This window comes from Hemibagrus wyckioides, linkage group LG25, assembly GCF_019097595.1.
Source record: "Hemibagrus wyckioides isolate EC202008001 linkage group LG25, SWU_Hwy_1.0, whole genome shotgun sequence".
NCBI classification, from domain to species: Eukaryota; Metazoa; Chordata; class Actinopteri; order Siluriformes; family Bagridae; genus Hemibagrus; species Hemibagrus wyckioides.
Genome location: NC_080734.1, coordinates 75,001 through 197,500, shown reverse-complemented (window position 1 = coordinate 197,500; position 122,500 = coordinate 75,001). Strand labels below are relative to the sequence as shown.

The 122,500-nt window shown below is 41.7% G+C and overlaps 3 protein-coding genes across 5 annotated transcripts in view; all 3 read left to right on the top strand.

Moving 5' to 3' along the window:
• The first annotated feature begins 35,409 nt into the window (after positions 1 to 35,409).
• ylpm1 (YLP motif containing 1) lies at positions 35,410 to 67,472 on the top strand. 2 transcript variants are annotated; one of them, XM_058379760.1, is made up of 21 exons: positions 35,410 to 36,231; positions 37,188 to 37,385; positions 39,937 to 40,131; positions 41,352 to 41,854; positions 42,240 to 44,372; positions 44,466 to 44,592; positions 44,676 to 44,835; positions 44,914 to 45,003; positions 45,085 to 45,250; positions 45,387 to 45,556; positions 45,630 to 45,760; positions 45,850 to 45,912; positions 46,051 to 46,170; positions 48,369 to 48,545; positions 48,632 to 48,715; positions 49,250 to 49,333; positions 49,437 to 49,511; positions 61,102 to 61,153; positions 61,496 to 61,614; positions 61,775 to 61,958; positions 67,136 to 67,472. In XM_058379760.1, exons 1-20 carry the CDS (start codon positions 35,680 to 35,682, stop codon positions 61,919 to 61,921), a joined length of 5,346 nt encoding a protein of 1,781 aa, XP_058235743.1. In that variant the 5' UTR covers positions 35,410 to 35,679; the 3' UTR covers positions 61,922 to 61,958; positions 67,136 to 67,472. The 2 variants fall into 2 exon arrangements, with proteins under 2 accessions (XP_058235743.1, XP_058235744.1); XM_058379761.1 differs by lacking the exon at positions 35,410 to 36,231 and adding an exon at positions 36,565 to 36,588.
• A 13,510-nt stretch (positions 67,473 to 80,982) lies between these two features.
• Positions 80,983 to 112,060, top strand: cep170bb (centrosomal protein 170Bb). 2 transcript variants are annotated; one of them, XM_058379762.1, is made up of 19 exons: positions 80,984 to 85,230; positions 89,195 to 89,329; positions 89,773 to 89,862; positions 90,708 to 90,788; positions 90,982 to 91,038; positions 92,028 to 92,142; positions 92,255 to 92,371; positions 92,690 to 93,175; positions 93,725 to 94,806; positions 94,889 to 95,044; positions 101,126 to 101,252; positions 101,349 to 102,965; positions 103,146 to 103,356; positions 103,472 to 103,631; positions 104,045 to 104,161; positions 104,252 to 104,340; positions 105,622 to 105,715; positions 108,237 to 108,288; positions 108,385 to 112,060. In XM_058379762.1, exons 2-19 carry the CDS (start codon positions 89,225 to 89,227, stop codon positions 108,477 to 108,479), a joined length of 4,851 nt encoding a protein of 1,616 aa, XP_058235745.1. In that variant the 5' UTR covers positions 80,984 to 85,230; positions 89,195 to 89,224; the 3' UTR covers positions 108,480 to 112,060. The 2 variants fall into 2 exon arrangements, with proteins under 2 accessions (XP_058235747.1, XP_058235745.1); XM_058379764.1 differs by lacking the exon at positions 89,773 to 89,862 and having other exon boundaries at positions 80,983 to 85,230.
• A 1,761-nt stretch (positions 112,061 to 113,821) lies between these two features.
• spint1b (serine peptidase inhibitor, Kunitz type 1 b) overlaps positions 113,822 to 122,500 on the top strand; it is a 35,147-nt gene continuing 26,468 nt past the window's right edge. The window contains exons 1-4 of the mRNA XM_058379478.1: positions 113,822 to 114,680; positions 117,074 to 117,231; positions 118,241 to 118,382; positions 119,627 to 119,797. Coding sequence (XP_058235461.1) covers positions 114,290 to 114,680; positions 117,074 to 117,231; positions 118,241 to 118,382; positions 119,627 to 119,797 — 862 coding nt within the window. The 5' untranslated portion in view covers positions 113,822 to 114,289. The remainder of the gene's footprint in view (positions 114,681 to 117,073; positions 117,232 to 118,240; positions 118,383 to 119,626; positions 119,798 to 122,500) is intronic.

Here is a 122,500-nt window from a genome sequence, read left to right as displayed (position 1 = left end):
TTAATGTAGTATTTGTGTTAATGTAGTCTCTGTGTTAATGTAGTATTTGTGTTAATGTAGTATCTGTGTTAATGTAGTATTTGTGTTAATGTAGTCTCTGTGTTAATGTAGTCTCTGTGTTAATGTAGTCTCTGTGTTAATGTAGTCTCTGTGTTAATGTAGTATTTGTGTTAATGTAGTCTCTGTGTTAATGTAGTATTTGTGTTAATGTAGTCTCTGTGTTAATGTAGTCTCTGTGTTAATGTAGTATTTGTGTTAATGTAGTCTCTGTGTTAATGTAGTCTCTGTGTTAATGTAGTATTTGTGTTAATGTAGTCTCTGTGTTAATGTAGTATTTGTGTTAATGTAGTATTTGTGTTAATGTAGTGTTTGTGTTAATGTAGTATTTGTGTTAATGTAGTTTCTGTGTTAATGTAGTATCTGTGTTAATGTAGTATTTGTGTTAATGTAGTATTTGTGTTAATGTAGTCTCTGTGTTAATGTAGTATTTGTGTTAATGTAGTCTCTTTGTTAATGTAGTATTTGTGTTAATGTAGTCTCTGTGTTAATGTAGTATTTGTGTTAATGTAGTCTCTGTGTTAATGTAGTATTTGTGTTAATGTAGTATTTGTGTTAATGTAGTCTCTGTGTTAATGTAGTATTTGTGTTAATGTAGTCTCTTTGTTAATGTAGTATTTGTGTTAATGTAGTCTCTGTGTTAATGTAGTATTTGTGTTAATGTAGTCTCTGTGTTAATGTAGTATTTGTGTTAATGTAGTCTCTGTGTTAATGTAGTATTTGTGTTAATGTAGTCTCTGTGTTAATGTAGTATTTGTGTTAATGTAGTATTTGTGTTAATGTAGTCTCTGTGTTAATGTAGTATTTGTGTTAATGTAGTCTCTGTGTTAATATAGTCTCTGTGTTAATGTAGTATTTGTGTTAATGTAGTCTCTGTGTTAATGTAGTATTTGTGTTAATGTAGTCTCTGTGTTAATGTAGTATTTGTGTTAATGTAGTATTTGTGTTAATGTAGTCTCTGTGTTAATGTAGTATTTGTGTTAATGTAGTATTTGTGTTAATGTAGTTTCTGTGTTAATGTAGTCTCTGTGTTAATGTAGTATTTGTGTTAATGTAGTATTTGTGTTAATGTAGTCTCTGTGTTAATGTAGTATTTGTGTTAATGTAGTCTCTGTGTTAATGTAGTATTTGTGTTAATGTAGTCTCTGTGTTAATGTAGTATTTGTGTTAATGTAGTCTCTGTGTTAATGTAGTATTTGTGTTAATGTAGTCTCTGTGTTAATGTAGTATTTGTGTTAATGTAGTCTCTGTGTTAATGTAGTCTCTGTGTTAATGTAGTATTTGTGTTAATGTAGTATTTGTGTTAATGTAGTCTCTGTGTTAATGTAGTATTTGTGTTAATGTAGTATTTGTGTTAATGTAGTCTCTGTGTTAATGTAGTATTTGTGTTAATGTAGTCTCTGTGTTAATGTCGTATTTGTGTTAATGTAGTCTCTGTGTTAATGTAGTATTTGTGTTAATGTAGTCTCTGTGTTAATGTAGTGTTTGTGTTAATGTAGTATTTGTGTTAATGTAGTTTCTGTGTTAATGTAGTCTCTGTGTTAATGTAGTATTTGTGTTAATGTAGTATTTGTGTTAATGTAGTCTCTGTGTTAATGTAGTATTTGTGTTAATGTAGTCTCTGTGTTAATGTAGTATTTGTGTTAATGTAGTCTCTGTGTTAATGTAGTATTTGTGTTAATGTAGTCTCTGTGTTAATGTAGTATTTGTGTTAATGTAGTCTCTGTGTTAATGTAGTATTTGTGTTAATGTAGTCTCTGTGTTAATGTAGTATTTGTGTTAATGTAGTCTCTGTGTTAATGTAGTATTTGTGTTAATGTAGTATTTGTGTTAATGTAGTCTCTGTGTTAATGTAGTATTTGTGTTAATGTAGTCTCTGTGTTAATGTAGTCTCTGTGTTAATGTAGTATTTGTGTTAATGTAGTATTTGTGTTAATGTAGTCTCTGTGTTAATGTAGTATTTGTGTTAATGTAGTATTTGTGTTAATGTAGTCTCTGTGTTAATGTAGTCTCTGTGTTAATGTAGTATTTGTGTTAATGTAGTCTCTGTGTTAATGTAGTATTTGTGTTAATGTAGTATTTGTGTTAATGTAGTCTCTGTGTTAATGTAGTATTTGTGTTAATGTAGTATTTGTGTTAATGGAGTCTCTGTGTTAATGTAGTATTTGTGTTAATGTAGTCTCTGTGTTAATGTAGTCTCTGTGTTAATGTAGTATTTGTGTTAATGTAGTATTTGTGTTAATGTAGTCTCTGTGTTAATGTAGTGTTTGTGTTAATGTAGTATTTGTGTTAATGTAGTCTCTGTGTTAATGTAGTATTTGTGTTAATGTAGTCTCTGTGTTAATGTAGTCTCTGTGTTAATGTAGTCTCTGTGTTAATGTAGTATTTGTGTTAATGTAGTCTCTGTGTTAATGTAGTATTTGTGTTAATGTAGTCTCTGTGTTAATGTAGTATTTGTGTTAATGTAGTCTCTGTGTTAATGTAGTATTTGTGTTAATGTAGTATTTGTGTTAATGTAGTCTCTGTGTTAATGTAGTGTTTGTGTTAATGTAGTATTTGTGTTAATGTAGTCTCTGTGTTAATGTAGTATTTGTGTTAATGTAGTCTCTGTGTTAATGTAGTATTTGTGTTAATGTAGTCTCTGTGTTAATGTAGTGTTTGTGTTAATGTAGTATTTGTGTTAATGTAGTCTCTGTGTTAATGTAGTATTTGTGTTAATGTAGTCTCTGTGTTAATGTAGTATTTGTGTTAATGTAGTCTCTGTGTTAATGTAGTATTTGTGTTAATGTAGTCTCTGTGTTAATGTAGTATTTGTGTTAATGTAGTCTCTGTGTTAATGTAGTGTTTGTGTTAATGTAGTATTTGTGTTAATGTAGTCTCTGTGTTAATGTAGTATTTGTGTTAATGTAGTATTTGTGTTAATGTAGTATTTGTGTTAATGTAGTCTCTGTGTTAATGTAGTCTCTGTGTTAATGTAGTATTTGTGTTAATGTAGTCTCTGTGTTAATGTAGTGTTTGTGTTAATGTAGTATTTGTGTTAATGTAGTCTCTGTGTTAATGTAGTATTTGTGTTAATGTAGTCTCTGTGTTAATGTAGTATTTGTGTTAATGTAGTCTCTGTGTTAATGTAGTATTTGTGTTAATGTAGTATTTGTGTTAATGTAGTCTCTGTGTTAATGTAGTATTTGTGTTAATGTAGTCTCTGTGTTAATGTAGTATTTGTGTTAATGTAGTCTCTGTGTTAATGTAGTCTCTGTGTTAATGTAGTATTTGTGTTAATGTAGTCTCTGTGTTAATGTAGTATTTGTGTTAATGTAGTATTTGTGTTAATGTAGTCTCTGTGTTAATTTAGTATTTGTGTTAATGTAGTATTTGTGTTAATGTAGTCTCTGTGTTAATGTAGTCTCTGTGTTAATGTAGTATTTGTGTTAATGTAGTCTCTGTGTTAATGTAGTCTCTGTGTTAATGTAGTCTCTGTGTTAATGTAGTATTTGTGTTAATGTAGTATTTGTGTTAATGTAGTCTCTGTGTTAATGTAGTATTTGTGTTAATGTAGTCTCTGTGTTAATGTAGTATTTGTGTTAATGTAGTATTTGTGTTAATGTAGTCTCTGTGTTAATGTAGTATTTGTGTTAATGTAGTATTTGTGTTAATGTAGTCTCTGTGTTAATGTAGTATTTGTGTTAATGTAGTCTCTGTGTTAATGTAGTATTTGTGTTAATGTAGTCTCTGTGTTAATGTAGTATTTGTGTTAATGTAGTCTCTGTGTTAATGTAGTATTTGTGTTAATGTAGTCTCTGTGTTAATGTAGTCTCTGTGTTAATGTAGTCTCTGTGTTAATGTAGTATTTGTGTTAATGTAGTATTTGTGTTAATGTAGTCTCTGTGTTAATGTAGTCTCTGTGTTAATGTAGTATTTGTGTTAATGTAGTATTTGTGTTAATGTAGTCTCTGTGTTAATGTAGTATTTGTGTTAATGTAGTATTTGTGTTAATGTAGTCTCTGTGTTAATGTAGTATTTGTGTTAATGTAGTCTCTGTGTTAATGTCGTATTTGCGTTAATGTAGTCTCTGTGTTAATGTAGTATTTGTGTTAATGTAGTATTTGTGTTAATGTAGTCTCTGTGTTAATGTAGTATTTGTGTTAATGTAGTCTCTGTGTTAATGTAGTATTTGTGTTAATGTAGTCTCTGTGTTAATGTAGTATTTGTGTTAATGTAGTATTTGTGTTAATGTAGTCTCTGTGTTAATGTAGTATTTGTGTTAATGTAGTCTCTGTGTTAATGTAGTATTTGTGTTAATGTAGTCTCTGTGTTAATGTAGTCTCTGTGTTAATGTAGTATTTGTGTTAATGTAGTCTCTGTGTTAATGTAGTATTTGTGTTAATGTAGTCTCTGTGTTAATGTAGTCTCTGTGTTAATGTAGTATTTGTGTTAATGTAGTCTCTGTGTTAATGTAGTCTCTGTGTTAATGTAGTATTTGTGTTAATGTAGTCTCTGTGTTAATGTAGTATTTGTGTTAATGTAGTATCTGTGTTAATGTAGTATTTGTGTTAATGTAGTCTCTGTGTTAATGTAGTCTCTGTGTTAATGTAGTCTCTGTGTTAATGTAGTATTTGTGTTAATGTAGTCTCTGTGTTAATGTAGTATTTGTGTTAATGTAGTCTCTGTGTTAATGTAGTATTTGTGTTAATGTAGTCTCTGGGTTAATGTAGTATTTGTGTTAATGTAGTCTCTGTGTTAATGTAGTCTCTGTGTTAATGTAGTATTTGTGTTAATGTAGTCTCTGTGTTAATGTAGTCTCTGTGTTAATGTAGTATTTGTGTTAATGTAGTCTCTGTGTTAATGTAGTATTTGTGTTAATGTAGTATTTGTGTTAATGTAGTCTCTGTGTTAATGTAGTGTTTGTGTTAATGTAGTATTTGTGTTAATGTAGTTTCTGTGTTAATGTAGTCTCTGTGTTAATGTAGTATTTGTGTTAATGTAGTATTTGTGTTAATGTAGTCTCTGTGTTAATGTAGTATTTGTGTTAATGTAGTCTCTGTGTTAATGTAGTATTTGTGTTAATGTAGTATTTGTGTTAATGTAGTCTCTGTGTTAATGTAGTATTTGTGTTAATGTAGTCTCTTTGTTAATGTAGTATTTGTGTTAATGTAGTCTCTGTGTTAATGTAGTATTTGTGTTAATGTAGTCTCTGTGTTAATGTAGTATTTGTGTTAATGTAGTCTCTGTGTTAATGTAGTATTTGTGTTAATGTAGTATTTGTGTTAATGTAGTCTCTGTGTTAATGTAGTATTTGTGTTAATGTAGTCTCTGTGTTAATGTAGTCTCTGTGTTAATGTAGTATTTGTGTTAATGTAGTCTCTGTGTTAATGTAGTATTTGTGTTAATGTAGTCTCTGTGTTAATGTAGTATTTGTGTTAATGTAGTCTCTGTGTTAATGTAGTATTTGTGTTAATGTAGTATTTGTGTTAATGTAGTCTCTGTGTTAATGTAGTATTTGTGTTAATGTAGTCTCTGTGTTAATGTAGTATTTGTGTTAATGTAGTCTCTGTGTTAATGTAGTATTTGTGTTAATGTAGTCTCTGTGTTAATGTAGTATTTGTGTTAATGTAGTATTTGTGTTAATGTAGTCTCTGTGTTAATGTAGTATTTGTGTTAATGTAGTATTTGTGTTAATGGAGTCTCTGTGTTAATGTAGTATTTGTGTTAATGTAGTCTCTGTGTTAATGTAGTCTCTGTGTTAATGTAGTATTTGTGTTAATGTAGTATTTGTGTTAATGTAGTCTCTGTGTTAATGTAGTGTTTGTGTTAATGTAGTATTTGTGTTAATGTAGTCTCTGTGTTAATGTAGTGTTTGTGTTAATGTAGTATTTGTGTTAATGTAGTCTCTGTGTTAATGTAGTGTTTGTGTTAATGTAGTATTTGTGTTAATGGAGTCTCTGTGTTAATGTAGTCTCTGTGTTAATGTAGTATTTGTGTTAATGTAGTCTCTGTGTTAATGTAGTATTTGTGTTAATGTAGTATTTGTGTTAATGTAGTATTTGTGTTAATGTAGTTTCTGTGTTAATGTAGTCTCTGTGTTAATGTAGTATTTGTGTTAATGTAGTATTTGTGTTAATGTAGTCTCTGTGTTAATGTAGTATTTGTGTTAATGTAGTCTCTGTGTTAATGTAGTATTTGTGTTAATGTAGTCTCTGTGTTAATGTAGTATTTGTGTTAATGTAGTATTTGTGTTAATGTAGTCTCTGTGTTAATGTAGTATTTGTGTTAATGTAGTCTCTTTGTTAATGTAGTATTTGTGTTAATGTAGTCTCTGTGTTAATGTAGTATTTGTGTTAATGTAGTCTCTGTGTTAATGTAGTATTTGTGTTAATGTAGTCTCTGTGTTAATGTAGTATTTGTGTTAATGTAGTCTCTGTGTTAATGTAGTATTTGTGTTAATGTAGTATTTGTGTTAATGTAGTCTCTGTGTTAATGTAGTATTTGTGTTAATGTAGTATTTGTGTTAATGGAGTCTCTGTGTTAATGTAGTATTTGTGTTAATGTAGTCTCTGTGTTAATGTAGTCTCTGTGTTAATGTAGTATTTGTGTTAATGTAGTATTTGTGTTAATGTAGTCTCTGTGTTAATGTAGTGTTTGTGTTAATGTAGTATTTGTGTTAATGTAGTCTCTGTGTTAATGTAGTGTTTGTGTTAATGTAGTATTTGTGTTAATGTAGTCTCTGTGTTAATGTAGTGTTTGTGTTAATGTAGTATTTGTGTTAATGGAGTCTCTGTGTTAATGTAGTATTTGTGTTAATGTAGTCTCTGTGTTAATGTAGTCTCTGTGTTAATGTAGTATTTGTGTTAATGTAGTATTTGTGTTAATGTAGTCTCTGTGTTAATGTAGTGTTTGTGTTAATGTAGTATTTGTGTTAATGTAGTCTCTGTGTTAATGTAGTATTTGTGTTAATGTAGTCTCTGTGTTAATGTAGTATTTGTGTTAATGTAGTCTCTGTGTTAATGTAGTATTTGTGTTAATGTAGTATTTGTGTTAATGTAGTCTCTGTGTTAATGTAGTGTTTGTGTTAATGTAGTATTTGTGTTAATGGAGTCTCTGTGTTAATGTAGTATTTGTGTTAATGTAGTCTCTGTGTTAATGTAGTCTCTGTGTTAATGTAGTATTTGTGTTAATGTAGTATTTGTGTTAATGTAGTCTCTGTGTTAATGTAGTGTTTGTGTTAATGTAGTATTTGTGTTAATGTAGTCTCTGTGTTAATGTAGTATTTGTGTTAATGTAGTCTCTGTGTTAATGTAGTATTTGTGTTAATGTAGTCTCTGTGTTAATGTAGTATTTGTGTTAATGTAGTCTCTGTGTTAATGTAGTGTTTGTGTTAATGTAGTCTCTGTGTTAATGTAGTATTTGTGTTAATGTAGTATTTGTGTTAATGTAGTCTCTGTGTTAATGTAGTATTTGTGTTAATGTAGTCTCTGTGTTAATGTAGTATTTGTGTTAATGTAGTTTCTGTGTTAATGTAGTCTCTGTGTTAATGTAGTATTTGTGTTAATGTAGTATTTGTGTTAATGTAGTCTCTGTGTTAATGTAGTGTTGGTGTTAATGTAGTATTTGTGTTAATGTAGTCTCTGTGTTAATGTAGTATTTGTGTTAATGTAGTCTCTGTGTTAATGTAGTATTTGTGTTAATGTAGTCTCTGTGTTAATGTAGTATTTGTGTTAATGTAGTATTTGTGTTAATGTAGTCTCTGTGTTAATGTAGTGTTTGTGTTAATGTAGTATTTGTGTTAATGTAGTCTCTGTGTTAATGTAGTATTTGTGTTAATGTAGTATTTGTGTTAATGTAGTCTCTGTGTTAATGTAGTATTTGTGTTAATGTAGTCTCTGTGTTAATGTAGTATTTGTGTTAATGTAGTCTCTGTGTTAATGTAGTCTCTGTGTTAATGTAGTCTCTGTGTTAATGTAGTATTTGTGTTAATGTAGTCTCTGTGTTAATGTAGTCTCTGTGTTAATGTAGTCTCTGTGTTAATGTAGTATTTGTGTTAATGTAGTCTCTGTGTTAATGTAGTGTTTGTGTTAATGTAGTATTTGTGTTAATGTAGTCTCTGTGTTAATGTAGTGTTTGTGTTAATGTAGTATTTGTGTTAATGTAGTCTCTGTGTTAATGTAGTGTTTGTGTTAATGTAGTATTTGTGTTAATGGAGTCTCTGTGTTAATGTAGTATTTGTGTTAATGTAGTCTCTGTGTTAATGTAGTCTCTGTGTTAATGTAGTATTTGTGTTAATGTAGTATTTGTGTTAATGTAGTCTCTGTGTTAATGTAGTGTTTGTGTTAATGTAGTATTTGTGTTAATGTAGTCTCTGTGTTAATGTAGTATTTGTGTTAATGTAGTCTCTGTGTTAATGTAGTATTTGTGTTAATGTAGTCTCTGTGTTAATGTATTTGTGTTAATGTAGTATTTGTGTTAATGTAGTCTCTGTGTTAATGTAGTGTTTGTGTTAATGTAGTATTTGTGTTAATGGAGTCTCTGTGTTAATGTAGTATTTGTGTTAATGTAGTCTCTGTGTTAATGTAGTCTCTGTGTTAATGTAGTATTTGTGTTAATGTAGTCTCTGTGTTAATGTAGTGTTTGTGTTAATGTAGTATTTGTGTTAATGTAGTCTCTGTGTTAATGTAGTATTTGTGTTAATGTAGTCTCTGTGTTAATGTAGTATTTGTGTTAATGTAGTCTCTGTGTTAATGTAGTATTTGTGTTAATGTAGTATTTGTGTTAATGTAGTATTTGTGTTAATGTAGTCTCTGTGTTAATGTAGTGTTTGTGTTAATGTAGTATTTGTGTTAATGTAGTTTCTGTGTTAATGTAGTCTCTGTGTTAATGTAGTATTTGTGTTAATGTAGTATTTGTGTTAATGTAGTCTCTGTGTTAATGTAGTATTTGTGTTAATGTAGTCTCTGTGTTAATGTAGTATTTGTGTTAATGTAGTCTCTGTGTTAATGTAGTCTCTGTGTTAATGTAGTCTCTGTGTTAATGTAGTATTTGTGTTAATGTAGTCTCTGTGTTAATGTAGTCTCTGTGTTAATGTAGTCTCTGTGTTAATGTAGTATTTGTGTTAATGTAGTATTTATGTTAATGTAGTCTCTGTGTTAATGTAGTATTTGTGTTAATGTAGTATTTGTGTTAATGTAGTCTCTGTGTTAATGTAGTGTTTGTGTTAATGTAGTATTTGTGTTAATGGAGTCTCTGTGTTAATGTAGTATTTGTGTTAATGTAGTGTTTGTGTTAATGTAGTCTCTGTGTTAATGTAGTATTTGTGTTAATGTAGTATTTGTGTTAATGTAGTGTTTGTGTTAATGTAGTATTTGTGTTAATGTAGTCTCTGTGTTAATGTAGTGTTTGTGTTAATGTAGTCTCTGTGTTAATGTAGTATTTGTGTTAATGTAGTCTTTGTGTTAATGTAGTATTTGTGTTAATGTAGTATTTGTGTTAATGTAGTATTTGTGTTAATGTAGTCTCTGTGTTAATGTAGTATTTGTGTTAATGTAGTCTCTGTGTTAATGTAGTATTTGTGTTAATGTAGTATTTGTGTTAATGTAGTCTCTGTGTTAATGTAGTATTTGTGTTAATGTAGTCTCTGTGTTAATGTAGTCTCTGTGTTAATGTAGTATTTGTGTTAATGTAGTATTTGTGTTAATGGAGTCTCTGTGTTAATGTAGTATTTGTGTTAATGTAGTATTTGTGTTAATGGAGTCTCTGTGTTAATGTAGTATTTGTGTTAATGTAGTCTCTGTGTTAATGTAGTATTTGTGTTAATGTAGTCTCTGTGTTAATGTAGTCTCTGTGTTAATGTAGTCTCTGTGTTAATGTAGTCTCTTTGTTAATGTAGTATTTGTGTTAATGTAGTCTCTGTGTTAATGTAGTATTTGTGTTAATGTAGTCTCTGTGTTAATGTAGTCTCTGTGTTAATGTAGTATTTGTGTTAATGTAGTCTCTGTGTTAATGTAGTATTTGTGTTAATGTAGTCTCTGTGTTAATGTAGTATTTGTGTTAATGTAGTATTTGTGTTAATGTAGTCTCTGTGTTAATGTAGTATTTGTGTTAATGTAGTATTTGTGTTAATGGAGTCTCTGTGTTAATGTAGTATTTGTGTTAATGTAGTATTTGTGTTAATGGAGTCTCTGTGTTAATGTAGTATTTGTGTTAATGTAGTCTCTGTGTTAATGTAGTCTCTGTGTTAATGTTGTCTCTGTGTTAATGTAGTATTTGTGTTAATGTAGTCTCTGTGTTAATGTAGTATTTGTGTTAATGTAGTCTCTGTGTTAATGTAGTCTCTGTGTTATTGTAGTATTTGTGTTAATGTAGTCTCTGTGTTAATGTAGTATTTGTGTTAATGTAGTCTCTGTGTTAATGTAGTATTTGTGTTAATGTAGTCTCTGTGTTAATGTAGTCTCTGTGTTAATGTAGTATTTGTGTTAGTGTAGTCTCTGTGTTAATGTAGTCTCTGTGTTAATGTAGTATTTGTGTTAATGTAGTCTCTGTGTTAATGTAGTATTTGTGTTAATGTAGTCTCTGTGTTAATGTAGTATTTGTGTTAATGTAGTCTCTGTGTTAATGTAGTATTTGTGTTAATGTAGCCTCTGTGTTAATGTAGTATTTGTGTTAATGTAGTATTTGTGTTAATGTAGTCTCTGTGTTAATGTAGTATTTGTGTTAATGTAGTCTCTGTGTTAATGTAGTATTTGTGTTAATGTAGTCTCTGTGTTAATGTAGTATTTGTGTTAATGTAGTATTTGTGTTAATGTAGTATTTGTGTTAATGTAGTCTCTGTGTTAATGTAGTATTTGTGTTAATGTAGTATTTGTGTTAATGTAGTCTCTGTGTTAATGTAGTCTCTGTGTTAATGTAGTATTTGTGTTAATGTAGTCTCTGTGTTAATGTAGTCTCTGTGTTAATGTAGTATTTGTGTTAATGTAGTCTCTGTGTTAATGTAGTATTTGTGTTAATGTAGTATTTGTGTTAATGTAGTCTCTGTGTTAATGTAGTCTCTGTGTTAATGTAGTATTTGTGTTAATGTAGTCTCTGTGTTAATGTAGTCTCTGTGTTAATGTAGTATTTGTGTTAATGTAGTCTCTGTGTTAATGTAGTATTTGTGTTAATGTAGTCTCTGTGTTAATGTAGTCTCTGTGTTAATGTAGTATTTGTGTTAATGTAGTCTCTGTGTTAATGTAGTATTTGTGTTAATGTAGTATTTGTGTTAATGTAGTCTCTGTGTTAATGTAGTCTCTGTGTTAATGTAGTCTCTTTGTTAATGTAGTATTTGTGTTAATGTAGTCTCTGTGTTAATGTAGTATTTGTGTTAATGTAGTCTCTGTGTTAATGTAGTATTTGTGTTAATGTAGTCTCTGTGTTAATGTAGTATTTGTGTTAATGTAGTCTCTGTGTTAATGTAGTCTCTTTGTTAATGTAGTATTTGTGTTAATGTAGTCTCTGTGTTAATGTAGTATTTGTGTTAATGTAGTCTCTGTGTTAATGTAGTATTTGTGTTAATGTAGTCTCTGTGTTAATGTAGTATTTGTGTTAATGTAGTCTCTGTGTTAATGTAGTATTTGTGTTAATGTAGTATTTGTGTTAATGTAGTATTTGTGTTAATGTAGTCTCTGTGTTAATGTAGTATTTGTGTTAATGTAGTCTCTGTGTTAATGTAGTATTTGTGTTAATGTAGTCTCTGTGTTAATGTAGTATTTGTGTTAATGTAGTCTCTGTGTTAATGTAGTATTTGTGTTAATGTAGTATTTGTGTTAATGTAGTATTTGTGTTAATGTAGTCTCTGTGTTAATGTAGTATTTGTGTTAATGTAGTCTCTGTGTTAATGTAGTATTTGTGTTAATGTAGTCTCTGTGTTAATGTAGTATTTGTGTTAATGTAGTCTCTGTGTTAATGTAGTATTTGTGTTAATGTAGTCTCTGTGTTAATGTAGTCTCTGTGTTAATGTAGTCTCTGTGTTAATGTAGTATTTGTGTTAATGTAGTATTTGTGTTAATGTAGTCTCTGTGTTAATGTAGTCTCTGTGTTAATGTAGTATTTGTGTTAATGTAGTCTCTGTGTTAATGTAGTATTTGTGTTAATGTAGTATTTGTGTTAATGTAGTCTCTGTGTTAATGTAGTATTTGTGTTAATGTAGTCTCTGTGTTAATGTCGTATTTGTGTTAATGTAGTCTCTGTGTTAATGTAGTATTTGTGTTAATGTAGTATTTGTGTTAATGTAGTCTCTGTGTTAATGTAGTATTTGTGTTAATGTAGTCTCTGTGTTAATGTAGTATTTGTGTTAATGTAGTCTCTGTGTTAATGTAGTATTTGTGTTAATGTAGTATTTGTGTTAATGTAGTCTCTGTGTTGATGTAGTATTTGTGTTAATGTAGTCTCTGTTTTAATGTAGTATTTGTGTTAATGTAGTCTCTGTGTTAATGTAGTCTCTGTGTTAATGTAGTATTTGTGTTAATGTAGTCTCTGTGTTAATGTAGTATTTGTGTTAATGTAGTCTCTGTGTTAATGTAGTCTCTGTGTTAATGTAGTATTTGTGTTAATGTAGTCTCTGTGTTAATGTAGTATTTGTGTTAATGTAGTCTCTGTGTTAATGTAGTCTCTGTGTTAATGTAGTATTTGTGTTAATGTAGTCTCTGTGTTAATGTAGTATTTGTGTTAATGTAGTATTTGTGTTAATGTAGTCTCTGTGTTAATGTAGTATTTGTGTTAATGTAGTCTCTGTGTTAATGTAGTATTTGTGTTAATGTAGTATTTGTGTTAATGTAGTATTTGTGTTAATGTAGTCTCTGTGTTAATGTAGTATTTGTGTTAATGTAGTCTCTGTGTTAATGTAGTATTTGTGTTAATGTAGTCTCTGTGTTAATGTAGTATTTGTGTTAATGTAGTCTCTGTGTTAATGTAGTATTTGTGTTAATGTAGTCTCTGTGTTAATGTAGTCTCTGTGTTAATGTAGTCTCTGTGTTAATGTAGTATTTGTGTTAATGTAGTATTTGTGTTAATGTAGTCTCTGTGTTAATGTAGTCTCTGTGTTAATGTAGTATTTGTGTTAATGTAGTATTTGTGTTAATGTAGTCTCTGTGTTAATGTAGTATTTGTGTTAATGTAGTATTTGTGTTAATGTAGTCTCTGTGTTAATGTAGTATTTGTGTTAATGTAGTCTCTGTGTTAATGTCGTATTTGTGTTAATGTAGTCTCTGTGTTAATGTAGTATTTGTGTTAATGTAGTATTTGTGTTAATGTAGTCTCTGTGTTAATGTAGTATTTGTGTTAATGTAGTCTCTGTGTTAATGTAGTATTTGTGTTAATGTAGTCTCTGTGTTAATGTAGTATTTGTGTTAATGTAGTATTTGTGTTAATGTAGTCTCTGTGTTAATGTAGTATTTGTGTTAATGTAGTCTCTGTGTTAATGTAGTATTTGTGTTAATGTAGTCTCTGTGTTAATGTAGTCTCTGTGTTAATGTAGTATTTGTGTTAATGTAGTCTCTGTGTTAATGTAGTATTTGTGTTAATGTAGTCTCTGTGTTAATGTAGTCTCTGTGTTAATGTAGTATTTGTGTTAATGTAGTCTCTGTGTTAATGTAGTATTTGTGTTAATGTAGTCTCTGTGTTAATGTAGTCTCTGTGTTAATGTAGTATTTGTGTTAATGTAGTCTCTGTGTTAATGTAGTATTTGTGTTAATGTAGTATTTGTGTTAATGTAGTCTCTGTGTTAATGTAGTGTTTGTGTTAATGTAGTGTTTGTGTTAATGTAGTTTCTGTGTTAATGTAGTCTCTGTGTTAATGTAGTATTTGTGTTAATGTAGTCTCTGTGTTAATGTAGTATTTGTGTTAATGTAGTCTCTGTGTTAATGTAGTATTTGTGTTAATGTAGTATTTGTGTTAATGTAGTCTCTGTGTTAATGTAGTATTTGTGTTAATGTAGTCTCTTTGTTAATGTAGTATTTGTGTTAATGTAGTCTCTGTGTTAATGTAGTATTTGTGTTAATGTAGTCTCTGTGTTAATGTAGTATTTGTGTTAATGTAGTCTCTGTGTTAATGTAGTATTTGTGTTAATGTAGTCTCTGTGTTAATGTAGTATTTGTGTTAATGTAGTCTCTGTGTTAATGTAGTCTCTGTGTTAATGTAGTCTCTGTGTTAATGTAGTATTTGTGTTAATGTAGTATTTGTGTTAATGTAGTCTCTGTGTTAATGTAGTATTTGTGTTAATGTAGTCTCTGTGTTAATGTAGTATTTCTGTTAATGTAGTCTCTGTGTTAATGTAGTATTTGTGCTAATGTAGTCTCTGTGTTAATGTAGTATTTGTGTTAATGTAGTCTCTGTGTTAATGTAGTCTCTGTGTTAATGTAGTATTTGTGTTAATGTAGTCTCTGTGTTAATGTAGTATTTGTGTTAATGTAGTATTTGTGTTAATGTAGTCTCTGTGTTAATGTAGTATTTGTGTTAATGTAGTCTCTGTGTTAATGTAGTATTTGTGTTAATGTAGTATTTGTGTTAATGTAGTCTCTGTGGTAATGTAGTCTCTGTGTTAATGTAGTATTTGTGTTAATGTAGTCTCTGTGTTAATGTAGTCTCTGTGTTAATGTAGTATTTGTGTTAATGTAGTCTCTGTGTTAATGTAGTCTCTGTGTTAATGTAGTATTTGTGTTAATGTAGTCTCTGTGTTAATGTAGTATTTGTGTTAATGTAGTCTCTGTGTTAATGTAGTCTCTGTGTTAATGTAGTATTTGTGTTAATGTAGTCTCTGTGTTAATGTAGTCTCTGTGTTAATGTAGTCTCTTTGTTAATGTAGTATTTGTGTTAATGTAGTCTCTGTGTTAATGTAGTATTTGTGTTAATGTAGTCTCTGTGTTAATGTAGTCTCTGTGTTAATGTAGTATTTGTGTTAATGTAGTCTCTGTGTTAATGTAGTATTTGTGTTAATGTAGTCTCTGTGTTAATGTAGTATTTGTGTTAATGTAGTATTTGTGTTAATGTAGTCTCTGTGTTAATGTAGTATTTGTGTTAATGTAGTATTTGTGTTAATGGAGTCTCTGTGTTAATGTAGTATTTGTGTTAATGTAGTATTTGTGTTAATGGAGTCTCTGTGTTAATGTAGTATTTGTGTTAATGTAGTCTCTGTGTTAATGTAGTCTCTGTGTTAATGTAGTCTCTGTGTTAATGTAGTATTTGTGTTAATGTAGTCTCTGTGTTAATGTAGTATTTGTGTTAATGTAGTCTCTGTGTTAATGTAGTATTTGTGTTAATGTAGTCTCTGTGTTAATGTAGTATTTGTGTTAATGTAGTATTTGTGTTAATGTAGTATTTGTGTTAATGTAGTCTCTGTGTTAATGTAGTATTTGTGTTAATGTAGTCTCTGTGTTAATGTAGTATTTGTGTTAATGTAGTCTCTGTGTTAATGTAGTATTTGTGTTAATGTAGTCTCTGTGTTAATGTAGTATTTGTGTTAATGTAGTATTTGTGTTAATGTAGTATTTGTGTTAATGTAGTCTCTGTGTTAATGTAGTATTTGTGTTAATGTAGTCTCTGTGTTAATGTAGTATTTGTGTTAATGTAGTCTCTGTGTTAATGTAGTATTTGTGTTAATGTAGTCTCTGTGTTAATGTAGTATTTGTGTTAATGTAGTCTCTGTGTTAATGTAGTCTCTGTGTTAATGTAGTCTCTGTGTTAATGTAGTATTTGTGTTAATGTAGTATTTGTGTTAATGTAGTCTCTGTGTTAATGTAGTCTCTGTGTTAATGTAGTATTTGTGTTAATGTAGTCTCTGTGTTAATGTAGTATTTGTGTTAATGTAGTATTTGTGTTAATGTAGTCTCTGTGTTAATGTAGTATTTGTGTTAATGTAGTCTCTGTGTTAATGTCGTATTTGTGTTAATGTAGTCTCTGTGTTAATGTAGTATTTGTGTTAATGTAGTATTTGTGTTAATGTAGTCTCTGTGTTAATGTAGTATTTGTGTTAATGTAGTCTCTGTGTTAATGTAGTATTTGTGTTAATGTAGTCTCTGTGTTAATGTAGTATTTGTGTTAATGTAGTATTTGTGTTAATGTAGTCTCTGTGTTAATGTAGTATTTGTGTTAATGTAGTCTCTGTGTTAATGTAGTATTTGTGTTAATGTAGTCTCTGTGTTAATGTAGTCTCTGTGTTAATGTAGTATTTGTGTTAATGTAGTCTCTGTGTTAATGTAGTATTTGTGTTAATGTAGTCTCTGTGTTAATGTAGTCTCTGTGTTAATGTAGTATTTGTGTTAATGTAGTCTCTGTGTTAATGTAGTATTTGTGTTAATGTAGTCTCTGTGTTAATGTAGTATTTGTGTTAATGTAGTATTTGTGTTAATGTAGTCTCTGTGTTAATGTAGTATTTGTGTTAATGTAGTCTCTGTGTTAATGTAGTATTTGTGTTAATGTAGTATTTGTGTTAATGTAGTATTTGTGTTAATGTAGTCTCTGTGTTAATGTAGTATTTGTGTTAATGTAGTCTCTGTGTTAATGTAGTATTTGTGTTAATGTAGTCTCTGTGTTAATGTAGTATTTGTGTTAATGTAGTCTCTGTGTTAATGTAGTATTTGTGTTAATGTAGTCTCTGTGTTAATGTAGTCTCTGTGTTAATGTAGTCTCTGTGTTAATGTAGTATTTGTGTTAATGTAGTATTTGTGTTAATGTAGTCTCTGTGTTAATGTAGTCTCTGTGTTAATGTAGTATTAGTGTTAATGTAGTATTTGTGTTAATGTAGTCTCTGTGTTAATGTAGTATTTGTGTTAATGTAGTATTTGTGTTAATGTAGTCTCTGTGTTAATGTAGTATTTGTGTTAATGTAGTCTCTGTGTTAATGTCGTATTTGTGTTAATGTAGTCTCTGTGTTAATGTAGTATTTGTGTTAATGTAGTATTTGTGTTAATGTAGTCTCTGTGTTAATGTAGTATTTGTGTTAATGTAGTCTCTGTGTTAATGTAGTATTTGTGTTAATGTAGTCTCTGTGTTAATGTAGTATTTGTGTTAATGTAGTATTTGTGTTAATGTAGTCTCTGTGTTAATGTAGTATTTGTGTTAATGTAGTCTCTGTGTTAATGTAGTATTTGTGTTAATGTAGTCTCTGTGTTAATGTAGTCTCTGTGTTAATGTAGTATTTGTGTTAATGTAGTCTCTGTGTTAATGTAGTATTTGTGTTAATGTAGTCTCTGTGTTAATGTAGTCTCTGTGTTAATGTAGTATTTGTGTTAATGTAGTCTCTGTGTTAATGTAGTATTTGTGTTAATGTAGTCTCTGTGTTAATGTAGTCTCTGTGTTAATGTAGTATTTGTGTTAATGTAGTCTCTGTGTTAATGTAGTATTTGTGTTAATGTAGTATTTGTGTTAATGTAGTCTCTGTGTTAATGTAGTGTTTGTGTTAATGTAGTGTTTGTGTTAATGTAGTTTCTGTGTTAATGTAGTCTCTGTGTTAATGTAGTATTTGTGTTAATGTAGTCTCTGTGTTAATGTAGTATTTGTGTTAATGTAGTCTCTGTGTTAATGTAGTATTTGTGTTAATGTAGTATTTGTGTTAATGTAGTCTCTGTGTTAATGTAGTATTTGTGTTAATGTAGTCTCTTTGTTAATGTAGTATTTGTGTTAATGTAGTCTCTGTGTTAATGTAGTATTTGTGTTAATGTAGTCTCTGTGTTAATGTAGTATTTGTGTTAATGTAGTCTCTGTGTTAATGTAGTATTTGTGTTAATGTAGTCTCTGTGTTAATGTAGTATTTGTGTTAATGTAGTCTCTGTGTTAATGTAGTCTCTGTGTTAATGTAGTCTCTGTGTTAATGTAGTATTTGTGTTAATGTAGTATTTGTGTTAATGTAGTCTCTGTGTTAATGTAGTATTTGTGTTAATGTAGTCTCTGTGTTAATGTAGTATTTCTGTTAATGTAGTCTCTGTGTTAATGTAGTATTTGTGCTAATGTAGTCTCTGTGTTAATGTAGTATTTGTGTTAATGTAGTCTCTGTGTTAATGTAGTCTCTGTGTTAATGTAGTATTTGTGTTAATGTAGTCTCTGTGTTAATGTAGTATTTGTGTTAATGTAGTATTTGTGTTAATGTAGTCTCTGTGTTAATGTAGTATTTGTGTTAATGTAGTCTCTGTGTTAATGTAGTATTTGTGTTAATGTAGTATTTGTGTTAATGTAGTCTCTGTGGTAATGTAGTCTCTGTGTTAATGTAGTATTTGTGTTAATGTAGTCTCTGTGTTAATGTAGTCTCTGTGTTAATGTAGTATTTGTGTTAATGTAGTCTCTGTGTTAATGTAGTCTCTGTGTTAATGTAGTATTTGTGTTAATGTAGTCTCTGTGTTAATGTAGTATTTGTGTTAATGTAGTCTCTGTGTTAATGTAGTCTCTGTGTTAATGTAGTATTTGTGTTAATGTAGTCTCTGTGTTAATGTAGTCTCTGTGTTAATGTAGTATTTGTGTTAATGTAGTATCTGTGTTAATGTAGTATTTGTGTTAATGTAGTCTCTGTGTTAATGTAGTCTCTGTGTTAATGTAGTCTCTGTGTTAATGTAGTATTTGTGTTAATGTAGTCTCTGTGTTAATGTAGTATTTGTGTTAATGTAGTCTCTGTGTTAATGTAGTATTTGTGTTAATGTAGTCTCTGTGTTAATGTAGTATTTGTGTTAATGTAGTCTCTGTGTTAATGTAGTCTCTGTGTTAATGTAGTATTTGTGTTAATGTAGTATTTGTGTTAATGTAGTCTCTGTGTTAATGTAGTATTTGTGTTAATGTAGTCTCTGTGTTAATGTAGTATTTGTGTTAATGTAGTATTTGTGTTAATGTAGTCTCTGTGTTAATGTAGTATTTGTGTTAATGTAGTCTCTTTGTTAATGTAGTATTTGTGTTAATGTAGTCTCTGTGTTAATGTAGTATTTGTGTTAATGTAGTCTCTGTGTTAATGTAGTATTTGTGTTAATGTAGTATTTGTGTTAATGTAGTCTCTGTGTTAATGTAGTATTTGTGTTAATGTAGTATTTGTGTTAATGTAGTCTCTGTGTTAATGTAGTATTTGTGTTAATGTAGTCTCTGTGTTAATGTAGTCTCTGTGTTAATGTAGTATTTGTGTTAATGTAGTCTCTGTGTTAATGTAGTATTTGTGTTAATGTAGTCTCTGTGTTAATGTAGTATTTGTGTTAATGTAGTCTCTGTGTTAATGTAGTATTTGTGTTAATGTAGTATTTGTGTTAATGTAGTATTTGTGTTAATGTAGTTTCTGTGTTAATGTAGTCTCTGTGTTAATGTAGTATTTGTGTTAATGTAGTATTTGTGTTAATGTAGTCTCTGTGTTAATGTAGTATTTGTGTTAATGTAGTCTCTGTGTTAATGTAGTATTTGTGTTAATGTAGTCTCTGTGTTAATGTAGTATTTGTGTTAATGTAGTATTTGTGTTAATGTAGTCTCTGTGTTAATGTAGTATTTGTGTTAATGTAGTCTCTTTGTTAATGTAGTATTTGTGTTAATGTAGTCTCTGTGTTAATGTAGTATTTGTGTTAATGTAGTCTCTGTGTTAATGTAGTATTTGTGTTAATGTAGTCTCTGTGTTAATGTAGTATTTGTGTTAATGTAGTCTCTGTGTTAATGTAGTATTTGTGTTAATGTAGTATTTGTGTTAATGTAGTCTCTGTGTTAATGTAGTATTTGTGTTAATGTAGTATTTGTGTTAATGGAGTCTCTGTGTTAATGTAGTATTTGTGTTAATGTAGTCTCTGTGTTAATGTAGTCTCTGTGTTAATGTAGTATTTGTGTTAATGTAGTATTTGTGTTAATGTAGTCTTTGTGTTAATGTAGTGTTTGTGTTAATGTAGTATTTGTGTTAATGTAGTCTCTGTGTTAATGTAGTGTTTGTGTTAATGTAGTATTTGTGTTAATGTAGTCTCTGTGTTAATGTAGTGTTTGTGTTAATGTAGTATTTGTGTTAATGGAGTCTCTGTGTTAATGTAGTATTTGTGTTAATGTAGTCTCTGTGTTAATGTAGTCTCTGTGTTAATGTAGTATTTGTGTTAATGTAGTATTTGTGTTAATGTAGTCTCTGTGTTAATGTAGTGTTTGTGTTAATGTAGTATTTGTGTTAATGTAGTCTCTGTGTTAATGTAGTATTTGTGTTAATGTAGTCTCTATGTTAATGTAGTATTTGTGTTAATGTAGTCTCTGTGTTAATGTAGTATTTGTGTTAATGTAGTATTTGTGTTAATGTAGTCTCTGTGTTAATGTAGTGTTTGTGTTAATGTAGTATTTGTGTTAATGGAGTCTCTGTGTTAATGTAGTATTTGTGTTAATGTAGTCTCTGTGTTAATGTAGTCTCTGTGTTAATGTAGTATTTGTGTTAATGTAGTATTTGTGTTAATGTAGTCTCTGTGTTAATGTAGTGTTTGTGTTAATGTAGTATTTGTGTTAATGTAGTCTCTGTGTTAATGTAGTATTTGTGTTAATGTAGTCTCTGTGTTAATGTAGTATTTGTGTTAATGTAGTCTCTGTGTTAATGTAGTATTTGTGTTAATGTAGTCTCTGTGTTAATGTAGTGTTTGTGTTAATGTAGTATTTGTGTTAATGTAGTTTCTGTGTTAATGTAGTCTCTGTGTTAATGTAGTATTTGTGTTAATGTAGTATTTGTGTTAATGTAGTCTCTGTGTTAATGTAGTGTTTGTGTTAATGTAGTATTTGTGTTAATGTAGTCTCTGTGTTAATGTAGTATTTGTGTTAATGTAGTCTCTGTGTTAATGTAGTATTTGTGTTAATGTAGTCTCTGTGTTAATGTAGTATTTGTGTTAATGTAGTATTTGTGTTAATGTAGTCTCTGTGTTAATGTAGTGTTTGTGTTAATGTAGTATTTGTGTTAATGTAGTTTCTGTGTTAATGTAGTCTCTGTGTTAATGTAGTATTTGTGTTAATGTAGTATTTGTGTTAATGTAGTCTCTGTGTTAATGTAGTATTTGTGTTAATGTAGTCTCTGTGTTAATGTAGTATTTGTGTTAATGTAGTCTCTGTGTTAATGTAGTCTCTGTGTTAATGTAGTATTTGTGTTAATGTAGTCTCTGTGTTAATGTAGTCTCTGTGTTAATGTAGTCTCTGTGTTAATGTAGTATTTGTGTTAATGTAGTCTCTGTGTTAATGTAGTCTCTGTGTTAATGTAGTCTCTGTGTTAATGTAGTATTTGTGTTAATGTAGTCTCTGTGTTAATGTAGTGTTTGTGTTAATGTAGTATTTGTGTTAATGTAGTCTCTGTGTTAATGTAGTGTTTGTGTTAATGTAGTATTTGTGTTAATGTAGTCTCTGTGTTAATGTAGTGTTTGTGTTAATGTAGTATTTGTGTTAATGGAGTCTCTGTGTTAATGTAGTATTTGTGTTAATGTAGTCTCTGTGTTAATGTAGTCTCTGTGTTAATGTAGTATTTGTGTTAATGTAGTATTTGTGTTAATGTAGTCTCTGTGTTAATGTAGTGTTTGTGTTAATGTAGTATTTGTGTTAATGTAGTCTCTGTGTTAATGTAGTATTTGTGTTAATGTAGTCTCTGTGTTAATGTAGTATTTGTGTTAATGTAGTCTCTGTGTTAATGTAGTATTTGTGTTAATGTAGTATTTGTGTTAATGTAGTCTCTGTGTTAATGTAGTGTTTGTGTTAATGTAGTATTTGTGTTAATGGAGTCTCTGTGTTAATGTAGTATTTGTGTTAATGTAGTCTCTGTGTTAATGTAGTCTCTGTGTTAATGTAGTATTTGTGTTAATGTAGTCTCTGTGTTAATGTAGTGTTTGTGTTAATGTAGTATTTGTGTTAATGTAGTTTCTGTGTTAATGTAGTCTCTGTGTTAATGTAGTATTTGTGTTAATGTAGTATTTGTGTTAATGTAGTCTCTGTGTTAATGTAGTATTTGTGTTAATGTAGTCTCTGTGTTAATGTAGTATTTGTGTTAATGTAGTCTCTGTGTTAATGTAGTCTCTGTGTTAATGTAGTATTTGTGTTAATGTAGTATTTGTGTTAATGTAGTCTCTGTGTTAATGTAGTCTCTGTGTTAATGTAGTCTCTGTGTTAATGTAGTATTTGTGTTAATGTAGTCTCTGTGTTAATGTAGTATTTGTGTTAATGTAGTCTCTGTGTTAATGTAGTATTTGTGTTAATGTAGTATTTGTGTTAATGTAGTCTCTGTGTTAATGTAGTGTTTGTGTTAATGTAGTATTTGTGTTAATGGAGTCTCTGTGTTAATGTAGTATTTGTGTTAATGTAGTCTCTGTGTTAATGTAGTCTCTGTGTTAATGTAGTATTTGTGTTAATGTAGTATTTGTGTTAATGTAGTGTTTGTGTTAATGTAGTATTTGTGTTAATGTAGTCTCTGTGTTAATGTAGTGTTTGTGTTAATGTAGTCTCTGTGTTAATGTAGTATTTGTGTTAATGTAGTCTTTGTGTTAATGTAGTATTTGTGTTAATGTAGTATTTGTGTTAATGTAGTCTCTGTGTTAATGTAGTGTTTGTGTTAATGTAGTATTTGTGTTAATGTAGTTTCTGTGTTAATGTAGTCTCTGTGTTAATGTAGTATTTGTGTTAATGTAGCATTTGTGTTAATGTAGTCTCTGTGTTAATGTAGTATTTGTGTTAATGTAGTCTCTGTGTTAATGTAGTATTTGTGTTAATGTAGTCTCTGTGTTAATGTAGTATTTGTGTTAATGTAGTATTTGTGTTAATGTAGTCTCTGTGTTAATGTAGTATTTGTGTTAATGTAGTCTCTGTGTTAATGTAGTCTCTGTGTTAATGTAGTATTTGTGTTAATGTAGTATTTGTGTTAATGGAGTCTCTGTGTTAATGTAGTATTTGTGTTAATGTAGTATTTGTGTTAATGGAGTCTCTGTGTTAATGTAGTATTTGTGTTAATGTAGTCTCTGTGTTAATGTAGTATTTGTGTTAATGTAGTCTCTGTGTTAATGTAGTCTCTGTGTTAATGTAGTCTCTGTGTTAATGTAGTCTCTTTGTTAATGTAGTATTTGTGTTAATGTAGTCTCTGTGTTAATGTAGTATTTGTGTTAATGTAGTCTCTGTGTTAATGTAGTCTCTGTGTTAATGTAGTATTTGTGTTAATGTAGTCTCTGTGTTAATGTAGTATTTGTGTTAATGTAGTCTCTGTGTTAATGTAGTATTTGTGTTAATGTAGTATTTGTGTTAATGTAGTCTCTGTGTTAATGTAGTCTCTGTGTTAATGTAGTATTTGTGTTAATGTAGTCTCTGTGTTAATGTAGTATTTGTGTTAATGTAGTCTCTGTGTTAATGTAGTATTTGTGTTAATGTAGTATTTGTGTTAATGTAGTATTTGTGTTAATGTAGTATTTGTGTTAATGTAGTCTCTGTGTTAATGTAGTATTTCTGTTAATGTAGTCTCTGTGTTAATGTAGTATTTGTGTTAATGTAGTCTCTGTGTTAATGTAGTATTTGTGTTAATGTAGTCTCTGTGTTAATGTAGTCTCTGTGTTAATGTAGTATTTGTGTTAATGTAGTCTCTGTGTTAATGTAGTCTCTGTGTTAATGTAGTATTTGTGTTAATGTAGTATTTGTGTTAATGTAGTCTCTGTGTTAATGTAGTATTTGTGTTAATGTAGTCTCTGTGTTAATGTAGTATTTGTGTTAATGTAGTATTTGTGTTAATGTAGTCTCTGTGGTAATGTAGTCTCTGTGTTAATGTAGTATTTGTGTTAATGTAGTCTCTGTGTTAATGTAGTCTCTGTGTTAATGTAGTATTTGTGTTAATGTAGTCTCTGTGTTAATGTAGTCTCTGTGTTAATGTAGTATTTGTGTTAATGTAGTCTCTGTGTTAATGTAGTATTTGTGTTAATGTAGTCTCTGTGTTAATGTAGTCTCTGTGTTAATGTAGTATTTGTGTTAATGTAGTCTCTGTGTTAATGTAGTCTCTGTGTTAATGTAGTATTTGTGTTAATGTAGTCTCTGTGTTAATGTAGTATTTGTGTTAATGTAGTATCTGTGTTAATGTAGTATTTGTGTTAATGTAGTATTTGTGTTAATGTAGTCTCTGTGTTAATGTAGTCTCTGTGTTAATGTAGTATTTGTGTTAATGTAGTCTCTGTGTTAATGTAGTATTTGTGTTAATGTAGTCTCTGTGTTAATGTAGTATTTGTGTTAATGTAGTCTCTGTGTTAATGTAGTATTTGTGTTAATGTAGTCTCTGTGTTAATGTAGTATTTGTGTTAATGTAGTATTTGTGTTAATGTAGTATTTGTGTTAATGTAGTCTCTGTGTTAATGTAGTATTTGTGTTAATGTAGTCTCTGTGTTAATGTAGTATTTGTGTTAATGTAGTATTTGTGTTAATGTAGTCTCTGTGTTAATGTAGTATTTGTGTTAATGTAGTCTCTTTGTTAATGTAGTATTTGTGTTAATGTAGTCTCTGTGTTAATGTAGTATTTGTGTTAATGTAGTCTCTGTGTTAATGTAGTATTTGTGTTAATGTAGTATTTGTGTTAATGTAGTCTCTGTGTTAATGTAGTATTTGTGTTAATGTAGTATTTGTGTTAATGTAGTCTCTGTGTTAATGTAGTATTTGTGTTAATGTAGTCTCTGTGTTAATGTAGTCTCTGTGTTAATGTAGTATTTGTGTTAATGTAGTCTCTGTGTTAATGTAGTATTTGTGTTAATGTAGTCTCTGTGTTAATGTAGTATTTGTGTTAATGTAGTCTCTGTGTTAATGTAGTATTTGTGTTAATGTAGTATTTGTGTTAATGTAGTATTTGTGTTAATGTAGTTTCTGTGTTAATGTAGTCTCTGTGTTAATGTAGTATTTGTGTTAATGTAGTATTTGTGTTAATGTAGTCTCTGTGTTAATGTAGTATTTGTGTTAATGTAGTCTCTGTGTTAATGTAGTATTTGTGTTAATGTAGTCTCTGTGTTAATGTAGTATTTGTGTTAATGTAGTATTTGTGTTAATGTAGTCTCTGTGTTAATGTAGTATTTGTGTTAATGTAGTCTCTTTGTTAATGTAGTATTTGTGTTAATGTAGTCTCTGTGTTAATGTAGTATTTGTGTTAATGTAGTCTCTGTGTTAATGTAGTATTTGTGTTAATGTAGTCTCTGTGTTAATGTAGTATTTGTGTTAATGTAGTCTCTGTGTTAATGTAGTATTTGTGTTAATGTAGTATTTGTGTTAATGTAGTCTCTGTGTTAATGTAGTATTTGTGTTAATGTAGTATTTGTGTTAATGGAGTCTCTGTGTTAATGTAGTATTTGTGTTAATGTAGTCTCTGTGTTAATGTAGTCTCTGTGTTAATGTAGTATTTGTGTTAATGTAGTATTTGTGTTAATGTAGTCTCTGTGTTAATGTAGTGTTTGTGTTAATGTAGTATTTGTGTTAATGTAGTCTCTGTGTTAATGTAGTGTTTGTGTTAATGTAGTATTTGTGTTAATGTAGTCTCTGTGTTAATGTAGTGTTTGTGTTAATGTAGTATTTGTGTTAATGGAGTCTCTGTGTTAATGTAGTATTTGTGTTAATGTAGTCTCTGTGTTAATGTAGTCTCTGTGTTAATGTAGTATTTGTGTTAATGTAGTATTTGTGTTAATGTAGTCTCTGTGTTAATGTAGTGTTTGTGTTAATGTAGTATTTGTGTTAATGTAGTCTCTGTGTTAATGTAGTATTTGTGTTAATGTAGTCTCTGTGTTAATGTAGTATTTGTGTTAATGTAGTCTCTGTGTTAATGTAGTATTTGTGTTAATGTAGTCTCTGTGTTAATGTAGTATTTGTGTTAATGTAGTCTCTGTGTTAATGTAGTATTTGTGTTAATGTAGTCTCTGTGTTAATGTAGTATTTGTGCTAATGTAGTCTCTGTGTTAATGTAGTATTTGTGTTAATGTAGTATTTGTGTTAATGTAGTATTTGTGTTAATGTAGTCTCTGTGTTAATGTAGTATTTGTGTTAATGTAGTCTCTGTGTTAATGTAGTCTCTGTGTTAATGTAGTATTTGTGTTAATGTAGTATTTGTGTTAATGTAGTCTCTGTGTTAATGTAGTATTTGTGTTAATGTAGTCTCTGTGTTAATGTAGTATTTGTGTTAATGTAGTCTCTGTGTTAATGTAGTGTTTGTGTTAATGTAGTATTTGTGTTAATGGAGTCTCTGTGTTAATGTAGTATTTGTGTTAATGTAGTATTTGTGTTAATGGAGTCTCTGTGTTAATGTAGTATTTGTGTTAATGTAGTATTTGTGTTAATGTAGTCTCTGTGTTAATGTAGTGTTTGTGTTAATGTAGTATTTGTGTTAATGTAGTCTCTGTGTTAATGTAGTATTTGTGTTAATGTAGTCTCTGTGTTAATGTAGTATTTGTGTTAATGTAGTCTCTGTGTTAATGTAGTATTTGTGTTAATGTAGTATTTGTGTTAATGTAGTCTCTGTGTTAATGTAGTGTTTGTGTTAATGTAGTATTTGTGTTAATGTAGTTTCTGTGTTAATGTAGTCTCTGTGTTAATGTAGTATTTGTGTTAATGTAGTATTTGTGTTAATGTAGTCTCTGTGTTAATGTAGTCTCTGTGTTAATGTAGTATTTGTGTTAATGTAGTCTCTGTGTTAATGTAGTATTTGTGTTAATGTAGTATTTGTGTTAATGTAGTCTCTGTGTTAATGTAGTATTTGTGTTAATGTAGTCTCTTTGTTAATGTAGTATTTGTGTTAATGTAGTCTCTGTGTTAATGTAGTATTTGTGTTAATGTAGTCTCTGTGTTAATGTAGTCTCTGTGTTAATGTAGTATTTGTGTTAATGTAGTCTCTGTGTTAATGTAGTATTTGTGTTAATGTAGTCTCTGTGTTAATGTAGTATTTGTGTTAATGTAGTATTTGTGTTAATGTAGTCTCTGTGTTAATGTAGTATTTGTGTTAATGTAGTATTTGTGTTAATGGAGTCTCTGTGTTAATGTAGTATTTGTGTTAATGTAGTCTCTGTGTTAATGTAGTCTCTGTGTTAATGTAGTATTTGTGTTAATGTAGTATTTGTGTTAATGTAGTATTTGTGTTAATGTAGTCTCTGTGTTAATGTAGTCTCTGTGTTAATGTAGTATTTGTGTTAATGTAGTCTCTGTGTTAATGTAGTCTCTGTGTTAATGTAGTATTTGTGTTAATGTAGTCTCTGTGTTAATGTAGTATTTGTGTTAATGTAGTCTCTGTGTTAATGTAGTCTCTGTGTTAATGTAGTCTCTGTGTTAATGTAGTATTTGTGTTAATGTAGTCTCTGTGTTAATGTAGTATTTGTGTTAATGTAGTCTCTGTGTTAATGTAGTATTTGTGTTAATTTAGTCTCTGTGTTAATGTAGTCTCTGTGTTAATGTAGTATTTGTGTTAATGTAGTATTTGTGTTAATGTAGTCTCTGTGTTAATGTAGTCTCTGTGTTAATGTAGTATTTGTGTTAATGTAGTCTCTGTGTTAATGTAGTATTTGTGTTTATGTAGTATTTGTGTTAATGTAGTCTCTGTGTTAATGTAGTCTCTGTGTTAATGTAGTATTTGTGTTAATGTAGTATTTGTGTTAATGTAGTCTCTGTGTTAATGTAGTCTCTGTGTTAATGTAGTATTTGTGTTAATGTAGTATTTGTGTTAATGTAGTCTCTGTGTTAATGTAGTATTTGTGTTAATGTAGTCTCTGTGTTAATGTAGTATTTGTGTTAATGTAGTCTCTGTGTTAATGTAGTGTTTGTGTTAATGTAGTATTTGTGTTAATGGAGTCTCTGTGTTAATGTAGTATTTGTGTTAATGTAGTCTCTGTGTTAATGTAGTCTCTGTGTTAATGTAGTATTTGTGTTAATGTAGTATTTGTGTTAATGTAGTCTCTGTGTTAATGTAGTGTTTGTGTTAATGTAGTATTTGTGTTAATGTAGTCTCTGTGTTAATGTAGTATTTGTGTTAATGTAGTCTCTGTGTTAATGTAGTATTTGTGTTAATGTAGTCTCTGTGTTAATGTAGTATTTGTGTTAATGTAGTATTTGTGTTAATGTAGTCTCTGTGTTAATGTAGTGTTTGTGTTAATGTAGTATTTGTGTTAATGTAGTTTCTGTGTTAATGTAGTCTCTGTGTTAATGTAGTATTTGTGTTAATGTAGTATTTGTGTTAATGTAGTCTCTGTGTTAATGTAGTATTTGTGTTAATGTAGTCTCTGTGTTAATGTAGTATTTGTGTTAATGTAGTCTCTTTGTTAATGTAGTATTTGTGTTAATGTAGTCTCTGTGTTAATGTAGTATTTGTGTTAATGTAGTCTCTGTGTTAATGTAGTCTCTGTGTTAATGTAGTATTTGTGTTAATGTAGTCTCTGTGTTAATGTAGTATTTGTGTTAATGTAGTCTCTGTGTTAATGTAGTATTTGTGTTAATGTAGTATTTGTGTTAATGTAGTCTCTGTGTTAATGTAGTATTTGTGTTAATGTAGTATTTGTGTTAATGGAGTCTCTGTGTTAATGTAGTATTTGTGTTAATGTAGTATTTGTGTTAATGGAGTCTCTGTGTTAATGTAGTATTTGTGTTAATGTAGTCTCTGTGTTAATGTAGTCTCTGTGTTAATGTAGTCTCTGTGTTAATGTAGTATTTGTGTTAATGTAGTCTCTGTGTTAATGTAGTCTCTGTGTTAATGTAGTATTTGTGTTAATGTAGTCTCTGTGTTAATGTAGTCTCTGTGTTAATGTAGTATTTGTGTTAATGTAGTCTCTGTGTTAATGTAGTATTTGTGTTAATGTAGTCTCTGTGTTAATGTAGTCTCTGTGTTAATGTAGTCTCTGTGTTAATGTAGTATTTGTGTTAATGTAGTCTCTGTGTTAATGTAGTCTCTGTGTTAATGTAGTATTTGTGTTAATGTAGTCTCTGTGTTAATGTAGTATTTGTGTTAATGTAGTCTCTGTGTTAATGTAGTATTTGTGTTAATGTAGTCTCTGTGTTAATGTAGTCTCTGTGTTAATGTAGTATTTGTGTTAATGTAGTATTTGTGTTAATGTAGTCTCTGTGTTAATGTAGTCTCTGTGTTAATGTAGTATTTGTGTTAATGTAGTCTCTGTGTTAATGTAGTCTCTGTGTTAATGTAGTCTCTGTGTTATTGTAGTATTTGTGTTAGTGTAGTCTCTGTGTTAATGTAGTCTCTGTGTTAATGTAGTATTTGTGTTAATGTAGTCTCTGTGTTAATGTAGTATTTGTGTTAATGTAGTCTCTGTGTTAATGTAGTCTCTGTGTTAATGTAGTATTTGTGTTAATGTAGTATTTGTGTTAATGTAGTCTCTGTGTTAATGTAGTATTTGTGTTAATGTAGTCTCTGTGTTAATGTAGTATTTGTGTTAATGTAGTATTTGTGTTAATGTAGTCTCTGTGTTAATGTAGTATTTGTGTTAATGTAGTCTCTGTGTTAATGTAGTATTTGTGTTAATGTAGTCTCTGTGTTAATGTAGTATTTGTGTTAATGTAGTATTTGTGTTAATGTAGTCTCTGTGTTAATGTAGTATTTGTGTTAATGTAGTATTTGTGTTAATGTAGTCTCTGTGTTAATGTAGTCTCTGTGTTAATGTAGTATTTGTGTTAATGTAGTCTCTGTGTTAATGTAGTCTCTGTGTTAATGTAGTATTTGTGTTAATGTAGTATTTGTGTTAATGTAGTCTCTGTGTTAATGTAGTATTTGTGTTAATGTAGTCTCTGTGTTAATGTAGTATTTGTGTTAATGTAGTATTTGTGTTAATGTAGTCTCTGTGTTAATGTAGTCTCTGTGTTAATGTAGTATTTGTGTTAATGTAGTCTCTGTGTTAATGTAGTCTCTGTGTTAATGTAGTATTTGTGTTAATGTAGTATTTGTGTTTATGTAGTATTTGTGTTAATGTAGTCTCTGTGTTAATGTAGTCTCTGTGTTAATGTAGTCTCTGTGTTAATGTAGTATTTGTGTTAATGTAGTCTCTGTGTTAATGTAGTCTCTGTGTTAATGTAGTATTTGTGTTAATGTAGTCTCTGTGTTAATGTAGTCTCTGTGTTAATGTAGTATTTGTGTTAATGTAGTCTCTGTGTTAATGTAGTCTCTGTGTTAATGTAGTATTTGTGTTAATGTAGTATTTGTGTTAATGTAGTCTCTGTGTTAATGTAGTATTTGTGTTAATGTAGTCTCTGTGTTAATGTAGTATTTGTGTTTATGTAGTATTTGTGTTAATGTAGTCTCTGTGTTAATGTAGTCTCTGTGTTAATGTAGTATTTGTGTTAATGTAGTATTTGTGTTAATGTAGTCTCTGTGTTAATGTAGTCTCTGTGTTAATGTAGTATTTGTGTTAATGTAGTCTCTGTGTTAATGTAGTCTCTGTGTTAATGTAGTATTTGTGTTAATGTAGTCTCTGTGTTAATGTAGTATTTGTGTTAATGTAGTCTCTGTGTTAATGTAGTCTCTGTGTTAATGTAGTATTTGTGTTAATGTAGTCTCTGTGTTAATGTAGTATTTGTGTTAATGTAGTATTTGTGTTAATGTAGTCTCTGTGTTAATGTAGTATTTGTGTTAATGTAGTATTTGTGTTAATGTAGTATTTGTGTTAATGCGGTCTCTGTTAGTAGAGCAGCTCGAGCCCTGAGTCCAGTTCCTCCTGTCCTGCTCTCATGATTTCCCTCAATAAGCGTGTAAATGGGTCCATATGTGAGAATATCTCACAGTGTACGCGCGCCCTCTAGCGGTCAAACTATCAACATGCACTGACCTCAAACACCAGCTACAGGTCACTGTGATCCATCCATATCTGCTCTACACACACACACACACACACACAGAAACATCCAAATCTGCTCTAACAGACACACACACACAGTGTTGGGGAGTAACTAGTTACATGTAACGGCGTTACGTAATTTAATTACAAAATAAATGTAACAGTAACTCGTTACAGTCACTTAGAAAAATATGTAATTAAAATTACAGTTACTTCTGAAAATGTTAAAGATTACAAATAGAATCTGAATATTTTCTTTAAAAAAACTAGTATATGTTGAATAAATATTAATTTGTTGTTCGAGTTTGTTAAAGCGGTGCTATTCTGATGATTCTGATTGGTTCTCTGGTTTGAATTTGCGGAGCGTCTGCCAATTACATTAATCCACATTGCCGCGGAAAGCTTTAGGCCAATACACTGTCTGAGAGTGACCACCATGGCGAGTGATAAAAATGCATTTCAGTCCTGGAAATTTAAAAATAATTTCATCCTGAAATCCAATAAGGGGCAAATATAACAGTTCAGGGGGAAATTAGTTTCCCGGCTGTTAAAATGCTTTCAGCATCAAAGGCTTCAATGTTGAACCTGAGGAAGCATCTGCAGGTATGGAACCTAGCCTTTATTTATTTTATAAAAGCATATGGTTTTTGTCATTATTGTGAGTGTACAGAAATAAAAACAGACCCTTTAGTTTGGAATGATATATTATTCGTTTCTGTATAATAAAAAGTGACGGAGTGGTCAGTTGATTTACTGAAGCTGCTCTGTGGAAAAAAATCCACTAAAACGCGCCTGTGCATTCATCGAGCCCACAGAGTACTCAAGACCTGTATTCATAACATTCACAACAAATTAGCTAGTCTGCTAGCCATGTGTGTGTGAGTGTGAATGAGTGTGTGTGTGTGTGTGAGTGTGTGTGTGTGTGTGTGTGAGTGTGAATGAGTGTGTGTGTGTGTGAGTGTGTGTGTGTGAGTGTGAATGAGTGTGTGTGTGTGTGAGTGTGTGTGTGTGTGTGAGTGTGAATGAGTGTGTGTGTGTGTGTGTGTGTGTGTGAGTGTGTGTGTGTGTGAGTGTGTGTGTGTGTGTGTGTATGTGTGTGTGATCAGGAAGACTCGTATTTGTCTTGTTCAGTACAATGTTATACACATCTATGTAATACAGTGGAATGCTGCATTAAGTTTATCATCCTACCCTGTTAGTCAAACCTTTATTTTATTTTATTTATTTATTTATTTATTTATTTATTTATTATTTTTACTATTATACCCTCATTGGGGGCGGAGCCCCCCTTAAATGAAAATCCTAAAATCGTCCCTGCTCCCTTTACCAGACACACTTCTATTTCTGAACCTTTGACAGTAAATATATATCTCACACTTTTCCTCCTTGTAAATGTGTTGGTATCAGATCTAATATAACTCAGTTATTTTAGCGCTGTAGTGTACATTATGATGACTCTTTACAGATTATGTTTTTTTCCAAGGCATTGTTACTGCCAGTGTGTCCTGTCATAGCTACGCAAAGATCTGATTCCTAAAACAGTATTAAACAGTTTTTGTTCTGAAGTCTGGTTTTGTGGCTGGGCTTAAAATGAAATGAATATAATCTTAATTCAAGTGATGAAAGATTTAAAATTCTAACAGTAAACAGAGTTGAGTTCTACTGTAAGGTTAACCCTGCCTGGGATAAATGTTTGGAAATGATTTAGTTGAAAATATCCATTAGAAACTTAAAAGTAATCAAAAAGTAATCAAATGTAATCAGTTACTTTACTTTTATAAAGTCATTGAAAAGTTACACGACTTATTACATTTTAAACAGAGGAACCTGTAATCTGGAACCGATTACATTTCCAAAGTAACCTTCCCAACACTGCACACATACACACAGATGATTCCAGGACACAGAGAGGAGTGTGTTCGGTTAATTCTCCGCAGGTATAAAAATAAAACACACCAGAAACTGATTTTATTTCTTTAAAAGAGTTACCTCATGTCTATAAACACATTACTGCTGTAAATATGATTATTACGTGTCTATGTAAATATGATGAACTGAGCTGACATGAAATATTCTAGAAAGATTAGAAAATACTTCATTCTTTTACAATGACTTTTCAGTTATTAATTCTTAATATCAAGACTTCAGCAGGAGCTTTTTTAAACATCTTAAATATAATATGGAATATACTCTAACTTTATTAAATAACTTTATTTAAAATACTGTATTTAACCTTTCATCCATGAACTAATTATGGAGTCATTATTATTATTATTGTTGTTGTTGTTGTTGTTGTTGTTGTTGTTGTTACAGTAATACCTCACAGATCCGCGTCTCTGATCTGCGAAATTTTCATAGGAACCGAACTAATTTGCATCTGACCGCAAAATCCTGCAAAAAAGTGTTTACGGCTAATTTCGTGGCCATTTATACATTTTCATGCTTTTTAATGCAAAATTATTAAGAAAAATTTAGATTATTAATTTAGTAATATAAATATAAAAGTAAAATCAACAAAATATCAAAATAAATAAAATATAAATGTCATTTTAATTATATTGAACTTCGCCGATATTACGTACGTACAGTACAGCCATTACGACACGCCATTGGCTGGAAGGGTTGGAAGTAGCCAATCACAGAGCATTAACAGTTTTACCTAGCTGCTGATTGGCTGATAGCTACGAAGCTTTGTATGCGTGATGTCGTGGCTCATCTCCCCGCCCCCTGTACTCGGTTCGCGCGGATATTCTGTAAGTGATAGATAGATAGATAGATAGATAGATAGATAGATAGATAGATACTTTATTCATCCAGTGATTATTTCCTGGGTTTTTATACAGGCGATACTCTACTATATTTTTACCTCAAACATGTATTTCTTTTTTAAGGGTAATGTATTAAACTTTTAAATGAAATGAAAGTGTTTTGGGAGCATGATTGGGGTCAAATTTAGGGTTTAAACTCTAAAATAAGCATTTACCCTACAGTATTTACATTTCTAGTGACTCCACCGAACATCCGCGAAACCTCGAATGTAACATTGTGGATGTGTGAGGTATTACTGTATTATTATTATTATTATTATTATTATTATTATTATTATTAAGGTTGTTGTGGTTGTTGTTCTCAGAGTCAGCAGTAGTATGATTATCAGGAATTATAATTATAGTCGGTTTTTGTGTTCTGAATGTTTGTGTATTTTGAGTAAACATTAATGAATAAATTATAACATCACAGGGAGTTCTTCACTTCTGTCGAAGGGGTGTGGTCTTATGTGCATAATGACGTACAGTGTTGCCAGATTGGGCAGGTTCCTTCCCACTTCGGCTGCTTTTGATTCAAGATTCAAGAAGCTTTTATTGTCATTTCAACCACATATAGCTGGCGCAGTACATAGTGAAATGAAACAACGTTTCTCCAGGACCTGGTGCTACAGAAACATACAACAACAAGTTCAATACTAAACAACAACAACAACAGGTTGGGCGGGTTGATACAATTTGGGCTGGTCTTTGATGCAACTGGCGGGTTTTTATTGTTGACTATAAACATGATATTTTATTAATTTTCCATTCAAAAGAACTTTACAATAAAGTATAATATGTAATGTTGAGGTTTTAATAATATGGTTCAGTTTAGCCAATAAGGTTCAGGAGAGTCCTGTCCAGTCAGACTTCAGTCCTGATTAGCGGCTTGTTGTAATCGTTGTACTCGTTAAGCCTGTTTTTATCATCATGCTAAAGTGGGGGAAATATAGACAGTCCTACAGTAAAGAATGGGAGAGTGACCTGTTCTGTAATCTCTCAGGAAATGTTCTCATCAGTTCTGTGAAGATTCTCTGCATTAAGTCCCTATAAAAATGTAAGCGTGTTTATACACTATTTTTATTTTTTTTATTTTTACAATTTTAGAAAAGAGCTAGAATAAGTTAAATAAATACTGTATAAAGTGACTTGCGTGAGAAGAAGTGCAATAGAATGTAAAAGTGAGCGTGACTGTAACATAAATACAGGTGAGAGGTGTGTACACAATCTGGAATGAGAGAAGTATTGTGTACAAAAGTGTGAGTTTGAATGAACAGTAGTGCCATTTAGAATGTGGAAGTGACTGTCTGTACGTTTTTTAGGGGTTGGGGAGGTCATCTGGGGGTAAGTGGGGCACTGTTCAGCAGGCTGACTGCAGTGGGGAAGAAACTGGAAACTGTTCTTGTGGTGTGAGGTCCTGGTTCTGATGGACCAGAGCCTCATGTCATGTCTCATGTCACTCCCAAAGAGAACCTCAACATCTTCAGCTCTGCTACCTCCAGCTCTGACTCCTTTCTCCTTTCTCTAACCCTCAGTGACACTGTCTCTAAACCATACAGCATGGCCGGTCTCACCACTGTCTTGTATCACCTTCTCCCTGATTCTCACCGTTATTTTTCTATCACACAATTGTATTAGTTATTTTATTAGTATTATTTCTGTTACTGTATTAGTTATCACGGAATGAATTTTGGGCTGGTATTTGTTCAAGTGGGTGGGGTTTAATCTGTAATTGGGCTGGTATTTGTTGAAGTGGGAGGGGTTTAATCTGTAGTTGCGCTGGAAGTCTTCAGTCCAATCTGGCAACACTGCTGGCGTGACGTGTTGTGAGCGTGATGACGTTAATGTATCGCGTCCATGTTAGCTGATTTATTCTGTCCGGAGGAACAGGAGGGTTTTCGGCGGTAAATGTGTGAATAATGGCCGAGTGTGTTCGCTCTCAGGCCGGGATTCACCGCGTGTGAGTCTCAGTCCGAGTTAGAAACTGGATCTGTTCTGTACACCGTGAGTCCTCCAACCGGCTTTATGCCGTTCTGTTTTTAGGCTAGGCTAAGCTAGGCTAGGTTAGGCTAGCCTTTTTCTCCAGCATGTACCCTGCGTGGGGCGGTTATGGTGGCGGAGGCCCGCAGCCTCAGCACTTCTGCCCGCGCACTCAGACGTTCCGCGGTCCGCCTCCGCCGGCGGGAGGTTTCGGGGGATACGGAGCTCCGTCTCCGGCTGCAGCGTCCAACTTCTCGAGTCTACACGAGCAGCACCTCCAGCAGATGCAGCAGCTGCAGCAGCTCCACCAGAGGCAGCTCCAGTCTGTGCTGCACTACAACAACAATGCTAACAATGCTAACAGTGCTGCCTCAAGCTTCAGCGCTGCTCCGGGTCCAGCGGCACCGCCACAGTGGACCGGATCTGCGGCAGGATTTCCAGGGCCTCCGGCTCACTTCACTCCGGATCCTGCTCCAAACAGAGGCGCTGCACAGCCTGAATCCCCGAGTGCACCTCCCCCTGCGGCCAAAACCAGCCCCTCAACACCAACACACACCTCTAACACCACCACCAACACACACACCACCACCTCCACCGCGGACAGTCCAGCAGCAGAGCCGAAAGAGAAGACCACAGACCTGTCCACCATGTCACTACAGGCAAGAACCTCCTTTACTACACCATCAGATCACTCTGAATCTACACTAGATCACTCTGAATCTACACTAGATCACTCTGAATCTACACTAGATCACTCTGAATCTACACTAGATCACTCTGAATCTACACTAGATCACTCTGAATCTACACTAGATCACTCTGAATTAATTCTAAATTACTCTGAATCTAAACTAAATCACTGAATCTAGTTTAGGATCGACACTAGAATCAGCACTAGATCACGCTGAATCTAAACTAAATCAATCTGAATCAAGTTTAGGATCGACAGAAAACTCACATGTACACGGTTTAAATGTACAGCACCAACCACAGACCTGTCCACCATGTCACTACAGGCAAGAACCTCCTTTCATACACTGTCAGATCACTCTGAATCTACACTGAATTATTTAATTTATTCTAGTTTATTCTTAAATTGTGTACACATTTCGTATCTGTGTATATTTTTGCACCTGACAAATTCCTGGTACTGTAAAGTGGTCTTTGCTAACCCTTTTCTGTACCTGGCAATGGAACTTTTTCTGATTCTGAACTAGATCACTCTGAATCAACACTAGATCACTCTCAATCTAGTCTAACTTTAGGATTAACAGAAAACTCACATGTACACGGTTTAAATGTACAGCACCAACCACTGTACAGCACATTCCTCCATCCTTGAGTCTTCAGCACTCTGAATCCATTCTACATCACTGTACAGGTAGACTGATGGGTTAGAGCGAGACAGATACATAGGCTGGTTGGATGAGTAGACAGACAGGTGCATGGTCTGATGAGATGGATATATTTGCAGACAGACAGAGAGGCAGTGTAATTGGAAGTGAACGATGATGAAGTTGGTGTATTGCATGGTATTGTGTGGTTGTATCTGAGCACACAGTGAATATTGTGATGTAATGTGTGTGTGTGTGTGTGTGTGTGTCTCTATCTTCAGGAGCAGCAGGATTACTGGTACAAGCAGCACCTCCAAAACCTCCAGAAGCTGAAAAATGAGAAGGCGACGCAGGGTAGCACAGACGCTTCCTCTAAAGGAAGCTTAGACACACCCCCAGCCCCACCCCCACCCAATGAAGCCCCACCCCCTCCACCACCTAAAGAGGAGCCTCCTCCCCCTCCCCCACCAGATGACAAGGTAATCATTAGTGTGACGGCGTAAGCAATCACGCTCTTGTTATCGTCACTATTTATTATTATTATTATTCCGGTTCCTGGACTCGCCACTAGTCCTAAACGGTAATAGCTAAAAACATGGTTCCAACGCTAAAATGTTCATCATGTTCTGCTTATGTGTACTATTACTTTTCATGCTGATAAGTATTGTATTTTATTTTATATTAATTTTTAAATCCATTTTTATTGACTTCACTTCCTGGTTTCCATACGGACATTTAAAAAGAGTGCACACAGTTCGGCTTTTGTCGGAGGTTATCGGTAGCTTCCGTAAACAGGAGGTTTTTTTTTTTTTAAGGTCATATCGTCTTTAAACTGGTCTACAGCTTGAATTGTAACTGTACAGCTACATGCTACCTTAAACTGCAGCTCAGCTTCACTCCCTGGGCTTCCCGGACATTTCAGCATAGCGCGGACGCTGGTTCGTTTAGACTTCATATTTTAACTGTAACTGTAGTTTGTGTTTATTATTTGAGAATGTTTTGCAATCGTTTAAGCCTGTATAACTTTTATATATGTAACGGAGGCTAGCGGGGGTGCAGGCAAAGCGGTGTTGTTAATACTACTTACACAGACTACATTAAACTTTAGCTCTGCTTTACTTCCTGGGTTTCATACGGACTTGTGCTTAAATGCAAAGCGCACTCGCTAATTCATTTAGACTTCATATTTTAACTGGGACGTTAGATTGTATTTATTATTTGAAGATTTCTTGCAATAGTTTAAGTATGTATAGCTTTTATATTTGTAACGTTCATCGCTTGTGGCTCTTTGTTAACTCGCCCGCCTCCCATGCTGGAGACCTGTGTAAAATATTGTAAATATTAGTACCACTGATGTCAATAACATTACCAGGTGCAGTTTAGCTTATTTGGTAGAGCGCCCACCTCCCATGCTGGAGACCTGGTCCAAGTTGTATTTATATATTGTTCCAGAATTTCTTGCAATAGTTTAAGCAACATATCACTTAAACGGTAATAGCTAGAAACATGGTTCCAACGCTAAAATGCGGCTTAGGTGTGCTATTACTTTTCATGCTGATAAGTGTTATAGTTTATTTTATATGGATTTTTAAATGTATGTTTCACGGACTTCAGACCGCTAGTGTGTGTGTGAGAGTGAGTGTGTGTGTGTGAGAGTGAGTGTGTGTGTGTGAGAGTGAGTGTGTGTGTGTGAGAGTGAGTGTGTGTGTGTGAGAGTGAGTGTGTGTGTGTGAGAGTGAGTGAGTGTGTGTGTGTGAGAGTGAGTGAGTGTGTGTGTGTGAGAGTGAGTGTGTGTGTGTGTGTGTGAGAGTGAGTGTGTGTGTGTGAGAGTGAGTGTGTGTGTGTGTGTGTGAGAGTGAGTGTGTGTGTGTGTGTGTGTGTGTGAGAGTGAGTGTGTGTGTGTGAGAGTGAGTGTGTGTGTGTGAGAGTGAGTGTGTGTGTGTGAGAGTGAGTGTGTGTGTGTGAGAGTGAGTGTGTGTGTGTGAGAGTGAGTGTGTGTGTGTGAGAGTGAGTGTGTGTGTGTGAGTGTGTGTGAGTGTGTGTGAGTGTGAGTGAGTGTGTGTGTGTGAGAGTGAGTGTGTGTGTGTGTGTGTGTGAGTGTGTGTGTGTGTGTGAGAGTGAGTGAGTGTGTGTGTGTGAGAGTGAGTGAGTGTGTGTGTGTGAGAGTGAGTGAGTGTGTGTGTGTGAGAGTGAGTGAGTGTGTGTGTGTGAGAGTGAGTGAGTGTGTGTGTGTGAGAGTGAGTGAGTGTGTGTGTGTGAGAGTGAGTGAGTGTGTGTGTGTGAGAGTGAGTGAGTGTGTGTGTGTGAGAGTGAGTGAGTGTGTGTGTGTGAGAGTGAGTGAGTGTGTGTGTGTGAGAGTGAGTGAGTGTGTGTGTGTGAGAGTGAGTGAGTGTGTGTGTGTGAGAGACAGTGTGAGTGTGTGTGTGTGAGAGACAGTGTGAGTGTGTGTGTGTGAGAGACAGTGTGAGTGTGTGTGTGTGAGAGACTGTGTGTGACTGTGTGTGACTGTGTGTGTGTGACTGTGTGTGTGTGACTGTGTGTGAGAGACTGTGTGAGAGTGAGTGTGTGAGAGTGAGTGTGTGAGAGTGAGAGTGTGTGTGTGTGTGTGTGTGAGTGAGAGTGTGTGTGTGAGAGTGTGTGTGTGAGAGTGTGTGTGTGAGAGTGTGTGTGTGAGAGTGAGTGTGTGAGAGTGAGTGTGTGTGTGTGAGAGTGAGTGTGTGTGTGTGTGTGACGTCAGCTAGAGTGAGGGAAGAGGTTTTTTTTATCTTTAAACTGTTCCTACAGCTTGAATTCTTACTCTACAGCCACATAAACTTTAGACTTTAGGTTTTAAATATTATTTGAGCACGTCTTGCAATAGTTTAAGCAACATATTCGCAATCACACTCACATTTTCTTCTGGAAATGCAGCATTCTAGTTATCATCATTCAGCTTCACTGCATCACATCACTTCTTCTGTACTGTACTGACATAAAATGCTGTTATATGCATGATCATGATTTTACAAGCTGTCTGTCTGTCATTCTTAGCCCAGCATGGTGGAGTGTGCAGATCCGGCAGAGGCAGCTAGATTGCAGCAGTTGCAGGCAGCAGCAGCACAGTGGCAGCAGGTTCAGTACCACAGAGCGGGCTACCAGTACCAAGCCCTGATGCAGGAACACACACAACTCCAGCAGATCCTGCACCGGTACCAACAGGTCATCCAGCAACCTGCGCACATACAGGTACACACACACACACACATATAGCTATATGCAGGTATTATTTATTATTAGGGATGCACGATATTTATCGGACAGATAAATTATCATCCGATATTGGTGAAAATGACGTCATTTTTATTGGTCCGATAAATCCAATAACTAGATCAGATAAAGTACACTTGTTGGTAAATCAATCAATCAATCAGTCAGTCTGATGTGTCCGAGATTAATCCGCTTTCCGAGTGCACGTGACTACAGCTTTAAACTGTTCCGCGCTCATTAGGTCATCATCTGTGAACATGCCTTGACCTGGTCTGGAAGTTTTTCTCGGTGGCAGCGGAAGACAATGCCATTGCTTGCATTTGCAGTGCATTGCAATGCAATGCGTGTTCAGCAAGGGTTCCGAGAGGAGGTAAAAAGGCGTCAAGTTTTAACACAACAAATCTTATATCTCACTTGAAGGTCGTCATCACAGCGACACTGTATTAAAAGAATATGAAGCAGCCGCGGCAGCAGCAGCTACTAGCACTAGGCCTAAAACACAGAGCATGTGACTTGAGGTCTATATACCTTCCTCATCCTCATGCACTAAAAAGGTTGAACAGATGCAGTTCTTTTTTATGCATGAAATACTTGAATATAAACTTGTTGTTAATGAGTTGTTGATTGCAGATAAACCATAGTTCTGTCATAGTTCTGTTTCTGTTCTGTTCTTATTGTAGTGCCTTACACAAAAAATAAAGACACTTGAAGAGTTAGGACTGATGTTTGCTATTACAGTTAGGACAGAGCCACTAAAATATCAGTTTCATCAGTGCATCTTAGATTTTCTATTCTCCTGGGTTCATAAACTGCAGATTATTTTAAAATTCTAATATAAAATATGAACTTATTGGGATTCGGAATTGGCCATGAGAAGGACTTAATTATCGGTATCGGTTTAAATTTTTCATATCGTGCATCCCTTTTTATTACATTAGCAGAGTTTGAAACAGCTAGTACCTTTGTGTTTCTTCCCTTAAAACAAGTACATTGGATGGCTGGTGTAGTTAATGGGTACAGTACCTTTTCTTCAGGGGAAATGATGTATTAAATCCAAATACAATGACATGTTCATAATGCCAAGTGTGAACAGTTAGGTGTCTCAGCTCTCCACTGGTGATTCAGATGGATGTTGGTGCCAGATGTGAAGAGTGCATTAGAGTAATTTATTTCTGTTTTTCTCTCCTTTTGATCTTCAGTCCATATCTGTAGACATGCAGTTGCAGAACTATGAGATGCAGCAACAGCAGTTTGCTCCGGTGTTGCAGGACTGGGACAGACATTTTAAGCTCTGGCTGGACCAGTTCCAGGCATATCCCCACAAAGACCAGTTACAGGAGTATGAAGGTCAGTGGAGACAGTGGCAGGAGCAGATGAACTCCACTTCAGCACATCTGAATGAACGCGTGACCACACTGAGGGGCATGAAACAGCCGTATGGTACTGGTGACTCTTATGGAGGTGTGATGGGACCGTATGGACAGCCTTGCCCTCCTGCACCAGACTTGGGTCCCTCTGTGGCACCAAATAGTAGGGATATTTCCTCAGGCCCTTCTCAGGGCACAAATCCAACCAATCTTCCAGGACCAAATACCGTAGAATCGGGTCCACTTCCAGGATCAGAGGGTCCAATTGGTCCTTCTGGAGCAGGGGTTAGACAGCCTGTTCCTCATGGAAGGTTTGAAGGACCAAGAGGTCCAAGGTAAGTCATACATTTCCTAGAAGTTCTGCTTGATTATGGAGTTCTGTTAAAATGTGCCAGCTCATTGATTAAGACTGCTGACTACTGTTAGGAAGTTTGTGAGACTTAATCCTACCATTGGCTCTTTGGACCCTGGAGCAATATCTTAGTGATAAATATTAAGAATAAATAGTAACTTAACTTTTAACTTTCTAATTTTGTTTTTTTGTACTTCTGTAAAGCTGCTTTGAAACAATGTCCATTGTTAAAAGCACTATACAAAAAACTGAACTGAAAATGGAAATTAAACTTTAAACTGTTTAGCTTTGTTCTGTTTAAGTTGTAAATCATTGTTTACTAAAAACACTCCAGTCTTAAACATTTTGCTTTCTTAACTTTTTTTAAGGTTTGATGGTCCTAGAGGTTCGAGATTTGAACCACCACCACAAAGATTTAGCGGGCTGCCTAGATTTGATGGTGGTCACCGCTTTGGCATGCCTCCGCGAGGTAATCAGATTCAGTCGGGTCCTCCGGCTAGATTTGAGAATCCTCTTAGGCAGAGTCCACCTTCTCGCTTTGAGAGACCGCCTGGACCACACCTGGGTCCACCCACAGGTCCGTCTCCACCATCTGTTCCTGCCTCACAAGCTAAGCCTGGTCCTGTAAATCAAACCAACTCGCAGCTGGGTAAACCTGATTCTTCTCAGGGTTCTCTATCTCAGAGTCTGACCACAGCCAAGAATGAAAACAGAAACCCCCAAACTGAAACAGAGCAGAAGTCCATGTCAGACGATGTAATGGATTCAGGCGATGGTTTCTTTGTTCAAAGTGATCCTATTCCTCAGTCTCAAGCTGACAAAGGCAAAAAGGCTGAGACAGTCAGACAGGCTGCTAACGAGGAGGAGTCAAATAAGAATACAACCAAAATGACTGCATCGCAATCCTCATCTGAACCTGTCCAATCAATTCAAACCCCTAGTACTGGCAATAAAACCCCAGAAGCACCCAAAAATATCAGTGCACCACAGCAACGACCACCGGCTCCTCAACAAGGCCCATTCCAACCTGACATGCCCAAGGAACTTTCTGGTACACCATGTGAGATGAATCAGAGTGGTCCTCCTCATGCTCTCCGTGGCCGGGGGAGGGGACAGGGTCCTTTACTGATGCGAGGAAGAGGACGTGGGCGTGGTCGAGGACAGATTGCCAGACCTATGGGTCCCCCATCTATGTCGGATCCTAATTATCATAGGGAAGATGCTCCATATGACCACCAGCCACCAATGGATGAGGATTATAGTTGGGGGGACCATTCCCAAGAGCCACATGGAATGATGGGTGAGCAGGAAGCTCATGAGATGTGGCAGGCAGAAGAGCATCACTTCCAGAAAGAATACTATGAAGAGACTGAAGATCGAGCACCACCCAGAGGCAGGATGGATCCTGCAGAGGGACCGCAGGGGCACTGGGAAGAGGAACAGTCAGATTACTGGGAGGAGGGTGAGCCATACTGGGCAGACAGGAGACCTCCAATGGTGCACCACAGACCCTCTTTTCCTCCTGAAGGACATAGGCGCCCTCCTTTCCATCCACGCTTTATGCATCACGGTCCACGACGTCCTCCACCACTATCAGATATGGAACGTGACCCACACGGTCCTCCACCTCCTCCTCACATGGGCCCTCGTTTCCGACGTGGTGGTCCAGGTCCCTGGGGGCCACTACCTCGCCATGACATGATGAGACGACCCCCTCCACCACCTCATGAATTGTTGGAGAGGAAACCGATGGGTCCACCTGGGTACCATGAAGAAATGGACAGAGATCCCAGTTGGCCTCATCCGCATGGTCGGGAACCCAGGCATCCTCCTTTACCCCCTCATGAAGTAATAGATAGGGATATGAGAAGGCCACCAAGGCCATCACATCCAATGGCAAGAGATAGGTGGAGAAGACCTCCACGTGAAGATCCTCAGGGAGAGTATGAGCAAGAATATGGCACTGAGTTTGGCCCTGAGGATGAAGGGTATGGAGGACCACCTGATTACCGTCACCGGGATTATAGGGAAGATGAAGAATTTTACCACTCCAGAGAGGAGTGGAGACGTGAACGTCCAGATGAATTTCCTCCACATCCACCACGCGGGCCACCATCAGACCACCTCAGAGATGATCCCTGGAGGGAGGAAAGGGACAGACCATTCTCGTATGAGAACGAGGATCGCATTAGAGCAGAGCGAAGAGGACCTGGTTATGGTGATGGATCTCTCTATAGGGACAGAGAACCTCCCTTCCATTCTCGTCCTGATTGGGAAAGACCCCCACCACCTCCACTGCCAGAGAGAGTGTACCCAGATCCCTCTGAAGAACCTCAACCTCTTTATGAGAGAAACCCAGAACTCTCCATGGCACCACAGAGCAGTGCTGCAGAAGCTCCACTTGATCAGATATCACCAGGTGGAACCAAAACTGTTCTTGCACTTTCTCAAAGGCAGCATGAGATCATCCTCAAAGCTGCTCAGGAGCTAAAGATGATAAGGTGCATGGATACACATGCTGGGTGCACATTGCCATGTTGTTTCTGTTTGGTGGGATTGATAATTTTACTTCTCTTTTTTTCTGAAAAAAACAGAGAGCTGCAAGAGAGTAAAAAGGTTCTGGGAGATCCATCTAATTCAGAGTCTACTGGAATGCCTGCTGAAATTCCTGCTGGTCTCCTTGGACTTGAAATTCCACCTGAGGTTAAAACTGCCCTTCAGGTAGAGCCTTGTTTTAATTGATGTTGAGAATCGTACGCTTTACCTCAGAACATCTTCTGAATCAACAATTTTACATGTAAAAGGTTACGAGGTTGTCTGAAACTGGACAGGATGTTCCCGGTAGACTCTTGGAATCTGGAATACACCAACCAAGCCAAGTTACAGATTTCCTCCATACGGCATCAGCACCGCCTCCTAAACCCACCTTCATTGCTAAAACAGTGGATTATGGTCATGGTCATGGTAAGCCTTAGCTATTTTAGCACCATGCTCATTTTAAGTATTATTTTGGGGAAACCTATGTATTTTTTTTGTAAACAGATGTGGGTGCTAAGGTGGAAAGGATCTCGTACGGAGAGAGGATAGTACTAAGGCCTGATCCACTGCCGTCCGATCGACCGTACGAGAAAGGTTGGTTTGTTCTGTTGTCGGATTTCCTTTATAACTGGTGTGTTATTTGCTAGTTGGTAATTAATACTTTCGGCATATTAGAGCTACTTGGGCGTCGAGGAGATCCGTACTATGACAGAAGAGGTGATTCCTACATGGACCAGCGGGAGTATGGAAGAGATAGGGAAAGAGAAACATTCCGAGACAGGCCACCCCTGGATTATGACAGGGATCGACTGGAAAGAGAGCGCTATCTCAGAGATGATCGGTGAGAATCACTTTGCGTTTTTATATTATACTCCTTTTTTGAGGTCTCCAGTGTCCGGTGTCTTCCATTGTCAGTTTTCTCGGTTTTTGTTTGTGGAGCTCATTTGCTCTTCATTGGCCCTTTCTCCTTTCTTTAGGCCACCCCCAGGCCCACCTCGTCCTGCTTACCGGGATCGAGAGAGGGACGTAAGAGAACACTCGAGCCGCTCCAGCCGAGACCGGGAGCCATATAACCGCCCAGGCTATGAACGATCTTCATATGAGAGAAGCCTTGAGCGTTATGATCATGGGGCTTCAGCTTACGGAAGTGAGTACGGGAGGATTTGTTTATAAGCTGTAAAAGCAGGAACTGATCTCCTGATATGGATGTTGTTTCTCAGATGACAGGAGGAGTTACCCTGACGAACCTCCTCCACCTCCTTCTGTTCCTCAACGTGTGGAAAAGAAACCTGAGACTAAGAATGTTGATGATATTCTGAAACCCCCTGGAAGAGCGAATCGTCCTGATAGGGTACAGAACCTCACTGTTACAAATCCTCAATTTATACAAATTTACCTTCATATTTTATATATTGCTCTAAATTTAATTTTTTTTCACAGATTGTGGTAATAATGCGAGGCTTACCAGGAAGTGGGAAGAGCCATCTGGCAAAGCTCATTCGGGTAAGGACACACACACACACACACACACACACATACACGTACACACACACAGCTGTGTTAGAGCTCCACTACCTGGTGATGTTTTATTAAACTCTGCTGCATCGCATGTTCCTAATGAGTGATTGTCCTCTCTTCCAGGATAAGGAGGTGGAGTTTGGAGGAGCTCCACCCAGAGTGCTTGGCCTCGATGATTATTTCATGACTGAAGTGGAGAAAGAAGAGAAAGACCCCGATACTGGGAAGCGTATTAAAACTAAGGTCAGTTTTCATGTTGAAAAATGTTGAGGGAATCCTGAGGAATAAGAAGGAGACTGATGAATCCATCTGAGTTATTGCACTCTTCATATATTCCTTTATCTCCTGATCAAGTTTCTGCTAATGCTAGTCAAACGTTAATGAGTTATCAAGGAATAGGAGTTGGTCTCCTCTATGTTAGGGCTCTCCTGTTACTAATAAACATCCGCAGTATTTGCACCCCGGAGTATTTACTAGGGATGCCACAATACTCAATATAATATTGAAGCGTTCGGTACGACCTCAACAGTTCAATACGCGTATGTGAACTGCGGTTTTTCGGTTTTTCCTTAAAACTATAATAAGCAGGCGTTTTTTTATTTATTTATTTATTTTTTTAACCATGCTGTGTTACTCTCTGCACCGCCTGTGTGTGTTTGCCTGTACGGTATGTCTAGGCGCTGAGACAGACACACCTCCCTGCGAGTAAATATCCAATCAGTGAGCCCTAAAGTTAGGGGCGGTAACCATGCTTGTGATGCTGGTGTCAGATTTCACTCTAACCCTGGAGAGAGGTGAAGTGAGACAGGAACATGAGGAAGCTCCGCCTCTCAGATCTCTGGTGTGGGAACATCTCAGATTTGTTGTGGACTATGATGGAGATGAAACAAAAACACTAAACAAAAAACATGGCTGTGTTTAAGCGCCGTTCCACACGAGTTACTGACATGGAAATACTTCAACATGACCACACATCTGCAGCTCCATCACCCAGAGATATCACTGTGTGGAAGCAGGAGGGCAGAGCAGGGAACACAGGAACCCAAAACACCACAGTCCCCTATCTGATCCCTTCCAGCATTCAGACACAACTGGTTCAGAGAGACACAAAAAATAATTATAATATAATAATTGCTAAAGATCTGCAGCCGTTTTCTGTGACCGGTGATGTGGGCTTTCAGAAACTTATAAAAGTGAACCGCGTTACACACTACTGACACGGATTTTTTTCCCCAAACGCTATGAAAAAAACGCGCAAAAAATCGAAACCGAATCGGCTAAAGCACGAAGTCTTGCTCTAATAACAGATAGCTGGAGCTCGGGGGTAACAGAGTTATCTCACCGTGACTGGTCATTACAGAGAGTTATCTCACCCTGACTGGTCATTACAGAGAGTTATCTCACCCTGACTGGTCATTACAGAGAGTTATCTCACCCTGACTGGTCATTACAGAGAGTTATCTCACCGTGACTGGTCATTACAGAGAGTTATCTCACCCTGACTGGTCATTTACAGAGGGTTATCTCACCCTGACTGGTCATTACAGAGAGTTATCTCACCCTGACTGGTCATTACAGAGGGTTATCTCACCCTGACTGGTCATTACAGAGGGTTATCTCACCCTGACTGGTCATTACAGAGGGTTATCTCACCCTGACTGGTCATTACAGAGGGTTATCTCACCCTGACTGGTCATTACAGAGGGTTATCTCACCCTGACTGGTCATTACAGAGGGTTATCTCACCCTGACTGGTCATTACAGAGGGTTATCTCACCCTGACTGGTCATTACAGAGGGTTATCTCACCCTGACTGGTCATTACAGAGGGTTATCTCACCCTGACTGGTCATTACAGAGGGTTATCTCACCCTGACTGGTCATTACAGAGGGTTATCTCACCCTGACTGGTCATTACAGAGCGGATTGGGAATAAAGAGCGCCGTCCAAACCCTAGTAAAGTCATACAAGCGCAAATTTTTATATCTCACTATTTTCAGTACACTTTCATTTTGTTAGTTGATTTTTGCATTTAAGTAAAATAAAGAGAATTGCAACTAAAACCATTTTTTTTCTTCACATCTTACTGTTCCTATCACCTAAACAAAGAATAATGGAAAAAACCTTTAATTTGCCAAGCCATCCGAACCGAACACCGTGGGTAAAAACCGCGGAACGTATTGAACCGTGGGTTAACTGTATTGTTGCATCCCTAGTATTTACACACTGTTTCTTATGAGCAGTACAGAGAGATGATGTTGGGAAACTTATTATGGAACTTCCAGTGCAGTGTGTACTACATTTTGGTGATGATTAGCTGATTGGGGGAGGGTGATGCGCGCGCGCACACACACACACACACACACACACACACACACACCTGTGGTCACCTGCGTAACTCGAAATGCACAGTGCTAGCTGATCACCTGAATGATGTCGTAGGTCCTCGAGTACGAGTATGAGCCAGAGATGGAGGACACCTACAGGAACAGCATGCTGAAGACCTTCAGGAAGACACTGGACGATGGCTTTTTCCCCTTCATCATCCTCGACGCCATTAATGAGAAAGTGAAGTACTTTGACCAGTTCTGGAGTGCAGCCAAGACCAAAGGGTTCGAGGTGAGATGTCCGTCTCCGATCAGGTCAGTATACAACTGTCTGTTTCAGGAACTGTCTCAATGCAATACCTGTCACCTGTCCCACAGGTGTATGTGGCTGAAGTCTCCGCCGACCATCAGACCTGTGCCAAGAGGAACATCCATGGACGCAAGCTGAAGGACATCGTGAAGGTCTTTACTCTTTATACAGCTTGTGTTAAGAATGTAGAGAGATATGAAGGGGATACTGGGGGAAGCAGAGGATAATGATGTTGGTCATCAGAGTTTGGTCATTAGGTGAGCTTTTCTGGTACTGGAGCTGTTGGACGTGTTCATAAGAGCAAAAAACTTTCTTCTAAAGTCTTCTAAATCATTTTTTTCTTTGATTTAAAGTTTACTTATAAATGTGTGACTGTTTTCTACAACAAATTATTCCACTGTCATAGCTGCTCAATGTTCTGCTTCAATAACACCTGCATAGGTGTCTAGGGGTAATACGGGGTACATTAGGGGAATAAGGAGGGAGTTTTGGGTAATACGGGGTAAATTAGGGGAATAAGGAGGGAGTTTTGGGTAATACGGGGTAAATTAGGGGAATAAGGAGGGAGTTTTGGGTAAATTAGGGGAATAAGGAAGGGAGTCTGGGGTAATATGGGGTGAATCATGTGCATGTGAACAGTTGCTTAAATGGTAACTGAGCTGTGAGTTACACTGTGTGTTGTACAGCTGGCGAACAGCTGGGAATCGGTGCCAGTGCACATGGCACGTCTGGACATCCGCTCACTGCTGCAGGACGCTGCCATCGAGGAGGTGTGTACTGTCCACTGCACTGCCACACAGTTATTCCTGTTCTGCTGCTGGTGGTGGTGGTCATGATGGTGGTGGTGATGAGCTCTCACTGTGTGTGTCCCAGGTGGAGATGGAGGACTTTAACCCATCTGAGATGGACGCTGAGGAGAAGAAGGACGAAGAGGAGGAGGCAGATCTGGTAGGACCTGATTATTTCTGAATGTTTTTTCTGAACATGTCTTTTTTCTGTTAGCTTATGGACCAGGATTTGTTCCTGTTTAATGTGTAAGATCCTTTAGCGCTGTCTCGACGCTGCTTCCCTGAAGTGTGTGTAGAGAACATTGTTAATGTAACAGAATTCAGTTCATATCAAGTCCTCTCAATGCACTGTTTCTTTAACTTCACTGATTAAACCCTTTGTCCAGTTGTCCTACTCTTCATGAGTTTATTGTGTGATGTTTTGGCTTTCATCTTTGACTTCCTGTTAATCAGTGCTTTAAAAAAATGCAACAGAAAATATTGTTACAACTTATTATTTTAAAAACTTTGTTTAGAATAAACAAACGTTCCATTTTCCCGTAAAACACTGCTCCATACGCTTAATGTCCAGCGTGCGGTCAGGGGTACGTCTGCAGTCACTCGGGTATTTCAGTGTTTATTAAACCCGGACACAAGCTAATTAGCTTTTAGAACCAAACGTCAGCTCCTGAGACACGGCTAACTCTGCATGACTTCCTGTTTGAGTGTGGAGATGTTCCTCTAATACTCTGTGTAATACTTCACCCAAAGCTGATGAGCACTGAACATAGACTACAGATAATACAGATCAGTACAGACTGTGTGTTTATATTAAAGCTAACAGCGTCTGAGTAATGAAACATCGCGCGGGTGAGCTAGTAATGTCTGGAGAAAACAAGTAGCGCCTGCAGTAAATACATAAGCATCTGCGGTAAAGACATTAGCATCTAGAGTAAAGGTATTAGCATCTGCAACAAAGGCATTAGCGTCTGTAGTGAAGACATAAGCGTCTGCTGTAGAGGCATTAGCGTCTGCGGTAAAGACGTGAATGTCGCGGTAAAGACATGAGCATCTGCAGTAAATACAATGTAATGTTTTATTATTTTCTGTGTGTGTACGAATGTGCATATTTTCTCTGATAAACAGCATGTGTAGAAGTTCACTGTGTGATGTAATAATGTCTACAGTAACACTCCTCAGGTCTGTAGTGTATCCTGAACTGAGTGCAGTGATGTTTACACGTACCCTCTAACATTACAGGGAGGAATTATTACCCTGATTATTAGCCTGTAGCCTCGTAATGCCTTTAATAAATTGAATTATTTCACGAGTCCACATTAACACTAATAATGAAAGTTGAGGGAGTGTGTAGCGTGTTTAGAGTAAAAGTAAACCTAGTAATAGTTAGAGTAAAGGCAGTAACACACAGTAACACTGAGGTTAAACTAGTAATTAATATTTAATTATATTTAGAAATTAATATTTAATGATCTACTAATTAATATTTAGACTCTCTGTATAATGTGTAGTTATAGATGTGTAAATGTAGAAGTGACACTGCTAATGTTACAATCTTATTTACAACTGCTATATTATTGTAACTGTAAATCTGAGGGGAGTGTGTCAGAGTGTCACTGAGAGCGAGCGTGTGTCAGTGAGCGAGCGTGTGTCAGTGAGCGAGCGTGTGTCAGTGAGCGAGCGTGTGTCAGTGAGCGAGCGTGTCAGTGAGCGAGCGTGTCAGTGAGCATGTGTGTCAGTGAGTGTGTGTGTCAGTGAGTGCGTGCGTGTCAGTGAGTGCGTGCGTGTCAGTGAGTGTGTGTGTGTCAGTGAGTGTGTGTGTGTCAGTGAGTGCGTGCGTGTCAGTGAGTGTGTGCGTGTCAGTGAGCGAGCGTGCGTGTCAGTGAGCGTGCGTGCGTGTCAGTGAGCGTGCGTGCGTGTCAGTGAGCGAGCGTGCGTGTCAGTGAGCGAGCGTGCGTGTCAGTGAGCGAGCGTGCGTGTCAGTGAGCGAGCGTGAGCGTGCGTGTCAGTGAGCGAGCGTGAGCGTGCGTGTCAGTGAGCGAGCGTGAGCGTGCGTGTCAGTGAGCGAGCGTGTCAGTGAGCGAGCGTGTCAGTGAGCGAGCGTGTCAGTGAGCGAGCGTGTCAGTGAGCGAGCGTGAGCGTGTCAGTGAGCGAGCGTGTCAGTGAGCGTGCGTGTCAGTGAGCGTGCGTGCGTGTCAGTGAGCGAGCGTGAGCGTGCGTGTCAGTGAGCGAGCGTGAGCGTGTCAGTGAGCGAGCGTGAGCGTGTCAGTGAGCGAGCGTGAGCGTGTCAGTGAGCGAGCGTGAGCGTGTCAGTGAGCGAGCGTGTCAGTGAGCGAGCGTGTCAGTGAGCGAGCGTGTCAGTGAGCGAGCGTGTCAGTGAGCGAGCGTGTCAGTGAGCGAGCGTGTCAGTGAGCGAGCGTGAGCGTGTCAGTGAGCGAGCGTGAGCGTGTCAGTGAGCGAGCGTGAGCGTGCGTGTCAGTGAGCGAGCGTGCGTGTCAGTGGCGGCGTGGCGTGTCAGTGGCGGCGTGGCGTGCGTGTCAGTGGCGGCGTGGCGTGCGTGTCAGTGGCGGCGTGGCGTGTCAGTGGCGGCGTGGCGTGTCAGTGGCGGCGTGTCAGTGGCGGCGTGTCAGTGGCGGCGTGTCGGTGGCGGCGTGGCGGCGTGGCGTGTCAGTGGCGGCGTGTCGGTGGCGGCGTGTCAGTGGCGGCGTGGCGTGTCAGTGGCGGCGTGGCGTGTCAGTGGCGGCGTGGCGTGTCAGTGGCGGCGTGTCAGTGGCGGCGTGTCAGTGGCGGGCGTGCGTGTCAGTGGCGGCGTGCGTGTCAGTGGCGGGCGTGCGTGTCAGTGGCGGCGTGCGCGTGTCAGTGGCGGCGTCGCGTGTCAGTCAGTGGCGGCGTGGCGTGTCAGTGGCGGCGTGGCGTGTCAGTGGCGGCGTGGCGTGTCAGTGGCGGCGTGGCGTGCGTGTCAGTGGCGGCGTGGCGTGCGTGTCAGTGGCGGCGTGTCAGTGGCGGCGTGCGTGTCAGTGGCGGCGTGCGTGTCAGTGGCGGCGTGCGTGTCAGTGGCGGCGTGCGTGTCAGTGGCGGCGTGAAAGCGTGTCAGTGGCGGCGTGGCGTGTCAGTGGCGGCGTGGCGTGTCAGTGGCGGCGTGGCGTGTCAGTGGCGGCGTGGCGTGGCGTGTCAGTGGCGGCGTGGCGTGGCGTGTCAGTGGCGGCGTGGCGTGGCGTGTCAGTGGCGGCGTGGCGGCGTGTCAGTGGCGGCGTGGCGTGCGTGTCAGTGGCGGCGTGGCGTGTCAGTGAGGCGTGGCGTGCGAGTCAGTGAGGCGTGGCGTGCGAGTCAGTGGCGTGCGTGCGTGTCAGTGGCGTGCGTGCGTGTCAGTGGCGTGCGTGCGTGTCAGTGGCGGCGTGCGTGTCAGTGGCGGCGTGCGTGTCAGTGGCGGCGTGTCAGTGGCGGCGTGGCGTGTCAGTGGCGGCGTGGCGTGTCAGTGGCGGCGTGGCGTGTCAGTGGCGGCGTGGCGTGTCAGTGGCGGCGTGGCGTGTCAGTGGCGGCGTGGCGTGTCAGTGGCGGCGTGGCGTGGCGTGTCAGTGGCGGCGTGGCGTGGCGTGTCAGTGGCGGCGTGGCGTGTCAGTGGCGGCGTGGCGTGGCGTGTCAGTGGCGGCGTGGCGTGGCGTGTCAGTGGCGGCGTGGCGTGGCGTGTCAGTGGCGGCGTGGCGTGCGTGTCAGTGGCGGCGTGGCGTGCGTGTCAGTGGCGGCGTGGCGGCGTGGCGTGTCAGTGGCGTGCGTGCGTGTCAGTGGCGGCGTGCGTGTCAGTGGCGGCGTGTCAGTGGCGGCGTGGCGGCGTGTCAGTGGCGGCGTGGCGGCGTGTCAGTGGCGGCGTGTCAGTGGCGGCGTGTCAGTGGCGGCGGCGTGGCGTGTCAGTGGCGGCGTGGCGTGTCAGTGGCGGCGTGGCGTGTCAGTGGCGGCGTGGCGTGCGTGTCAGTGGCGGCGTGGCGTGCGTGTCAGTGGCGGCGTGGCGTGCGTGTCAGTGGCGGCGTGGCGTGCGTGTCAGTGGCGGCGTGGCGTGCGTGTCAGTGGCGGCGTGGCGTGTCAGTGGCGGCGTGGCGTGTCAGTGGCGGCGTGGCGTGTCAGTGGCGGCGTGGCGTGTCAGTGAGGCGTGGCGTGCGTGTCAGTGAGGCGTGGCGTGCGTGTCAGTGAGGGCGTGGCGTGCGAGTCAGTGAGGGCGTGGCGTGCGAGTCAGTGGCGGCGTGGCGTCGCGAGTCAGTGGCGGCGTGGCGTGCGTGTCAGTGGCGGCGTGTGCGTGCGTGTGTCAGTGGCGTGCGTGTCAGTGGCGGCGTGGCGTGCGTGTCAGTGGCGGCGTGTGCGTGCGTGTCAGTGGCGGCGTGTGCGTGCGTCAGTGGCGGCGTGTCAGTGGCGTGCGTGTCAGTGGCGGCGTGGCGTGCGTGTCAGTGGCGGCGTGGCGTGCGTGTCAGTGGCGGCGTGGCGTGTCAGTGGCGGCGTGGCGGCGTGGCGTGCGTGTCAGTGGCGGCGTGGCGTGCGTGTCAGTGAGGCGTGGCGTGCGTGTCAGTGAGGCGTGGCGTGCGTGTCAGTGGCGTGGCGTGCGTGTCAGTGGCGGCGTGGCGTGCGTGTCAGTGGCGGCGTGGCGTGCGTGTCAGTGGCGGCGTGGCGTGCGTGTCAGTGGCGGCGTGGCGTGCGTGTCAGTGGCGGCGTGGCGTGTCAGTGGCGGCGTGGCGTGTCAGTGGCGGCGTGGCGTGTCAGTGGCGTGGCGTGCGTGTCAGTGAGGGGCGGCGTGGCGTGTCAGTGAGGCGTGGCGTGGCGTGTCAGTGAGGGGCGTGGCGTGCGTGTCAGTGGCGGCGTGGCGTGCGTGTCAGTGGCGGCGTGTGCGTGCGTGTCAGTGGCGGCGTGCGTGTCAGTGGCGGCGTGTGTGTCAGTGGCGTGCGTGTCAGTGGCGTGTCAGTGGCGGCGTGTGCGTGCGTGTCAGCGGCGTGTGCGTGCGTGTCAGTGGCGGCGTGTGCGTGCGTCAGTGGCGGCGTGGCGTGCGTGTCAGTGGCGGCGTGGCGTGCGTGTCAGTGGCGTGCGTGGCGTGCGTGTCAGTGGCGGCGTGGCGTGCGTGTCAGTGGCGTGCGTGTCAGTGGCGGCGTGGCGTGCGTGTCAGTGGCGGCGTGGCGTCGCGTGTCAGTGGCGGCGTGGCGTGCGTGTCAGTGGCGGCGTGGCGTCGCGTGTCAGTGGCGGCGTGGCGTGCGTGTCAGTGGCGGCGTGGCGTGCGTGTCAGTGGCGGCGTGGCGTGCGTGTCAGTGGCGGCGTGGCGTCGCGTGTCAGTGGCGGCGTGGCGTGTCAGTGGCGGCGTGTCAGCGGCGGCGTGGCGTGCGTGTCAGCGAGGAAGCGTGGCGTCGCGTGTCAGCGAGGCGTGGCGTGCGTGTCAGCGAGGCGTGGCGTGCGTGTCAGCGAGGCGTGGCGTGCGTGTCAGCGAGGCGTGGCGTCGCGTGTCAGCGGCGGCGTGGCGTGCGTGTCAGCGGCGGCGTGGCGTCGCGTGTCAGCGGCGGCGTGTCAGCGGCGGCGTGTCAGCGTGCGTGTCAGCGGCGTGCGTGTCAGTGGCGGCGTGCGTGTCAGTGGCGGCGTCCGTGTCAGTGGCGGCGTCCGTGTCAGTGGCGGCGTGCGTGTCAGTGGCGGCGTGCGTGTCAGTGGCGGCGTGGCGTCGCGTGTCAGTGGCGGCGTGGCGTGCGTGTCAGTGGCGGCGTGGCGTGCGTGTCAGTGGCGGCGTGTGCGTGCGTGTCAGTGGCGGCGTGTGCGTGCGTGTCAGTGGCGGCGTGTGCGTGCGTGTCAGTGGCGGCGTGTGCGTGCGTGTCAGTGGCGGCGTGTGCGTGCGTGTCAGTGGCGGCGTGGCGTGTCAGTGGCGGCGTGTGCGTGCGTGTCAGTGGCGGCGTGGCGTGCGTGTCAGCGGTGGCGTGCGTGTCAGCGAGTGGCGTGCGTGTCAGCGAGGGCGTGCTTGTCAGCGAGGGCGTGGCGTCGCGTGTCCAGTGGCGGCGTGTCAGTGGCGGCGTGCGTGTCAGCGAGGCGTGGCGTGCGTGTCAGTGAGGGCGTGGCGTGCGTGTCAGTGAGCGAGCGTGCGTGTCAGTGAGCGAGCGTCCGTGTCAGTGAGCGAGCGTCCGTGTCAGTGAGCGAGCGTGCGTGTCAGTGAGCGAGCGTGCGTGTCAGTGAGCGAGCGTGAGCGTGCGTGTCAGTGAGCGAGCGTGAGCGTGCGTGTCAGTGAGCGAGCGTGAGCGTGCGTGTCAGTGAGCGAGCGTGTGCGTGCGTGTCAGTGAGCGAGCGTGTGCGTGCGTGTCAGTGAGCGAGCGTGTGCGTGCGTGTCAGTGAGCGAGCGTGAGCGTGCGTGTCAGTGAGCGAGCGTGAGCGTGCGTGTCAGTGAGCGAGCGTGAGCGTGTCAGTGAGCGAGCGTGAGCGTGCGTGTCAGCGAGCGAGCGTGAGCGTGCGTGTCAGCGAGGGAGCGTGAGCGTGCGTGTCAGCGAGGGAGCGTGAGCGTGCGTGTCAGCGAGCGAGCGTGAGCGTGCGTGTCAGCGAGCGAGCGTGAGCGTGCGTGTCAGCGAGCGAGCGTGTCAGCGAGCGTGCGTGCGTGTCAGCGAGGGAGCGTGAGCGTGCGTGTCAGTGAGCGAGCGTGAGCGTGCGTGTCAGTGAGCGAGCGTGAGCGTGCGTGTCAGTGAGGGAGCGTGAGCGTGCGTGTCAGTGAGGGAGCGTGAGCGTGCGTGTCAGTGAGGGAGCGTGAGCGTGCGTGTCAGTGAGGGAGCGTGAGCGTGCGTGTCAGTGAGGGAGCGTGAGCGTGCGTGTCAGTGAGGGAGCGTGAGCGTGCGTGTCAGTGAGGGAGCGTGAGCGTGCGAGTCAGTGAGGGAGCGTGTGCGTGCGTGTCAGTGAGCGAGCGTGTGCGTGCGTGTCAGTGAGCGAGCGTGAGCGTGCGTGTCAGTGAGGGAGCGTGTGCGTGCGTGTCAGTGAGGGAGCGTGTGCGTGCGTGTCAGTGAGCGAGCGTGAGCGTGCGTGTCAGTGAGCGAGCGTGAGCGTGCGTGTCAGTGAGCGAGCGTGAGCGTGCGTGTCAGTGAGCGAGCGTGAGCGTGCGTGTCAGTGAGCGAGCGTGAGCGAGCGTGTCAGTGAGCGAGCGTGTCAGTGAGCGAGCGTGAGCGTGCGTGTCAGTGAGGGAGCGTGAGCGTGCGTGTCAGTGAGGGAGCGTGAGCGTGCGAGTCAGTGAGGGAGCGTGAGCGTGCGAGTCAGTGAGGGAGCGTGAGCGTGCGTGTCAGTGAGCGAGCGTGAGCGTGCGTGTCAGTGAGCGAGCGTGTGTGTCAGTGAGCGTGCGTGTCAGTGAGCGAGCGAGCGCGTGCGAGTGAGCGAGCGAGCGCGTGCGTGTCAGTGAGCGAGCGCGTGCGTGTCAGTGAGCGAGCGTGTGCGTGCGTGTCAGTGAGCGAGCGCGTGCGTGTCAGTGAGGGAGCGTGAGCGTGCGTGTCAGTGAGGGAGCGTGAGCGTGCGTGTCAGTGAGGGAGCGTGAGCGTGCGTGTCAGTGAGGGAGCGTGAGCGTGCGTGTCAGTGAGGGAGCGTGAGCGTGCGTGTCAGTGAGCGAGCGTGAGCGAGCGTGAGCGTGCGTGTCAGTGAGGGAGCGTGAGCGTGCGTGTCAGTGAGGGAGCGTGAGCGTGCGTGTCAGTGAGGGAGCGTGAGCGAGCGTGAGCGTGCGTGTCAGTGAGGGAGCGTGAGCGAGCGTGAGCGTGCGTGTCAGTGAGCGAGCGTGAGCGTGCGTGTCAGTGAGCGAGCGAGCGCGTGTGTGTCAGTGAGCGAGCGTGTCAGTGAGCGAGCGTGTGTGTCAGTGAGCGAGCGTGTGTCAGTGAGTGAGCGTGAGCGCGTGTCAGTGAGTGAGCGTGTGTCAGTGAGCGAGCGTGAGCGCGTGTCAGTGAGCGTGTGTGTGTCAGTGAGTGAGCGTGTGTCAGTGAGCGAGCGTGAGCGCGTGTCAGTGAGCGTGTGTGTGTCAGTGAGTGAGCGTGTGTGTCAGTGAGCGAGCGTGAGCGTGCGTGTCAGTGAGCGAGCGTGTGCGTGCGTGTCAGTGAGCGAGCGTGCGTGTCAGTGAGCGAGCGTGTGTGTCAGTGAGCGTGCGTGTCAGTGAGCGTGTCAGTGAGCGAGCGTGTGCGTGCGTGTCAGCGAGCGTGTGCGTGCGTGTCAGTGAGCGAGCGTGAGCGTGCGTGTCAGTGAGTGAGCGTGCGTGTCAGTGAGTGAGCGTGCGTGTCAGTGAGTGAGCGTGAGCGTGCGTGTCAGTGAGGGAGCGTGAGCGTGCGTGTCAGTGAGGGAGCGTGAGCGTGCGTGTCAGTGAGGGAGCGTGAGCGTGCGTGTCAGTGAGGGAGCGTGAGCGTGCGTGTCAGTGAGCGAGCGTGAGCGAGCGTGTCAGTGAGCGAGCGTGTCAGTGAGCGAGCGTGAGCGTGTCAGTGAGCGAGCGTGAGCGTGCGTGTCAGTGAGGGAGCGTGTGCGTGCGTGTCAGTGAGCGAGCGTGAGCGTGCGTGTCAGTGAGGGAGCCTGAGCGTGCGTGTCAGTGAGGGAGCGTGAGCGTGCGAGTCAGTGAGGGAGCGTGAGCGTGCGAGTCAGTGAGCGAGCGTGAGCGTGCGAGTCAGTGAGCGAGCGTGAGCGTGCGTGTCAGTGAGCGAGCGTGAGCGTGCGTGTCAGTGAGCGAGCGTGAGCGTGCGTGTCAGTGAGCGAGCGTGAGCGTGCGTGTCAGTGAGCGAGCGTGTGTGTCAGTGAGCGTGCGTGTCAGTGAGCGTGCGTGTCAGTGAGCGAGCGTGAGCGTGCGTGTCAGTGAGCGAGCGCGTGCGTGTCAGTGAGCGAGCGTGTGCGTGCGTGTCAGTGAGCGAGCGTGTGTGTCAGTGAGCGTGCGTGTCAGTGAGGGAGCGTGAGCGTGCGTGTCAGTGAGGGAGCGTGAGCGTGCGTGTCAGTGAGGGAGCGTGAGCGTGCGTGTCAGTGAGGGAGCGTGAGCGTGCGTGTCAGTGAGCGAGCGTGAGCGTGCGTGTCAGTGAGGGAGCGTGAGCGAGCGTGTCAGTGAGGGAGCGTGAGCGAGCGTGAGCGTGCGTGTCAGTGAGCGAGCGTGAGCGTGCGTGTCAGTGAGCGAGCGTGAGCGTGCGTGTCAGTGAGCGAGCGTGAGCGTGCGTGTCAGTGAGCGAGCGTGAGCGTGCGTGTCAGTGAGGGAGCGTGAGCGTGCGTGTCAGTGAGGGAGCGTGAGCGTGCGTGTCAGTGAGGGAGCGTGAGCGTGCGAGTCAGTGAGGGAGCGTGAGCGTGCGAGTCAGTGAGCGAGCGTGAGCGTGCGAGTCAGTGAGCGAGCGTGAGCGTGCGTGTCAGTGAGCGAGCGTGAGCGTGCGTGTCAGTGAGCGAGCGTGTGCGTGCGTGTCAGTGAGCGAGCGTGTGTGTCAGTGAGCGTGCGTGTCAGTGAGCGAGCGTGAGCGTGCGTGTCAGTGAGCGAGCGTGTGCGTGCGTGTCAGTGAGCGAGCGTGTGCGTGCGTCAGTGAGCGAGCGTGTGTGTCAGTGAGCGAGCGTGAGCGTGCGTGTCAGTGAGCGAGCGTGAGCGTGCGTGTCAGTGAGGGAGCGTGAGCGTGCGTGTCAGTGAGGGAGCGTGAGCGTGCGTGTCAGTGAGCGAGCGTGAGCGTGCGTGTCAGTGAGCGAGCGTGAGCGTGCGTGTCAGTGAGCGAGCGTGAGCGTGCGTGTCAGTGAGCGAGCGTGAGCGTGCGTGTCAGTGAGCGAGCGTGAGCGTGCGTGTCAGTGAGCGAGCGTGAGCGTGTGTGTCAGTGAGCGAGCGTGAGCGTGTGTGTCAGTGAGCGAGCGTGAGCGCGTGTGTGTCAGTGAGCGAGCGTGAGCGCGTGTGTGTCAGTGAGCGAGCGTGAGCGCGTGTTTCAGTGAGCGAGCGTGTGTGTCAGTGAGCGAGCGTGAGCGCGTGTCAGTGAGCGTGTGTGTGTCAGTGAGCGTGTGTGTCAGTGAGCGAGCGTGAGCGCGTGTCAGTGAGCGTGTGTGTCAGTGAGCGTGTGTGTGTCAGTGAGTGAGCGTGTGTCAGTGAGCGAGCGTGAGCGCGTGTCAGTGAGCGTGTGTGTGTCAGTGAGTGAGCGTGTGTCAGTGAGTGAGCGTGAGCGCGTGTCAGTGAGTGAGCGTGTGTCAGTGAGCGAGCGTGAGCGCGTGTCAGTGAGCGTGTGTGTGTCAGTGAGTGAGCGTGTGTCAGTGAGCGAGCGTGAGCGCGTGTCAGTGAGCGTGTGTGTCAGTGAGTGAGCGTGTGTGTCAGTGAGTGAGCGTGAGCGTGTGTGTCAGTGAGTGAGCGTGAGCGCGTGTGTCAGTGAGTGAGCGTGAGCGCGTGTGTCAGTGAGCGAGCGTGAGCGCGTGTGTCAGTGAGCGAGCGTGAGCGCGTGTGTCAGTGAGCGTGTGTGTGTCAGTGAGCGTGTGTGTCAGTGAGTGAGCGTGAGCGCGTGTGTCAGTGAGCGAGCGTGAGCGCGTCAGTGAGCGAGCGTGAGCGCGTGTGTCAGTGAGCGAGCGTGAGCGCGTGTGTCAGTGAGCGAGCGTGTGTGTCAGTGAGCGAGCGTGAGCGCGTGTCAGTGAGCGTGTGTGTGTCAGTGAGCGTGTGTGTGTCAGTGAGCGTGTGTGTGTCAGTGAGCGTGTGTGTCAGTGAGTGAGCGTGTCAGTGAGCGAGCGTGAGCGCGTGTCAGTGAGCGTGTGTGTCAGTGAGTGAGCGTGTGTGTCAGTGAGTGAGCGTGAGCGCGTGTGCGTCAGTGAGCGAGCGTGAGCGCATGTGTGTCAGTGAGCGAGCGTGAGCGCGTGTGTGTCAGTGAGCGAGCGTGAGCGCGTGTGTCAGTGAGCGAGCGTGAGCGCGCGTGTCAGTGAGCGAGCGTGAGCGCGCGTGTCAGTGAGCGAGCGTGAGCGCGCGTGTGTCAGTGAGCGAGCGTGAGCGCGCGTGTCAGTGAGCGAGCGTGAGCGCGCGTGTGTCAGTGAGCGAGCGTGAGCGCGCGTGTGTCAGTGAGCGAGCGTGAGCGCGCGTGTGTCAGTGAGCGAGCGTGAGCGCGCGTGTGTCAGTGAGCGAGTGTGAGCGCGCGTGTCAGTGAGCGAGCGTGAGCGCGCGTCAGTGAGCGAGCGAGCGCGTGTGTGTCAGTGAGCGAGCGTGTCAGTGAGCGAGCGTGTGTGTCAGTGAGCGAGCGTGTGTGTGTCAGTGAGCGAGCGTGTGTGTGTCAGTGAGCGAGCGTGTCAGTGAGCGAGCGTGTCAGTGAGTGTGTGTTTGGTAAATCCTCTTCCTGAGCATTGTCTCTGTGATGAAGAGCCTGTGATATTAACTTTACAGTAAGAGTGTAGAACCTGGTCCTCTCAGCAGTAATATGGGACGAAGCTGATCTCGTAGTCGTATTCATCATGATTCAGAACCTGCTGCTGAAATATCTAGAGCCTTAACCCTAGTTCTGCTTCATGATGAATACTCCACAGGTTCAGCTGATGTTCTGCACACCCTCTAGTTCATTCCTGCTGTGTGGAGATGAGAAGTAAGAGCTGTGACTCGTGTTATCTCAGTAAGGTCTCACCTGTTCTGTGAGAACAGGGACTGTATTAAACATGAGCACAACATTATGGCTGATGTTTATTTCTTCTCAAACCATCATTTTCATCCTCTTCATGCAAACAGCCATCATCCCTCGCTCCATCTCTCTCTCTCTCTCTCTCTCTCTCTCTGTGTCCCTCTTGTCCCTCTGGATGATCATTAACGGCTGGAGTGTCTTTCTGTAATTTAGGGATACCTTCCCAAAAGCAAATGGGAGATGGACACATCTGAGGCCAAACTGGGTACGTATACTCTTTAATCCCTAATTTATTTATCTTAAATGTTTATGATGAGGGTTGGGTGGTGCTATAAAATGGATTTCTATTTAAAAAAATGTGCACCTGTTAGTATTGTTTACAGCAGCAGGCAGGATTTACTGTAAACATTCAGAGAAATGAGCTTGTGTTTATAAACTCTACGGTCAGTCCATGATCAGTATCACATGACCAGATCTGTCTTGAGTTCTGATTCAGAATCACTGTGTTAATCTTTAAACTCTTTAACTAACATAATTTTCACATTTAGTGATTATACAGCTAATAGTTGCCACGACGATGACCTCTGTGACCTTTTCCTTCGAACAGATAAGCTAGACGGTTTAGCTGGAGGAGGGAAGAGGAAGCGGGATGTCTCAGCTATGGAGGACTTCTTACAGCTGCCTGATGATTATGCCAGCCGCATGTCCCAGCCGGGCAAAAAACGGGTAAAGAACGAACATTTCTACCTTCACTTTTATTTCACACTCATTCATTTATTATCAGACTAAATAACTGTTCAAACGTTCGTGGTCTTGTATCTGTTTCTCTCTGTGTTTGTGCACATATGTGTGTGTGTGTTCGTTTGTACATGTGTGTGTGTGGTAGGTGCGCTGGGCCGATCTGGAGGAGCAGAAGGATGCTGATCGTAAGCGAGCAATCGGGTTTGTAGTGGGACAGACAGACTGGGAGAAGATCACTGACGAGAGCGGACAGTTAGCTCAGCGCGCGCTCAATCGCACTAAATACTTTTAGAGCCATTTATACTCGCCCTCTGTACACACAGCACACGGTAAGTACACGCATGATCACTTTACTTTTCTCAGACTAAAGTCTGCTGTCTGCTTCACTAGGGCTGGGGCGATATATCAGTGTGACCCAACAAGCTGAAGTAGTTGTGGTGTTATCTCTTAGTTCAGCTGTACAGAGGATCAGACACTGTGCTGGCAGGACAATAGATCAGAGGATCAGTATATCAGTATGTCAGTAGATCAGTAGACCACTATGTCAGTAGGTCAGTAGATCATTACCTCAGTAGATCAGTAAATCACTATATCAGTAGACCACTATGTCAGCAGATCAGTATATCAGTAAACCACTATGTCAGCAGATCAGTATATCAGTAGATCACTATATCATTAGGGCACAATCAGTAGATCAGTGTCAGTGGATTACTATATCAGTATGTTAGTAGATCAGTTGATCACTATATCATTATGGCGCTATCAATAGATCAATGTCAGTAGGTCAATATATCAGTAGATCACTATCAGTAGGTCAGTAGATCAATTTTATCAGTAGACCACCATGTCACTTGTTCAGTAGGTCAGTAGAACAATATATCAGATCATTACATCAGTATATTAGTACACCACTCTCAGTTGGTCAGTATATCAGTAGACCAGTATGTCAGTAATTTAGTGGGTCAGTAGACGACTATATTAGTAGGTCCATAAATCAGTATATCAGTACCTCACTATATCAGTAGACCACTATGTCAGCAGGTTGCTATCAATATAGCTCTGTCAGTAGATCACTTTGCCAGTAGGTCAATATATCAGTAGGCCAGTAGATCATAGATCTATTGATGTACTGATCTACAGACCTACTGATATAGTTGTCTACTGACCTACTAATCTACTGACATAGTGGTCTACTGATATAGTGATCTACTGACATACTGACCTACTGAAACAGTGGTCTACTGATATACTCACATACAGTCAGTAGATCAGTTGATCATTATATCACTATATCTGCAGATCAATATATCACTATATCAATAAAGATAGAGTCTTTATTGTCATTGTAGTGATACAGTGAAATTTGGTTGGTAGTACTATCAGTAGATCAGTATGTCAGTATATCACTATATCCGGCATTAGATCAGTTTGTCGGTAGGTCAGTATATCAGTAGGTCACTATTTCAGTACGTCAGTAGATCACTATATCAGTATGTTATTGTGTCAATAGATCAGTTTTGCAGTAGAGCAGTTTCAGTAGTAGGGCTGTAACTAATGATTTTCATAATGGAATAATTGGGTGATTATTTTTTCGATTAATAAGTGAATCGGATTAAAAACACCACATTTTTAAATACCTTTTTATTTTTATTTTAAATTAAATGTACACATTGGGTGTTACAGACATGAAGGTAAACTAAACCTTTACACTACCACAATGTTTTTCCAGCTTTTAAGCAGAAAACTTTTGACCTTTTAAACCATGAACTGTTTGTGTTTCTTTAAAGAGGCAGAACTACTAGACTACTGAGTTATGATCCATTCAGTCTTCCAGAAATTTTACATTGGATTATTTTTAATTGGTAACAAATGCTGATTAAAAACAAATATAGTTTGTTTATTTTGATCAAACTGTTTTAATTGGACAGTAATTAACGTCCTGCACTACAACTATTAGTGCTGTTTATCATCTACACTGTGAATGAGGAGTAACACAACGCTCTTTACACAATAAACACCGGACACTGCAGATAAAGCACTCGCACAGAATAAAGCACTCGCACAGAATAAAGCACTCGCACAGAATAAAGCACTCGCACAGAATAAAGCACTCGCACAGAATAAAGCACTCGCGCACAGAATAAAGCACTCGCGCACAGAATAAAGCACTCGCGCACAGAATAAAGCAGTCGCACACAGAATAAAGCAGTCGCACACAGAATAAAGCAGTCGCACAGAATGAAGCAGTCGCACAGAATGAAGCACTCGCACAGAATGAAGCACTCACACAGAATAAAGCACTCACACAATAAAGCACTCACACAATAAAGCACTCACACAATAAAGCACTCACACACAGAATGAACATTCACACACAGAATGAACATTCACACACAGAATGAACATTCACACACAGAATGAACATTCACACACAGAATGAACATTCACACACAGAATGAACATTCACACACAGAATAAAGCACTCGCACAGAATAAAGCACTCGCACAGAATAAAGCACTCGCACACAGAATAAAGCACTCGCACACAGAATAAAGCACTCGCACAGAATAAAGCACTCGCACAGAATAAAGCACTCGCACACACAATAAAGCACTCGCACACACAATAAAGCACTTGCACACACAATAAAGCACTCTCACACACAATAAAGCACTCTCACACACAATAAAGCACTCTCACACACAATAAAGCACTCACAGAATAAAGCACTCGCACGGAATAAAGCACTCGCACACACAATAAAGCACGCACTCACACACAGAATAAAGCATTCTCACACAGAATAAAGCATTCTCACACAGAATAAAGCACTCTCACACAATAAAGCATTCACACACACAATAAAGCACTCACACAATAAAGCACTCACACACAGAATAAAGCACTCACACAGAATAAAGCACTCTCTCACACAATAAAGCACTCTCTCACACAATAAAGCACTCTCTCACACAATAAAGCACTCACACACAGAATAAAGCACTCTCTCACACAATAAAGCACTCTCTCACACAATAAAGCACTCTCTCACACAATAAAGCACTCACACACAATAAAGCACTCTCACACACAATAAAGCACTCACACAGAATAAAGCACTCTCACACACAGAATAAAGCACTCTCACACACAATAAAGCACTCTCACACACAATAAAGCACTCTCACACACAAGCACTCTCACACACAATAAAGCACTCACACACAGAATAAAGCACTCTCACACACAATAAAGCACTCACACACAATAAAGCACTCACACACAATAAAGCACTCACACAGAATAAAGCACTCTCACACACAATAAAGCACTCTCACACACAATAAAGCACTCTCACACACAATAAAGCACTCTCACACACAATAAAGCACTCACACACACAATAAAGCACTCTCACACACAATAAAGCACTCTCACACACAATAAAGCACTCTCACACACAATAAAGCACTCACACAGAATAAAGCACTCTCACACACAGAATAAAGCACTCTCACACACAATAAAGCACTCTCACACACAATAAAGCACTCTCACACACAAGCACTCTCACACACAATAAAGCACTCACACACAGAATAAAGCACTCTCACACACAATAAAGCACTCACACACAATAAAGCACTCACACACAATAAAGCACTCACACAGAATAAAGCACTCTCACACACAATAAAGCACTCTCACACACAATAAAGCACTCTCACACACAATAAAGCACTCACACAGAATAAAGCACTCACACACACAATAAAGCACTCTCACACAATAAAGCACTCACACACACAATAAAGCACTCACACACACAATAAAGCACTCACACATAATAAAGCACTCACACAGAATAAAGCACTCACACAGAATCAAGCACTCACACAGAAGGCGTGTTTGTGTTTACAAATACAAGACTCAGTGTTTAGGGATGGGTTTAAAAAGCGCAGTACAGAACGCCAAGGTCTCGGGATGTGCCATGAAGTTTCCATGACAACCTGCTACTGTAAACGAAGCTTACAATGCTTGCCCCGCCTCTGGGGCCTTCTGATTGGTCTAATGTTCTGTGAGTGACGTTGATGAGCTGCGCTGTTTGGAACAGTAGAAATCATTTGAACATGAGACCCGTGAGGGACTGCAAAAGATGGAGCACAACGGCAAAAACATTCATTTATCACATTCATTAAAAATAATGGAAAAGGAATTAGGAATAAAACACGTTCTGTGTGAATGACCAACACATTAATCACACAAATATGGCACATGACAAATCTGCATTAAACTTATGGTCCTGAATGTTTCTCCTTCATCTGTGATTCCCGCATGTTTCCGGTTTGTGCTCCTTCATCATTGTCGTGTTTCCGCGACACTGAAGCTCCGCTTTGTAAAGTTCACAGTTTACAACATTTAGCATGGAATTTAATATGAAATGCTCCCATGCCTTAAAGGACTCGGGTCACACACTTCTATCTGACGTGCTTGTTCTCTCCGCCATTCTTCCCATGACCGCCTGGAACAACGCTGTCATTGAATGTGTGTTGATGTGCACAGATCGACTAATCGATAATGTTATTCGCCGACAATGATTTTCATTATTGATTATCAATTTAATCGATTCGTTGTTTCAGCCCCCTATTGATATTCAGCAGCATATCAATAGATCAGTATTTCATAAGATCACTATATCAGTAAATCACTGTCAATAGGTCAGTATATCAATAGATCACTATATCAGTAGATCACTAGATCACTATAGCAGTACATCAGTATATCAATATATCAGTAGGAGAGTAGGTCAGTAGATCAGCATATTAGATCAGTAAATCTGTATATCAGTAGATCACTGTCAGTAGATCAGTATATCAGTAGATCACTGTCAGTAAATCAGTATATCAGTAGATCACTGTCAGTAAATCAGTATATCAGTAGATCACTGTCAGTAGATCAGTATATCAGTAGATCACTGTCAGTAGATCAGTATATCAGTAGATCACTGTCAGTAGATCAGTATATCAGTAGATCACTGTCAGTAGATCAGTATATCAGTAGATCACTGTCAGTAGATCAGTATATCAGTAGATCACTGTCAGTAGATCAGTATATCAGTAGATCACTGTCAGTAGATCACTCAGTAAATCAGTATATCAGTAGATCACTGTCAGTAGATCAGTATATCAGTAGATCACTGTCAGTAGATCAGTAGATCACTGTCAGTAGATCAGTATGTCAGTAGATCACTGTCAGTAGATCAGTATATCAGTAGATCACTGTCAGTAGACCACTATGTTAGTATTGTATTTACAGTGTATTTATCTGTAGTGTTTATCAAGGCCAAATGATTGCACGTACACACACAAAAAGTGATGTATTAGATGCCTGTGTATTAGATGTGTATGTGTTTAAGGGTGTCTGTAGGAGGTAGGGGTGTAATGGGTATAAGGGCAGTTAGTGTTCTAGGTATTAAAGGCATTAATTTTCTTGTGTGTGTTCCAGGTTCTCCTCTGCGGTGGTCATGATGGGGACGAGATCCAGGCTGTGATTATTTCATTAATGCTGTGCAGATTAGGCCACACCCCCTCTGACGGCCCTCCTGCAGTATCTTAAGTGTTTTCTTAACCTGAGTGATTTTTTTTTGTGTTTTTTGTTTTGTTTTTAGTTTTTTATGCTTTACTCAGGTGATGTCCTGCGGTTATTGATGTTTATTTGATGCAAGGTGTTAGCCTCATGTGCTTGTTTTTTAATCAATGTTCTCCATGTGATTCTCTCAGACTGTACTCTTTCATACACACACACACACACACTAATAAACAGCACAGTAAACAGTGTGACACACACGGCTCTGAACTCGTTATTCTCTCATGCTGAATTTCAGCTGTCTGGACCTGCGCAGTCTGTGGTGGATGTGGTGCACAGGTAAGGTCAGAGCATACCAAGAATGCTGTCCTGAAATGTCCCGAGGGCTGTGTAAAAATTTAAAACCTATGATCCAGAGTTCTAACAGACATCAGTAATGTGAACAAAAAATACTGGATCAAACCGTGATAAAACAGCAGATCAGTGCTGTGCATAGCTTCAAACTGAAAATAAAGAGTGGTAATGATGGTGAAAGAGTGCATGTGATTCTGGAATGATTGACAGTTTCTGGAGTTTTGAATTCTGATCTTGACCCTGGAAGCTCCGCCCCCTTTCCCTGGTCTCACCATGCAGCGTATTGTTTCAGAAGTCTTCATACACGGGGCAAATGAACACTTTTTATCAAAATGTTTTCAAAAATGTTCGTACTTTCTTTAGATTTTTCAGGTGGACGTAAACAATGCAGACGTAAAGGAAGCTTTCACACAGTTGGAGAAAATCAGACGCCCAAAGAAATGAGAAGGTTGTGGAGGATGTTCTCCGTGTGTATTGGAGACTTTTAGGACACGCTGTGGAGACTCTGCTCCATGCGCTTGACTCGATTTTCCCATTTAAACGAGGTGTTAATGCAGTGTCCTCACTTCCTGCCGCTGTAAATGGAGAGTATTTCTAGGTTGATTTGTGAAATCTGTGTGTTGCAGCACAGCAGTGTGTCTGTGCCAGCTGTCGCTAAAACACTGAACATCTTCAACTGAAAAAAGAGCTTTTAGACATGAAAGGGATTAACTAGGTAACAACTCCATACACTTCACATTGATTATTAAAAGTAGTGAGTGTGTGTGTGTGGAAGCAGTTTGAGCAGCAGATCAGCAGTGAAAATCTTAGGTTTCTATGAAGAACGTTCGGAACAAAGAGACTGGGCAAAGATTCTATTAAAATCTACTGGAACATTTTATTCTTTACTTTATTGTGTGTTGATTTTTCTCAGACATGTTCATGCTGCTGCATCCACAACTGCAGGCACACACACACAGGTAATATATGGAGCTATTACAGACTGTAGTGTTGTGTGTTGGGCTTAATGTTTCAAGGCCGTGTAAGTCGTGATTACTTCACTGTGTGTGTTAAAGAGTCAGTGGAAGTTCCTCTACAGTTCTCACATTTTTCAGATATTTTCAGGGGTGTTTAGTGTTAAACACAGAACTCGGGCGTGGCTGTGCATCTGAGGTCACCTGCTTCCTCACTGTGTTGATGATCAGGTGTAAACCTGCACTGCACTGAACCTGTGGATCACACTGTACACGGGTATTGTAAAGGTGTGTGTGTATACAGTTACACTATATACCATTGAGCAACAGAACCCACAGTGTTTCAGCTAATAATTATATCAGACCCAGTAGAACATATCCACGTGTGTGTGTCAGCGTTAGTGCTGTTTTGTGGTTAAATGTGTGTTAAAGACATGACAAAGCAACCAGAGGATATGATTTAAATGCTGTGTCCCAAATCATACACTAGCATTAATACTGTTTCAGCAGAACAGTAACACTGTGTTGTGTACAGGTAGTGGTTTGGGACACAGCCAGCATCTTGTCTGCATTCCTGGGTTTGAGTGATGCCAAGTGATGGAAACTCCAAGCCCTGGTGCTGTGAACACTTCAGAAACACACTTACTCTCAGAGTTTATGTGGCAGTTGTGAAGATGTGGCTATATATGTGTATACAGGTATGAACAAATATTATAAGAAATATTTGGGGTGGGTGTGTGTGATCACGCTTGATATTACAAACTTCATCTGCAGGGTTCCTATAATGTCGTCTTTCCACCACAGAGGTTGCTAAAACTCACTGCTGCTATAACGGATGAAACGGATAAAACAGTCAACTCACAAGATTAAATGAAGTGTGAACTCTCCGCTGTAGTGGACCAGAAGAATGGTCCAGGTTTCTGTAGGCTTCTAAGAGGAGCTTTTCTTCAAATACAAACCAACAACGCTCAAGAGGTGTAAGTGCTTTCACAGCACCTCAGCTTTCTCCTAGATGAAGAGCAGCAGAATCTCTGGATTAGAGTGATCAGGGAGGAAGTTCATTTGTAGCCCTCTGCTGGCTCATGCTGAAGACTTTCATCTGGAACAATTTTAGCATCATAAAACAGGAAGGAGACTACTGAAATGAGCACGCTCCTCTGTAAATCCCTTCTAATATTCAGCTTAGAATTTTCATCAACTTCAACACACTCCAGAGACGTCTTTAACAGCGTTAATAAAGAAGAGATGAATAGGTTCCCATGATGAGTGATGATGCTAGTGTCTCTGCGCTGCTGTCTCTGTGCCCATGTCTCTGCTCCGGTGTCTCTGTCTCTGCGCTGGTGTCTCCGCACCTTGTGTCTCTGTGCTGGTGTGTCTCTGCCCTGGGGTGTCTGTGTTTATGTGCCCGTGTCTCTGCTCCGGTGTCGTCTCTGCCCTGGTATCGTCTCTGCCTGGGTGTGTCTCTGCCCCGGTGTGTCTGTGCCTTCTGTCTCTGCCCTGGCATGTCTGCAGCGGTGTCTCTGCCCGGGTGTCATCTCTGCGTCTGTGTGTCTCTGCATCGGTGCCGTCTCTGCTCTGGTGTCTCTGCCCCAGTGTCTCTGTGCTACTCTCTTCTCTCTCAGCTTTACAGAAAACACTTTCACCTGCTGCTCCGTGCTCCAGAATTCAGAGTGTCAGCTGGTGTGCTGAAGGTCAACACCTCTCTAACAACTTTCACTCAGGGACAATCAGAGAAGATCAGAAACAGGTGTGTGTGTGTGAGGACCAAAGACAGGTGTGTGTGTGTGTGTGTGTGAGGACCAAAGACAGGTGTGTGTGAGGATCGGAGACAGGGGTGTGAGGATCAGAGACTGGTGTGCGTGAGGATCAGAGACTGGGGTGTGAGGATCAGAGACTGGGGTGTGAGGATCAGAGACTGGGGTGTGAGGATCAGAGACTGGGGTGTGAGGATCAGAGACTGGTGGGTGTGAGGATCAGAGACTGGTGGGTGTGAGGATCAGAGACAGGGGTGTGAGGATCAGAGACAGGGGCGTGAGGATCAGAGACTGGTGGGTGTGAGGATCAGAGACTGGTGGGTGTGAGGATCAGAGACTGGTGGGTGTGAGGATCAGAGACTGGTGGGTGTGAGGATCAGAGACTGGTGGGTGTGAGGATCAGAGACAGGGGTGTGAGGATCAGAGACTGGTGGGTGTGAGGATCAGAGACTGGTGGGTGTGAGGATCAGAGACAGGGGTGTGAGGATCAGAGACAGGGGTGTGAGGATCAGAGACTGGTGGGTGTGAGGATCAGAGACTGGTGGGTGTGAGGATCAGAGACAGGGGTGTGAGGATCAGAGACAGGGGTGTGAGGATCAGAGACTGGTGGGTGTGAGGATCGGAGACGGTTATAATAAGTCTGTTTTACAGATGGAGTGGAGTGTGACATGGAGGAGGAGTACAGGAGGGGATCCATAAAATATTTATCAGGGTGTGTGTGAAGAGGTGTATGTGACGAGGTGTGTGTGACGAGGTGTATGTAACGAGGTGTGTGTGAAGAGGTGTATGTAACGAGGTGTGTGTGAAGAGGTGTATGTGACGAGGTGTGTGTGACGAGGTGTGTGTGAAGAGGTGTGTGTGAAGAGGTGTGTGTGACGAGGTGTGTGTGAAGAGGTGTGTGTGACAAGGTGTGTGACGAGGTGTGTGAAGAGGTGTGTGACGAGGTGTGTGTGAAGAGGTGTATGTAACAAGGTGTGTGACGAGGTGTGTGTGACAAGGTGTGTGACGAGGTGTGTGACGAGGTGTATGTGACGAGGTGTGTGTGAAGAGGTGTGTGACGAGATGTGTGTGAAGAGGTGTATGTAACAAGGTGTGTGACGAGGTGTGTGTGACGAGGTGTATGTAACAAGGTGTGTGACGAGGTGTGTGTGACGAGGTGTATGTAACGAGGTGCATGTGAAGAGGTGTGTGACGAGGTGTGTGTGAAGAGGTGTGTGTAACGAGGTGTATGTAACAAGGTGTGTGACGAGGTGTGTGTGAAGAGGTGTATGTAACAAGGTGTGTGACGAGGTGTGTGTGACGAGGTGTATGTAACAAGGTGTGTGACGAGGTGTGTGAGACAAGGTGTGTGACAAGGTGTATGTGACGAGGTGTGTGTGACGAGGTGTGTGTGACGAGGTGTGTAACGAGGTGTATGTGACGAGGTGTGTGTGTAACGAGGTGTATGTGAAGAGGTGTGTGTGAAGAGGTGTGTGTAACGAGGTGTATGTAACGAGGTGTGTGACGAGGTGTATGTGAAGAGGTGTGTGACGAGGTGTATGTGACGAGGTGTGTGTGTGACGAGGTGTGTGAAGAGGTGTGTGTAACGAGGTGTATGTAACGAGGTGTGTGACGAGGTGTATGTAACGAGGTGTGTGACGAGGTGTATGTGAAGAGGTGTGTGACAAGGTGTATGTAACGAGGTGTATGTGAAGAGGTGTGTGACGAGGTGTATGTAACGAGGGGTATGTAACGAGGTGTGTGACGAGGTGTATGTAACGAGGTGTGTGACGAGGTGTATGTGACGAGGTGTATGTGACGAGGTGTATGTAACGAGGTGTATGTGACGAGGTGTGTGATGAGGTGTGTGATGAGGTGTATGTGACGAGGTGTATGTGACGAGGTGTATGTGACGAGGTGTGTGACGAGGTGTATGTGACGAGGTGTATGTGACGAGGTGTGTGACGAGGTGTATGTGACGAGGTGTATGTGACGAGGTGTATGTGACGAGGTGTGTGTGACGAGGTGTGTGTAACGAGGTGTATGTAACGAGGTGTATGTAACGAGGTGTGTGACGAGGTGTATGTGACGAGGTGTATGTAACGAGGTGTGTGACGAGGTGTATGTGACGAGGTGTATGTGACGAGGTATATGTGACGAGGTGTGTGTGACGAGGTGTATGTAACAAGGTGTGTAACGAGGTGTATGTGACGAGGTGTGTGACGAGGTGTATGTAACGAGGTGTGTAACGAGGTGTATGTAACGAGGTGTGTAACAAGGTGTATGTAACGAGGTGTATGTAACGAGGGGTATGTGAAGAGGTGTATGTAACGAGGTGTATGTAACGAGGTGTGTAACGAGGTGTATGTAACGAGGTGTATGTAACGAGGTGTATGTGAAGAGATGTGTGACGAGGTGTATGTAACGAGGTGTGTGTAACGAGGTGTGTGACGAGGTGTGTGACGAGGTGTATGTAACGAGGGGTATGTAACGAGGTGTGTGACGAGGTGTATGTAACGAGGTGTGTAACGAGGTGTATGTAACGAGGTGTGTAACAAGGTGTATGTAACGAGGTGTATGTAACGAGGGGTATGTGAAGAGGTGTGTGACGAGGTGTATGTAACGAGGTGTATGTAACGAGGTGTATGTGAAGAGGTGTGTGACGAGGTGTATGTAACGAGGTGTATGTAACGAGGTGTGTAACGAGGTGTATGTAACGAGGTGTATGTAACGAGGTGTATGTGAAGAGATGTGTGACGAGGTGTATGTAACGAGGTGTGTGTAACGAGGTGTGTGACGAGGTGTATGTAACGAGGTGTATGTAACGAGGGGTATGTAACGAGGTGTGTGACGAGGTGTATGTGACGAGGTGTATGTAACGAGGTGTATGTAACGAGGTGTGTGACGAGGTGTGTGTGACGAGGTGTGTGTGCCGAGGTGTATGTGACGAGGTGTGTAACGAGGTGTGTGTAACGAGGTGTGTGTAACGAGGTGTATGTGACGAGGTGTGTGACGAGGTGTATGTAACGAGGTGTATGTAACGAGGTGTGTAACAAGGTGTATGTAACGAGGTGTATGTAACGAGGGGTATGTAACGAGGTGTATGTAACGAGGTGTATGTGAAGAGATGTGTGACGAGGTGTATGTAACGAGGTGTATGTAACGAGGTGTGTGTAACGAGGTGTGTGACGAGGTGTATGTAACGAGGTGTGTGATGAGGTGTATGTAACGAGGTGTATGTGACGAGGTGTATGTGACGAGGTGTGTGATGAGGTGTATGTAACGAGGTGTATGTGACGAGGTGTGTGACGAGGTGTATGTAACGAGGTGTATGTGACGAGGTGTATGTGACGAGGTGTGTGTGACGAGGTGTATGTGACGAGGTGTGTGACGAGGTGTGTGTGCCGAGGTGTATGTGACGAGGTGTGTAACGAGGTGTAACGAGGTGTGTGTAACGAGGTGTATGTAACGAGGTGTATGTGACGAGGTGTGTGACGAGGTGTATGTAACGAGGTGTGTAACGAGGTGTATGTAACGAGGTGTGTAACAAGGTGTATGTAACGAGGGGTATGTGAAGAGGTGTGTGACGAGGTGTGTGACGAGGTGTATGTAACGAGGTGTATGTAACGAGGTGTGTAACGAGGTGTATGTAACGAGGTGTATGTAACGAGGTGTATGTGAAGAGATGTGTGACGAGGTGTATGTAACGAGGTGTATGTAACGAGGTGTGTGTAACGAGGTGTATGTAACGAGGTGTGTGATGAGGTGTATGTGACGAGGTGTGTGTGACGAGGTGTGTGTGACGAGGTGTGTGTGACGAGGTGTGTGTGACGAGGTGTGTGTGACGAGGTGTGTGTGACGAGGTGTATGTGACGAGGTGTATGTGACGAGGTGTGTGTGACGAGGTGTATGTGACGAGGTGTGTGACGAGGTGTGTGACGAGGTGTATGTGACGAGGTGTGTGACGAGGTGTATGTGACGAGGTGTGTGACGAGGTGTATGTGACGAGGTGTATGTAACGAGGTGTGTGACGAGGTGTATGTGACGAGGTGTGTAACGAGGTGTATGTGACGAGGTGTGTGACGAGGTGTATGTAACGAGGTGTATGTAACGAGGTGTGTGACGAGGTGTGTGTGACGAGGTGTATGTGACGAGGTGTGTAACGAGGTGTATGTGACGAGGTGTGTGACGAGGTGTATGTAACGAGGTGTGTGACGAGGTGTATGTGACGAGGTGTGTGACGAGGTGTATGTAACGAGGTGTGTGACGAGGTGTATGTGACGAGGTGTGTAACGAGGTGTATGTGACGAGGTGTATGTGACGAGGTGTGTGTGACGAGGTGTGTGACGAGGTGTATGTAACGAGGTGTGTGACGAGGTGTGTGACGAGGTGTGTGACGAGGTGTATGTAACGAGGTGTATGTGACGAGGTGTATGTGACGAGGTGTGTGTGACGAGGTGTATGTAACGAGGTGTGTGACGAGGTGTGTGTGCCGAGGTGTATGTGACGAGGTGTGTAACGAGGTGTAACGAGGTGTGTGTAACGAGGTGTATGTAACGAGGTGTATGTGACGAGGTGTGTGACGAGGTGTATGTAACGAGGTGTGTAACGAGGTGTATGTAACGAGGTGTGTAACAAGGTGTATGTAACGAGGGGTATGTGAAGAGGTGTGTGACGAGGTGTGTGACGAGGTGTATGTAACGAGGTGTATGTAACGAGGTGTGTAACGAGGTGTATGTAACGAGGTGTATGTAACGAGGTGTGTGTAACGAGGTGTATGTAACGAGGTGTGTGACGAGGTGTATGTGACGAGGTGTGTGTGACGAGGTGTGTGTGACGAGGTGTGTGTGACGAGGTGTGTGTGACGAGGTGTGTGTGACGAGGTGTGTGTGACGAGGTGTATGTGACGAGGTGTATGTGACGAGGTGTGTAACGAGGTGTGTGTGACGAGGTGTATGTGACGAGGTGTGTGACGAGGTGTGTAACGAGGTGTATGTAACGAGGTGTGTAACGAGGTGTATGTAACGAGGTGTATGTAACGAGGTGTATGTGACGAGGTGTATGTAACGAGGTGTGTGACGAGGTGTATGTGACGAGGTGTGTAACGAGGTGTATGTGACGAGGTGTGTGACGAGGTGTATGTAACGAGGTGTATGTAACGAGGTGTGTGACGAGGTGTGTGTGACGAGGTGTATGTGACGAGGTGTGTAACGAGGTGTATGTGACGAGGTGTGTGACGAGGTGTATGTAACGAGGTGTATGTAACGAGGTGTGTGACGAGGTGTATGTGACGAGGTGTGTGACGAGGTGTATGTAACGAGGTGTGTGACGAGGTGTATGTGACGAGGTGTGTGACGAGGTGTATGTGACGAGGTGTATGTGACGAGGTGTGTGTGACGAGGTGTGTGACGAGGTGTATGTAACGAGGTGTGTGACGAGGTGTGTGACGAGGTGTGTGACGAGGTGTATGTAACGAGGTGTATGTAACGAGGTGTGTAACGAGGTGTATGTAACGAGGTGTGTGACGAGGTGTATGTGACGAGGTGTGTGACGAGGTGTGTGTGACGAGGTGTGTGTGACGAGGTGTGTGTGACGAGGTGTGTGACGAGGTGTGTGACGAGGTGTATGTGACGAGGTGTGTGTGACGAGGTGTGTGTGACGAGGTGTGTGACGAGGTGTGTGACGAGGTGTGTGTGACGAGGTGTGTGTGACGAGGTGTGTGTGACGAGGTGTGTGACGAGGTGTGTGTGACGAGGTGTGTGACGAGGTGTGTGTGACGAGGTGTGTGACGAGGTGTGTGTGACGAGGTGTGTGTGACGAGGTGTGTGTGACGAGGTGTGTGTGACGAGGTGTGTGACGAGGTGTATGTAACGAGGTGTGTGACGAGGTGTATGTGACGAGGTGTGTGACGAGGTGTATGTGACGAGGTGTATGTGACGAGGTGTGTGTGACGAGGTGTGTGACGAGGTGTGTGTAACGAGGTGTGTGACGAGGTGTGTGACGAGGTGTGTGACGAGGTGTATGTAACGAGGTGTGTAACGAGGTGTATGTAACGAGGTGTGTGACGAGGTGTGTGTGACGAGGTGTATGTGACGAGGTGTGTGTGACGAGGTGTGTGTGACGAGGTGTGTGACGAGGTGTGTGACGAGGTGTATGTGACGAGGTGTATGTGACGAGGTGTGTGTGACGAGGTGTGTGTGACGAGGTGTGTGTGACGAGGTGTGTGACGAGGTGTGTGTGACGAGGTGTGTGACGAGGTGTGTGTGACGAGGTGTGTGACGAGGTGTGTGTGACGAGGTGTGTGTGACGAGGTGTGTGTGACGAGGTGGGTGACGAGGTGTGTGTGACGAGGTGTGTGTGACGAGGTGTGTGTGACGAGGTGTGTGTGACGAGGTGTGTGTGACGAGGTGTGTAACGAGGTGTGTGTGACGAGGTGTGTGTGACGAGGTGTGTGACGAGGTGTGTGACGAGGTGTGTGTGACGAGGTGTGTGTGACGAGGTGTGTGACGAGGTGTGTGTGACGAGGTGTGTGACGAGGTGTATGTGACGAGGTGTGTGACGAGGTGTGTGTGACGAGGTGTGTGACGAGGTGTGTGTGACGAGGTGTGTGTGACGAGGTGTGTGTGACGAGGTGTGTGTGACGAGGTGTGTGACGAGGTGTATGTGACGAGGTGTATGTGACGAGGTGTGTGTGACGAGGTGTGTGTGACGAGGTGTGTGACGAGGTGTATGTGACGAGGTGTATGTGACGAGGTGTGTGACGAGGTGTATGTGACGAGGTGTATGTGACGAGGTGTATGTGACGAGGTGTGTGTGACGAGGTGTGTGTGACGAGGTGTGTGACGAGGTATGTGACGAGGTGTGTGTGACGAGGTGTGTGTGACGAGGTGTGTGACGAGGTGTGTGACGAGGTGTATGTGACGAGGTGTGTGTGACGAGGTGTGTGTGACGAGGTGTGTGACGAGGTGTGTGACGAGGTGTATGTGACGAGGTGTGTGACGAGGTGTATGTGACGAGGTGTGTGTGACGAGGTGTATGTAACGAGGTGTGTGACGAGGTGTGTGTGCCGAGGTGTATGTGACGAGGTGTGTAACGAGGTGTAACGAGGTGTATGTGACGAGGTGTGTGACGAGGTGTATGTAACGAGGTGTGTGACGAGGTGTGTGTGCCGAGGTGTATGTAACGAGGTGTATGTAACGAGGTGTATGTGACGAGGTGTATGTGACGAGGTGTGTGTGACGAGGTGTATGTAACGAGGTGTGTGACGAGGTGTGTGTGCCGAGGTGTATGTGACGAGGTGTGTAACGAGGTGTGTGTAACGAGGTGTATGTAACGAGGTGTATGTGACGAGGTGTGTGACGAGGTGTATGTAACGAGGTGTGTAACGAGGTGTATGTAACGAGGTGTGTAACAAGGTGTATGTAACGAGGGGTATGTGAAGAGGTGTGTGACGAGGTGTGTGACGAGGTGTATGTAACGAGGTGTATGTAACGAGGTGTGTAACGAGGTGTATGTAACGAGGTGTATGTAACGAGGTGTGTGTAACGAGGTGTATGTAACGAGGTGTGTGACGAGGTGTATGTGACGAGGTGTGTGTGACGAGGTGTGTGTGACGAGGTGTGTGTGACGAGGTGTGTGTGACGAGGTGTGTGTGACGAGGTGTGTGTGACGAGGTGTATGTGACGAGGTGTATGTGACGAGGTGTGTGTGACGAGGTGTGTGTGACGAGGTGTGTGTGACGAGGTGTGTGTGACGAGGTGTGTGACGAGGTGTGTGACGAGGTGTGTGACGAGGTGTGTGTGACGAGGTGTGTGACGAGGTGTGTGTGACGAGGTGTGTGTGACGAGGTGTGTGACGAGGTGTGTGTGACGAGGTGTGTGTGACGAGGTGTGTGTGACGAGGTGTGTGACGAGGTGTGTGTGACGAGGTGTGTGTGACGAGGTGTGTGTGACGAGGTGTGTGTGACGAGGTGTGTGTGACGAGGTGTGTGACGAGGTGTGTGTGACGAGGTGTGTGACGAGGTGTGTGACGAGGTGTGTGACGAGGTGTGTGTGACGAGGTGTGTGACGAGGTGTGTGTGACGAGGTGTGTGTGACGAGGTGTGTGACGAGGTGTGTGTGACGAGGTGTGTGTGACGAGGTGTGTGTGACGAGGTGTGTGACGAGGTGTGTGTGACGAGGTGTGTGTGACGAGGTGTGTGTGACGAGGTGTGTGTGACGAGGTGTGTGACGAGGTGTGTGTGACGAGGTGTGTGACGAGGTGTGTGTGACGAGGTGTGTGTGACGAGGTGTGTGTGACGAGGTGTGTGACGAGGTGTGTGTGACGAGGTGTGTGTGACGAGGTGTGTGTGACGAGGTGTGTGTGACGAGGTGTGTGACGAGGTGTGTGACGAGGTGTGTGTGACGAGGTGTGTGTGACGAGGTGTGTGACGAGGTGTGTGACGAGGTGTGTGACGAGGTGTGTGTGACGAGGTGTGTGTGACGAGGTGTGTGACGAGGTGTGTGTGACGAGGTGTGTGTGACGAGGTGTGTGTGACGAGGTGTATTTGACGAGGTGTGTGACGAGGTGTGTGTGACGAGGTGTGTGACGAGGTGTGTGTGACGAGGTGTGTGACGAGGTGTGTGTGACGAGGTGTGTGTGACGAGGTGTGTGTGACGAGGTGTGTGACGGTGTGTGTGACGAGGTGTGTGTGACGAGGTGTGTGACGAGGTGTGTGTGACGAGGTGTGTGACGAGGTGTGTGTGACGAGGTGTGTGTGACGAGGTGTGTGACGAGGTGTGTGTGACGAGGTGTGTGTGACGAGGTGTGTGACGAGGTGTGTGTGACGAGGTGTGTGTGACGAGGTGTGTGTGACGAGGTGTGTGACGAGGTGTGTGACGAGGTGTGTGTGACGAGGTGTGTGTGACGAGGTGTGTGTGACGAGGTGTGTGACGAGGTGTGTGTGACGAGGTGTGTGACGAGGTGTGTGTGACGAGGTGTGTGTGACGAGGTGTGTGTGACGAGGTGTGTGACGAGGTGTGTGTGACGAGGTGTGTGACGAGGTGTGTGTGACGAGGTGTGTGTGACGAGGTGTGTGTGACGAGGTGTGTGACGAGGTGTGTGTGACGAGGTGTGTGACGAGGTGTGTGTGACGAGGTGTGTGTGAAGAGGTGTGTGTGACGAGGTGTGTGACGAGGTGTGTGTGACGAGGTGTGTGACGAGGTGTGTGTGACGAGGTGTGTGTGACGAGGTGTGTGACGGTGTGTGTGACGAGGTGTGTGTGACGAGGTGTGTGACGAGGTGTGTGTGACGAGGTGTGTGACGAGGTGTATGTGACGAGGTGTGTGTGACGAGGTGTGTGACGAGGTGTATGTGACGAGGTGTGTGTGACGAGGTGTGTGACGAGGTGTGTGTGACGAGGTGTGTGTGACGAGGTGTGTGTGACGAGGTGTGTGTGACGAGGTGTGTGTGACGAGGTGTGTGACGAGGTGTGTGACGAGGTGTGTGTGACGAGGTGTGTGACGAGGTGTGTGTGACGAGGTGTGTGTGACGAGGTGTGTGTGACGAGGTGTGTGACGAGGTGTGTGTGACGAGGTGTGTGACGAGGTGTGTGTGACGAGGTGTGTGTGAAGAGGTGTGTGTGACGAGGTGTATGTGACGAGATTCACTAATATAATTGCGAGGGATTTAAGGCACCATATGTGAAAATTCTCATTCATACTTTGTTTTCAGTGTATAACACTGTGTGTGTGTGTGTATGATTTTTGCATTAGACTAATTATAATGTACATGCTAGCATCTTTAGCACATGCCACAACTGTCCACAGGAAGCTTCAGTAATTCAGTTGTCATGGCAACAGAAATGGGGCTGAGCAGAAGTAATGCTCAAAGACTTGCTAGCTAATACGCTAGCACAGGTATAGAGCTTATAGTGCTTTACTGTAAACTTCTTAACACACACTTAACAGTTACTCTGTGTGTGTGTGTGTGTGTGTGTGTGTGTGTGTGTGTGTGTGCTTGTTCTCCCTCTGATTGGCTGTTACAGGCAAACTAACATCAGCCATAAACAGTTAACTGTTATTTCTACAGGGTTATAACCATGGTAACTGTGTGTGTGTGTGTGTGTGAATAAACACAGGTAAGTCTTTATAATAAACAGATTCTCACTGGATTAAATCTGTAATGATAATTGAATGTAATAAATATGAAATGATATTTGGAGGACATTTGGAAATGTTTGTAATGAGGTGTGTGTGTGTGTGTAAGGAGTGAGACGAGGGGAAACTTGCTGTCACTGATGTAATACTGACACTGTTAGCTTTTATAAAACACATTTAACCCTCCTGTTATCTTCGGGTCAGTTTGACCCGGTGTAAAAAGTACTCAAAAATGAGGTATAATTTTATATAAATGAGATTTATAATACCAAATTTTTTTTTAAAAATAAGTGCAAAATAATATGTTAATGTGTTGGAAACAAGCTGACTAAAAAGGTGAAACAAAAAAATGATCATACATACCTCATTTTTTATAAGCGGTCAAAAAAGACCAGGTCAGTTTGGTACGCGGAGAGAATAAGTGTATAATAAATGGGAGGAAAATACAAGGGTTAAATATAGTTTATAGATTTAATTCATCATCACTGAATTGTTATTTTATTACAGTATTTATTTATTTACACTTAAACAAAATTATAACAGAATTAACACACAAAGCTTTTTTGTTTCGACTCATTAATCCTTATTTATTTACTTTTCTTCTTCTTATTATTATTATTATTTTTATTATTATTATTAATTTGGTCATAGATGCTAAATGAATTCAATTCAGTTCAATAAATTTTATTTGTATAGCGCCTTTTACAATGGACATCGTCTCAAGCAGCTTTACAAAAGCAGAGAAACAGAAAGGAGAGGGGAAAAAAAGTTTAAATTAAAGTTACTATTTTATCCCTAATGAGAAGCCTGAGGTGATGATGGAGGAATATGGGGAAGAAACCTTGAGAGGAACCAGGCTCAGAAGGGAACCCATCCTCATTTGGGTGACACTAAACAGAAAATAATGTAACTGTAGCTGATTAATGTCCTTTCTACAACAGAAATCAATGACCCATGAGGAACTATTAGGTCAGTGTAGTTTCTGAGGTCATTATAAACACTAGTTCTTTGCTGTCACAAGCTGACAGATGAAATGGCAGATCTGTGACGGTGTGAAAGTCCCCAAGTGGCTCTGTCCACGGCTGTCTCCTGGTCCACACAGATCCATCCACAGCACCAGTGGGCACCATCACGCAGCTAGACTCTGACCAGGGGTAGGGCAGTGGTCACACTGGAACTGGCAAACACTGGGAGCTCAGGAGTGGGGTGTATAGCTCCACAGAGAAGGTAGAGAGAGAAAGAGAAAGATATTAAGTTTCTGATCATGTGATGTTTAAAGACAATGTAGAATTATGTATAAAGTGCAGCCAGGGACTCCGGCAAGACTAGCTATGACATCATAACTAAAAGGGAGAGCCAGAAGGTCACAGACATGAAGGCTTCCAGGGACATAAAGCATCCGACCACTTCACAGTCAGTGACCTGAGCGACTTGCGAGGGTGGTAAGATGACAGCATCCAACACATCCCAGTCACCAAACACTCTATGACCATGAACCTTCCAGATCTGCTCCTTTACCTAAGAAAACTATACATTAAAAGCTCGACTAAACAAATGTGTCTTTAGCAGGGTGTAACTTTGGTTTGAGGAGTGTGTGTGTGGGGGGGGTATGAAATGGAGAAAATGTTTTTGATGTGAATCCCATTTCCTGCATTTACATACATTTAGGGACTATGGTGATACAAAATCCAGGAAATAATGAAGTAGATTATAAGGATAAATTCTGCCAAAAAGAATAGTAGGCTACTAAACTATGTATATAAAAAATGTCTTACTTTCTTTATTGTTTAATAGCGGCCGATCACCAAGACTTGAGAGAATCATTTTATAAAGTCAAAGATGTTCACTGTTAATGTTTTGGATGTGAATAAAATTTAAATAATGTGAGACTAAATTTCCACTGTTAAGCAAACTTTTATAGCACTATTTAACTAATACTATATAACTACATAAATACTATTTAACTAATAAAATATCAGGGTCTGACTGATAAGGTCAGTCTGAAACCACACCCATGTGATGATGTGACCATGTTAACAAAATATTCTAAACATCTAAACACACACTTTGGCTCCTACAAAAAGAGAATTTAATTTGATAATATTCAAGCTGTATTCATTACTTTATCATGCACACTTCTTCCCTTTTATCACCAACAAATCCGAATCCGAGTCAAACATTAAACTAGCCTCCAGAGTCTGCTTGTCATACATTGCTGACAGAAAATGCGCAGTTTAAAGTCAACTCCTTTTTCATGGTACAGTAGTCCTCCTCTATATGGCGGTCCCGGTAAATTGTGGATTTTTATTTGGAACAACAAATTAAGTTGCCTTTATTTGTCACATATACATTACAGCACAGTGAAATTCTTTCTTCACATATCCCATCCGTGGAGGTTGGGGTCAGAGCGCAGGGTCAGCCATGATACAGCGCCCCTGGAGCAGAGAGGGTTAAGGGCCTTGCTCAAGGGCCCAACAGTGGCAACTTGGTGGTGCTGGGGCTTGAACCCTTGATCTTCCGGTCAACGATCCAGAGCCTCAACCACTTGAGCTACCACTGAGTTGAAATAAGTTAATTTATTAAGAAAAATATAATTTTTAATTACAAAATATGAACATTAATTAAAATTATGTAAAATGTTAATAATATATAAAATACTGTATAGCGTATTTACTCAAGAGACAAAGAACACGTAGCGTTGTTTAGGAAAGGGCGGTGTGGGGACGCTGAAAATACAGTACGGCTGGAGTCTGGCCAATCAGAATGCCCCATTCATTTAATCACGCTTGTGATTGGCTGCTGGCTATGCGTGCAGTTGGGGAAAGGGTAGCAACTCCCCAGTTTTTCGCGTGTCACTGTCCCGAGTGTTTGTTTTATTTTTACGGTTTTTCTGTAAACCCTATTTTGTCGCCCAAACTCTCTGCTCCTTCTAAGGTTTCTGGCAGGGAACATACATACACACAGTACTCAATATAAATGTAATATTTCTACCAATTTACCCAAAATTCATCTCACTATATGCTTGCAAATGTTTTCTGTGTGTGTTTAAAGAGTGTGGGAGGGTCATTTACGGCTTAAACAATAAAAAAAAATCATTTGGGGGTGACGTCCATGTATTGCAGATTTTCGTTTATCACGGGTGATTTTGGAACGTAACCTGCACGATAAACGGGGGATTACTGTACACAGAATCTTCTAATCTACATTAAATATTTAGCTAACAGTCTGAAGTTACGTAGCAACAACAGTCATCCATGATCACATCATCTGTTGCTGCTTCCAGTGTTTCATTGCTGACTGTGCTGCAGCCACTAAACCTGTTCATTACACCTTTCAGTCAGCTAGTTTTAGAGTGTGCAGTTAAATAAGCATAACAAACCTATTTAAAAATTTGGGGGGACACGAACAGGAATTTGTAAAGTGGGGGGGGGCATGTCCCTCCTGTCCCCAGTGGAAATTACGCCCCTGGTCTTCAGCCTAGACTTAAACACTGAGACTGTGTCTGAATCCCCAACACTAATTGGAAGGCTGTTCCATAACTGTGGGGCTTTGAAAGAGAAAGCTCCGCCCCCTGCTGTAGCCTTTGCTACTTGAGGTACTACCAGGTAACCAGCACCCTTTGATCGGAGTAGGCGTGGCGGATCATAAAAGACAAAATGATCGCTCAGGTACTGTGGCGCGAGACCATTTAGTGCTTTATAGGTCAGTAACAGTATTTTATAATCAATGTGAAATCTGACTGGGAGCCAATGTAGTGTGGATAAAATAGGAGTGATGTGTTCATATCTTCTGGTTCTAGTTAGGACTCTAGCTGCTGCATTCTGGACTAACTGGAGCTTGTTTCTGCTCCTACTGGAACATCCAGACAGTAAGACATTACAATAATCCAACCTAGAGGTAACAAAAGCATGAACTAGTTTCTCTGCATCATGAAGCGACATCATATTTCTTATCTTAGCAATATTTCGGAGATGAATGATTCTGTTTATCTTCAGAAATGTTAAAGAGGAAACAGACTGAGGAAACAGAATTCCACAACATTCCTCTGTCCTCTTCTTTACTGCTTATCAACAGTTTATAACCAAAAGTACTGAATGAACTCGCCTCCTTCTGATGCTGTGTCCAGTCCGCAGCGTCCACTACAGCATTAATCCACTATTAATGTCTATATAGCCAAAATCTTCACTCAGTCTCACACTCACTCTGTCTCTCTCTCTGTCTCACTCTTTCTCTGTCTCACTCTCTCACTGATACACATCTATCTGAAACTCTCCCACTCTTACACACTTGGAGCTGAAGTGTCCAGGCTGTGTAGTAAATCAGATTGTCCTTCAGTCTGTTTGATGAAGATGAAGTGAATCTGCAGGATTGTATACGTCATGCTGATGACACCTGATTGGCTGATCAGATAACTGCATGAATGCGCAGGTGTGTTCTTAATAAAGAGGACGCTGGCGTGTATTTCCGAAAAGTGAGGAAACAGCGCCCTCTGCCGAGGAGTATGACGTCACTGCAGGAGACATTTAAGGAGGAACAGAAATTGGAGACATCAGAGATCAGATCATCAGCATGTTACCGTCTCCATCATGACCATTAACCATTTATATTAATTAGTAACTCAGAGTGTGTGTGTGTGTGTGTGTGTGTGCGTGCGTGCGTGCGTGCGTGTGTGCGTGTGTGTGTGTGTTGTAGCTGTGTGTTGAGGCGGTGCCCTTTACTGCAGGGTGGGACAGCGACACGCGCACACACACACAGACACACTCAGCACCGCGGTGCAACACAGACGGACACACACACATCAGTGCAGCGGTGTGTGTGAGACTGCACGAGGATTCTAGGTAAGTTTCCGCGATTAATAATCGTGTGTGTGTGTGTGTGTGTGTGTGTGTGTGTGTGTGTGTTACACTGAAGCATCTTCATTCTTCATGTAAATCTGATGATGATTATGATGCTGCGCTCCAGAATGCGATGATTATCAGATGATCAGAGACGTGTGTGTGCCCGTGTGTGTATGTGTGTGTGTGTGAGAGAGAGAGAGAGAGAGAGATTGAGGATGGATAATGGATGCGCGTGTTTGTGTTTTATTCATATGGGTCCGAGCATCTCCAGGCCTTCATAATCATCATTATAATTCTCTGTGTGTGTGTGTGTGTGTGTGTGTGTGTGTGTGTGTTTGGTTGAGTAAATGCTACAAAACGTATAAAGATGGTTGAATAGGTAAGAATAGTTGATTTTAATATATAAATAATCGCTTAGCGGCGCGTGCTTTGCCGTGTATGTGGAGGAAACCTAGAACGAACCCATGACACCGATAAATCCAGACACGATGACGTCACTGAGGCGGCATTCATCTGGTTTAATGTTCAGGAATACAGGATATAGTATTTAATTCTGTGCCCGGGAACTGCACGCGCAGAAATAGACACACAAACACACACACGTCTTCACATGTGAAAAATCAGACGTTGTTTCAGGTGTCTGTTGCGTGCAGCCAACACACTCCTCATACACCCCTCACACACCCCTCACACACGCCTCACACACGCCTCACACACTCCTCACACACCCCTCACACACCCCTCACACACGCCTCACACACCCCTCACACACTCCTCACACACCCCTCACACACCCCTCACACACGCCTCACACACCCCTCACACACCCCTCACACACGCCTCACACACGCCTCACACACCCCTCACACACCCCTCACACACGCCTCACACACTCCTCACACACCCCTCACACACCCCTCACACACGCCTCACACACCCCTCACACACCCCTCACACACGCCTCACACACTCCTCACACACCCCTCACACACGCCTCACACACCCCTCACACACCCCTCACACACCCCTCATACACGCCTCATACACCCCTCACACACCCCTCACACACGCCTCACACACGCCTCATACACTCCTCATACACCCCTCATACACGCCTCACACACCCCTCATACATTCCTCACACACCCCTCATACACCCACCCCTCACACACCCCTCATACACCCCTCATACACGCCTCACACACCCCTCACACACCCCTCATACACGCCTCACACACCCCTCACACACCCCTCACACACCCCTCACACACTCCTCACACACTCCTCATACACCCCTCACACACCCCTCACACACCCCTCATACACCCCTCATACACTCCTCATACACGCCTCATACACGCCTCATACACGCCTCACACACCCCTCATACACCCCTCATACACCCCTCATACACTCCTCACACACCCCTCACACACCCCTCATACACCCCTCATACACTCCTCATACACGCCTCACACACGCCTCACACACCCCTCACACACTCCTCATACACTCCTCACACACTCCTTACACACCCCTTACACACTCCTCACACACTCCTTACACACCCCTTACACACTCCTCACACACTCCTTACACACCCCTTACACACTCCTCACACACCCCTCACATACCCCTCACACACTTCTCACACACTCCTCATACATTCCTCACACACCCTTCACACTCCCCTCACACACCCCTCATACACTCTTCATACACTCCTCACATACCCCTCACACACCCCTCATACACTCTTCATACACTCCTCACATACCCCTCACACACGCCTCATACACCCCTCACACACCCCTCATACACGCCTCACACACCCCTCACACACCCCTCACACACCCCTCACACACTCCTCACACACCCCTCATACACGCCTCATACACGCCTCACACACCCCTCATACACCCCTCACACACTCCTCACACACCCCTCATACACGCCTCATACACGCCTCACACACCCCTCATACACCCCTCACACACTCCTCACACACCCCTCATACACGCCTCATACACGCCTCACACACCCCTCATACACCCCTCACACACGCCTCATACACTCCTCATACACGCCTCACACACGCCTCACACACCCCTCACACACCCCTCACACACTCCTCATACACTCCTCACACACTCCTTACACACCCCTTACACACTCCTCACACACTCCTTACACACCCCTTACACACTCCTCACACACTCCTTACACACCCCTTACACACTCCTCACACACCCCTCACATACCCCTCACACACTTCTCACACACTCCTCATACATTCCTCACACACCCTTCACACTCCCCTCACACACCCCTCATACACTCTTCATACACTCCTCACATACCCCTCACACACCCCTCATACACTCTTCATACACTCCTCACATACCCCTCACACACTCCTCATACACTCCTCACACAGTCCTCATACACCCCTCATACACCCCTCACACACTCCTTACACACCCCTCATACACCCCTCACACACTCCTTACACACCCCTCATACACCCCTCATACACTCCTCATACATCCCTCACACACTCCTCACACACCCCTCACACTCTCCTCACATACCCTTGGTACACTCCTTACACACCCCTCATACACCCCTCACACACTCCTTATACACCCCTCATACACTCCTCATACATCCCTCACACACTCCTCACACACCCCTCACACTCTCCTCACATACCCTTGGTACACTCCTTACACACCCCTCACACACTCCTCACACTCCCCTCATACACTCGTCACACACCCCTCACACATGCCTCAGATCAGTGGAAATGATGTTTTTAGGAAAATCTGGAAGCGAAAAATGACCAAGTTTGTTAATTTCAGAGTAAAGTGTCCTGACATTCACAGCAGAGTGAGTGTAATAAGTGTAATCTCACACCATCACCTTCTCATCCGCTGCTATAGTCACATTTATGTTTATTTCTATTTGCACTACCTCAACCGCTGCTGTGTATTTCTGCACAACATTTTTTTTACATTTCATTTTATCTTATTTTATTTCACTTACATTCCAGTACACATGTTCTTTTCTTTCTTTTTTCGGCGCTAAGTGTCCTGTGTTTTTTGTGTTGTCTTTATTGTATTTATTGTCTTTTGCACTGTCTTGTCTATGTTCTGTTTGCACCTAGCTGCACACTGTGCACTTTACGTGGCTAAGACAATCTTCTGTCCTAGCTCTGTGGTGTGTTTTATGTTGAACTCTTTGTTGTTGTATGTTTCTGTAGCACCAGGTCCTGGAGAAACACTGTTTCAGTTCACTATGTACTGCGTCAGATATATGTGGGGGAAATGACAATAAAGCTTCTTGAATCTTGAATCTTGAATATAAGGAGAAAATCAGTGGGCCTAAAACAGAACCTTGTGGAACACCGAACATAACCTTGGTATGCATGGAGAAGTCACCATCTAGATCTACACACTGATAACGGTCAGTCAAATAAGACCTGAGCCAGGAGAGGGCTGTTCCTTTAACACCAACAACATGTTCTAGTCTATCAAGTAGAACAGTGTGGTCAATGGTGTCAAAAGCTGCACTAAGATCCAGTAACACCAGTAGGGAGACACAACCCTGATCAGAGGTCAGTAACAGGTCACTGACCACTTTAACCAGTGCTGTCTCTGTGCTATGATGAGGCCTAAATCCTGACTGATACATTTCATAAATGTTATTTCTATGGAGGTCCGAACAGAACTGCTATGCTACTGCTTTTTGCTACAGCTTGAGTTCAGTGTGTGTAATCAGGGGTTTTAGTTTTGCTAATCTGCTCATTTTTCATGGCTAGTGGTCAAATCATTTTAAGGAGACTGGACTGTACAAGCTCTCTGACCTTCCTGATGTATCTCACAGTAATACACATCAATACTATGAGAATGAACATGTGTTGAAGGGACCAAACCTCACTCTTTAGCCTCCTTTTGTTTCCCAGAATGCTCGGTAGCTGGTGGGTGGAGTAAAGATGAGTGTGACATCATGGTTTTTGGTGAGCAGCTCCGGCACTCGGCACCGGTTGCCTCGGGAGATGATCTTCGTGGGTCGTGAGGACTGTGAGCTCATGCTGCAGGTGAGACGTCATTAAACACACACACACACACACACACACACACACACACACACACTGTGTCACTAACAGAACATCTAATCATTTATCTCTCTGAACCTGTCCTGTGTTTGGATCAACTGTAATCAAATCACCTATAACATATTGATAATAATAACAAGAAGACTCTCATGTCTCTCTATCTCTTCTGTCTCACTCTCTCACTCTGTCTCCCGGGCTCTCTCTCTGTCTCTCAAACTCTATCTTACTCCCCCTGTCTCACTCTGTTTGCTCCAATCTGTCTCACTCTGTCTGCCACACTCTTTCTCATGCTCCCTGCCTCAATCTGTCTCACTCTACCTGCCTCACTCTCCCTGCCTCACTCTGTTTGCCTCTGTCTATCTCACTGTCCCTCACTCTCCCTGTCTCACTCTCCCTGCCTCACCCCACCTGTCTCACTCTCTCAGTCCCGCAGTGTTGATAAACAGCATGCTGTGATTAACTACAATGCTGCCACTGATGAGCACCTGGTGAAAGACCTGGGCAGTCTGAATGGGGTAAAGTTCTCTCTCTCTTCACTTTAACACCTCCTGGTTATCTGTTCAATAACAAGGAGCAATCCCATGATGCAGTCACAGTACAGTCTCTCAGGACATATCTCAATCACCAGAGTCCTTACAAACACTACTCATCTGCACTCTGTGCCCAAACATATGTTGACACCTGACCATCACACCTCTATAAACTTGCTTGACATCCCATTTAAAAACCACAGGCCTTCACTGCAGTAACACTCATCAACACTCTGGGAAAGCTTTCTGGAAGATGTTGGAGTGTGTCTGTGGACACTTCTGTCCATTCTGTCACAAAGGAATTTGTAAGGCTTGAAACTGAATTGAAGTTCCAGGTCTGTGCTGAGTTCCTCCACATCACACTCAGGGTCAGGGTTATTAGACTGAACAGACATTAACAACACATGATTTAAAGGAAAGAGATCTTATGTTTAAGGTCCCAGCGTCAGAGCAGTGATGACTGTGCACTCTCTATTCTATAATTTTATGCTAATCAGGTCACTAGAACATATCTTCTGAGTGTTTAAGGAGTGGTCATGTCCAGGTACTCGAGTCTGTGCAGATGTTTGCAGTGAGTGTGTCTGAAACACCAGAACTGCTGGAGGAGTGTCCACTTACATTTGGCCATAAGTGTATATACATATAATATAGTGTGTTTGTGTGTGTGTGTCTGTTTGAGCCTATGTTTTAACACTCACTGGACATAAAATGTAACTCAGATAAAATGTGATCCAAGTAATACAGTTTAACCTTCGGAGCTCAGAAGCCTGAACCTCTAATGTTTGTGTGTGTGTCTGTGTGTGTTTGTGTGTGTGTGTGTTTGTGTGTAGACCTTTGTGAATGACCTGAGGATTCCTGATCAGACATACATAACACTCAAACTTTCGGACATCGTTCGCTTCGGATATGATATCCTTCTGTCTGTCTGTATAATAATTTTAAACTAAGCTGAAGTTGAAGCAGCTGTTCTGCTTTTTTTCTGGTGTGTGTGTGTGTGTGTGTGTGAGAGAGAGAGAGAGAGAGAGAGAGAGAGAGAGAGAGAGAGAAAGAGAGAGAGAGATGCAGTGTGTGTAAATGAGATTTAACTTTAACTGTGAGAAACATTCCCATGTGTACGTTCTGGAGCGAAGTCAACATCGAGTACCAGAGGAGGCTCTAAAGGTCAGTTTATGTCACACACATTATTATTATTATTATTATTATTATTATTATTATTATTATTGTTGTTGTTGTTGTTGTTGTTGTTGTTATCACTGTAGAAGTGACTGCGTGTGACAGTACTGTATATAACAGTGTGTGACAATGGGTGGGTGCGTGTGTGTGTGTGTGAGAGAGAGATGGTATCAGACAGTATATGATAGTGTTTGTGATGGTGTATGTCTGTGACAGTGTGTGTATGAAATGGTGTGTGATGATATGTGATGGTGTGTATTGGTGTGTATTGGTGTGTGATGGCGTGTGTTGGTGTATGATGGCGTGTGTTGGTGTGTTATGGTGTGTATTGGTGTGTGATGGCGTGTGATGGTATGTGATGGTGTGTATTGGTGTGTGATGGTGTGTGATGGTGTGTTATGGTGTGTGATGGTGTGTGATGGCGTGTGTTGGTGTGTTATGGTGTGTATTGGTGTGTGATGGCGTGTGATGGTATGTGATGGTGTGTATTGGTGTGTGATGGTGTGTTATGGTGTGTGATGGTGTGTGATGGCGTGTGTTGGTGTGTTATGGTGTGTGATGGTATGTTATGGTGTGTATTGGTGTGTGATGGTATGAGATGATGTGTATTGGTGTGTGATTGTGTGTGATGGTGTGTATTGGTGTGTGATGGTGTGTATTGGTGTGTGTGGTGGTGTGTGATGGTATGTAATGATGTGTGATGGTATGTGATGGTGTGTATTGGTGTGTGATGGTATGTGATGGTGTGTATTGGTGTCTGACGGTGTGTATTGGTGTGTGATGGTATGTGATGGTGTGTGATGGTGTGTATTGGTGTGTGATGGTATGTGATGGTGTGTATTGGTGTCTGACGGTGTGTATTGGTGTGTGATGGTATGTGATGGTGTGTGATGTTGCATAATGGTGTGTGATGTATAATGGTGTGTGATTTTGTATAATGGTGTGTAATGGTGTGTTACTGCCCCCTGTTGTTTCAGCATGAGAAATACACAAGCCAGCTGCAGATGGACTTAAAATCCTCTGAGCTGAAGAAGAAAGATCTGCAGGATGACAGAATGAAGACAGACAGGTCTGAACGCAAGAGTCTCACAGGTGAGAGAGAACGAGAGAGGGGGATCTTAAAATGAAACATTTATTAATGGATTGTTAGCTATTTATTATTATTATTATTATATGTATGTTGTTTATCTATGTGTGTGTACAGAAACCTCTGTGTGTCGTCCCACTCCTTTATACGGTCAGCCCTCATGGTGGGGAGAGGATGATACAGGAAGTAAAGATTTTATTAATGAAGGACGGAAAACAGATGACAGTCGAACAGGTACACTCCTCACTCAACACCTCACTCATCACCTCACTTATCACCACAGAGCACAAAATATTTAATTTTACTTTAATAATGAACTTAGTTACAGCTCCTAACAGGTTATGTTTAGTTATAGCTCAAACTCCAGTTCTGCAGAATTCCAGGCTGTGTTCCTGAGAAATGAATTAAATCCTGAAGATGAATGTTAGTAATTCCAGCTGCAGTCGATTTGTAAGCAGTCTCCTTTGTAATGTCCTAGCATGTACTCGACACACACTACACGTACCTGGACACATGTACATGTATTCTGTTGTACTTCTGTGTGTTGAACAGAAGTCTTGAAGGACGCAGAAGTGAACGGCTCTCTTCAGGAATTCCGCGATGGCCAAAGCAAGTCTACATTCCTGTACCATCGAGAACCAAGTTACTTTGAAATTCCCACCAAGGAGGTTCAAAGCCACTCCACCTTCACAGAAATGGAGCTGAATGACATTCCCACCAAGGACACAGATGCCTTACCCAAGTCCACTGTGCCCGTTTACCAGAGCCACGCCTCCTTCACCATCGAGTTTGATGAATGTACACCAGGAAAAATTAAAATCAAAGACCATGTGACCAAATTCTCATCTCGCCAGCGCAGTAAACAGTCCAGTGCTAAAGTGACCAGTGCTGCACCTACAGAGGTCCAGTCTCCAGAGAGCAAGGTTGCTGATTGGCTGGTTCAGAGTGATGTAGGTATGATGTCATCAAGGCGACCAACCAGCGATGATGTTTATAGCACCAAGAGTGACCTCGCAATGCACATCAGGACACTGAAAGGTAATTTCAATCAGTACTGTTTATACTGACCATCTAAGATGATACAGTCATTTTAATGATATTTAAGTAAATGTGTTTATAATGTATGAGTTTTATATGCTACTGTTCAAAAGTTTGGGGTCACTTTTCAAATTTCCTTAGGAGAAGTTCACAGCATTGTGTGATAAGTTCTTACCATTAAAAGGAAGAAAGGTCTAGGTTTAGGGTTAGGGTTAAATGTTCCTGTAATCAGTACACCGGTTGTCCGCTGTGTTCGGTCAGTGCAAAAGGGTTTTCTAATAATCAATTAGGACGTAATGGGGCTCGCTGTGACAGTGTAGATCTTTCTTTATGTTTTTAAAATGAATAAAATTGGGTTTTTATATTAATGTGGGTTTATTTGGATTATTCTGGAACTGATCCCAGACAATTGAACGGAAATATATATAATTTACATACATATCTAAATAATAACAACAACAACAATAATAATAATAATAATAATAATAATAATAAATCAAATAAAAGTCTATATATTTAAATAAAATGTCTCTGCTCTCACTGATACAGGACACCATCATGAAGATGGCACTCAGAGTGATTCTGAAGATCCTGTAATAAAAGGAAAGAGGAGTAAATCTCATCACTCAGTCCAATCAGAGGAATCAAATTTGTCAAAAACATTAGAACCACCTGAGACTTACAAACCTCCATCACCACCTAAACAGATTCATGACTTCTCCAGCGTTCCTGAAGGAACTGCAGTAGAAGAACCTTCACCTCCAGCTCAAAGCCAGCTGAAATGTGGGCATCAGGAACCACTGAGCCAACAGGCCTTTATTATTGAATTTTTTGACGATAATCCACGCAAGAAACGTTCCCAGTCTTTTACCCACAATCCTGTGCATGGTGATAATTATTCAGCCCTCAAAGTGAAGCTGGAACGGCGTAAAGGAGCTGAAAGGCCTGCATCTGTTCATGGAAATATTCCTCCTACACAACAGATCACAGTTCCACTAAAGGGCTTAAGTCACGGAGTTCATCAAAGATCAAGCTCACTAAAGAGGGAGAAGACGGAGGACACAATGAGCAAGGGTGGCACTTCCCCTTCATCTTCGGGCACTTCCTGTTCTATCACGTCCTCTTCCTCTCGCTCTTCTCCAGCAATCACCATCAAACCTTTCGGCAGTATTGGAAAGAAATCCAAACTTGCTCAAGAATTTGTTAACGAGTTTCTTAATGAATCCTCGCCACCTATGTCAGCACCACCAGTGATGATGTCACCATCACACACCCACCTTCCGTCTCCAGAGGACTCACGTGTATGTGCCCCGTCCTCCATGTCTTACCCGGCCTCTCCATTACAGACACACGCACACAGTCTGCCCCAAACACTTCTTCCTACTTCATCTCCTATTTCCGTGCCCTCTCTCCCTCCATCTGGGGGTGTAGATTCCAGTCTTTCAGCTGCACCTCCATTTACACCGGTACTGAGCACCGGGGCAGATCCTAAAGCCCTTAGAACACTCCTTAAAGGCTCAGGGGCAATTCGTACAGAGGACGAGGACAGTTTGAGTGATGCTGGGACTTACACTATTGAGACTGAGTCTCAGGATAAAGAAGTGGAAGAAGCTCGCAGTATGATTGATCAGGTAAAGGTAGACCACCCAGATGATATTCCATAACTTTACTCTAACATATGATAAATGACAGCTGTTTTTACGTGTTCCCCAGGTGTTTGGAGTGCTGGATGCTCCAGAATACAGTGGAGTTTACAGACCGGTCATCAATGAGCAAGATATGCTAAAGCAAACCCAAGCTGAACTCATGCACACATCAGCTGAAGATCTTAATTCTAGCATCAGTGCAGATCCAGAAAGCTTCCTGGAGGTATTTGTAACCGTGTTTATTATTAAGTGCACAATGTGACTTGAGTATTTGAGTGAAGACTCAGTGTGTGGTTAGGGTTTAATACTGCAGTGACACACCTCAGCATTCAGACCTCAGACATAGGTACAGATTTCAGAACTATTCATATGTGAGGTATGCGTGAGGGGGCGGAGCCTGTCTAAACCACATTGTTGTCCCAGTTATGTGTGATTCTGATCTTAAAATGAAGTGCATTTTTCTCATGTGATTTCAATGAGGATCGGGGTTAAATGAGGATCAGGGTTAAATGAGGATCAGGGTTAAATGAGGATCAGGATTAAGGGAGGATCAGGGTTAAATGAGGATCAGGGTTAAGGGAGGATCAGGGTTAAATGAAGATCAGGGTTAAAGGAGGATCAGGGTTAAGGGAGGATCAGGGTTAAATGAGGATCGGGGTTAAATGAGGATCAGGGTTAAATGAGGATCAGGGTTAAATGAGGATCAGGATTAAGGGAGGATCAGGGTTAAATGAGGATCAGGGTTAAATGAGGATCAGGATTAAGGGAGGATCGGGGTTAAATGAGGATCAGGGTTAAATGAGGATCAGGGTTAAATGAAGATCAGGGTTAAAGGAGGATCAGGGTTAAGGGAGGATCAGGGTTAAAGGAGGATCAGGGTTAAGGGAGGATCAGGGTTAAAGGAGGATCAGGGTTAAAGGAGGATCAGGGTTAAGGGAGGATCAGGGTTAAGGGAGGATCAGGGTTAAGGGAGGATCAGGGTTAAATGAGGATCAGGGTTAAAGGAGGATCAGGGTTAAAGGAGGATCAGGGTTAAGGGAGGATCAGGGTTAAGGGAGGATCAGGGTTAACGAAGGATCAGGATTAAGGGAGGATCAGGATTAAGGGAGGATCAGGGTTAAATGAGGATCAGGGTTAAGGGAGGATCAGGGTTAAGGGAGGATCAGGGTTAAATGAGGATCAGGATTAAGGGAGGATCAGGGTTAAATGAGGATCAGGGTTAAGGGAGGATCAGGGTTAAATGAGGATCAGGGTTAAAGGAGGATCAGGGTTAAAGGAGGATCAGGGTTAAGGGAGGATCAGGGTTAAGGGAGGATCAGGGTTAAAGGAGGATCAGGGTTAAAGGAGGATCAGGGTTAAATGAGGATCAGGATTAAGGGAGGATCAGGGTTAAATGAGGATCAGGGTTAAGGGAGGATCAGGGTTAAGGGAGGATCAGGGTTAAGGGAGGATCAGGGTTAAGGGAGGATCAGGGTTAAAGGAGGATCAGGGTTAAAGGAGGATCAGGGTTAAAGGAGGATCAGGGTTAAAGGAGGATCAGGGTTAAATGAGGATCAGGGTTAAATGAGGATCAGGGTTAAGTCACTGCTGTCTGACAGTTTGGTATAACCAGAATATGTCACACTGAATTTTATGCTTTGGCTGTAAATACTGTGGTCATTATAGCAGAGTGCTAGTTTTATTTATTTTTTTACTTAAGCTTCATTCTTAAGGGTGTAGTGAAATATTGAATTATTTAAAAAAAATTGGAAGTTGAAAATTGCATTCAGATGAAGACCTGCCAGTAAAGAGTTGCAGTAGTCCAGTCTCGAAATAACCAGAGATTGAACAAGCACTTGAGTAGCCTGTGTGTATAGGAATGACCGAATCCTTCTAATGTTGTGCAGAAGAAACCGACATGAGCGTGTCACATTAGCAACATGGGAGGAAAAGGACAGTTGATTGTCCATGGTTACCCCAAGGTTGCGAGCAGTGGCTGAAGGGGAGATCATTGAGTTGTTCTGAGATAATGCAAGATCCTGGGCTGGGGATGAATCACCTGGGATGACCAGCAGTTCAGTTTTGCTGAGATTAAATTTCAGCTGATGAGCTGTCATCCAAGATGAAATGTCCACTAGACACGCTGAGATCTGAGCAGAAGCTGTCAATGTATAATGTATAATGTTCTGATGAAGCCCTACTGAATTTGATTACAGTAATGCCTCGCAGATCCGTGTCTCACGATTCGCAACTTCACTGATCAGAGAAATTAATTAATTTGCATCTGTGCATTTTTTGCAGACCCGTGAAATCCTCACAAAATCCTGCAAAAGTGTTTATTAATTTAATAATTACTCATTTCGTGGCCATTTATACATTTTCATGCTTTTTAATGCAAAATTATTAAGAAAAATGTAGTTTATTAATTTAGTAATATAAATATAAAAGTAAAATCTCAAAATATCAATATAAATAAAATATAAATGTTATTTTAATGATATTGAATGTCGCCAATATCACATATGTACGGTACAGCCATTACGACACTCTATTGGCTGGAAGGGTTGGAAGTAGCCAATCACAGAGCATTAATTCAATTCAATTCAATTTATTTTTTATAGCGCCTTTTACAATGAACATTGTCTCAAAGCAGCTTTACAAAAGAAGAAAAACAGAGAAAGGGGAAAATAAAAATAACTAAATAACTAGAAATAAGAATAAATCATTAAATTTAATTATTAAACTATTTTACCCTATTTTATCCCTAATGAGCAAGCCTGTGGCAATAGTGGCAAGGAAAAACTCCCTGGGATGGAATAAGGAAGAAACCTTGAGAGGAACCAGGCTCAGAAGGGAACCCATCCTCATTTGGGTGACACTAAACAGTAAATAATGTAACTGTAACTGATTAATGTCCTTTCTACAACAGAAATCAATGGAACTATGAGGAACTATTAGGTCAGTGTAGTTTCTAAGGTCATTATAAACACTAGTTCTTTGCTGTCACGGGCTGACAGACGAAATGGCAGATCTGTGATGGTGTGAAAGTCCCCAAGTGTCTCTGTCCATGGCTGTCTCCTGGTCCACACAGATCCATCCACAGCATCAGTGGGCACCATCAGGCGGTGAGACTCCGACCAGGGGTAGGGCAGTGGTCACACTGGAAACTGGCAAACACTGGGAGGTCAGGAGTGGGGTGTATAGCTCCACAGAGAAGGTAGAGAGAGAAAGAGAAAGATATTAAGTTTCTGATCATGTGATGCTTAAAGACAATGTAGAATTATGTGTAAAGTGCAGGCAGGGACTCCGGCAAGACTAGCTATGACATTATAACTAAAAGGGAGAGCCAGAAGGTCACAGACATGAAGGTTTCTCGGGACATAAAGCATCCAACCACTTCACAGTCAGTGACCTGAGCGACTTGTGAGGGTGGTAAGATGACAGCATCCAACACATCCCAGTCACCAAACACTCTATGACCATGAACCTTCCAGATCTGCTCCTTTACCTAAGAAAAACTATAAATTAAAAGCTCGACTAAACAAATGTGTCTTCAGCCTAGACTTAAACACTGAGACTGTGTCTGAATCCCCAACACTAATTGGAAGGCTGTTCCATAACTTTGGGGCTTTGAAAGAGAAAGCTCCGCCCCCTGCTGTAGCCTTTGCTACTTGAGGTACTACCAGGTAACCAGCACCCTTTGATCGGAGTAGGCGTGGCGGATCATAAAAGACTAAAAGATCGCTCAGGTACTGCGGCGCGAGACCATTTAGTGCTTTATAGGTCAGTAACAGTATTTTATAATCAATGTGAAATCTGACTGGGAGCCAATGTAGTGTGGATAAAATAGGAGTGATGTGTTCATATCTTCTGGTTCTAGTTAGGACTCTAGCTGCTGCATTCTGGACTAACTGGAGCTTGTTTCTGCTCCTACTGGAACATCCAGACAGTAAGACATTACAATAATCCAACCTAGAGCTAACAAAAGCATGAACTACTTTCTCTGCATCATGAAGCGACATCATATTTCTTATCTTAGCGATATTTCTAAGATGGAAGAAGGCTACCCGAGTGATATTATCTACATGAGCTTCAAATGAAAGACCAGAGTCAATAATCACACCAAGATCTTTTACTGCTGGACAAGATGAAACCAAAAGACCATCCACCATTACTCTGTAATCAGAAAGCTCACTTCTAACTGCCTGTGGTCCTAGTACAAGCACCTCTGTCTTGTCCGAATTAAGCAGGAGGAAGTTAGTGGCCATCCAGTGTCTAATGTCCTTTACACATTCTTCTATCTTAATAAGCTGGTGGCTCTCATCTGATTTAGCTGAAACATATAGCTGTGTGTCATCTGCATAACAGTGGAAGCTAATACCATGTTTACGAATAATTACACCAAGGGGTAGCATATATAGGGAGAAAAGCAGTGGGCCTAAGAGAGAACCTTGTGGAACACCGAACATAACCTTGGTATGCATGGAGAAGTCACCATCTAGATCTACAAACTGATAACGGTCAGTCAAATAAGACCTGAGCCAGGAGAGGGCTGTTCCTTTAACACCAACAACATGTTCTAGTCTATCAAGTAGAACAGTGTGGTCAATGGTGTCAAAAGCTGCTCTAAGATCCAGTAACACCAGTAGGGAGACACAACCCTGATCAGAGGTCAGTAACAGGTCATTGACCACTTTAACCAGTGCTGTCTCTGTGCTATGATGAGGCCTAAATCCTGACTGATACATTTCATAAATGTTATTTCTATGCAGGTCTGAACATAACTGCTGTGCTACAGCCTTTTCTAGGATCTTGGAGATAAAGGGCAGGTTTGATATCGGTCTATAGTTAGACAGCTGACAGGGGTCGAGGTCCGGTTTTTTAATCAAGGGTTTGATAACTGCTAGCTTAAAGGATTTAGGCACATAGCCAGTGCTTAGGGAAGAATTAATTACTTTTAGAAGGGGTTTAGTAGCTACTGGTAATATCTGTTTAAGGAAAGATGTGGGTAAAGGATCTAGGATGCAGGTAGAAGATTTTGAAGAAGAAATTAGTGAAATTAGATCAGGCTCTTGGAGTGGAGTGAAGCACTCTAAGCTCTGATCAGAAATAGTTATATTATCTAAAGGATTATCAATCAAATAATATGGTTTTAAATTAATAGTCTGAATTTTTTGCCTGATATTGTCAATTTTTTCATTGAAATAATTCATGAAGTCATTGCTGCTAAATGTAGATGGTGTGCGCTTTTCTACAGTGGTTTTACTCCTAGTTAGTTTTGCTACAGTGCTAAATAAAAATTTAGGATTGTTTTTGTTATCTTCGATTAGGGCAGAGAGATACGCTGATCTAGCAGCACTAAGAGAATTTTTGTATCTCAGAAGGCTTTCCTTCCACGCAATCTGAAATACTGCTAATTTAGTTTGATGCCATTTACGCTCTAGTTTCCTAGCTGATTGTTTTAAAGCTCGTGTGTGGTCGTTGTACCAGGGTGCTAGTTTCTTGTCTTTAATTTTTTTCCTTTTAAGTGGAGCTACAGTGTCTAGGGTGTTGTGAAACATTGACTCCAGGTAATCAGTCTCCTGGTCAAGTTCTGTGGGGTCAGAAGGTGAACCAATCATGCGAGATAATTCTGGGAGACTATCGGTAAATCTCTCTGCGGTAGCAGATGTAAATATACGCTTCATACGGTAATGTGGCAATTCGAGCATCTTGTGTCTAAGACACATTTTAAATGAAACATTAACAGTTTTATCTAGCTGCTGATTGGCTGATAGCTACGATGCTTTGTATGCATGATGTCGCGGTTCATTTCCCTGCTTCTTGTACTCAGTTCAACACGCGTGGATATTCTGTAAGTGTGAATAAGATCTCAGTGATTTTTTCCTTGGTTTTTATACAGGCGATACTGTTCTCTATTTTTACGTCAAACATTTATTTCTTTTTTAAGGGTAATGTATTAAGCTAACTTTTAAATGAAATTAAAGTGTTTTGGGAGCATCATTGGGGTCATATGTAGGGTTTATACTCTAAAAATAAGCATTTACAATACAGTATTAGCATTTTTAGTGACTCCACCAAACATCCGCGAAACCTCGTAATTCGCGATGGGTCCTGGAATGTAACCTCGCGGATGTGTGAGATATTACTGTATTTCCTTTTTTCTGTCTGAATATTTCCAGGTTTAAAGGTGTGTGTGTGTGTGTGTGTGTGTGTGTGTGTGTGTGTGCAATCTTTAACATGTTCAGACTCTTTTTCCTGAACCTTGATTACTGAACACTTTCCTCCAGATTGTTGTGATGTAAATGTTCTTTATTAAATTTAGGGACATTCTGACCTGTCTGGACCTAAGTGGGTGTCTCGGTGGGCAAGTTTAGCAGATCCTTACAGTGACTCTGTAGGTACAGCGCCACCTTCAGGAAGTCCACCTCAAGGATCTGATTCACAAAGAGGTGAGGTGTTGAACACTCCTGGAATGTTCACTACTTCTTTTACCCTCTTTAATTGAATGATTTTTTTAATCATTGTTAAATCTAATGTCATTGCAGATGTCAAAGCCGCACCAAGCCAAAGTGTGGACCAGTCAGAATCAGAGTGTACTCAGAGCTCCAAAACCAGACGTCTTCTCCCTCAGGTTCCTTCTGCAGGAGAAAGGCAGGAGAGTACCACTCCCTGTATCCTGATCCGGACTGAACCCAGCGTGGAGAATGATCCATCTGAAAAAGTTTCTAGAATGTCACAGCCGGATTCCACTCAGAGGTTAAAGGTTCAGGAAGATGTGGATCACGATAGCCTGAGTGACACCAGTCGTTCTGATGATAGCTCAATCCTGGACAGGAGCTCAAAGAGTCAGGAGCAGTACAGAATGATGGCACCATTAGTGTCCGAAAACATCCAGCCAAAGTCCACTTCTTTCTACATCGGCTCTGAGGAAGGCTTCTACAAATCCGATGCTTCACGGAGTCCAGTTCTTTCTCAAGCTGAGCGTGCTCCTTCCCCCAAGATGCCTCCTACTACTGTCCTAATACGACACCTGAGCAGCCAGGAGCACAAGCGAGCAGTGAAGCCAAACTCATCAGCACCAAATCTCCAAATCCATAACAAAGATCCTATTCCCACCAAAGAACTTCCGTCATCGGCTTTCGTTCGCCAGGAGAGTTTCACCAAAGACAGACCAAGTGACAACATCCAGGTTAAAAAGTTACCTCACATCTCAAGTCATCCCACTTTACGGGATTTAGGCACCCTAGGAAGTGAACAAGAAGTTTTATCAAAGGAAAAGAAGCAATCCACATCTTCTCAAAAGCAGAAAAAGGAAAGTTCTCCTGAACAAGCTGAAGATTCTCTATCTGGTGAATCAGATGTGGACACAGCGAGCACTGTGAGCTTAGTGAGCAGTAAAAATGTGCCTGTTAGCACTATTAAGAAGCATACCTCTTCTAGTGCACTTCGTAAGGATAAATCTTCTTTAGGTTTGACTTCTCAGGAGAAAAGCAGACAGCCAACAGCTCGAGAGCGACTTTCAGAAAAACGTCGCAATAATGCAGTTACGGAGACCAGCGCCACTAAATCGGAATCTACACGTCGTCTCCATTTACGCCGCAGCACCGGAAACAGCGGCTCCTTAGATTTTTCTGACAATCATCAGATTCATGGCCAAACCGAAACTGCCTCGTCTGATCATGAATCAACATCTCGACCTTCTAGTCGCAAGAAACTCTCAGTGTCTCTGCAAAACCAAGACTCAAACAAGTCCAATAAAGCAGCTCACCAGGTTCTGACCCGCTCCAATAGTCTCTCAGCTCCTAGACCGACGCGGGCCTCCATGCTGCGCCGCGCTCGACTCGGGGAAACATCCGATAATGAAGGTGTGGAAACAGACCGTGCATCTCAGGGTTCAGAACACACAAAACTCTCTGGAGACACCAAAAAGCTCTCAAGATTAGACATTTTAGCGATGCCACGTAAACGCACAGGATCCTTCACCACTCCAAGTGATAACGAATCACTGACCAAACAAACACAAAGCCGTCCCTCGGACTCCAGCACTAACGGGAGGAGAATGTCCACTAGTGAAACAAAACCAACCAAAATCTCTCCAACAGCAGAGAAACATCTGTCCAGTCGCACACGCACTAATCAGACCAAACACTCGGGCACAGGCAGTGAGTAACACACACACACACACACACATTCTGTGTTATTTATGGGTCAGTAATCTGAGTACACAACAAAAATTCATTAATCAAACACTGAATCCAGCATTTACCTCAAAAAATAATTCTGTAATATAAATGAAAAACACTAAGGTGTTCATGTTCTCTCTGCTGCTTGTTCCTCTGCAGGTTTTCGTTCGAGACAGAAAGGTTCTGATTATTCCTCCACGTCAGAGGAAGAGCATGATGTCAGCTCTAAAACTAAATGCTCCCTCACTTCAGCTTCAACTCAGACACAAACCCCACAGAGACTCATTCCCACTCGGCTGGACATAGAGGACGATGAAGCACAAAACGAGCACTACCAGAACTGGACCAATCACAGTGCAGAGATCGCCAGGTCAGATCCACTCAACATCTCATAACTTCAAAGGAAAACCATTGATCCACAGATCTAGAAGAGTAATGGTTTATAATCCCAATTTGGTGTGTTTGTGTGTGTGTGTGTTGTACAGACTGAGTCAGGACTTGGCCAAAGATCTTGCTATTCTCGCACGTGAAATCCACGATGTAGCTGGAGATGCTGACACACATACACCTGCAGCGACGGGGTACAACAGTCCACCAGGCTCCGCTCCACACACACCTGCATCCACTATCTCCGCCCGAGAGGAGGTGGGACCAGCGCTTTGAAGAATATTTTAAAAACAGTGCATGACATAAAGTCTGTATAGAACTTACATTTTATATCCCTGAGTGTTCATGACTTTATTAATGAATGTTATTCAATTGTATAGAAGACTGGAGTCAGACCTCTCACACAGCATGAAGCTCACACCACCTCCTGCTTTAGCATCGTTACACTCACTGGGGTTTAGTTCTAGTTCTTTTAGACAGTTTATCAATTTAGAAAGATCTTCATGCATGTAGCATCTTTATCCTTTTCTAAATGTCTGTGTTCCAGTTTAATCTTTACAACAATCAGGTTCTGCCTCACTGAAGACTCTGAGGAGCATCTGAGGGTCATCATCTCACTGCTCTAAATGCACACTGATGACATGTTTGTGTTGTGTCTGTTTCTGCTGCAGTTGGTGCATCACATCCCAGATGCCAGTCTGAGTTATCAGAAAGTTCCTGCAGGTTCCCCGAGTCCAGTGGATCAGGACAGTGATGGAACCAAACGAAGGCCTTGGAGCAGAGAAGAGGTTTTTACTGACAGCTTTTTGTTTTAAACCTGTGAAATGTGAAAAAATGTGATTTAACACTGGTTCATTAATCCAGCTGTTTTACTGCAGGTGATTTTGGACAATCTGATGCTGAACCCTGTGTCCCAGCTTTCACAGGCCATCAGAGAGAACACAGAGCAACTCACCGAAAAGATGAAGTATGGCATCATCATCACGATCATCATCATCATTACCATCATCCTCATCATCTACACCAGGGGTCCCCAACCACCAGGCCGCAGACCGGTACCTGGCCATGGATCATTTGGTACCGGGCCTCAAAGAACAATAAACTTATAATTTTATATATAATTTAAAATGATATGTATTTTATTTGAAAACATTGCCACTTCTGACCGCACCTCACTCCTGCATTTGACGCAGTCTCAGGTTTTTCCATACATCAGTAATGCCCAGTTCACACTGCACGAGTTTAACCCTGATTTTCAGTCACCGACAGGTTTTGCGAAATCACCATCAAATGCCTAAAATCGAAGGCAAATCGGAGCAACTTCACGTGAGTGACAATCACACAGTGTGAATTACCAAAGACGCGATCTGAGCAAGTCACCTTGAAATATTTGCCATGCTAAACATCTGGACCTGTCGGTGACTCAAAATCCTGCAGTGTGAAAGGAATTCTGACTGAAAAATTCCTCAGTGACCTACAGCCAATGAGAGAGTGAGACACAGGGCAGCGGTCAGTTCAGGGAGGAGTTATAGACCACAATATCAGCAAGCATGGCTTCAGTTAAAGCACAATATTATAGTTTATTAGAGTTGATCGGTTTTTATCAGAAGAAAATGTCTTAAATATAGTTCTATTAGAATAAATAAGCTTTACAATTACATCAAACAGAAATAAAGCAGAAATATTTGCTTGACCAGCCGCATCAGCAGCACACTGCAAAATTATTTATTAGTTTAACTCTGCAGAACACACAATCCTTGTTCCCCGCACTGACCAATAGAATGGAGAACTTTTTCTGGGGATCTATTTCCAGTCTTTCGCAAGAACTCTGATCTCACATGTGATCTTGCTTTATTTCCTTATTATTTCTCGCATACATTCGGTTGTGAAATGCAGTTTGCGAACCGTTCAGTGTGATCTCGGCATTAAATGACCCCAAAACAAATGTCACTAGCTCCCCCTATCAGTCAACCGCCCCCTCCCCCAGGCCACGGAAAGATTGTCCAGTATCAAACTGGTCCATGGTACAAAAAAGGTTGGGGAACCCTGATCTACACCATCATCATCATCATCATCATCATCATGAACATCATCATCATCATTTCCTCACATCACTCAAACACCACATATCACACACTCTCTACATTACATACACTTTACCTCACACACACACACACACTCATTTACATGACATGGTGAAGGATTTCACTATTTTCTCTGTGTGTGTGTGTGTGTATGTTTATTGCAGATCTTTATTCCACAACACCACAGAGGTCTGGGAGGAGATTGAAGCAAAAATAAACGCTGAAGATGAAGTTCCTATCATTAAAACCTCCAACAAAGTAAGAAGAAGACTGAGATTTACATCGTTATATTTTTATGAAGGAGATTTATTTCAGTTCCTTAATCATCACTTAATCTTCAGTTTTGTTTTTTCCTAACTGTTGATTTGTTCCATGAAAATGTATGTGTGGAAGGTGGCGCTAACAAGCAGGTGACAATGGATATTAGCTAGCTCTGCTGTTCATATTGATATTTTTATGAGTGAAAGTTTGCCATTAGCATGTGAATGACCTCTATAATGTTGGGGAAATACAGGACACTGACACGCCCCAATCTGACCGAATCCTGGACTGAAGTCCTCTCCTCACTGAAAGCGGGGATCTCTGAGCTCTTTATCACGGCCACATCACTACACTCTGGATTAGTGGTCAGAGGTGGAGCAGGGCATGTCTGTGTGCTCTGATGAGTTAACATTCTGTTGTCCACTTCACACAGAGCTGACCAGCCTACACCATAAATACCTAGATATGCAAGTAAAGATGAGGAGAAATAAATATCAGAATATTGAACATATTAGAAACTCTGAACTGAAGATCCCCAGAATCCCATCTTCAGATTTCTGGAGGAAGTGCTAGAGGTTTGGAGAAAGATATTCTGATTGACAGATCTCAGCGGTCACTGCAAAAAATCCAGGAGATAAAGCTCACACCAGTGTAGATAAACTACATAACTGTGGAAATCCTCCAGCCAGAAAAGATGGAGCTCTGCACAAATTTCCTGATTCTCCTCCAAGTGTGGCTCAGGCTAGATCTTCATTCAGTGATGTGAAAAAACTGCTTCATGGGTGTGAAGGCATCTTGTATGACATTATCATCCAGCAAGGTTCAGATTACATACAACAGAACTGAAACAAGATTTCAACATCCAGAGGTGATGAATTTAGAGAAATCCCACACAGGGAATCAGACCAAGTTCAAACGTCAGTAACGTGTGAAAGAAATGTATGTGGGAAAAGGAGTCTTTCAGGAAACTCAATTATACACTGTAGAACATTTTAGACTCAGAGGAGGAGAAGGTCAGTCCTACCACTCCGAAGTTCACTCCAAATATAGAGGAACATCTAGAGGATCTGCTCATGAATAAAAATGTCCAGTTTCAGTGTTGAAGGTAGAAGCCAATACCGCAGGTCCGATATTATAATAGTGGGTTGATTATACTATACTCCTGCTATCTTAGATAATGTTTATGCTCTCATTTGGAGGATAGTAGATGTTTGTATGTATCATCTTATTTTAGCAGGAGATATAAACCATGTAACGTCTCCCAGAAGCTCACCCAGAACAGCAGCATGCTCCAAATCAGCTGCTGCAATCCAATTATTTCTCAAAACATATGGAATATTAGAAGTTTGGTTCTTCCCTAGTCCTATATCCAAAAATTACTCATAAACGTTATTCCTGAACAGACGTTTTTTCTGGACAAGAATCTTCTTCATTAATTAGCGATTCTGAGTCTCAGGCCACTCCCCTTTATCAATGAACATCAGTGTAGCAGGTACACACTTTGTTTACTGTCCCTCACACCTTAACACTTCATTGTTGTTTTATTAGTTTTTATCTCAACTGAACTGGAAGACCTGAATGTGTGGAATAAAGTCTGATCTCAGGACTGACCTGGTCAGGTATCAGAAGTGAATAAAGACACATCTAAGAGAACTGATTCTCTCTGCACTTTCTGGAAATCAGTCTTCTGAAAATTCCTGTAGAAACATCTCCTCTTACTGCAGAGCCACAGAATCTCGAACTAACTAAACATCCTGAGAATATAACCAGCTTCACAGCCCTGCTGACCGGGCCAGAGGACACGCATAAACAGAAGGAAAAGTTTCCACCAAGCTTTAAAATCTGGATAAAGGATGTTGTGCACTCTTTCATATTCTAAACATCTGTAAGAGAAAGATGTTGTAGCGTGTAGCAGTGTGTGTGTTTAGTGTAGTAAAGATGAAAACCTCTGACTTTATGATTCCATAAATACATCTTTATGTTGTTTTTTTTGTTTAGACCTTATCTGTTTAGATTATAAGAGTGCAGCAGGGAGGGGTCTATGGGGTTTTAATGTTTATGCACAATGTGAAAAAAAGAGAAATAGAAAAAGGAGATGAAATAGTAATGTATTTCACCATGAACTCGGGATAATGAAGGAAAAGTGATGCAGACGGAAAGTAATCATTCAGCAGGTCAGTAATAAGAGCAGGACTGGACAGTGGGACAAACAGTGTGTTAATGTTACACACTGTACACTTCACATCTAAACACAATACTGTCTCATTAAACACAGATCCTAAAATACAACTGTAGCAGTTTGAAGCTGAACCCCACAGCAGTGTAAATGACCCTATGTCAGCATCCGTTTCCTGACCTCCACCTCTGTGTGATTGAGGTTGACTCAGAGTGATCAGATGTTTCATCTCTTCAGCTTTGATTCTTCACTTTTCCAGTAAATGTGTTTCACCCTAATTCCAAACACAGAGGCTGGATGTGAGTTTTCTCTTTTAATAATGAATAATCATTTGTGTTGCAGGAAATCTCATCCATCCTGCAGGAGCTGAGGAGAGCCCAGAGACAGCTGGAGGGTCAGACACAAGACCTTTATTTCATTCAGTCTTCTCAGCTGCTCAGAACTGCTGCATGTTCCTTAACTCTTCTTTATTTCTCAATTATCTCCACAGTCATAAACTCAATTGTGGAACCTGGAGGAGGTGTGAAGGTGATAGTGCCACCTGCTGCAGAAAAAAAGAAATCTGCCAAGCGAGGTGGTAAATAAGTGACCTGAAGAAGGTGAAGTGTGTTGGAGTCCAGAGTAACTGCTGAGTGAATGCCTTCATGCTTTATAGAACACGACTACGCTGAAAGATAATGCTGTATTACATAGAAACCTGTTGCTTGCTTCAGAGACGTGTGTGTGTGTGTGTGTGTGTGTGTTTATAATGTAAACTAGTCACTAAACACTACTTACTCAGATGTGTGTATTTTTCTGTGTGTCAGCTCTTTTAGCTGTTCACATCATTTCTCCTCACTGAAGTGGATTTTTAGAATTTACTTACCAACAAAAACAGGATGTAGAATGTAAGCTTATAAACAAACCTACAAACAAAATGTCCTCTGTGACAGAACACTTTATTCATGATCAGCTTCAGCTAAGAACTCCTAGCTAATTTCCTGGACATTTGAGTGTTTGCAAATGTTCCAGAGATTTCTATAGTCTCCTGAAATCATTCAGGTGCAGTGATTATTTCTCTTTTTGCTGCGTCCCAGCACCAGATCTGTGTTCAGAAACTTTTCTGCTTCTTTAAAGCAAGTGTTTACAGAAATAAAACGAAATATTTCGATAAATATATGATTCCTGTGCTGATGGTGACACGCTGTTCCTGTGATGAAGCACAGCGCTGTAGCATGATGCTCTAAGCTTGAGTTTCAGCAGAAGGAAAAGGAAGGTTTATTGTCATCACAGGAAGCATGGCTGGAGACTGATAGCAGCGTGTCAGAGTGGAGAACAAAATCTACAGACATTAAACTGAGGCTTCATCACACTGACTCACACTGAGAAAAAGATCAAACCCTAAAAAAGCTAGAGACACTGAGTCTGAAGAGAGTCTCCATCATCCATCAAGCTGTTCCACATTTAGATACTTCTCAGATCATCTGGAGAAGCTCTACATCATTAATCTCATGTTATTTCTGTAAAAAACCACTTAAAGAGGAGCAGAAAAAATCCCACTTTGAAGTAATAATTAAGCGGTGAAGACTCTGAAAGTCTCGAGTGATCTCTCTACGTGTGTGTGTGTGTGTGTGTGTGTGTGTGACCTGGAGGAAAACTGACCCCTGGAGGATACACACTGAGGAGATTCAGTGCTTTAGGTTTAAAGTGAATGGTTATAAATCTGCATTATAACTGTGCTATGCATTAAAACACACACACACACACACACACACACACACACAGTGTGATATATCTGTATATAAGTATCTTTTATTTCCTGGTGCAGTGTGAATGTCTGCTAATGAGAATGTGGCTAAAGCTAAACAGCACTAAGCAGCTCAATGCAACAGAAATATAATAAAGTTAAAATGTAATCAAATGACAGTATTTATAAAGCTTTGCTGCAGAAATACTGAACAAAAATTAAAAAACAGTGACGACAAGATATAATGGTCTCATCAGTGACCGAACATTAGCTCCTTTTACTCACTGATCCACTTTTTAGTTATTTTATTTAAAATGGCTTCTTTAAAGACTAATATTTTATTCTGCTTTAGTCTCCACCCCTTTAACCCTGCCCCCTTTAACCCTGCCCCTTTGACCCCACCCCTTTAACTCCACCCTTGTCACTCATTGAGAATCTTTTTGTTATTTAAGCCCTTGTGAGGATTTAATGCTGTAATTATCACACTGAACTCAGAAACTCTGAGATGTTTTGACAAGTGAGCTTTACGCATGTGAGGGGGCGGAGTCTGTCTGAAACAACAACACTTCCACAAAATGAATCTGATCCAAGAGCATTATTTCCCGTCAGCTTTAAGAGCATTAAGTGTCTGCCATTTTGAACTGTTTGTTTCTGTAAATATTTAAACACTCCAGTATAACAATACATTCATAATATCTTACGATAGAATACATTCATAATTTCACACCTCCTCCAGGTTCCACAATTCACTCTAAAAAAACACACAAAATCATGTCTTTATCAAACGCTGCTTATGTAGAGGAGTGAATTATTTTTAGATAAAATTACAAATGAATTAAAAGAGAGCGCAGCAGGAAGACAGAAAACACGCCTCTGATTGGATCACGCTGATCATGTGACATAACCGTGTGGATATTTATCTGACCAATCTGACCAAGCTGTGGTTTTACATGTAGACTTCTGGACCATCGTGTGTGTGTGTGTGTGTGTGTAATGTCAGTTATATTAAGATCTAGTTTTGTAATATTAATAACGCAGATCTAATCAGTTATTTCAGTGTTATTATTCTGATTAATGCAGATTTCAATGAGCCAGTTTCTGGTTCTGTTCAGAAATCAGAAATCACGTCTGAAGAATCATCTCAAGCTAATTTAAATGATTGGATTTAAACACTGATTCTCATTCAGATGATTCAGATCTCTGAAAGTTCTTTATTAAAACCAGCAGCAATGACAGCAGAAGACAGAGTTCATGTCTAAATAATTTCAAGTTAAATATATGATAATAATCAAGTTGTAGAAGGAGTGCAAGGAAGTGAAGGAGTGCGAGGAAGTGAAGGAGTGCGAGGAAGTGAAGGAGTGCGAGGAAGTGAAGGAGTGCGAGGAAGTGAAGGAGTGCGAGGAAGTGAAGGAATGTGAGGAAGTGAAGGAATGTGAGGAAGTGAAGGAATGTGAGGAAGTGAAGGAATGTGAGGAAGTGAAGATGGTGAAGATTTTGTGGATTTGTGAAAATGATTTGTTTTCTTGTTGAGTGCCAAATGGTCCCAATCCCTAAACCCAGACTTTTGGTAATTTAATTAGATAAATATTAAAATATTGTTTTGTGTTAAAGTTGAAGCTCTGAAGTTAAAATGTCTGAAGCTCTACAGAGGAGAGAAATGTTGAGATTTTATCAGAACATTCTAGAAAACAGTCACGAGTTAAATTAGAAACCTGACACTCATCACCTGTGTGTGATGTTTATACAGACTGTTGTTAACTTCACAGCGAGTGTGTGGACAGATGTGTGTGTGTATTATTCTATTAAATTGGGTAGCATTGTTTATCAGTGTTCATCAACAGCAGTGTTTTATTTTTTAACTTTTTTTTACTGTTATTACATTACATAGATTTTTAAACTTTATTTATTTATTTATTTATTTATTTATTTATTTAAATAAATAAATGTTCTGTTCTTTTTGGTATAGCACTTTTAGCCATGGACATTGTTGCAATGCACTTATATATATATTTATGTGTGTGTGTGTGTTTTCTCACAACTGATGATTAAATATGTGTATCTGTAAATTTATTGAGTGTGAATGTTCTGTATAAAATCACACACACACACACACACACACACAGTCCCCTCTGAAATTGCTGGAACATTAAGGCCAGCTCTTTTGTTTTTTTTTACTTTTCACTGAGGACATTTGGGTTTGAGATCAGAAGATGAAGATGATGATGATCAGAGTTTCAGCTTCATGTCCTGATGCTCACATGGAGAGAGGAGTTATAGAATGTAGAACAAGCTCTCACGTCAGTAGTCCAGCAGTACTTTCAGAGGCGACTGTCCTGCACATCCACACTGACCTCACTGCTGGGTTTCTGTTACTGCTGTGTTTATATTCACTGTTTGTACAATAAACATTCATTACATTTACAATAAATCACTTTCAGTCCTGAGCTTAAACTCTTTATGTTTGGTGGTGATTTATTTACCAGGTCACACATTAATGTGTCCAGACAGACAGACAGACAGACCTCTGTCCAGATCAGAGGGAGTGCTGCACTACACGGTTCTGAATACACATCTACATTTACATTTACATTTACAGTGTGTCTTATCCACAGAGATCGACTAAAGAGCTTGGAATTCTCCATCAATGAATACATTAACACTGCTTCACTAGAACACAGACTCAGAACAGAGACCATCAGCATAAACACTGAGCCTTACACATGAATGTAATATGCAGTTGTCCTGCCCCTTTGCAGCCTTTGAAGTGCGATTGGTCACTCCAGAGAACACGTCTCCACTGCTCTGGAGTCCAGTGGCAGTGTGCTTTACACAGCTGCATCCCACACTTTGCATTGCACTTGGTGATGTAAAGCTCAGATACAGCTACTCAGCCATGAAAACCCATTCCACAAAGCTCTCTACACACTGAACTTGAGCTAATCTGAAGGCCACATGACGTTTGGAGTTCTGTAGCTATTGACTCTGTAGAAAGTTGGCGACTTCTGCACACTGTGTGCCTCAACGTACGTGGGCTACCACTTCGTGGTCTGCGTTGCTGTACATATATATATATATATATATATATATATATATATATATATATAAACAGGAAAAAAATAAGAGCTAGCTTAAATGTAGGTCTTAGAGAGATAGGTCTTCATCCGGTGTTTGAAGACGGTCAGTGACTCGGCTGTATGGACATCTAGGGGAAGTTCATTCCACCACCTCAGTGCCCGAACAGAGAAGAGTCTAGATGTAGACCTACCTCTGACCCTGAGAGATGGTGGAGCAGTGCTAGTGTGCTAGTGGACCTGAGGGAGCGAGGGTCAGTGTGGGAAGTAATAAGATCTTTGAGGTCAGATAGTTCTTGGCTTTGTAGGGAAGGGTCAGTGTTTTGAGTCTGATGCAGCTACAGGAAGTCAGTGGAGGAGCAGCAGTGTTGTGGTGTGGGAGAACAGTGGGGTGGTGGTGGTGGTGGTGGAGAATAGTGGGGTGGTGGTGAAGAACTTAGACAAGTTGAAAACAAGTCACACAGCTGCATTTTGGGTCATTAGCAGGGAACAAACTGCATTCAGATGAAGACCATATGGAATGTTTTTGCAGTTGTACAAATGAAATCAAGAGTAACAGATTACATGCTTGAATAAAATATCTGACTGCATTTCACAGGACCTTCTGAAGTTCAAGTGGGATAAAATGGAGAAATTATTTACAGGAGATTAAAAGAAAAAGTAAACCAACATTCAGAAGCAAGGTGAGAAAATCTGTAACGCTCTCTACTTCCACAGTGGCTGTAAAGAGTCATGGTTTGAGTTCCTCTCTTTTCTGGAGCTCAAACCTCTCTGAATATTTCAGAAGAAAGAATAAATATCTTCACATGCAGCTGGATACAATCCCACTGTTTATAGAAAATATATTACACACCCAGTGTCTCTGATACAGGAACCAGTTTCACCTTCACCCTGGCCAGTTTAAAGCACTAACTCAAGATGGATGAATGAATAATACACACACACACACACACACACAAAAGAGTCAGTTATTACAAAATATAAAACCTGTTGCACAGGGATTAGTGTGTGTGTGTGTGTGTGTGTGTGTGTGTGCGCGCGCGCGCGCGCGGGTCCTCTGGTCCTGTCTGAGCTTGTCTGTTAAATGAACATGAAAAAAAAACACCACAAAGAAAAGACAAAAGTTCTTCAAAAGTTCTTTAACTTTAACTTTAACGTTCTTTAATAATTTAATCGACTTTAACAGAAAGTTCAGGAAATGTTCAGTAATGTCGTGTATCTCTGTTTTTGTCTTTCTTTGTGTTTAACTTTCTGTCCTATTCGCTCGTGCAGAGAGTGACGTCACACTAAGGGGCAATTCCTGGGTGAATGTTCCAGGAAAAGATCAGACACACCTGAGCGCGGATCTGGGAGCTGATCTAACTCCGTCTGATCAACAGGACCTTTCTTCATTACATCAGACCTTCCTCCTGATCCAGTGTGAGAGCGGAAGAAGAGGAAGAGCGCGTGGTTTTCACCAGCTTTACTTTATTGCACCGAGTTGCTTAATTACTTACTGCCGAAAGCAAGCAAGCGCCGCAGTGTGTGTGTGTGTGTGTGTGTGTGTGTGTAGAGACCGCAGTTCGGCTGTTGTGTGTGTGTGTATAAACCTGTGTATAATGGGTTGTTTGCGCATGGCTGTGTGTTGGAGTTGTGTGTTTTTGCTCCTGATACACACTTCGGTACAGAGCTGCAGTAGACTCTTCACGCAGGCACGCGCAGGGTTCGTGCTGAACACGGAGGACAGCGTGGCGGAAGGCGCGAGCTACATCTCCAACCCCAGCGCGGGGACACCAGAGGCCTGCCTGAGCGCGTGCTGCCGGCACTCTCAGTGCAACCTGGCTCTGATGGAGGCAGGAACGGAAGACAAGACACTCACGAACTGTTTCCTGTTCGACTGTTTGTACCGAAATCAGTTCGTCTGCAGCTTCTCCAGGAAAGCCGGCTTCACGAGTTACATCGAGGATTCGGTTTATGAGAGACACCTGCGCGGGCCAGGGGGAAAATCCGGTCAGCAATCATCTGTCTGTCTGTCTGTCTGTCTGTCTGTCTGTCATTAGAACACACTAATACCTGGTTATTATCATACATTTACACCCACTGTCCACTTTATCAGGAACACCTGTACATTTCTCTAATAGGTGGCAGCAGCAGTGTGTGTGAGCTCCACACCGTTCCGTGGGAACACTGGACACTGCTGTGGGAAATCCCAGCAGCAGCTTCTGCTACCGAAACTCCTGCCATGGTTCAAGTCACATACTTTGCTCTTATCTTTACTCTTAAAGAAACAGTTCAACTTATACAGCACGTGTTCTATTATTATTAATAGATATTATATCTGATGAACTTAAAAATACATATTAAAATATCATATTAATGAAAATACAGTAATACCTCACACATCCGCAAGGTTCTGTTCCAGGACCCGTCTCCAGTGACAAGGTTTTGCGGATGTTCGGTGGAATCACTAAAAATGTTAATACTGTACTGTAAATGCTTATTTTTTAATATTTTTTTTATTAGTTTATTGGGAGTTCATTTTTGGCCTTGCACAAATCTGGCTCCTCAAGATTAGTTTTGGAACAGCTGAAGGTACCACAAGCATCTGTACAAACATCTGTATGTAACCATGAAAATTCTGGCATGCTGACAGAGGCACAGAGGATCTTCTATTTATGTTTGAAATTTAGTCTAAAAGGTTCAGCTGCACACCTGTATGAGTCTGTTAGAAAGATGACAAGATTCCAGAGGTTCTACAAGATTTTGTTATCTGTGCGTATTAGTGATCATTCAGCTACAAGAGCATTAGTGAGATCAGACACTGATGTTGGGTGAGGAGGTCAGGTGTTCCAGTTCATCCCATAGGTATTGGGGTTGTGGTCATTGTTCTGTGAAAGACCAAACCTTAGATGAAACCATAATCCCTCGTCCCAACACTGTTGCACTCTGTGTCCCCATAAGTCATGTTCTCCAAGCCTTCTCCTAGTCCAGATTTGTCCATCAGATGGCCAGATAGTGAAACATGATTTATGAGTCCAGAGATGATGTTTTACTGCTCCAGAGCCCAGTGTTGATGCGTCACTCTTCTCCAGCCCATGCTCAGCATTGTGTATAGTGATCTTCACCATGTGTGTAGCTCTGCAGCCCTGAAATATCTGCTCAGTATCATGCACCTATTAACAACGGACCAAGCTGAAACTCTGGAACACAAGGACGTAGAAAAAAGACAACTGTCCAATTTGAATAATTATAGAAATGTTGGCGTCCTGAAAGAGACCCTGTGATGCTAAAGAGACCCTGTGATGCTAAAGAGACCCTGTGATGCTAAAGAGACCCTGTGATGCTAAATCTGAAAATTTAATTTTAACCAAAAAAAAGAGCGGCAAATTCTTTCTGAATGGGACTGGAGCTGAAGGGGGGGGGGTGACTAAATTACTGAAAGATCATCAGCATGAAGGGGATTTTTATCTGTGGTACTGTAATAAATGATTTAGTCTGTGGAGGCTTTAAAGGCTCTGAGGTTAAGACTAAGGTCTCTGATTGAGTGCTGTGAAGGAAACTAATACATACATGAGCTGGTGTGGCTCTACAGAGTCATCTGATCCAGAAAATTAATGTTTTACTAAAAACTCATTCAACCAGGACAGAAAATAGCTAATCAGTGAGTCAAAAGCTTTTACTGAATCTAATGAAATCACAACTTGGGGGGAAGTTAGATGTGTGTGGAATATTTAAGAGTTCTGTAGATGCTGGTCCTTAATCAAGCTTCTGCATTAATAACTTTTTTTATAAAACTCTGTTCTGAGATGATCTGGTCCAGGGAACCTGTTGCTTATTAGAGAACCAGTGGTTTGTGAGCTTCTTAACACCTTCTGGGTTGTAACTAGATAATCAGAATTCTTTGGAGACTTTCTCAGTATGAGAGCCTCTGCCTTTCTGTAGAACGCAGGATAAATTCCGTCTGAAATTCTGGTCAGTTTTTGAAACCAAGATGGTTGGACCATTTCTAAGATGGTGTCTGAACCTTCAGTTTATTTTCTGGATCTATTTTCATGAGATGATGAGATGATTTCCTCCCAAAGGTCTGTTCTGAGTCATTCCTTCAGTTTGTTTGTTTGTTTGTTTGTTTGTTTGTTTGTTTGTTTGTTTGTGCTAAAAATGCTTTATACTTAATAACACACAGATTTTAACCTGAAAGCTGTCTGACTGGTTATTCCAGATCAGTAACCTGTTAATCTGCACTGTCCGGTGTGTGTGTACATTTTTGACCCACTGAAAAACTGACCTATAACAAAAGAATCTTGACCACTGAGCTGCCATATATCACTGACTTTGATGTAGTAAAAGGTGACCTGTGATCTCTGTACCTGTGAAGGAAATGAGTGTGTGCTCTTACTTTGCAGGAGAAAAGGATAAACGTCCAATAGCCATCGCAGGAGCCGACATAGTGACCAGAGCTGGAGAAGAAGTGACATTGAACGGCATTGAAAGCTGGGATGACAAAAATATCACCAAATATGAGTGGACACGTCTGAGTGGAGATGCTTCTGTTGTGATGAAGGTAAACTTCTCTAACACTACTGAGGAGGTCAAGGCTGAGAGAGGTCATGGGGTCAGTTCCAAATGAGGACTAAAGGATGAAGGAGTCAAAGTTTCAGTTCCTGTGGTCAGCTCTGTCCAGCATGTTCATTATTTCTGTAACTCTTACTGGCATTGTTTTGTATTGGTTAATTATTTAAAGTGACTCAGATTGAGGTCTACATTTGGTCAACATACCTGAACACTGCAGGAGCACTTAAGCCTAGTTCACACTACAGGATTTTAAGCCCGATTTGTAAATTAACGAGCTGGCCGACAGATCGGTCTGTGATCGTGGGAAAATCAGCAGGTGATCAGCGCTCGGCAATCTTTGTGTGAACTACTCCACAACGCCTCAAAGAGGCTCACTGACGCATCGCTGACAAAATCCAGATATCTGGCATGTTAAATATCTGGGACAGTCGGCCGACTCGACATCACGTGGTGTCAATTGTAGCTACGACCTCCAGCCAATGAGAGAGCAAGTCAACAGAGTTGAGAGTTGTTGTCAGATGGTGTGGTGTGCGACGCCCTCTTGTGGATCATTTACGAAGCGTCGCGTAGTGTGAACACCACAAGGACAAAAAGACATACAGTGAAGTCCTGTAGTCTGAACAGCAAAGTGATCTGCCGACGGTTAAAGTCTTGTAGTGTGACCAGGCCTTTAAGCACACTAAACCCCCTAGTCAGACACTTGACCACTCAGCCCTTGGGTCACTGAATGGAGACTGTAGAGATTTATAAATTTTAGTCCATTCAGCAGCCCTGTAGAGGAAGTGCCTTCCTGCCCCAGTACTGACCACCTCATTCTTTCAGACACTGCCCACAGCTTGTGGTCAGCTGCTGCTAAAAAATCCCATTAGAAACTGAAATAGCAATAGCCTTTATTTGTCACATGTACATTACAGCACAGTGAAATTCTTTCAGTTAATCAGCTTGTTCTTTCTGGTACAGAGACAGTGATGTTTTATTTCTGTATTCTTCTCTCGAAGGAAACAGAGTTCACAGATCAGCGGCTGCTGCGAAATCTTCTTCCTGGAGTTTATCGTTTTCAGCTCACGGTCACTGATTCAGCTGGACAGTCAGACAGTGTGTCTGTTACCGTGCTCGTCCTCACGCAGGAGCAATCCGAGGGTCAGTAATGATTATAAACACATCAGTATTATCAGAATAATTTATTCTTTATAATCATTATTCTTCATCCTAATAATTCTGTTTATAATGGATCACAGCATGTGTGTACCAGCTGTTTAAAACACACACACACACACACATTCACGCACGGCCTGGGTGTGTATAGCTCAACTCCACCTTGAACAGGTTTAACATGTTGCTGTGTGTGTGTGTGTGTGTGTGTGTAAAAACACCTGCATCCTGGCTTTCTCTTCCCCACACACACAGACACACACACATGCAATACAAGCAAATACTGTCAAAGTAAGTGGTGTTTGGGTGAAAGGTCTGAGTTGTGTAACTGTGTGAAAGTGTGAGAGAATTAAAGACAGACGGGGAGAGGAGAGGAGAGCGAGGGATTGTGATGAAAAAGAGAATAAAAGAAGAATAGATGAAAAAAGAAATTGTTCTAAAAACTTGAATAAAAACTAAAATTTGGAAAAACATTCATGTCTTGTGGGAGCTCTCACATCATCTCAGTGATGAGGAGGAGGAGGAGGATTATGATGTGGATGATGATTATTAGATTAGATTCAGCTTTATTGTCATTGTGCAGAATACATGTACAGAGCCAATGAAATGCAGTTAGCATCCAACCAGAAGTGCCTAAGTGGCATATTTACAATAAATATCAATAAGGATATACAGTTTTATATATATATGCATGTTTAAATAGCATTGTTATGTACAGGATACAAATGTACAGTAGTTTTATAATTTCTGTAGTGCAAAGATGGCAGGTGTATAGCAGTGAGGGTAAAGTAAATTATGATGAGGAGAAGGAGGAGGATGCTGAGGTTGATGAGTTACTTACTGACCCTTTAATACTTTATTGAAAGATTGATAAGTGATGTGGTAAACTCCAGTTGGTGTGAATGTGTGTGTGTTGATGGTGTGCTGCATTGGACCGGCGTCCTGTCCAGGGTGAATTCTCCCATCTACTGTCCAGTCTGATCAAGAGAGACTCCAGGTTCACCAGCACAATGACCAGGATGACCTGATGCTCAGACACTCTGAGGAAGCAGCTGTGTTTTAATAAGACACTAAGGAAAGGGTTAATTATGTAATGATGTATTTCAGGGATGTGTTGAGTTTACGAGTTTGAGAGGAAACTGATGGATTGTTTATTTAGAAACTTTATTTTATTTTCAAAATTTTCTTCTTCTTGCTGTTTTTTCAGTGTTTCTGTTCTGTATCTGTTTCAGTCCATTGTCTGAACCCGATGAAGGTGGGTCCATGTCGCGGCTCTTTCCCTCGCTGGCACTTTAATGCTGCATCAGGTGTGTGTGAGAAATTCATCTACGGAGGATGTAAACAAAACAACAACAACTACCTGTCCCAGGAGGAGTGTTCAGAAGCCTGTAATGGCACCACAGGTACAACATGAGCACTTTATACATGTTCATTAATCATGAAGTCCTTCCTGTTCTCCTCTGCGCAGCTGGTGACCCACACCATGGTGTAGTAGTAAGGGAGGCTCTCTGGTGCTGACCGATAGATGATGGTCAGTGGGTGAGGAGGTAGAGGAAGTAGAGCCTCTGATGGAGATGTGTGTGTTCTAGGTGAGGTCAGCTGAGATGTGCACTTAAAGCTCAGAGGGCAGAGAGCTCAGTGTGCTTCCATCTGCTGAAATCCACCATCAGTTCCTTGGTGTTTGTAGTGTTGAAGTCCAGGTTATTGTAGGAACACCTTTCGGTCACCGTTCTGAAATCCACAGACAGCATTCTTACCGAGGTGTTGTTCTGGTCAGGTGTGTGAGTGCTGTGTGGAGAGTTAAAGTGAACAGAATAAACAGCATGCTGATGATGGAAGCGGTCAGTAAATGTTGGGTGTCTGTGCTGTGTGTATAAAACATATCAGAACTTTTTACACCTCAGTGTCTGAAATAACAACATATAAAAAGTGAATGGGGTGAAAACAGACTATAACCTATTTTCATAAGTATACACACCCCAAACAAATCGTTTATTCAAGCAGTTTTCCATTTGATTTCACCACTGAGTGTTTTTGAATCGATCAGCATCTGATTTCCTGTGTAGATGTGGATGTCAGCTCTTTGGGTCATTGTCATGCTGAAAGGTTCCTTTTCATCTTCAGATTACTAACACCTGAAGATTTCCACTAAATGGACTGGTATTTGCAGCTCTTCATGATTCTCACCAGGTCCATAAAAGCTCAGGTTCTGGCTGAAAAAAGCAGCAAGACAGACAGACAGAACTACAGTACAGAACTATAGTACAGGTACATAGCAATGACATGCCGTACCATCATGCTACACATGGTGGGGCTCTTTTGCTGTTTTTTACACTGAACATCCCTTTCGGAAGGATGAAATTATTAAACTGTTTGGAGACCAGCACACATTCTGCCCCATGGTTTGGGGTGATTTAGTTCAGTTTGATGTGTTTTGTTAAAGTGCATGGTCTAGTGCTCCTGCCCCCGAGCTCAGACAGCTTCTGAGTGCTTCTCAGAGGAATTAGTAGGTGTCAGATTTTAGAGGGATGTCCTGTTCTTGCTGATGCTTCATTTTTCTACGCTGTTCCATGCTCCAGCTAATATTTTGGAAATTGATATTTTTTTAACTGGACAGATATCATGCATGCGTTGTAAGTGCTCTGGCTTCAGCAATTCAATTTAATTCAATTCAGTTTTATTTGTATAGCACTTTTAACAATGGATATTCAATTCAATTCAAAAACTTTTTGTCCCCAAGGGGCAATTAAAGGCACGTGAGCAGCATGAAGGGCATAATAATAATAATAATAATAATAATAATAATAAAAATACAGTAAAAATTTATATATATATATATATATATATATATATATATATATATATATATATATATATATAATATAAAAAACAAGAACAGTACTAGTAATAATTATCTCAAAGCAGCTTTACAGAACATAAGAAACAAAGTACAAAAGTCCTAGATTAATGTTAGACAAAATCATCCCTAGTAAGATGCCTGAGGTGACTGTGGTGAGGAAAAACTCCCTTAGATGGTATGAGGAACAAACCTTGACAGGAACCAGACTTAAATGGGAACTGCATCGTCATCTGAGTGACACCAGAGAATGTAATTATAAGTGATTATGAACAGCGGAGAGTGTGATGATGAACAATGTGCTTTCTGCACTCATGTACAGTCAGTTGGAGTTGTGTGATGCAGACAGATGAGACCATGAAGATGTGATGAAACCCCTTCAGAAACCGCTGATCTTTATATGGAGTTCATCAGAATCATGTCGGTGGTGACGGCTGGATGATTACTGTTGAACATGAGAGGAGATGTTATTGGTTGATTCTGAACTCAGCCACACCCTCAGTTATAGAAGGATGTGAGTTCTTATGCAACCTGGTTATTGAAACTTTTTTTCTCTGTTTTCACTAAAACATGTTTCTGATTATATACAGCTTCATTTTTGTATGTTGTAAATTCACATAGAGGTGGAAAATGTTCTGATCTGATCTTAAACTTTTAATATCCACTGTACACCTCAAACATACTGGGACACCGGCCCTTTACTACATACACATTTATACAGCAGTGTAGTATAAACATCCTTTTGTAAATATATTTTAATAACAGTGAATTACACTGTCTGGACAAAACCACTTAAACTTTCTGCTATTTTGTCTGACCGAATTCCCTGAGCCATGATTTCTATACATTTATACATCATCACAACATTGGTTTCTCTGGAGCTTCAGTAATGTCTCACCAAGATCCCGTGCTGATGATGGGAGAGTCTGATCGCTGGGTAACGTCTCCTGCAGCACATCCCACAGACTCTCACTGGGGTTAAGGTCTGGACTCTGTGGTGTCCAATCCATGCGTATAGATAATGTCTCCTGCTCCCTGAACCTCTCTCTCACAGTGTGAGCTCCATGAATCCTGGCCTTGTCATCTTGGAATATGGTCGTGCCATCATGGGAGGAAGAGTCCACTGATGCAGAACCTGGTCATTCAGTATATTCAGCTCATCAGCTGACCTCATTTTATAGACCCATAACAGTGCTGAAGCTGAACCTGAGCACCTGAAGCAGTGTTTTAATTTCACCAAACTCTGATC

Bases quoted from the DNA above. Each gene is read 5' to 3' on its own strand.
- cep170bb (XM_058379762.1), top strand. From the start codon at position 89,225: ATGAGTGTGACATCATGGTTTTTGGTGAGCAGCTCCGGCACTCGGCAC. The intron at 105,716-108,236 runs GTAAGAAGAAGA...TTTGTGTTGCAG, and splicing joins TCATTAAAACCTCCAACAAA to GAAATCTCATCCATCCTGCA. The intron at 108,289-108,384 runs GTCAGACACAAG...TTATCTCCACAG, and splicing joins AGCCCAGAGACAGCTGGAGG to TCATAAACTCAATTGTGGAA.
- ylpm1 (XM_058379760.1), top strand. From the start codon at position 35,680: ATGTACCCTGCGTGGGGCGGTTATGGTGGCGGAGGCCCGCAGCCTCAG. The intron at 36,232-37,187 runs GCAAGAACCTCC...CTCTATCTTCAG, and splicing joins TGTCCACCATGTCACTACAG to GAGCAGCAGGATTACTGGTA. The intron at 44,373-44,465 runs GTGCATGGATAC...TGAAAAAAACAG, and splicing joins CAGGAGCTAAAGATGATAAG to AGAGCTGCAAGAGAGTAAAA.